The following is a 144,179-nucleotide window of genomic DNA, read 5'->3' as shown; positions in this document are numbered from 1 at the left end:
GCTGAACCCCTAAACTGCTCCTGGTGAGCAGGTTGGCGCCTTGCATGGCAGCCTCCGCCATCAGTGTGTGAATGTGTGTGTGTTAATGGGTGAATGCGAGGTGTACACTGTAAAGCACTTTGAGTGGTCGGACGACTAGAAAAGTGATATATAAATGCAGTCCATTTGCAGCCCATTTACACAAATCCCAAGAAACAAAAAAAAAAAAAGATTTACTTTCCTTTAAATGTTCCCTACAACGTCAACTGCAAAATTACAGTAAGCTCGCTTAATGGATGTTAAAAATGCGATATACAAAATGCTGCACCACTCTGCGAAACCTCAGCGGAAGAACAAGCTCCAGAATAAAACATGACATCAGAAAACAGCTTGGAATAAAACATTCAAACCCATTTCACTGTACTGCCAGGGTTTCCGGGCACGTTTGCAACAACCCGACAGCCCCCTTTCCTCCATCTCCGCTCTAACTTATGAGAGGCTTTAAATGAGGAAAGGTTGAACAGCTTTTTTTTCCCCCAAGCTTCTCTGAGGGGGCCAAGGTGCCCTCTTGCACAGCAGTGGTAGAAGGGGTGGCTGCTGGGGATAATGCTTCACACATCAGCTGCCTTTCACATATGGCTGGCCTCGCATGGCTCCGACTCCTGCCCCATCTGCCGCCCATCTCAGTCCCCATAGTTTCTTCACCCAACCTTTGATCGGTGGCTCTTCAGTATTTATTCCGTGGTCACGTCAACCAGCGACGCCAGACGCACGATAATTATCGTATTTGTACAAAATCTTCATGCATGTGCAATAACCCAGGTAAGAAAATCAAAGAAGGTTGAATCAGTTCATCTGGATACAATGTTTACTGACAGATATCTGTCAATAAACATTGTATCCACATGAACTGATTTAACCTTTGATATTTGTACGATAATCTTTAACTCTGTGCGATGTACGAGCAATAATGTCAAAACTCCCATAACATACGATCACTTGATCATTTTGTGACACTTTGTAATAGTAGTTGTAATCCGTCTAGGTTATCTCATTTTATTCCCAACACAATCAGGTAAGGAAAATATGGATCCTACATCTGTGTTTACGGGTGGCAAGGTGGCACAGTGGTTAGCACGGTCACCTCACAGCAAGAAGTGTCCTGGGTTCGAGCCCCGGGGTAGTCCAACCTTGGGGGTCGGCATGGTCATCCTCTGTGTGTAGTTTGCATGTTCTCCCCGTGTCTACGTGGGTTTCCTCCGGGTGCTCCGGTTTCCTCCCACAGTCCAAAGACATGTAGGTCAGGTGAATCGGTCATACTAAATTGTCCCTAGGTGTGAATGTGTTGGCCCTGTGATGGACTGGCGGCCCGTCCAGGGTGTCTCCCCGCCTGCTGCCCAATGACTCCTGGGATAGGCTCCAGCATCCTGCAACCCTGAGTTGGATAAGCAGTTTGGATAATGGATGGATGGATCTGTGTTTATGAATCTCTTCACACGTGACGTCTTTCCAGCCAATCATGTCTGTCGCGATGAAGACCGTGACTCACTAGCACTGTTGTCGTTAACTTGACCGTTAATCAAATCTAAATGGTAGACTAGGTGGAATAAGATCAAATTCTACAGAACGTGAGAACTGGTATGATTTTGTTTTCAGTGTTAGGACGTTTTTATTTGAGCAAGTCCTTAGACTACCTCTTCCACCCATCATATAACTACACCAGCCATTTTTTTCTAAACAATTTGGCTAGATTTGTAGGCAGACAAAAAGTCATTTGTCTCAATAAATACGTGCTTTCTGAAATTACCCATTTACACCTATTTGCTCTCTTGGTTATGACTCGCGGACGATAATTTTCCTCAAAAGCCCCTGGTATGATACTTTCACATTTCCCTTCTGGCAACGCTGACGTCACTCCAAAAAGCCAGCTGTTTTGTCATTCTGTGCCTCTCTCCTCATTCTCTTCTGCTACAGACCTGCTGCCCTCCTCTTCATGCAGCCCCTCCCCAGATCACTGCCCTCGTCCTGCCAAGCTGGCATGGACTCATCTGGAACCGATGCTCAACCCCCCCCCCTCCCCCCAAAGCGTGCACGCACACACACACACACACACACACACACACACAACTGTTGATTTTAAGCCTTCTACTGTAGAGTAATGAAGGCTTATTGCCTGAGGGATGCAAAGCCTAAATCATATCTTTTTTCTTTTCATAAAAACCAACGCAAGGATTAATACTGAGTGTTCCTCAGTCATAAATGAAACAACAGTCATGATCTGCTCAGATGACTACAAGTATTGGCTTGCTGTTTAAGGCTGGCACAAATAGTACTGTGTTGACGAGTCAGCTAGGTTTCACTGAACTGTGTGGATTATCTGTAAAATTATTCCTAACAGAAGAAGAAGAAGAAAGAAAGCCACTTTATGTTTGTCATTGTAGGTTACAATGAAATTTGTTCTCTGCATTTAACCCATCCTATTGTATAGCAGCAGTGGGCAGCTGCAGCGCCCGGGGACCAACCACAGTTCTTCTTTCCATCGCCTTGCTCAGGGGCACAGGCAGGAGTATTAACCCTAACATGCATGTCTTTTTGACGGTGGGAGGAAACCAGAGCACCCGAAGGAAAACCACGCAGACACGGGGAGAACATGCAAACTCCACACAGAAAGGATCTGGGACGGCCTGGGGTTCGAACCCAGGACCTTCCGGCTGTGTGGCAACAGCACTAACCACTGGGCCACCGTTACGCCCTAAAAGTGAAAGTGCCGATTTACTATTCAACTTATATACCTCTCCGTTCTTAAAGCGGCAGTAGACAACTCTTTAACTTTCGTCCCTAGCGTTTCCGAGTGTTTTTATTTTTTGCGCCGCTGTCGCAAAGACAACCGGATCGCTTTCCGTTTATCAGCAGCCTGGCTTAGACTACTGCTTTTATTTGTCATACTACAAGAACCCCGCTACAATGTAGCGGTTTGGTTATCCACCCGTCTAAATCTCCCTCCTCTTCATCCTGCCAGCTAACCGCCTTCCCCCTGCCCCTAAACCCCCCCCCACTCCAACTCCCTCCCCCCAAATGCTCAGAATCATCTGAAATGCTGAGAAAAGTGTTTTTTAGCCATTTTTAGAAAATGCATATTTTGCATAATGATTATAATTATTTTAATTTTCTGCTATTTTTCTGGTCCTCTCTGGAACAATTCCTACCACCTCCAAAAAAAATGAGGATCATAAGTGCATTTTTGCAAAAATGCATTTATTTTGCATAATGCCAAAACATTTCTAAGTCCCAGAAATTTATTTTATGTAGGTGAAAAAAATCAAAGATGCTCAGAATCATCTGAAATGCCGAGAAAAGTGGTTTTTTTTAGCCATTTTTAGAAAAATGCATATTTTGCATATGTATGCATAATTATGCATAATTTTAATTTAATTTTCTGCTATTTTTTATAGGTGCCCCTGATCATCCCCAATAACCTCCAAAAAGAATCAAGGCCCCAAGTGCTTTAGTTTGGCCGTTTATAGACTCTCACACAGACACACACCACACACCAGACACACATTGTGAAAATACAGGAGTAGATGCATGCCTCATACATACAAGGGAACGGAATTACGTTTCACATGGACCTGAGTGCCCAATAAGAAACAAATAACACAATAAATAATAAAAACAAAATGTGCGTTAAAAACAAAAATTACGGAAGGACTAAGTGTTCGGGGCTGTTGAGGACCCTCACGGCCTCAGGAATGAAACCGTTGCATCGCCTGGTGGAGGCAGCACGCATGCTCCTGTACTACTGTAACCGGTTATTTTTTTGCCCGGAGCGGGATTCGATACCCAGTGTACTGCACCACAAGGCGACATCACTAACCGCTCGGCTAAAGGGCCAGACCCGTCAGCTAGGGACTAACGTGCCTTATTACTAGTTTACACTACTGTCCGAAGCAAGGAACAACCGTAAGAATCCCAATTTGAATTAAAAACCGTGATAGCCGGGCTATGATGAAGGCAAAGTAAAACATCCCGCCGTATTAATGAGAAGTCAGGTCGTGTTACTTACTGATCCGGTAGAATGCCGACTGAATGTCGGTTTGGAACCCTCATGTCCCGGGTGTTGTGTCGAAATCAGTTTCCCCGTCGAGATGTACCCTTAGTGCGATACAGCACCGGGACGTTTGATTAACCTTACCCTAACCTCTAAACTCACCTTAACCTAACTTCAGTCTAATTCTAAGCTTAACCTAACGCTTACCTTAACCTAATCGTGACCGATAGCTAACCTGTTTCCATGCAAACGCTTTCGTCTGACTAGGGGGAGACAGCTCTCAGCGAGGAAACAGAGTTCGATAGTACACCGGAGCTCGCGCCATCGAGTTAATGCCTGTCTAAGGTTCACTCTTGTTTGCCTCTATTTCTGTCACTCCCCCTCTTCGCCTTCTCCGTCAACGGGGTTCTTTTTCGCTTGCCGGGTAGCGTTTCCAGTCACTTCGGTTGTCCCACCGTCCGCCATATCCGCTACTGGGGATAGCTTAGCTACCGATAGCTACCGGGGAAAACAAGAGCGCTATCCTCTTCCTGTTTTGGTTGACGCACTTCCTTTGTACTGTAACGCGAGCCTTCGTTTTTCCGCAAGATCCTACCCAGCAGCAGATAGAATTTGGAAAGCGAGGCTTATACACCCGTTTCACGCTGCGGCCATCTTGGATTTAAAAAAAACCAAGCGGTGGGAACTTAGCCACGCCCCCTTCTTACTTCATTGAAAACACTGTACCATCCTGCAACTCCTATCAAAGAAGGGAAAGAGATAAGTCTATATATGTGTATATGTGTATATATATATACATACACACACACGTATATATATATACATATTCACTAATCATTCAATAGTGGATAGCTCTGTTCTGACACATCATCTTGATAACAGGAACATGTGTGGATTTATATTGCTTCCCACATGTATGACATATCCTCATGTGTCCAGTGAGGTTTGGGCGATTCTACCTGATCATGACTACGACGTGAAGCCCCTTTCTGTGGAAGACCAGCTTGACGCAGTAAAGAAACGCATCGCTTTCCTGGAGGACGAAAATAAAAAGCTGAAAAGTGAGCGTTTTGGTCTAGAACGCTTCCAGTGTGCGCCCGATCTGATCAGGTTTTACACTGGTTTTAAGGATTACCACACCCTCAAAGCACTCTTCCTAGCTTTACAGCCTACTGCAGAGTCCATGGTGCGATGGAGTCAAACGCAAAGGAACAGCCATAACCTAGAACACATTTCTGTGTCTGGCTTCCATGCAGAGCATTTATCGCTGATTGATCAGTTTTTCCTGTTCTTGTGCCGTGTGAGGCAGGGCTTTTTTGCTCTGGATTTATCTGTACGATTCAATGTGTCGCCGGCCACAGTCAGCAGGAACTGTACGACGTGGGCCACTATTTGCTCTTTATGTTCGGGACCCTCCCAATATGGCCTAGTAGAGCAGCAGTAGACGAGCTAATGCCACCAGTATTCAGGGAATTCTACCCAAACACAAGAGTGATACTAGACTGCACAGAGATCCGCATCGAGACAGCTAGTTTGAAGGTTTTGAACACCATGACATACTCCCATTATAAAAGTAACACTACACTGAAATCCCTAATTGGGATCGTTCCCTCAGGGTCAGTTAGCCAGGTAAGTAATCTATACACAGGATGTATTTCTGATAAGGAGATAACTAAGAGGTCAGGTATTCTGGACCTCTTAGAGTCAGGTGATGAGGTCATGGCCGATAAGGGCCTCCTTATCAAAGACCTGCTCGATGAAATAGATGTAAAACTTGTCATCCCTGCATTTTTAGGCCCAAGTGGGCAGTTTAGCTGTGATGAGCTCACAGACGCACAGAGTATTGCTGGCTTGAGAATACACATCGAACGGTCAATAAGACGCATAAAGGAGTACCACATTTTTGATGGAGTCATACCCCTTTCACTAAGTGGAACAGTCAACCAACTGGGGACTGTGTGTGCTCTCCTAACAAATTTTCAGGGACCACTGTTTTAAACCTTCGTCAAATTCAGCTGACAAGAAAATAGTGCACACAAACCTGAGATAGATTGAAACATATTTAACTTCATTTCAGTACAGTCCCATTTTTTAGCCCACACCTTGAGATGAGCAATCACTATCTTAGTTTAGTAAACAATTGATGATTTGAGTTGGTAGCGAGTTCCAGTTTATTGCTACAACAGAATGACAGTTGACCCAACATATTTTAGTTTAAAATGAACCAACAGTTTTGTTAAAGTTAAAGGACAAAGAATGAAAATATGGTAGATGGGACAATCTAATGTATAAATATTGAATGTACAGTATAAAAATGAAATGTATCTTATTTTTTATTTTATTGTGGTTAAACAGCTTCTTTGAATACAGCCCTGTGTGTGTGTCTCTCCTCACTGGCACAGGAGAGGCAGAAAGTACTGGAAGAAGAAAAGATCCAGCTTAGTTTTCATATTGTGGTAAATGACGGTAGGTGCTCGAGGTTGGTTGTCCAAACCATGTTTGCTGCTGCTGGCCCCGGCTGCATTGATTTCCGATTGAGTAAGAAGGGGCGTGGCTAAGTTCCCACCACTTGGTTTTTTTTTAAATCCAAGATGGCCGCGGCGTGAAATGGGCGTATAGAGAACCAGTCTAAACGCCGATGACGATGGCAATAAACGTTTACTTCATTTAGTTTCTAATGATAAGTTAAAAAGATTGTCTACTTTCACTTTAAATAGTAAGGTAAAATACTTTTTACAAACCTGTTCATGAACGACAGCCTACTGTCCAAGTATATACACTACACGGTCCTTTATTTTCTGACAAACAATATAAAAACATTTTACACTGTTGTACGCTATATGCTTTAAAGTAAGTAATGTAGACTTGCAATGATATTTAGTGTTGCTTAATTAACCATTTATGAGAAATTGGGCTTCCCTTTACGTAGACCAAAAGCATTTAATCCATAGACCATTCATGGATGTGTTATTCAACTGAATGTATAAATAGAGGAGTTTAGGTTCATGATATAGAAAGCTTTTTAAAGATAAATTGGGATTCTATTTAAATAGGCTAACAAGATTTTTTTCATAGACCATTTGTTGATGTCTTATGAAGCAGAATGGGAAGGTAGTATTTCCTGACAAGCCTGGTCGATTCTATAAATGCTTACAAATAAATTATGTTGATGCGTTATAGAGTATGCATGTTGGTGAACACTGGTAGGAAACTATGAGGTTTGCTCATGATCTCGATGGAGGATTCAGACACCTCATCTTGACTGAGTGAGTATTCAGCTCTCCAGATGTGGAACGGTATAATCATCCAGCATACAACATCAGAAGACATTAGTGGAGGCAAGAAATAAGTCAGTAAGCCTATCATAAGAGTTATCAGCCTGCAAGGTGGAATCCTAAAAGGCTAAGCTGTTCAGCACCAGGGGGGCAAAATCCTACGTTATGAATGTGGCACGGCATTACTCATACCACATGAATAGAACCTGTATGACTCATACTGAATCAGTCATGGCATATCTACACACTGTCTATAGCTGTGTATTGAATGTGTCATGTATATATAGTTTATGTAAATCCTTAGTTTTAAGATTGAAGGTGTCAAGCCGAAACATAACTGTTCATTTGCATACGTGTAGTAGTGACTTGTAATGCAAGCACATCATTAAAATCAGAAATCGGAAACACTTTGTCATTTAATTTCATGCACTTGAACACATGAAATGAAGTGAAACATCGTTTCCCCCCAGCCCACAGCAGTGCAACACAACGACAAAAATACACATCCAAAAACTACAAGAACTTCAAGAACACATATATCCAAACTAACACACACGTCTAAATTTTAAAAAAATCAGGGTCCAGGAGAATGAACGCCAGCCAGGATGAGTGTTGGAACTGCCGGTCTGCATGACCTAGCAGTTAGCTTAGCCAGCCTCGCTTCCGCATCCTGTCAGACCGCCCTCGGTGTTTCCTCTTCGGGCGCAGCTCGGTCAGGGCCGTGGTCCTTGGGCCTACAGGACGCAGCAGACCAAGCTTCCCCAGTTGATCCAACGCCAGCTCACCCAGCCAGAAACCTTCTACACTCCTCCCGGCACTCTACACGATGACACTAAAGACACAATCAAGACTTGGTGAGGCCACTGCCAGACCGAGCTCGGTGTTATCGGAACTGTCGGTCTGCATGGGCTAGCAGTTAGCTTAGCCTGCCTCGCGTCCACGTCCTGTCAGACCGCCCTCGGTGTTACCTCTTCGGGCACAGCTCCAGGCAGAGCCGTGGTCCCTGGGCCCACAGGACGCAGCAGACCAAGCCCTCCCAGCCGATCCATCGCCAGCTCTCCCAGCCATCAAACAAAGACACACTTAGACGCAGACGTGGACAAAGACACTGCATGGACGGTACTGGGTGAGGCCGCTGCAAAACGCGAATTTGCACTGCCACCTTCCCACACCGCTTCAGGTGTGGGAAGATTACATTATCAAAACTTACATACGGCTCATTTTTGTTTCTCAATTAATTTCTTTAAAAAATGAGTTATTCCTTTACTTTCATGGTTCTCAATTCCTCAAGACATATGGTGGACATGGTATGAGTAAATGAAAACGATGGAATATGTGACTGTGGCTTATTTCTCCAGCTCTGAATTATCATACACAGGTTCAAAAATGGGACTCATCACGTCTAACCCTTTTTCCATTTTCTATCGATATTGTCCATCAGAAAACTTCAGCTGATAACGGTGTGAAATGCACAAGTCCACAAAGTCTTCTAGAGGGAGTGAGGCAGCCTAAAAGAATGTGCCTTTTGGTTCAATTTTAACCGTTTATCTTTTAGAGAACTTCTGTTAAAGTTGCAAGAAGCAGGAGTAAACGTGCAAAATCATCAACAACAATGGATTCCAGAAATTACTAGTATCTGTATTTCTACCTAAATAAAACTGGAATCCAGAAATGGCATGCATTTTTAGTTTAACATGTTTTCTCTCCAAATGCACATACAGTGCCTCCAGAAAATCTGGAGGCCTTTAGAAAACTTTTTTTTTTAAGTTGGTAGTTTTAATAGTATGCTTAGAAATGCTAGTCAAAACATACCAAGAAATAGTACAATATTCCTAATTCAGATTCCTACTAGCGAGTACCTGGAAATTCGGCCCTTCCCACAGGGGCCCTTATTGTCACCGAACTTCTACACTGCTGGCCAGGGACAAAGTTTCTAGTGTGGTAGACCTCATTATATTTACAATAATGACCATTACTCAAGGAAGACTGGGGGAAAAAATATCACCCTGAGCTGTGCACCTAGACTGGCTTACAATAATAACCTGCAATGACCTACTCTATACCTTTTCACTTGCAGTAGTGCCTCCCTACTAATGGTATAACCACCATTAGTGTGGAGGCTGCCCATTTTGTAACATTTATGAAAATGAGTGTGACAGGGCACAGACACTTCTGGAGGAAGGGCGCACTTAAAACAGTATAGAATCTACAATATTTATTAAGTACAACTTTTCCACGTGAAGCTTGGCACTTTTCGAGGGAAGGCCACAATCTTTGATAATTCCCTTTGCAGAGGATACGCAAAATTGAGACACATCTTAACTTCACGGCTGTGATTTGGTAGCAGGAATGAGCCGAAGGTGACTAACATACAACCTCAAGTGTTGTATTTTTTTTATAAACCAGTCTTACAAAGTAAAGAGATCAAGAATCATTGTTTAAAGTAGTTTTTCATATTTGCCATTTCTTCCACCTGAAAAAAATGTTCCACCACAAGTAGGATGTTGCTATGTAACAGTGTTGCTATGTAACAATGTTACATTCTGAGTAGTGAAGTGGAAACTAATGTGCTAGCATATCAACTTTCGTAGCTAGTGACACAACACATACAACGCAAGCTGCAGACCTACAGACACAATTGACCGTGTCTGCGAGCGGGAAGCCGGATGTGTGTCCTGGTCGCTGCACTAGCGCCTCCTCTGGTCGGTCGGAGCACCTGTTCAGGGGGGAGGGAGAACTGGGGGGGGGGATAGCGTGAGCCTCCCACGCGCTACGTCCCCCTGGCGAAGCTCCTCACTGTCAGGTGAAAAGACGCGGCTGGCGACTCTACAACTACACATGTATGGGAAGAGATATGTGGCAGTCTGCAGACGTCAAAGGATGGGGAGAGGGGGTGGAGCAGCGACCGGGACGGCTCGGAAGAGTGGGGGCAATTAGCCAGATACAATTGGGGAGAAAAGGGGGTGGGGTGGGGGTGGAATCCAATCAATCGATCAATCAATCGATCAATCAATCAATAACTCTCTTAGCTGGTAACACGTTAGATGACATGAACACTGCTGCAGCCGACATACTGCTTTTTAGGTGCGGCATTATTTTTGCTGGTATACGTTAATCTGCACACTGCCGCTCATTGTGCATTTAGAGAAGAAGACTCGTGTTAGCATCAGATAAGCTAAGCCTGCTCGCTTCACTTGAGGCGTCTCCCTGTGTGCGTCGCTCCTGTCAGGCTGTCTGGATGGTTAATGGATATTTTCAAACATCCATTGTTGACTCAGACACCTGACGGCAGCCGTTGAAAGCATCTGCTGATGAAATTAGCTGTTCGAAGTGGGATAATGCAGGTGAGGCGATGCGGCGCCTGTAATGTTATAGTAAATAACTCACAGCTCCCAGCCAATCAGATGGAGCACTAACGACTGCTGTGTAAACAGCACTACAGTGTCAGCGTGGCTGCGTACCGCGGTATCTCTCGTGGCCTGCTACACACACTGACACGGTCAGAGTGCTCAGGTGTACCCTGGCGCCCAGATGAGCCCCTCCTAATTCTACCTGCCACCAGACTAACCAACGCCTAAACCCATGTCCTGCAGGGCTCAATGTGTACTGAATGAAACAACAATAATAATGATAATAATAAGGTCTGTAGAAGTTCAACCCCTCCTCCACGTGGCACGGGCCGGGCAAGGCAAGTATGGCGAGCCAGCAATACAAGCGGCCGAAGGGGCTCTGACAATTAAACACAATGACGCAATTACGACTAACTACATCACCGAGAAGGAGCACGATCCCCAGCGAGCAACCAGGCTGGGATCGAAAAGTCTGCTACTGGAACAAAACACCACACCGAGGACACTCCTCACAGTGGCCCAAATCAACAGGACGTGGGGTATGAAGACTGAAACAACACCAGTGGTCATCGGAGCCCTGCGACTCATGAAGAAGGGAATGGAAAAGTTCACCAACCGTATCCTAGGCAACATCAACGTCCATGCAATCCAGAAGACCGCTACTCGGAACAGCCCACATATTACAACGAGTACTGTCAATCAAGCGATATGTGCCCTATAGTGCCTCAGGTCCATAGTCTGGACCCGGCTCTACAGGATGTAAAACAGGAAACACAAAAGAATAGATAATAATAATCATCATTTGGATTTCAACATTTGAATGGTATATTTTGTATGTTATCATCCGAAGAGCCCTGGGGTGAAACAGAGACGTTAAGACTGGCTGACAAGCCGAAGCGTGGCTGCTCAGAGAAGAAGCTGTCTGGCTTTACACAGAAACACAACAATCCGGTCACATGTGGCAGAGCACGGCTCAAAAGCAGTGTCACACAAAAAAAAATGCCACCTGTCAGAGTAACCCATCATCAGCATGCACCCAAACGTATGACTGACTGGATGAAACAATGAATAAAAAACTCAAATGGGTGAATGAATGAATGAATGAATGAATGAATGAATGAATGAATGAATGAATGGGAGGGTTGGCTGGGTGATTATATCCAAGCTTAAGGGTGATGCTGAATATTCAGAAAATATGAAAAAAAATATATCACCTGAATGAAGAGGGCTGTGTTTAGTGGATGTGAGCGTTTCAAAGGTAGGCTAAGTAGTCAGCACGGCAGCAGCCCCATCACTGAAACAAAATTAAATGTGCAAGAATAATTATATTTATCATAACTAATAAACCTGCATTGCATACCCAGTCATTAATGACAAAGAGAGGTAGCCAGCAGAAATTAAATTATATATATATATATGTGTGTGTGTGTGTGTGTGTGTGTATATATGTGTGTATGTATATATATATATGTGTGTATGTATATATATATATGTGTGTATGTATATATATATGTGTGTGTATATATATATATATATATATATATATATATATATATATATATATATATATATATATTCATTCATTATGTTTCAGCTCCACCTTAACAATTTGGATCTGCTGCTTTTCGAAGGCCATTTGTTGGGTAGACATTTCTAATCTATGCACAGTCACTGTCAGCTCGTGTAATGAGAGTAGGCAAAAGGATGGGGAGAGTGTTTTAACGTTAAACTGATGAGTTTAGCTGAAAGATAGACTAGTGGGCCATAAATGAAGCCAAGAAATGCTCATGCACACATACACACCCTAATCTCTGTGGAGCCAGTCATCCCAACAGGTACAGTGGGGATTTTTTTTTTTTATTTCAACCTTTTTTTTTTTTCTCTATCTACCCTGCTCTTTTTCTCTGCCGGCCCCCCAGGTTGACCTGCACACCAGGAAAACTCACCGACACTCCAGATGGCCGGTCCGCCTATGCTGCCCCTTGACTACGCCGTTCTACCAGTCAAAGGAAATACAAGAGTGGATTATACGAAGACAGCGTATGTGGGAAAAGCTCAGCTCAACACCGCAGCTTTTGCATAACATTTCCAAATAAAATTGAAATGGAAAGGGTTCTCTCCCCCCACTGCTGCTGATATTAAAATTCACTCGTAATTCTTGGCTGATGGATGCGGCTATTACTTCGGGAAGAAGCCTGCTCACGGTATGGCGGAAGATGCACGTCATTTGCATGTTCAATTAATTTGTCGTCATTGAGCTAGAAATGTCACTAGTATGATTAGATTGCTGCAAAAGAATTGTGGTTTAAGCAAAATGAATTCACATTTTGCCAACCAAAATATTGGGGATTTGGGCATCCGTTACCGAGAGGATAGCAACCTGTGCACACAATTTATACTCATGCATATATATGCAAGGGCTGTAGGCTGGTTACTGGCTCGCAAGTGTATCAAGTCAGGGCATGTTAGTTTAATAGTGTTATGGTTTATTTCACCATTCAGATATGGTTGCACACATAATAGCCACTGACAGTTTGCCACTGACACTTTCCTCCATAGACTTCTGTACATTGTATATCATTTGCACCCTTGTACATCATATATATATATATATATATGTGTGTGTGTGTGTGTGTGTGTGTATGTATGTACACTACCGTTCAAAAGTTTGGGATCACCCAAACAATTTTGTGTTTTCCATGAAAAGTCACACTTATTCACCACCATATGTTGTGAAATGAATAGAAAATAGAGTCAAGACATTGACAAGGTTAGAAATAATGATTTGTATTTGAAATAAGATTTTTTTTACATCAAACTTTGCTTTCGTCAAAGAATCCTCCATTTGCAGCAATTACAGCATTGCAGACCTTTGGCATTCTAGCTGTTAATTTGTTGAGGTAATCTGGAGAAATTGCACCCCACGCTTCCAGAAGCAGCTCCCACAAGTTGGATTGGTTGGATGGGCACTTCTTGCGTACCATACGGTCAAGCTGCTCCCACAACAGCTCAATGGGGTTCAGATCTGGTGACTGCGCTGGCCACTCCATTACCGATAGAATACCAGCTGCCTGCTTCTGCTCTAAATAGTTCTTGCACAATTTGGAGGTGTGTTTAGGGTCATTGTCCTGTTGTAGGATGAAATTGGCTCCAATCAAGCGCTGTCCACTGGGTATGGCATGGCGTTGCAAAATGGAGTGATAGCCTTCCTTATTCAGAATCCCTTTTACCCTGTACAAATCTCCCACCTTACCAGCACCAAAGCAACCCCAGACCATCACATTACCTCCACCATGCTTAACAGATGGCGTCAGGCATTCTTCCAGCATCTTTTCATTTGTTCTGCGTCTCACAAACGTTCTTCTTTGTGATCCAAACACCTCAAACTTGGATTCATCCGTCCACAACACTTTTTTCCAGTCTTCCTCTGTCCAATGTCTGTGTTCTTTTGCCCATCTTAATCTTTTTCTTTTATTGGTCAGTCTCAGATATGGCTTTTTCTTTGCCACTCTGCCCTGAAGCCCAGAATCCCGCAGCCGCCTCTTCACTGTAGATGTTGACACTGGTGTTTTGCGGGTACTATTTAATGAAGATGCCAGTTGGGGACCTGTGAGGCGTCTGTTTCTCAAACTAGAGACTCTAATGTACTTATCTTCTTGCTCAGTTGTGCAACGCGGCCTCCCACTTCTTTTTCTACTCTGCTTAGAGCCTGTTTGTGCTGTCCTCTGAAGGGAGTAGTACACACCGGTGTAGGAAATCTTCAATTTCTTAGCAATTTCTCGCATGGAATAGCCTTCATTTCTAAGAACAAGAATAGACTGTCGAGTTTCAGATGAAAGTTCTCTTTTTCTGGCCATTTTGAGTGTTTAATTGACCCCACAAATGTGATGCTCCAGAAACTCAATCTGCTCAAAGGAAGGTCAGTTTTGTAGCTTCTGTAACGAGCTAAACTGTTTTCAGATGTGTGAACATGATTGCACAAGGGTTTTCTAATCATCAATTAGCCTTCTGAGCCAATGAGCAAACACATTGTACCATTAGAACACTGGAGTGATAGTTGCTTGAAATGGGCCTCTATACACCTATGTAGATATTGCACCAAAAACCAGACATTTGCAGCTAGAATAGTCATTTACCACATTAGCAATGTATAGAGTGTATTTCTTTAAAGTTAAGACTAGTTTAAAGTTATCTTCATTGAACAGTACAGTGCTTTTCCTTCAAAAATATGGACATTTCAATGTGATCCCAAACTTTTGAACGGTAGTGTATATGATCCAGTTAGTCAAGTAAATTCTCTATAAGACAGTACAAGCCTTTTTCATGCTATAAGAAATCATCTATCTATAGATGGATAGATAGATAGATAGATGGATAGATAGTGTTATTCTACTTCTTCTTGCACAAATTCAGAGTTTACCGAAAAAGGCATTTCACTGCTCATTGCATTTGTATGTGAAGTCTGTGACTAATGAACCTTTTGAATCTTTGAATCTTTAGGTCACGGATTTGCCTGAAAGGTGGAAAGGGATCCGGGTGCAAATGTTTGTCTTGCACCTCATCAAACTCTTCAGTGGCTCATTGCTATACCTTGTTAACATCTAAATATGCTACCTTTGCACACAATAAAAGCAAATGCACTGAAAATACAGGAGGCGCTTCTCTTTATTGTGCCCAATTTCACATTTTTATGTTATTTTTAGTGTTTGGACATAACTATGTGGAGGAATGGCTTTGACAACAGGTGTGGCCCCGTCGCCCTATGCGCCTTTCCGTGTGTGTTGCCAGATACCCAATACTCCAAAAGTGCTTACGGCTGTTTTTGTGTTGACTGTTAGCAACTGTTACCTGTGAAAATAAGCACACCTTTTAAAGAAAAAGGAACAGGGGGGCAAAGAATGGCTTTCTATTTATTCCGTCAGCCGCTGACCTACAGTACTCGGCTATCGGAGAGAAACAGGAGATTCTAAGTCTGCAAAGCTTCACCATGGTAAGAGACATTTAGTGCAGTTTTTTGTGGCTAACAATATCTTTTTATGAAATGAAAACACAATCAGGATTTCACAAACTGGACCACGGACTACAAATATTTTCCAATTATTTTCTGCCTTTGACAAGAACCAAAGGACCTGGGGGCCAAGCACTGATTCCTCTAATCTAGTTTTCGATACCGAGCCATAACCATAGAGATGAGTCATTTGCTTCATTTATTTGGAATTGTGGCTTTCATCAGTGTTAGTTGCTTCTTTCTGACAGCAAAATGGAAATGCTTCTGATCTTTGCGTCACCGTATTGTGCCTCTGTTTCTTAATGTGATCTTCAGCGAGGCGGCTTCTCAACTCAACCCTGTAAACAGGGATTTTAAGCAGTGCTACTCAGACGGTATGATGAGGATCTGGCATAAACTCATCTCTGGCACCGTGTTTCGGGAGTATGAGATACAGCCGGCGCTTCTCTTTTGAAGCACTTTAGGGAAGTTAAGCCCGAACAGCCCCTTCGGTGCAGAAACGGCTCCATCCATATGAAGAGGTGACTGGCAACACACACCAGCCTCTGTTTCTTTAACAGCCTCGCCTGCACACAACAATAAAGGCAATGAATTGCCCAATTAAGCGTCTAATAGCTAAGCTGGGTGGAGAATATGAAATAAAAATACAAGGGCAAATGGGAGAGAAAAATTGCGACTCTGGGGTTGAGGCTACGTAGCCTATACACTTTGTAGCAGTAATAAATTAGCCGACAGCATTTAACTTGCACACCAGAACTAGACCTGTGCTGATGTTGACGTGAAAACTGTCAAAATGTTTTCCCATTATTTGTTATTTTCAGAATCTAGAGGCATGAAATTAATCTCTATAAAAGTGATCAATTAGCCGGTGCAGTTTTTATATATTCCCACATACTGTATATAGGCCACTGTTTGAAAGGGGCGACACGGTGGTGCAGTGGTTAGCACAGTCGCCTCACAGCAAGATGGTCCTGGGTTCGTGCCCCAGGGTAGTCCAACCTTGCATGTCTGCGTGGGTTTCCTCCGGGTCTTCTGGTTTCCACCCACAGTCCAAAGACATGCAGGTCAGGTGAATCGGCTGTACAAAATTGTACCTAGGCGTGTGTGTGTGTCAGCCCTGTGATGGCCTGGAGGCCTGACCAGGGTGTCTCCCCGCCTGCCGCCCAATGACTGCTGGGATAGGCTCCAGCATCCCCCTGACCCTGAGAATGGGATGGGCGGTTTGGATAATGGATGGATGTATAGTGTAGGCCTCGGAACTGGTTTCTTATAACTAAGAAAACAATACCAGGCATTGTCAGGTAACAGCTGGACCAAAGTGAGTGCAAAGTGGTTGTGTGGTAATGTTGTAGGTGTGTTCTATGGTTGAGAACACTGTGTAGGCTACTTCGATGGCACTGCTGACTTGTTTGACATGTTAAACAAAATGGGTGAATGTATGCAACACAGGTTCCTGTTGTACTGCGATGAATGAGCCTGGGAGAAAGGCAAGGTTATTTTGTTAGAATTTGACAGAACAAGATGCACGGATTCACTCGCAGAGACGGACATATCTTATTTAAGTATTATCTTATCATCTTATTTTTAACCTTTTTATGAGCAACTTACTGTGGATCAGACCTCAAAACAGGCTGGGCAGAGCAGCTAACAACTATTGAGGATGATGAAGATGATGATGATGATGATCAGGAATCAGGAACATTTATTTGTTATTTCATACATGTACTTCCATACATGAAATGAAACAAAATATCGTTTCGCCCAGCCCACAGCAGTGCAACACAAACACAAAAACACATAGACACACTACAACACATATATCGAAACTACAACAACACATATATCCAAACTACAAAAACACAGATATCCAACATATCCAAAAAAAAGTCACTGTCCAAGACAACGAATGCCAGGATGGCTGTCAGAACTGCATGGGCTAGCAGTTAGGTTAGCCTGCCCCGCTTCCGCATCCTGTCAGACCGCCCTCAGTGTTTCCTCCGTGGGCGCAGCTCCAGGCAGAGCCGTGGTCCCTGGGCCCACCGGACGCAGCAGACCAGGCTCCCCCAGCCGATCCAACGCCAGCTCTCCCAGCCAGACACCTTAGATGATGATGATGATGAACTACTGTTAGTTCAGTCTTGTTATGGGAGGCAGTGCCTATGGTTGTAGAATGTTTGTCTCATTTACAACCCAACTGTCTGTGAACTTGACTCTTTGTAAGGAATAGAATGAGGACTGACAACTTCTTTAACAACTTTATGCTAGACCTGTCAGTCAGTGGAGGTCCACAAGCACTTACATTGTTCCTGGCATGACTGCTCCCTGGCTAATGGACTTAGCTTGCTTCTAGCTTTCACAAACTTTCACTTAACCAAGCATCTAATATAATGTAATAACCACCATCATTAGTGTTTACTGGGCTATGATAAAATGTGTTATATCTGTAGGCTGTATAGCTTCAACTGAATGATGAAAGTTTCAAATTAGAAAAAAAAAAGGAGAAGAAACAGCATGAATAAACCTCACAGCGTGGTTACTTTACTGTTGGCAAATACAGATAAATGTAGCCTATAGCAAAATGACTCACATTTGTGCACTGCAATGTCGCAGATGCGTACTGCGCAGTCAACGATGGCTCAGTTGGAAACCATAAAATTGCTTTGAAAACACAAATATGGGGGGGATGTGTCTAGTGCATCTGGTAAGGGACCATTTGGTCGCAGGAAAATCCCCCAAATACAGAAGCAGGACCTGTCAGTCCAGCTTATAAGTGCGCTCAGTTTGAGCTGACAGAGAATATCATACTGAACATAGAACATATGGCAGGCCAAGTAGAGCAGATAGGTTTGTTAGAACAAATCGTTGCACCCTCAAAAAAAGTACACAGCAAAGGTTGTTCAAAAGGTTATTAAAACCACACTGCGATGCAAGTATTCATTCTGTGAGTGTGTCAGTGTATCGTTCACATGGACAGCTGGTTATGTTTGATATATGATGAAGTTTTTGTGCCTTGCATCCTAACATCAGAATAAAAAAACCAATCACTAAAGGACTAACTGTCTACAAGTAATCAGATCAACAATAGAAAGCATTCAGGAAGCAATATATAGGGCAGAGATGCTCTTGCACCGGGGCTTGCAGCTTGTAGGGGGCCCGGGAAAATTACAAGTTGAGCAATGAGTAAAGTCCCCATGCACAAGTCATTTATATTAATAGCTAATGCGGGAGTAGTCTGGGAGCTATATATTGTGGACAGCATTTATACATCATGGTTTCTCCGGTGATTTATTCTCACCAACAGTCACCACATAGCATACGTCATCATCAAAGACCCGTCGACTGAGAATAGAATAAATTTATTATCACTTTTAATTTTTTATGGGAAATATCGTTTCTTCTTGTTTTGACACCAGAGACTGCTGGGAAAAGTGGCATAACTAAATAATGTTATTTTATTGCTGACCGATTGTTATGTGAGTCCTACGTCCATGGGTGTTTATATCCAGCTACTTTGGCTGTGAAAGTTAGCTAGCAAGTGAAAAAAAAAATACTGTAACCTCAGAAAGTGAGGGGGACCAGGATGTCTTCCGGATATAGGAACAAAACCGGTGCATAGAAAAGAAAAGAAAAGTCAGAGAGATAGCTAGATAGAGAGGGGAGAGAGAGAGAGCAAGTGAGGGAGAGAGAGCGAGAGCGAGAGAGAGCGATAAGCTCTAAAAATTGGATTTGTTTGTTAGTCGACAGACGGCTTGTCATTCAGGAGAAGCCGCTGCCAGCTCAGTCGTTTACACTACTGCTAGACCCGGGAACAGGAAGAAAACTTTCAGAGTAATTAATTTTGCGTTTATATTTGATAAATTTGATATTGATCACAGGCCTGTGATCAATTCTTCCACCCAGGCCCATTATCACTCACTTCTGCCAGTGGTATAGGGCATTGCACACAATCACTAAAATGATCAAAAAACAGCCAAAGTTGAAGTTGCTGTAAGTAAACTTGAAGAGGTATTTTGACATAAGACTCAGGAGAGACAAGATTTTTTCGCAGTTCATTTACTTGATGTGATGGATACCTGATGGTATATAATGGGAATCTCACCGAATATGACAAAATTGTTTTAAAAAGTTGCCTACACCAGCTTTAAATTTAAGGTTAAAGTTGTAAAGCTGGGTTTGGAAAAAAAACTGTAAAAAGTCTTCAGCAGTCTTCTGTCATCTCAGACTAATCCAGGCTCTATCCTCAAACTATTTCAACCTTAAGAAAGAACAAAAGAAATAGTTTTTTTTAAGGGAAAAATACTACAAGAAAAAAGGAGAATAATATAAAAATGCAAATCCTAAATAAACCTACATTAATCTTCACTGTCTCAACTAAGTTTTGAACTAACCTCTAGTGAGGTGCACTCTTCTTCAGCTTTTGTGTGCTTTATTATAATTTCTTTTATATTCATTTTATTTTGTGAAGCTGCAAGACATTCTTAACCTTTTATGGTACTACCTACTGCTGCAAGACTATTAAGGATTTTTCTTGATTTTAGTGTCATGGTGGGAGCAGGGATTGAGGACCTGAATGCAGACGCGGTAGGTAAAACAAAAGGTTTACTTGTAGGAAACATGAGGGTGTCAGGAACAAACATGATCGCATGACAGTGACATGGTATAGACATGGTAACATGGAGGTGACATGGTGCAAACATGGCAACATGGAGGTGACATGGTACAGATATGGTAACATGGGGATCACATGGCAACATGGAGGTAACATGGTACAGGCATGTTACAAGGAGATGACATGGTACAGATGTGGTAACATGGAGGTGATATGGTAACATGGAGGTGATATGGTATAGACATGGTAACATGGAGGTGACATGGTACAGATATGGTAACATGGAGTGGACATAGCACAGACATGGTAACATGGAGGTGACATGGTACAGATGTGGTAACATGGAAGTGACATGGTAACATGGAGGTGACATGGTACAGATATGGTAACATGGAGGTGACATGGCACAGACATGGTAACATGGAGATGACATGGTACAGATGTAGTAACATGGAGGTGACATAGTACAGACACGGTAATATGGTGGTGACATGATACAGACATGGTAACATGGAGGTGATGTGGCACAGACATGGAAACATGGAGGTGACATGGTAGAGACATGGTAACATGGTGGTGACATGGTACAGACATGGTAACATGGAGGTGACATGGTAGAGACATAGTAACATGGAGGTGACATAGTACAGACATGGTAACATGGTGGTGACATAATACAGACATGGGAACATGGAGTTGACATGGCACAGACATGGTAACATGGAGGTAACAGGGTACAGACGTGGGAACATGGAGGTGACATGATACAGACGTGGTAACATGGAGGTGACATGGTACAGATGTAGTAACATGGATGTGACATAGTACAGACATTGTAACATGGTGGTGACATGATACAGACATGGTAACATGGAGGTGATGTGGCACATACATGGTAACATGGAGGTGACATGGTACAGACATGGTAACATGGTGGTGACATGATACAGACATGGTAACATGGAGGTGATGTGGCACATACATGGTAACATGGAGGTGACATGGTACAGACATGGTAACATGGTGGTGACATGGTAGAGATGTGGTAACATGGAGGTGACATGGTAGAGACGTAGTAACATGGAGATGACATAGTACAGACATGGTAACATGGTGGTGACATGATACAGACATGGTAACATGGAGGTGATGTGGCACAGACATGGTAACATGGAGGTGACGTGGCACAGACATGGTAACATGGAGGTGACATGGTACAGACATGGTAACATGGAGGTGACATGGTACAGACATGGGAACATGGAGGTGACATGGCACAGATATGGTAACATGGAGGTGACATGATACAGACGTGGTAACATGGAGGTGACATGGTACAGATGTGGTAACATGGAGGTGACATAGTACAGACATGGTAACATGGTGGTGACATGATACAGACATGGTAACATGGAGGTGACGTGGCACAGACATGGTAACATGGAGGTGACATGGTAGAGACATGGTAACATGGAGGTGACATGGTACAGACGTAGTAACATGGAGGTGACATGATACAGACATGGTAACATGGAGGTGATGTGGCACAGATATGGTAACATGGAGGTGACATGGCACAGACATGGTAACATAGAGGTGACATGGTACAGACATGGGAACATGGAGGTGACATGGCACAGACATGGTAACATGGAGGTGACATGGTACAGACATGGTAACATGGAGGTGACATGATACCGACATGGTAACATGGAGGTGACATGGCACAGACATGGTAACATGGAGGTGACATGGTACAGATGTGGTAACATGGAGGTGACATGATACAGACATGGTAACATGGAGGTGACATGGTACAAACGTGGAATGACCTGACAACTAACAAACTAAACAGCTAAAGATAAATACACAGAAACTTGATGGAATAATCAACAGCATATTTGAGGCAAATGGGCCAACAGGAGAAAAATGGGCAGGACTCCGGACTGGAATAAAGTTGCCAGAGCAGGACAAAACTTGAGACATAAGAACCAAGGGTGGAGTGGCCAGAATTGAGACTGGCCATGACATTTATTGGCTTTTCAAAGGATAAGAAGTGACTTCTCTCTGAAGACACATTTGTGTTAATAGAGGAATTTTGTATTTCTCCCCACAGCAGAAAGGTCTGCTTGTTGACAGCTAGTGACATCGGTTTTTTTTATCTCACTGAAATATTAAGTGTCACGATAATCTTCCCATCACCCTGAGGTGATAGGAAGATTATCGTTAAGATGTAAGATGTACTGCATGTGTAATACACTCACAGCGTAAAACAGTGAAAACTGTGGTCGTACCTTCAGAAAATCCTCATTTTAGTGAGGCATGAAAAGTAAAATGTGTTGAGTTTTCCACACAGACGCTTTCCCATGGCAGACCCAACTGCTTCTCATAAATGTATAAAATCGCCTGACTTTTTTCACTACAATCAATAGCTTACCCCATGCCATCCCACAAGTGCCCAGTTTGACTTTTTGTGTGACTTAATGGAAGTGAAATCCTTTTTTTTCTTCACTTGCCCTTCCTGAGGAACATCAGAGCACTTGGTTAGCTGCAGGACAGTGCTCAGAGAGCTGCAAGACATCCAGTGTCTTTTTCAAAGACAGTCAGCAGAGCTGATGTTTGCCGTCATAAGGGCCTGAACCCCTGCTTTCCAAAAGGGAGAGTGATTTCAATAGTAATCACACCTCCCTGCTGTCCACTGACTTAAGAATACAGATGATCCCCTGGCAGGGAAGCAAGCCGTTGCGTTAATTTGAAGGTGTTCGCTTTGTCAAGCCATCGCTCAGCAATCTTGACCTTTTGCCATAGGACATCAGCCAGGGTTTCCCCAAACCTGTCATGGATGGCAGCGTTGCATGCACATGGACCATCTCTGACACAGACTGTCTACCAGTCCACTCGCTTTGAGTAGTTCTGGACACTTTCTTAGCAAAGAGACAGTCCTTAGGTGCACACACACACAGCAAAAAGCGAAGTACATCCACCGAGGAATCACAACCCAGCTTAAGATGAGATGTTTAGATTGTGGTTAGCAGGAAACTGCTAAACACCCATGTGAGGAAAAAATTAACATCCACTGTTAACATTCATCCATCCATTATCCTAACTGCTTATCCTGCTCTCAGGGTCGCTGGGATGCTGGAGCCTATCCCAGCAGTCATTGGGTGGCAGGCGGGGAGACACCCTGGACAGGCCGCCAGTCCATCACAGGACCTAATGTCAACATGATAGTTAGATTTATAGTTCAGACATTCACCTGTCAATCTTACACAGACTGATGTAACATCTTGAACCAGGCCAGAAAGTTTGACTCTTGCTACCCAACGGCTCTGCAGGGCTCGGACTTGAGACTTTTCTGAGAAAAGAACGGCTGGTCTAATCACAAGGCTATTCCGCTGTATCATGGTTGTCGATTGTGCATAAAATATACCTTTGTATATGGTTATTTTCTTCAAATGATATCAATGCGGCCGTACATGTTTAGAGGACAGAGGAACAGATGGTGTCATGAACTCTGGACGCCAGAAAGCCTCTCAGTGGTCCGAGCTCATCCGCAGAAGACCTGCAGAGAGCCCTCCGTTGAGTTGCATGGGATCCGCAAAAGGGGTACTTGGGCAGAGTTAGTGGATAATATGATGTGGGCATCCTGTCTCAAAATTGTGGCTCATTAAGCTAGTTGCAAACCATGCCTCAATGTGTTTTTTTTGGTGTGATGACAGAAGCCTGTTTGTTAGACGAGCCGGTTTTTGTCCGAAAGATGCCCAGTTCAAATCCTTCAACAGGCACAAAAAAATCTGGTCGGTGGGAACAAATCAGTACCAACGACTATAAAAGAGTAGGGCGCCGATAAGAATCAGCTTCACAAGCGCATCGTTACATCAAACCGTTTCGTGCATAAGTGGGTGTTACAAAGGACCGAGTTGTTTGTCGCCTCAACATATATTACCTCCAAAATTCAAACCTCTGTTATTTACCTTCAAACAACTACTTGGAGAATATAGTGTAAGCAAGAAACAGAATTTTATTATTCATACCCTCCTCTCCTTGGGTGATTCTTTTTCTCTTTTTTTTTTCATTCTGAGAACGGCCCAAGATGTGAGCAGACTGCTGATTTACCATTTTGCATTTGAAAGTCACAGTGATTTGTGTTATTACAGCTCTGTCAAGCAGATGGAGCTCGGATTGATGGGGCCTGGGAGTTTTCCCTGGATGTTCTTTATATGAATAGAGGTTACACTCTTTTTCTCATCAACACCTATGACACGGTGATGAGTGGAGGCTTACAGGTTTGACTGACAGCTCAACACAGCGGGCCGCTCTATGCTTATATTTGGATATGAGGGAGCATGTGACTCCAATTTCAGGCAAATAACTATAACACGGCAATTCACAAAGCGTGGCTAAACACTATCATAGAGGTGTGGATGGACGGGGGATATCAGGGGAGGGAGCAAGGGGAAGGAAGATGAGAAACCAGACAGGAGAGTTGAATAAAGGGTTAAACAATAACCGGACGAAGTTGAAATAAGAAACGAGTCAAAAATAAATGGACTTGAAAAGCGGCCTCGCCAAATCACATGGCAGAGCTCCAGGAGTTATCGAGGGAGGAAGAGGAGGGGGAGGAGGAGGAGGAGGAAATAGTAGCGGTGCAGTGCAGAGGTTTCTGCACAGCAGCAGGTACAGACATCTGGGCAGAGGCAAACAATAGTCCTGTGCAGCAAGGGCAGGAGCCGAGAACAAATCATCAAACTACGGTCCGATCCCTGTGGGCCCCGACTACCCAATTGACCTTGACAATTGAAAAGCAGGGGTGAATAAAACCAGGTGTAGACTGAGGTTTTCTTTTTTTTTTCCCGTCCGTGAGAACTGAGAAGTGAACATTGGCACAGCGGTGGAAAACAAGGGCGGGGAGGGAAATTGGGCTGCAGGCATTAGCGTGGGAAGGGGGGGGGGCTGGGGGGGGCTGCGGCCCCCCCAATAGTGGCAGGTGGCTGTGTAGCATCTTAGACTCAACAGTGAGCCTAACTTTTGCTAACGTACAAATACAAAAAAATAAAACATACCTTTATTTTAAACAGGGGGCGGGGCTGTGTGGAATGTACATTTGTAATAATAAAGTGAGTAAACACGCCATTCCAAATCCGCTACACGCGCACCTTACAAAGAAAACAATGACGTCACACTGTAGCCACCGGGGGAGGCGGTCGCTCCGACTGTCGGAGGTTCTGCGCTGGGGGAGCGCAATGGCTGATGGGAGTGTTAATTGTTAGATTCAAAAATGTGTTTTAATGATGTGGCGTTCGTGTTGCGGTTATTCTTGTGTTGCTGTTTTGGGGGTTGGACTCAGACTAAGTAGGGGACCGTTTACTGGCTAACTAACTGTAGGGCCGTGACTGGGACTGATGTCGCCACTGGGAACGTGGGGGGGGGGGGGGCTCGTTATGTTCTTGTCAGTTCTGGTCCGTTCTGGCCTGTGTGAATAAAAGACCCCCCCCCCCGGGGTCGTGCGGTGTATGGGGGCACGGGAGCTGCGGTTAAAAAGAGACCTCTGCCTCTTGACTCATTCTTCCAGGCCAGCTCGTCGTTTTAGTTGGCACCCCCCCCCCACCCCCTTCTTAAAACATCTTCCTGTGCACCTTGCTGCAGGGGCACAAAAGAAATCTTGGTTCGGTCCTAATTTTTTATCATCATCACCAGTTCTGCAACCTTTTTTGAGGTCGTAGGAGCACAGCTGATGCCTCTACAGGTTGAGTCATCACTGTGTGTCAGTAGGGGGCGTACCCGGTGGTCCCTGTCTCCTCTCCAGGTATGGATGGCCGTTGGTTCACAGAGGAACTCATCCGGCCTTTCACAGGTTTTGTTTTTGGGCCTGCTGGGTGTCCACACACCCTCCTCAAAAACAACCCAAGGGTTGAAGTGTGGGGGGGGGGGGTGCCGGTTTAGTCGCCGATGACCCGACAGTTGCAGTTTAACGTCATACTCAGGACCTAGTTTATAGGGTCAAGTAATCCCCCCCCCCTTTTTTTGTTTTTTTCTTGTGTCTCACAAACAAGAAAATGATGCAAGCCAGAGATGGAAACAGACTGATAATTACTACGGGGGTGGGGGCTGGGGTGGGGTGGGGGGGGGGATAGCGGGTGAACTTGCTCAAAAAGTTCCCCCAAAAATTTCAATTCAGAGGCCAACACGTTTTGACTGTACTGTTCAATGTCACAGCGCTCATCTGTTCGAGCGTCTGTTCAAGAATAAAAAGCCAAAGAGTGAAACAGACATGACGGCTTGTGAGGGAGTCTGGTTGATAATCTGCCCCCCCCCTCCCCTCTCGCTCCCTCCCCCTTCCCTTCCCCATTTTGTTTACATGCAGGATTTGGGACAAAGTGACCTCTATGCATTTGGTACAGAATGAGATAAGCCAGCTTATCAAAGGGGACAGACAGAGGTTATATGGAAAGGAAATACATGTTAAAAAAACAACAACAACAACAACAACGTGTGGTCAACATGACTGCTCCATCGCTCTTCATTTCACGTTCTGAATCCCAACGCCTCTCCCCCCCTCTCTCTCTCTCCATCTCTCTCCCCCTCTTCCCCTCTCTCTCTCCCCCTCTCTCTCTCTGTCTCTCTCTGCATCGCTACGTCTCCATTTTTTATTTTTCGTGTGTGTGCATCACAAATCCAAGTCGTCTCAGAAACTGACATCGGCTGGCAGTTTATCTAACTCCGTAGCCCTGCTCCGTTTCACCAAACCTCCAGCTGCCACCGGCAAACAACATCCATCCAGCCACCTCGCAGAGGGGAGGAGACGCTCCGTCCAACAGAGCTGCTCTGATTCCTCTCCGACAGGTGGGAAACACACATCAAGCCCTCCCAGGGAGCGGGAGGCGGGAGCAGAGGGAGTCTTGTTCCCCGCGTCCCGCGGCTCACAGCGAGCCCGATATTATCTGCAGGGAGACACCCAGCCAGCACCGAGAGGCACGGAAGCGTCCTCCTCCCTTTCCGGTATCTTTCATTCGTCTCTCCTCGCATCTGCTTTTTTGTTTTTTTTTTGGGGGGGGGGTCTCCTTTCCCTTCCCGCTGTCTCTCGCGCCCCATCCTTTGCCCCCCCCTCCCTCCCCTGTTCTCCGGTTGACACCAACACAGGTAATTCTGCCTAATGTGACAAATAAACTCTTCTAATCTCAACAAAGCGGCTGTTGCTTTCTCCTGCGCGCTCATCTGCGCTAAATCAAAGGCTTTATGCAAATCGGGCCTCTTGCAGGGTGTCAGTTTGCAGCCAAATAAGCGGGGATATCAGCTTGTAAGCCGGACAGCTTTGAACTCGCTACGTAAACAAGTGTCACGGAGCCCTGATGAAACGCAAACATCCACGTCACGCACTTGTCAAAACACACTTCTCCTTCTCCTTCTTCTTCTTTTTTAACCCGCCTTTACTAACCAGGGGACGTCTCCCGTGAAGGAGGGGGGTTTAAGTTTCTGCATCAGGTGTGCCTGTTGAGTAATGCACCTGCTCTGGCACCGGGAGCCGGAGTGACCTTAAAGCGCTTAAGCGCAACATCATCCTCTCCACCGTCGAGCCCGCGTGCAAAGCTCGACTTTCCCCAGCCGCGCGCGCGCCACATACATCAAGTGTGATGGCGGCTTTCTCACGTGCGAACGCATCAATCTCACAGGTGCGTGCAGCCTAATCAATCACACCCCCCCCCCCGCTTGCATTTCCTGCCAGCTAGCGTGCCCCTTTCTCCTTCTCTGCAGCTCCTGCTTATCCGTTACTGTGCCATTTTTTATTTTTTTGGAGGAGGGATTTTTTTCTCCCCTTTTCTCCCCGGTTGTACCAATTACCCCACTCTTCCGAGCCGTCCCGGTTGCTGCTCCGCCCCCTCTGCCGACCCGGAGAGGGCTGCAGACTACCACACGCCTCCTCCCATACATCCGGAGTCGCCAGCCGCGTCTTTTCACCTGACCTCCGGCTTGGTCGGGCGTCCCTACAGACACAACTGGCCGTGTCTGGGCCGGGGCGGGAAGCCGGATGTGGGTATGTGTACTGGTCGCTGCGCTAGCGCCTCCTCTGGTCGGTCGGGATGCCTGTTCAGGGTGGAGGGGGAACTGGGGGAATAGAGTGATCCTCCCACGTGCTACGTCCCGACCGACCAGAGGAGGCGCTAGCGCAGCGACCAGGACACATGCCCACATCCGGCTTCCCGCCCCCACACACGGCCAGTTGTGTCTGTAGGGACGGACGCGGATTCGCACCGGCGACCGCCCCATTACCGCGCAATTCTACCCACATGGCAGTGGAAGCATTTAAACATGAACAGCGATACGTCATAAAATTCGCGGCCTGCCAGGCGGGGGGCCGCGCAGGGCTGCAGGGCACGTCACCCAAACCCGGCTGCGCTGCTGGCGAGCCGCGCTCCGGTTCGGCCGGAAGACAACGCGTCATTCTACAGTATTCATGACCAGGCGGTCTTCGGAGAGATACTGCCGAGTGCTCTTCTTTGTACTCGCCAGTCGACATTTAACCTGGCCCACATAAGCGACGTGTGACAACCAGTGTTTGTTTGCTGAGTTACCGTCTGCTCTCACAGGCTCGGTCCTGCGTCCGCAACGATCAGCTGATCCGCCGCAACACGGACCCCGTAATGCAGGCCTGCAGGAGCAGAGGCGCGCTCAGACACGCAGCAGCTCGGTACCACACGGCCCGGTGGTACCGGACTCGTAGCACGGAACCCAAATGGTTCCCACTGAAACGAGAAGGGAGAAGCAGCTCGTCTTCGTGGTGCTTGTGTAAACTACTAATAAGACACGTTAGCCCCTAGCTAACGGGTCTGACCCTTTAGCCCAGCGGTTAGTGATGTCGCCTTGTGGTGCAGAACACCTCGTATCGAATCCCGCACCGGGCAAGAAAACACCCGGTTAGACTTGGATTCCGGGTTTTATAAGATGTTCCGCTACGGGACCTCGCATAAAAAAAAAACAAGAAGAGGCACAAAGAAAGATGGGGATTGAGCAGTAAATGCATGTACACATTTCATGCGGGGTGATGAATTATTGGTTTAGCTGCCGGCTCAGACGCTGCAAGCACAGCGGAGCTGCTCGCAGGAAGCAAAACAAAACAAAATAACAGCAACTCTTAGTGACGTCTGCACACATCTTAAGTAAACGCTCGGCGTTCGCTCGTCTCTGCCTAGCGACGCTGAGAAAAAGGGGGGGAAACGGAGAGGACGCTGATGGCGGGCATCACGTCCACCATCCTACACCCTCGCTAGGATGTTTTATAAATAAGGGAGGTGCATGAACATCTCCACGCGTGTGCACGTGTGTGCGCGAGCACGCGAACATGTGTGATAGACGTGTGTGCGTGCCAGCGCGCGTGCGTGTGTTTGTGTGTCTTAAAAATACGGACAGGTTGACATATACGTGTGTGTGTGTGTGTTAAAACTGCACCCAGCAGGTGTCCCCTAGTCCCTTGGATAGGTGTGTCTAAACGTGTATGCCTGTGTGCTCGGTGCTCGTGTGTGCGCGCGCGCGCCCACGTGCGCCCGGTGTGTGCGTGCGCGCGCGCGCGCGTCTTAAAAATACTAACTGACAGGTTCCGGTAATGCGGGCGCCACAGTCTCTCGAACCTCATCAACCGCTGCGCTCTCCCCGGTAAAAGGTTGACATGGTCCCCTGACAACACGGGATCAACAGGAGGTAGCTGCGCATGGACAAAAAAAGTACAAAAAAAAGTCTTCTGGCCCGTGATGGATTGGCATGCGACGTGATTGCGGTCCGCCTGGCTGTAACAGAAGGACAAATGACGTCACAGACGTCTTGCTCCAACACACTCCAGACTGAAATTAGGTCACCATATTTGGGTAAGATAATCGCCGCAGAAGACAAAGCTACCATTTTAATAGGAATTAATGAAGACACCCTTACCCTGATAAATTAATATTTCAGACTTCTTAGCAAGTTCTCGGAATAATTGGAAATAGTACTATTATAATTTGATTTGAAGATGTTTATTCATTTTATATAGGTTGAATGGTCCCATAAATCTGACACCAGAAGACGCTCATCAAAGCTTTAAACACACACACACACACACACACACACACACACACACACACACACACACACACACAGTGTCATCACTGTTTAAGCAAGGCAAATTCACTGAATGTTGTAATTGATTTTTATGTAAAGGTTGTGGTGTTTATCATGCATTCTCACACGCCATGGAAGCCTAAGGCAAAACAAATACTAAATATTTCAGCAAATGAAAAATTCGTCAATAAATCAAAACAATGGTCTGAGATACTGACTCCTATCCAAGCAGGGGATCTCAACGGGCCCACATTTTAATCAAATGTGGTATATTGTCTTTTAAACCCTCTAATTTGCATGTCAACTCCTGTTAAAGCCGACTTCAGCCTGGCTTCTTCCGGTCTCACTTAAGTGCTCCCCCGTCTTATTGGTGGAGCTCAACCCACGTTCAGCTCTGCTCACCATCTTAAAGGTGGCCACCTTGATCAGAAAACGTTTGACACGTAATACCATTAAGACTAATTCTAACCCAGTACCAGTTATCACAGGGAATCAGCCTGGGCCCCGGGAGTCTCCGACGACGCCATCAGGAGTGGACGTGGTCTAGATACCACACAGGCTTCGCAGCGCCACGCCAGATGCAGCTTTGCCATCCGTGGCACCATCTCAACCCCTTGAAATTTAACGGTTCATGTACGTCGGGCCTGAACCATCTGGCCCTGTGAAGAGTTTGTGCACGTTCAAATGACTTTGGGGTTGATGAAATGGATGAGTTGATTATTTCTGGACTCACTTTGAGCGTAGTTGCCGATAGTTTCCAGCGAGGTACTCTTGTATGTCTCTACTATGGACGCTTACTTGGTTGCTGTAAATTTGCTAACCCCCCTCACCCCACCCAAATTAAATCAACTTTTCACGATTCACGTTTTTTTGTGTGTCTCATATCATATGATTTAATCATTTGATTTGACTTCTCTTTTTTTCTTCTGATTTATACTGACCTTGTTGGAAGGGGATGTGGACGTCCCAGTCCGAATTGAGGCAGACTATTGTCAGTAGGGATGCTCGATCATACAGTTATACTTCAATAACTCACACCAAACTCGGTTCATGTTACTAGTCCCTTGTTATGTTGTCCATTCATTATGTCTCTTGACCCCTACACAGAGTAATTGATCTGGTGGTGTTTTTCCATCTGGGAAAGGATTAGCATGATCTTGGCACACCATCTTTTTTCCAAGTGTGCAGCCAGACATGATCTGAGACACAGTGGGAGCGTGAGCAGACATTATCCTCCCCCCTATTGTACTTCAAGATGTGCTCTACTTCTCCTTCACGTCATTAGTTGTGTCCTTTAAGTCATTTCTTGGCATGCCCTCTGGTCCGTGGCTTTGCTGCATCCAGAGGAGAGGTGATTGTCAGGGTGATTGCCGTTTTGGCCCCTGGATTATTGAACAGTCCTTCTCAAAGGCCCAAGAAGATGTGTGTAATGGTGACAACGTGCTGTTTGGTTTAGTTTTTTTAGTTTTTTTTTTAAGTAGGTCAGTGACGCATCTGTTATTTCTGGCGTTCCCTTGTCAACAAGCCGTTAGGGCTTGTGTTTCTGTAATCAGTAATCAAGTGTAGAGCATGTCTTGATGCATGCTCAATAATCCAGGTAAGAAAATGAAAAAAGGTTGAATCAGTTCATCTGGATACAACGTTTACTTTAACATTTTCTTTCTGTCCCCCTTTTCCCGGAATTGTATCTGCCTGTAGCCCCTTTTACCCCGTGACTTTAGACGGCAGGGCCCCAGGTTCTTTCACTTTAAACCAATTTATATTAATCTCAGCTTAGGTTCCCTAATTATCCCAATTCCCATTAAATTAATAACCTTTAGATTATTAATCAAACAAGACAAAGTTGCAACTCGAAATTATTAGTTATTATACATACATAAATATATATATTGTAACGTGCATGGATACGTAGACACGTTAGCCCCTGGCTAGCGGGTCGGACCCTTCAGTCGAGTGGTTAGCGATATCTCCCGCGGGGCGGGAGATACGGGTTCGCGTCCCGGCTGCGGCAGTTCCTGTGGTTGCCCCCTGAATTTGCTGCTATATATATATATATAAACAAAATAAATAGTGCACTTTCACAATATCAGGCTCAATACAGTTCAATTACAAAATTAAAGTAGGAACCTTTTTCAAGATTCCAAATCAGCAAATCAAACGCACTAACTAAACTAAAACCGGCATCCATCTAAAAATAAAGAGGTCCTCAAAAACCCACCCTCGTTGCAGACCTGGTTTCACATGTCCAACCGATGTTATCTCCACTCTTGCGATCTAAACGGACAAACGTACTCACTCAGCTCAGGAGAACGGCGGTTCCACAATGTTCCTACAATGACAGGAAATGGCGGCGCGCGCGAATGGTCCAGGCGCGGGAGAGAACGAGACGAAAGGCTCGCTGCTGGTGACTTGTTCCCACGTGGGAATCCCACGTGGCCAGAGGAAGTGTGAGCAAACCCTGGAGGCTCAACCCGCCATCTGGTGTGTCTGGTCCCGTACGAGTCTTCTCTTAATAGCTGCGTATGTTCACCGAACTAGCAAGCAAGGCTACTGCATCAGCTAGCTTAGCTAACTAGCTGGCTAACGACAGTCACGGTGAACTGGAGAATGACGCAGTAACGTCTAACTGACGTTCACTTTACATCCACCAGTATCACACTTACAGCGGCCTTACACCTTCGAATAATGTAGGATTAAACTTGTAAACCATAAGATTGACGTTTGCTACGTTTTCCCAATAGCTCCTCTTCACGAGCCTCGAATCTCCCGTCTCATCCCTTCTCTCTTCTTCTTCTTCTTCTTCTTCTTCTTCTTCTTCTTCTTCTTCTTCTTCTTCTTCTCCTCCTCCCTTCTTCACTACCACTTGCCCCTCCCTTCACCGTGACCCTTCCCTCTATTCCCCCTACTACTTGTCCCTTACTCCTGATTGGCCTTACGTACAACAGGCAAGTAAAATAAAACATATACATTTCAATATAGTACAACTGTACCAAAGTAATGCATTTTATGAAACGAAAATAGAAACCGGGTTACATGGCTAATTACCCCACTCTTCCGAGCCGCCCCGGTCGCTGCTCCACCCCCTCTGCCGATCCGGGGAGGGCTGCAGACAACCACGTCTCCTCCGATACAGGTGGAGTCGCCAGCCGCTTCTTGTCACCTGACAGCGAGGAGTTTCGCCAGGGGGACGTAGCACGTGGGAGGATCACGCTATTCCCCCCGAACAGGCGCCCCGACCAACCAGAGGAGGCGCTAGTGCAACAATCAAGACACATACCCACGTACGGCTTCCCACCCGCAGACACGGCCAACTGTGTCTGTAGGGACGCCCGACGAAGCCGGAGGTAGCACGGGGATTCGAACCAGCGATCCTCGTGTTGGTAGGCCACGGAATAGACTGTTATGCTACACGGACACCCTGGATACAACATTTACAGATACGTTTCATCACTCATCTAAGTGACCGCTTCCGTCTAAACTGACTGCAGGTATCCCTGCAAATTACCATATGCAAATTACCCTGCCCATTAACTAGAGTTTCAATGGCTATGTGTTCAATTCACAGAGGATTAGGGAATGTTTACAATCACAGCATTGTAAGGTGGTGACAGAGGTACTCCTAGCCCCCCCCCCCCGGATCAGGGATGGTTGTTCCCTCTTCACATAGACATAGCTGTACATGCAAGTGTAGAGCACTTTTTTTCCTCCTCTATGACTAATTTAGACAAAATAGACTACAGCTTTTAGAGAAAGCATATGACAGGGAGAAGTACAGGAGTGGTGCAGGATATGTATGAGGGAGGTGTGACAATGGTGAGGTGTGCGGTTGGAATGACAGATGGGCTCAAGGTGGAGGTGGGATTACATCAAGGATCGGCTCTCAGCCCTTTCTTGTTTGCAATGGTGATGGACAGGTTGTCGGACGAGATCAGGCAGGAGTCTCAGTGGACTATGATTGTTGCAGATGACATTGTGATCTGTAGCGAGAGTAGGGTGCAGAGAGCCTGGAGAGGTGGAGGTATGCACTGGAGAGAAGAGGAATGAAAGTCAGTAGGAGCAAGATGGAATACCTATGCGTGATTGAGAGGGAGGACAGTGGCATGGTGCGGATGCAAGGAGTGGAGGTGACAAAGGCGTATGAGTTTAAATATTTGGCGTCAACTGTCCAAAGTAATGGGGAGTGCAGAAGAGAGGTGAAGAAGAGAGTGCAGGCAGGGTGGAGTGGGTGGAGAAGAGTGCCAGAAGTGATTTGCAACAGAGGGGTATCAGCAAGGGTTAAAGGGAAGGTTTACAAGATGGTTGTGAGACCAGCTATTTTATATGGTTTGGAGACAGTGGCACTGATGAAAAGACAGGAGGTGGAGCTGGAGGTGCAGGGTTGAAGATGCTAAGATTTTCATTGGGGGTGATGAAGAAGGACAGGATTAGGAACGATTATATTAGAGGGACAGCTCAGGTTGGACGGTTTGGAGACAAAGCAAGAGAGGCGAGATTGAGATGGTTTGGACATGTGTGGAGGAGAGATGCTGGGTATATTAGGAGAAGGATGCTGAATATGGAGCTGCCAGGGAGGAGGAGAAGAGGAAGGCCTAAGAGGAGGTTTATGGATGTTGTGAGAGAGGACATGCAAGGGGCTGGTGTGACAGAGGAAGAGGCAGAGGACAGGAGAGATGGAAACGGATGATCTGCTGTGGCGACCCTTAAAGGGAGCAGCCGAAAGTAGTAGTAGTAATAGTAGTAGTAGTAGAGACTACAGCCTCATATGCAGGGTATCAAGAGAAATCCTCAGCTATATAAAAACTAAGCCGTAAACAAAAAAAACTCAACTGGGAAAAGCTTTTTTTTTATGCAAAAGTAAAAAAACCCAAATCTGTTTGTGCACAGCAAACATTGCCGGTACATCAACAGCAGACACACGAAGCTTCACCCTCCTACCAGAGGAGGATAAGACTTGTCTTTTATGTTATTGGAGGAACTGAAAATGAGATTTATATCTTTTACGCGATGAGCTGAGAGATTTGCTAAACAGCAAAATGACTTTCATTTCTCATTGTTAGATGATAATGAGAGACTTAATCTGCGCGTCAAAAAGATACATTCTTTGTGTTACATTGTATCCTATGTAAAGGACAGCATACTTTGTATAAACGAAATGTATTAGGGGCGGCACAGTGGCCCAGTGGTACTACTACCACTACCACTACTACTACTACTACTACTACTACTACTACTACTACTACTCCCCTTTAGGGGTCACCACAGCAGATCATCCGTTCCCATCTCTTCTTGTCCTCTGCATCTTCCTCTGTCCCGCCAGCCACCTGCATGTCCTCCCTCACCACACCCATAAACCTCCTCTTCGGCCTTCCTCTTCTCCTCTTCCCTGGCAGCTCCATATTCAGCATCCTTCTCCAAATATACCCAGCATCTCTCCTCCACACATGTCCAAACCCCCTCAATCTTGCCTCTCTTGTGTCGTCTCCAAACCGTCCAACCTGAGCTGTCCCTCTAATATAATCGTTCCTAATCCATCCTTCTTCGTCATTCCCAATGAAAAGCTTAGCATCTTCAACTCCGTCACCTCCAGCTCCGCCCCCTGTCTTCATCAGTGCCACTGTCTCAGGACCATATCGCATAGCTGGTCTCACATCAACTAGAGTAAATTAAACTGAAAAAACAGTCAATAAGTAAATCAATAAATCCATCAGCCCGCCTATCTGCCTACCCATTGTATCACCCCTCCATCCGCTCGTCTATTCAATCGATCTAGTCAGGAAAAAAAAAGCAAACTCAGCGTGTTTTCAAATACCAAATAACGTGTTTGTAAAAACTAACTTACCTAGCTAGGTTCATGTCCTTCACAAAGGTTTTTCCCTATTCCTGCAGCGTGTAACCGGAGAGGGGGTACTATGCATTCATGTACAGTGCATTCAGTGGGAATTGGATCTGAGACGGTATTATAACGGAGCGCACGCCACGAGCCTGAGAGATGAAAACTGGGTGTTCAATCACACACTGGGGTGTGATCTGAGCTGTAACACTACCCCAGATGTCTAGGTGTCCCGATTACACATGCATGCATCTGCACACACACACACACACACACACACACACACACACACACACACACACACACACACACACACACACACACACACACACACACACACACACAATGGGGCTCACTGTGATAATGCAGTAGAACCAGGGAGGGGGGTGCGAGAGAGGAGCCAGGCCCAGCACACCTGAAGGGAGGACACGTGAGAAAGGCATCAATTATGCGTTCTACCAGTGCAGCAATGCAGCGATGAAGACTGAATCCGGTCGAGATGGACCACGTAAGAACAGGCAGACGCATAAACAGAAAGGAAATGTTATATATATATATATATAGATTTATTGTTTTATTGTTTTATTTTTTATTACCTAGAGCAAACATGGTTGGATAAGAGGCTGTTTTGGTTGCAGTGCTGCAGTGACAAGGTGATCAGCCTCCAAAACCACCAAAGAGACCAATTATTTGGAACAGCAAAGAAGAAAAAAGAAAAGAAAACAACAAATATTTATATTCACAAATGACTGATAATCACGTGTTAAAAAAAAACAACAACCCACAAGGCTCATTGGCTAGGCTGTGAAGAGGACGGTATTTTCCCCTCATAAGGTGTCCTGAGTAGACTAGTAAATGGTAAATATACTGCATTTATATATATATATATATATGTATATATATATATATATATATAGTATATATATATAGTATATATATTTAGCACAAAAAGTAAGGAAATTTGTGCTTGGTAGATTATTTCTTTGTTGTAACAATGCTTCTTGGCAATAAATCTTATACCGTTGGAAAGCCTGTTGATTTCCCTTTTAAATGGGGCCACATTTGTAAGGAACATGCATTTGTGGGATGAGCAGCAGAGCTGAGTATGTGGGTTGCGCCCATGAAAAATTTGCCAAATCTTCTCTGCCAATGCCTAACAGCCTATTTTGCTGTTGCTATTGACTCTTGTTTTGAGCTCCTGGTACCCCAGGTGCTGACAATCAGCTGCCTGATATAAGATTTATTGCTAAGAAGCTTTGTTACAACAAAGAAATAATCTGCCAAACACATATTTCCTTACTTTTTGTGCTAAGTTCATATATATACGTATGTATTGACCACTCAAAGAGCTTTACGGTGTACGTCTCACATTCACCCATACATTCATACGCCATGCAAGATGCCAACCTGCTCATCAGGAGCAGTTAGGGGTTCAGTGTGTTGCTCAAGGACACTTCGGCACGCTCTCTGGAGGAGCCGAGTATCAAACCAGCAACCTTCTAACTACTAGGCGACCCGCTCTACCTCCTGAGCCATGCTGCCCGAGTAGCAGTGATGGCAAGTACAGTTACAGTGGGTAAGGTCAGGTAGCGGTTAAGTCGAGGGTTGAGTTTGGGTAGTAGATAAGATTAGAGTTAAGGTAAGGTAAGGTTTACGTATAGGGTTAAAGTTGTGCAGTAGTTGCGTATATGTGTAGTTTAGGTAGTGATCACCGACTGACGAAGGAAATTGATCAGGCTTCTTGGTCTAATCACGTGGGTTTCCTAGAGAGCATCTCTGGAGGAGGGTCAAGCATCTGCCCAGCAGAACAACGATCGCTTCTGTCCTTATCATAACTGCTCTTCTGAGTCATTTTCAGAGACAAGCCAAGTCAAGTCAATTTTATTTGTGTAGCCCAATATCACAAATTACAAATTGGCCTCAGTGGGCTTTACAGCAACACAACATCCTGTCCTCAGACCCTCGCATCGGATAAGGAGCAATTCCCAAAAAAAAAACTAAAAAAAACCTCTAACAGGGAGAAAAAATAGGAAGAAACCTCAGGGAGAGCACCAGAGGACGGACCTCTCTCCCAAGACGGACAGACGTGCAGTGGATGTTGTGTGTACAGAATTTACACAACACAACACTGAAAGAGGGTGACAGAATTATAATGGCATTATAAGGTATATGAAGAATATGACGAGGAGGATGCCAAGCAGTGTCCAGATGCCAGCAGAACAGCCCAGGACCTGAGCCACACGACCACCATCACCATGGAGACCTGACAGGAGGACAGAATACACATGCACATAGGGGAGACTCACATCACACCATTCACATACACGGGAGAAGAGACAAGAAAAAACATTAGTCACACATCAGAGAGAGAGAGAGAAGGATATAACACTGAAATAGGGTAGCACAATTACATGGATTTATAAGATATACACAGAGAGAGTGTGATGAGGGAGATGCCAAGCAGCATCCAAGTGGCGACCACCATCACCATGGAGACCCGGGAGGAGGACAGACTGCACATGCACACAGGGGTGACTCACGTCACACCATTCACATACTGAAGAAGAGAAAGGAGAAGACATCATTCAGAGAGAGAGAGAGAGAAGAGAACAGTTTACAATAGTCAATAATCTATACGCTATGATCTCATCAGCAGAACAGTGGTTGGTAAATTAATTGAGACAGAAACCGACCCGCCATGCAGTACAGGTTGTGAAGCACCCAACTTAAAGGCAACTAATTGTAGGTTAAGACAACACGGTGAGTTTGAAGTTTGGAGTTAAAGGACTCAACAGAACGGGGCCCGATAGGAGGAGGCCCTGCCACCAGCTGACTTCTCTTTAACTCCGGGTTCCCACGGGAGCCCTGTATTCTGAGAGCGGAGAGATCGAGATGGACTGTACGGTTTAAGGAGATCAGACAGGTAAGACGGGGCCAGCCCGTTTAGGATTTTATAAGTCAGCAGAAGCACCTTGAAGTCTGATCTAACATGGGTAGGAAGCCAACGAAGGGAGGCAAGAATTGGGGTAATATGGCCAAATTTTCTAATTCTAGTTGGGATTCTAGCTGCAGCATTCTGGACCATCTGAAGACTTTCAGTACTAGCATGTGGCAGACCTGAAAACACAACATTACAGTCATCAGGTCTGGATGAACCAGATGCATGTGTTACAGTGTCTGTGTCAGCCATGGACAGGAAAGACAGAATTTTAGCTGTTACATAGGTGAAAAGAAGCAGTCTTGGTGATTTCTTTAATGTGCTTATCAAAGGAAAAGCTGGGATCAAACCTAACACCAAGATTTTTGGCTGCCACGCTTTGGGAAATCACAGAGTTGTCGAGCGTTACTCTTACTTGATCAGATTGGCGTCTGTGTCTAGCAGGGCCAACAACCAGCATCTCGGTTTTATCTGAATTTCAAAGCAGAACATTTAGTGACATCCAGTTTTTCACAGCAGCCAAGCAGGCCTCTAAATGAGCCATTCGAGTGCAATCATCAGACTTGCAAACTCGACCCACATGGCCTTTTACAAAGGATGACCAGCCCCTCAGTCATGCTGTCATTAAATACAATTTCTTTTTTTTGTGGGGGGGGGGGTCCCCCCCGTCCCCCCCGTCCCCCCCTATTTCTCCCCATATTTCTCCCCAATTGTACCTGGCTAATTGCCCCACTCTTCCGAGCCGTCCCGGTCACTGCTCCGTCCCCTCTGCTGATCCGGAAAGGGCTGCAGACTACCACATGCCTCCTCTGGTACATGTGGAGTCGCCAGCCACGTCTTTTCCCCCGACAGTGAGGGGTTTCACCAGGGGGACATAGCGCATGGGAGGATCATGCTACCCCCACCCCCCCCAAACAGGTACCCCAACCGACCAGAGGAGGCGCTAGTGCAGCAACCAGGACACATACCCACATCCGGCTTCCCACCCGCAGACACGGCCTATTGTGTCTGTAAGGACGCCTGACCAAGCCGGGGGTAACACGGGGATTCGAACCGGCGATCTCCGTGTTGGTAGGCAGCGGAATAGACCGCTTTGCTACCCGGACACCCCGGTCGTTCCATACAGTTCAATCCACGGGTACGACATAATCAGATTTGCTTAAGAGTTAAAGGAAAACAGTGTAAATCCATTTCTGGAAAGTTCCTTCCGCAGACGCCGTTGTTGAGGCTGTCGTTCTGGTAAAACTTTGGAGCCAAATTCAGACTCGATCCTTTCAAAGATCAGGCCTCCTCAGTTAATATATATGGCTAATGTCAGATGGCGTTCATAAAGAAATCAAACGCCCATTCCTGAAGCCTTTGTGTTATGTGGCACGCGTCCCAAGAGAGGCGCTGTTATTTACACCTCTCATCTCATCTAAGTTGGTGTCGTGTGGATGCGTCACGCTCTCACTTTGTTGTCGTTCAGCTCTCGACTGTCAGCCTCCGGTCCCCCAAGGCCCATCATATTTGTACTCGCCATTAGTGGAGAAAAAGGCCTCTCTATCTGTAGCTCAGCTTTGTTTGCCCCCCGTGCTGATTGCCATTTGATCCGTTCATTCCTTACTTTCCACTGACGCCGTTTCCGTGTTCGTTTTTTCGTTACTTTTTCATTGTGTAACTACGAGGGGTAGTTTGGGTCGTGGGCTGGTGGGGTGGGGGTGATTCAAAGCTCCCAGGGATGGTCTAATCATGGGCAGGCACATTGTCAGAGGCTTTAATCGCCTTTGTCAGCCTTGTCTCGGAGTTCAGAAAGGGGCCGACATCCCTGCCGCACACCCACTGCTGCGTCCATATTGGAAACACAAGACCAGTGGAAACAAAGGCAACGAGAAGGTAGAGAGAGAGACAGGGACGGGGGGGGGGCAAATCGCTTTGATTGGACTAAAGGTTCCCAGTTGCCGTTGTCGTACATGCTTTATCGTACAAAAGTCCGTAGCTGGACCAACACAATGTGTTTGAACAATCATCGGACGAGTTTGGAAATTCAGATCAGATTTCCTTGGACGTCCACTGATTAGCCACCGCATTGTTTTTGTCGTTTTTTCTCTCCATGAAAGAGAGGCCGAGTGGCGTTATCCTTCAAGGTTAATGCAGTTGGACTCTCAACATTTGGCATCAAATGGAGGTGGAGATGAGACCGGTGTTATTTGTTCATCTTACACACATCAAAAGCAGCTCCGAACTGTGCTGTCTCCCCAATACCTTGGCTTTCCTGAGCACAATATGACTACTAAGATAAGATGACCGGGGCAGCTGCTGAATGATGCCGAATGAAACAGAGGGAACACACACATCATCATCGTCATCATCATCCGCGGTCACTCAGGTTCGAGTATGACTGTCCTCCATCCGGATCCCTCTGGGTCTTCAGGTGGGCGTAGAGGTCGATCCTGGAGCTGCATAACGGGAGGACTCCTGCACATGACAGCTTTTTACGTGGAGCAGCTGATGCGCCTGCCGCCGCCACACGGTCCTTGGCAGGGGGGCGGCCAAGATGATTGGGGACCACCCTTTGTTGCAGCCTTCATCTGGGGACATCTTCCACCAGTTCCGCCGTTGAGGTCTTCGTTGGATCGCGCTTTGTCTGGAACCTCCCCTCTTGACCTCGCCGCCTTGGGTGACCCTACCAGGAGCCAAGCTCCGGACGGGATAGCTCTTGGGCTCACTGGTACACGCAAGCTCCTCCACCACGGCCAGGTGGTGATCCAGAAGACACACACACACACACACACACACACACACACACACACACACAAGTTGCTGTTATACATTAGCTCCCTCCAAAAGACTGGCTTGCTCTTGCAGTCCTCAGAAAACGTTGGAGCTCTGCTGGGGAGTGATGTGGCCTTGGGGCAGTGTGAGACGGCAGATGCCGGGGAATGTGCTGTGTGTGTGTGTGTGTGTGTGTGTGTGTGTGTGTGTGTGTGTGTGTGTGTGTGTGTGTGTGTTCTGCTTCTTTTTTCCTTTTGAATTTGTCCGTCATGCTTGCTTTGATTCGCTTTTGTTCCCATTACTGAGGGGTGGCGATCATACTTAGGCAAATATCGCATTTTAAGGCTTCACGGATAAAAGGCGTTGCAGGTGCCCCTAAAAATTGAGTGCGTAAATGAATTAATGGTATTCACTGTTGTATTGTTACAAGTCCATCCATGAGAGCTGCAGGGTTTTTGGAGTCAATGCATTTTTTCTTTAATAATGTAGTTCTTATCTCGTATTAGGAGAGACGGATCGATCAGCCCGTGCTGTAATGTGGCTCAGCCTCCTCCGAATCCGACTGCCATCGCGCCGAAACAAGTGTGACGGCGGCACAACTGTTCCAAAATGTCCCTCATGCGCTGATTTTATTTGGATATTAAAGAATGGAGCTGCTGAGAAATGAGGGTTGATTTGGCAGCAGTGTTTGCGGTGGGAACACAATAAAAAAAGGAAGGTTATCCACTAACAAGTGTCAGCATGGTAGATAAGGAGCACGAACAGTAAAGGCAAATTGTTCACTACTCGAATGGGCTCCGCTGCTACTCTATTTTTCCTATCATAAGCTTTATCATGCAGCCATTTATGGTGTGTGTGTGTGTGTGTGAGTGTGTGTGTGTGTGTCTCTTTTCATGCATTACATATTTATGCATTTTAATAAGTCAGCTCCGTGCAAACAATGTTGATTAGGTTGCATTACGCTGAAAAACCTCTCATTTCCGTGGGGCACAAGAGGAAATGCCTTCATGCAAAATTCTTCATTTCAAAGTCTCTTACCAGGCAATTGCACTCGGAAGCTTTCCCTTCCAAGCAGAAATGAAACCAACGCTGGAAAGACGGGGCATTTCAGGAGACAGCGTTCCCAACGTGGACAGAGTGACATTGTGATTAGTAAAGTTCTGCTAATGATGGCATAATTAATTGATCCTGGAGCATGGATCAATAAAGAGGAGAGGCCTCAGTCTTCAGGCATTCATCTCCAAGGTCATATTCTATTACTCTAATATTGAACCTCCTGCTCTCTTCATGACATTATGTCCAAATCACATCCTGTTGTTATCCTCGGCACATCTAGGTATCTGTCTTCTCTTCCCTATGCTGGCTCTCGTGGCAGCTTTTCAAAGTATCGTCTTCTGCTCCCCCATCAGTCGGGTCACCCAACCAAGTTATGCTGGCGTGTCACCAACATAACTTTAAGAGCAGGGCGTAAAGTGAGCCCTATCTTATAATAATTCTCACAGTGAATGTGCCAGTGACAGCCGGACGACTGAGTCCTCCAGAAAATGGCATTATACCCGATGATCTTCTCACTGGCAGCACTGACATCATAAATGTGTGGGAAGATGGCGGCGTGAACGTACGCTTGTTTTGTACATATAGTGCATGTGTTCTTGTAGATTTTTGATGTGTTTTTGTCTTTGCGTTGCACTGCTGTGGGCTGGAGGGCACGATATTTCATTCAATTTCATGTACGCAAGTACACGAAGTGAAATGACCAATAAAGTGTTCCTGATTCCTGGTAAATGCTTCAAATTCTGTCCTCTTCGGGATTCACTTAGCGTCACTGGGGTTGATGTGTTCGAATGATTAAACGGAAAAATAATCCACATTTATCGATTCCCATGAAACGATTATTTTAAAGCAATCACGTGCCGTTGCACTTCTTGTTGATATAGTGACTAAATGCAATGCACCACAAAGCAATGCAATTGCCATTAATGTGATGAAATGCTCGGTTTATTATAGAGGAAATCGTCTGGGGGAATGACCTTGACAAAATATTGCGAGGCACAAATGTCACATCAATTAATGTTGTATTCAGAAAACTGGCACATTCACCCCAAGTGATCGAATTAATTAATCACGGACAGGAAATACAATAGATAGCGGGAACAGGTTGAAAAGTCCCAGTGGCATTCAGTGAAAGGTCCTCGTAGCTCTTGACTGTCTCACACACCAAGCGATGGATAGTTGTTAATTGATTCAGCGATGTCAATCACTCGTGCACTTTGCTAGAGGCACTAATCCATGTGATGGAATTCATATGTCTACTTCATATTAAGTTTGCCGTGCTGCTTATTGACCTTTTCATCTAGCATTTTCCTTCACTGATGTGAGCTGGCCCCGTCACAGAAACTGTCTACAGCCATTATTTCGTTGCTCCGCCTTGGGTAACAAGGACCGGGACATTTAACAAAGTGCTCCTCTTCGGAGTGACTTGAAAAGAGGGTTGCAAATGAAGGATAAGAGAGTCCGTTTAAAGTAATGGCGCAGACATCACTTCCACTGATGGAAGTGCAGAGTAAAAATATTCTCATCAACATCTTGTCACAGTAAAGAGTTGTCATTTCTCTGCTGGCTTCTCTCGCCGTGTCCCTCGCCCGAGTGCAAGTCTCCTGTGCATATCCACATGTTTGTGCGTGCGCATCCAGATTACTGATTTCCGTAATCGCCGTCACTGCTGGTGATGGAGGGAGCCTATTAGTGCCGTCATAAACAGAAGCGTGCTTGGGTCACAAAATGGCGTTTTGATTGTTCAAAATGAAGCATCCGCAAGCTGATACTGCATATTTGTTTTGAGAATAATTATAGTTTACTCCCAGTAAAAGTATCAGTCAATATAATATGTCCAGATTCGTGCTCATGGATGGCCTCCTCCTATTTGTCCTCCTTTTTGTAAATCCTAATAAATGGAGGGGAGAAACATTGAGAATTGCAGACATTCAAGTCTGGATGCAGCAGCCTGCATGATGCAGCAAAAACCTCACCTGTCACACCCACAGAGTAATGCCTGCCAGTGCCGGTGAAATGAGTTATTTGGGCAAGTGAAGGTGAGGATGACACGGTTTTGTGTGACGTTTTATAATGTGTCCCATTAACGTTTGTTTGAAGGGGAAAAGGAATCCTTAAGCGCCCATTCAGGAAGTGTGGCCATAGTTTGTTTTGGTTTCTGTCAGCAGCATCAAATTAAAGTTACCTCTAACTGCCCTCAGTGTGTGCCAAAGGTTCATATATCTCTCTGTCTCTCTCTCTACTGCTCTCTCTCTCGCTCTCCCCCTCCCTCCCTCTCTCTCTCTTCCTTCCCCCTCCCTCTCTCTTCCTTCCTCCTCCCTCTCTCTGTCCCCCTCTCCCCTCTCTCTCTCCCTCCCTCCCTCTCCCCCCCCACACACACACACATATACACATCAGTCAATAGGGACCTCTCATTGACTACATTCATTCCCTAGCCCTTAACCATTGTAACTACATGCCTAACCTTAACCTTAACCCAATCTTAACCCTAACCCTAAACCCAAGTCCTAATCCTAACCATAAACCCAAGTCCTAATCCTAACCATAAACCCAAATCCTAATCCTAACCTTAACCTTAACCCAATCTTAACCCTAACCATAAACCCAAGTCCTAATCCTAACCATAAACCCAAGTCCTAATCCTAACCTTAACCTTAACCTTAACCCAATCTTAACCCTAACCATAAACCCAAGTCCTAATCCTAACTTTACCCCTAAACCCAAGTCCTAATCCTAACCTAACCCTAAACCCAAGTCCTAATCCTAACCTACCCCTAAACCCAAGTCCTAATCCTAACCTTACCCCTAAACCCAAGTCCTAATCCTAACCTAACCCTAAACCCAAGTCCTAATCCTAACCTAACCCTAAACCCAAATCCTAATCCTAACCCAAGTCCTAGTTCTAACCTTAACCCTAAAGCCAAGTCCTAATCCTAAAATGGACCATTTTCCTCATGGGGACCCATAAAATGTCCCCACAAGGTAGGTGGTTTCAACTTCTTCTGTCCTAGTGGGGACCAAATCTCCCCACTAGGACAGAAAAACCCGGCACACACACACACACACACACACTCGACAGTGGAAAATGATAAACACTGTTTTTCCCCGTGCTGGGAAACGCTCTGGATTTAGCCCCTTTAGCCAGCTCGGTGCTAAACAGCACTTGATTAAATCCTATTAGCGGAGTCATTTGCATCAAGGACCTTGATTAAAATGCAGAGATATGATTTTGGTATCTAATCTTACTCCGCAATCTCCATCTCAATTGCCCCGAGACTGAGCAACTAATTGAATATGAGGGTGAGGCATCAGACAATATCATACGCCGATATTTCGGCGGCGCAATAAGCAGATATGGGATCAGAGGTGTCGTGATGCTTATCATTGTTTGGAGATATGGTCATTTCTCCAGTTCGAACTCAAACAAATAAAACGTCCGCTTCCGGCTACAGAGACCTTCCCTCATCACTTCAGCCCTTAAACGGCATCTAAAATTCTGCCATTCCCCATAAATATTTCAGCCTCTTCGGAGCTCCGGCAGCTGGTCCAGTCCAGTCGTGTTAAGCGTTCTGCGGGCCTGACGGAGGCTGCAGGAGATCTGCAGGGCGGAGAGCTGTTATTTGCTTGAAGGTATATGGAATAAAAACAAAACGTCAGTGTTGGGCCATAACAGGCAGACAGCGTCGTGTTTGGCTGAGGGAAATGGCGCTGTAAGAGCTTACCTTTTAATATAAGACCCAAGGCTACTGGTTGTGTACAAGTTAAAAAAACTAAAACTCAAATAAAATCCTTGTTGCATATCCTTATTGCCTGCAAAACAAAACAAAAAAACAAAACAAAACAAAACAGTAAATGGGGTAAAACATGCATGCTGTGTGTAGCAGAAATGAAACTGTATTGGATTCGGTCCTCTTCAAATAGTAAATGATGCGAGAAATTATTAATGAAATATTTGAATTCATCATTTAGCGTTTGGTTTTTGTTTTTACTGAGCTCTTGTGCAAATAAAACAGCCGAGCTGCCACCACACACAAGCCTTTAAGAAGGGGGCGGGGGGCGAGACATCATCCCTTTTTTAACTGCAGCGTCTAAGAGTCTATGAGAACACCAGACTGCAGGTTTTAAAAGGAGCCGAGGCCCATTGTCATCTGGTGGATGTGGATGGTTCTTCAGGTGCTGCAGCGGGATGAACTTCACATTGTAGACGGCAGCGAGCTCATTAAAGCATGGACGGAGAGCGCTCACTAACGCAGCTAAAATAACAAACCGCATCACTACTTCTACATATAGTCACTGCTGATGGACCCCCCCCCCCATGTTTGGCGTCACGGCCCAGTGGTTAGTGCTATTGCCTCACAGCAAGAAGGTCCTGGGTTCGAACCCCAGGTCCTTTCTGTGTGGAGTTTGCACGTTCCCCCCGTGTCTGCAGTGGGTTTCCTCCGGGTGCTCCGGTTCCCCCCCACCATCAAAAAAGACATGCATGGTAGGGTTAACACTCCTGCCTGTGCCCCTGAGCAAGGCAGTGGAAAGAAGAACTGGAGTTGGTCCCCGGGTGCTGCAGCTGCCCACTGCTCCTATACAATAGGATGGCTTAAATGCAGAGGGCAAATTCATTGTGTGGATCTCCAGTGACAAATGATAAAGTGTCTTCTTCTGAAATGTAATCCACTGGGGAAACTCAGCTCGGCTAGGAGATGACAGAAGACTGTGATATGTGGCATCGGCTGCAGATACCACATCATCACACGCAAACCAAGACGCTACACGGCCAAGCCAGCGACAAGGGTGCACCTCTGGAAACGGAGGCAAACGCAGAGGAGACTTTACATTGACCTGGCCGTTCAGCTTCTGCTGAAGGGTGGGAGTGAAGCATCTTCCCTGAGAAGCTTTAGGACACATAATTTCAAAATGTGAGTTTATTTGCCTCTCAGCAGCAGCAGCAGCAGCAGCAAAAAAAAAAAACCACAACATGAGCAGTAATCTTTTGTGTGGCGAGCATGTGAACTAATGAGATGAATCAAGACTCACTAGCCCCAAGCGAAACTTTAGAGCCGTGTGCACGCATGCATACATGCATGTGTGTGTGTGTGTGTGTGCGTGCGCGTGTGCATGGATGTGTATTTGTGTGTAAATGCCTGTCTTTGTGTGTGTGTATTTGCATGCATGCATGTACACAAGGAAGACCAAAGAGAGAAATATGCATAAGCGTTTTTTTCCTCTTGTTTCTCTGAAGAAAAAATGTCCTTCAAAAAACCAAAAACAAAAACTAAAAAACAAAACCAAAACAACCACGGCATTATAAAAGGCAAACGTGCAAAGACAACAAAGATGCTTTTAAATCATCATTATCAGGAATATTGCTCGGGGGGGGAAGGGGGGGAATGAAACGATAGCCATTGCGCCCTGTCTACCGTCTACCAAACCATCGCAGGTAAGAACAAGAGCAATCACCATTAGTAAATAGCTTCTTTTTTTTTTATTCAGTCGTTTTAATTTTTTTTTCCAGATAGATCACAATGAACACAGCTTTTAGACAATAGCAGTTGAGATAATCCATACAAATGAATGTCTCTGGTCTTTTTTTTTTACCAGTTGCCCATTGTAGCGTGGAGCCCTATTATATAAATATAGGCTTGGGGGGGTGAAGACACGACACTGACAAACATTGGGTGCCTTTTTTTTTAGCTAGCCAAAAGAGCATATTGTTTTCTTCTTCGTCTAAATGTGTGTGTGTGTGTCGGTGGCTATCTGTGTGTTCCTGCATCAGTCTGAGTCAGAGAAGAGAGGGGGAATCGGCCACATCGAACGAGGCCCCCGCCGCTGCTCGGTATCATCAACAGTCTTGAGTGGCCCAAAATACCCCACCCTAGATTTGACTAATGCACCGATCAATCCTTCCGCACGCCCACGGTGTATAATTAGACAATAATGAGAGGCCTTACATTGTGCACGATCCCCCCCGACTACGTGTTGACCTCAGCAGCCTCTGCTCCATTAGACAGCAAATAGCCTGCAAGAGGGCCGCGGCTTTAAAGAGCGCCTTCCACCCCAGTGGACCCGGCTCATTTGCCGGGGCGGTAGGAATGCGCCGGCCCGGCCGGGGAACACCATTAGAGGGGACAGCTCTTTAAAAGTGTCTGAACTGTGACAGTGACTCTTTGTGGCAGCCAGATTCTGACTAAGAGACAAAGTCTTTGGGGCGACCTTAGCACTAATTTTTTTTTCCTGTTTCAATTAATGGCTGAACAAAGGAAGGAGTGCGGCGATGGCTTCTTGGACGTGACAGTATGGATTAAAGCCATGTGTCAGAGCAGCTAACGGGGAGGAGGGCGTTTTGTTTGTTTGGGTCCCCCCCCCCCCCATCCCTTCTTTCTTCCGAAGGATAGAAGCTTGGAAATAGATCAAGCGGACACTCGTACGTACACACATGGATGGACACGCACACAGACAAAGACCAACAGGACGAGGACGAGGGGCGGTTGGATCCGACGATGGGGGCTGAGCGGCGCGGCGGGGTAAGAAGCTAAACAGAGCCGCGTGGACGCGCGTGGAGGTGGCACATCTGCCCGGCTGGCGGCTTTTCCTGCACCTGAAGGGGCTGCTGAGTCGCGTGAAAGGGAGAGTGCGTCTGAAATGAACTGACGTGTCTGTATGTTTGTCTGTGTGTGTCTGTGTGTGTGTGTGCAGCGGCCTTAGGATGAGTTCTGCCGCACAATACGCACAATGGGCACAACTTCCCTAATTCGTCGCTGTTGACGCGTTGACTGTCAAGCTAATGCTAGCCATCAGGATGTGTTTTTATATATATTAATAAATAAAGGGAAATTGCATGGAGAAATAAACACAAAGGAGTGTTCCTTTTTTTCCACCGTACCCTCCAAACCCATCTTTAAAAATCGACTCTGCCGTCTCGCGGGGGGGGGAATAGGCAAAGTTAAACCTAGCAAACCCGACTGCTGAACCGAGGAGAGCGCGCGCAAGAAAAAGGCAACGGCTCCTGTGCTCCTCGGGGCCTGCAAACGCGGAGCTGAGGAGGAATAAAGCAGGCGGATGGATGCAAAATGAGCTAAAAACAGCCGGAGAGGAGGCAGAGGGGAGGCGGCGGGATGGGAGGGGAACGTGAGAGATGCTTTGCGGGGAAACGGTGTTTAATCGCGGGTGTCTGTAATTTAGCTAGCTCCCTGCAGGCCGCGAGATACGTTTTAAATAATGCCAGCGTGCAACCCGGTAGAACGAAACATCACCCTTTCCCCGTCTCCTCTCCGTAACCCAAAACAGGTCAGAGGTCACAGGGCCGGAGCCGGCACGACGGGTCATGTCAGAAAGAGATGTATTGCTCAATGATTTTGAACACATCCATCCATCTGTTCATTAGCCAAACCGCTCAGGGTCGTGGGGACGCCGGGGCCAAGCCCAGCAGTCATTGGGCGGCAGGCGGGGAGGCACCCTGGGCAGGCCGCCAGACCATCACAAGGCCACACACATACACACACATACATAGGGGCAATTTAGTACGGCCGAGTCACCTGACCTACATGTCTTTGGACTGTGGGAGGAAACCCAGGCAGACACGGGGAGAACATGCTAACTCCACCCCGGGACGACCCACCAAGGCTGGACTACCCCGGGGCTCGAACCCAGGACCTTCTTGCTGTGAGGTGACCGCGCTAACCCCTGCGCCACCGTGCCGCCCACACACCAACACAAAGAGACAAAAAGAGAGGGAAATGGGAACGGTGACATGTGAACAACTGTCTACACAACAGGATGCGCGTCTTTGTGTGTGTGTGTCTACTGTAAGAGGCCCGTCCTTATCTACCTTATAAACAAGCCACAAAATGCGACGGTCACTAGTTCCCTCGTTGAAATACACCCCTCCCCTCCCTCTCCCCCCCCACACAGGCCCGGCGATCCCTCACCAATGACCCCGCCCCCCCGCCCCGCCCGTCTTACTGCGTCACGGAATATTAGAAAAAGCACCTCCCGCCGTCTTATTCCAGAGGGTGGCAAAAAAAAACCGTGCCAAGATTTTTTGAAAAATAAATATTTGAATATTTGTGTTTTCTGTCCATTTTTCCCCCCTCCCTAAGAAAGTCTGAATGCGAGGACACGACGTCGATATATAAACCATGTACCTAAACAGCGAGAGACATCAGGTCCAAAGTAAGGTCGGAGAGACTTTGCAGACAGACGTCAAGTCTCCCCGGGAATCGTGACGTGTACAGTGAAGGGAGTACATACATAGAACGACCACGGCCTGCCGAGAGAAGGACCCTCCCTCGCCGGGCCCTGTGGCAGAAAACGCACATTCTGGTGGGCCGGGGCTCCGTCCAGCAGCCGCAAGCTCCACAGATACAGCAAGCTCTCCGCAGAGACGAGTAAGGCAGTAGTTATACACGAGCGCGAAGGAAACCGCCCCGCCTTCCGCGCGAGGCAGGTTTCTTCTTCGCTTGTTTTTTTCTTCTTCTTCTTCTTCCCGGAAATAAAGTAGAAAAAAAACAAACCACACACATAACGAACAGAAAATACCCATACCGGTTATCGATAAAGAAAATAGCTGCCCCTGTAAAAATGTTGCTCAGTAGAAAATATGCAAACTGTTTTCTCGTGGTTGTTGCTTGTTTTTGCTGTTTTGTTTTTTCTCGTTTCCCTCGTTGTTGTTGTTGTGAACCGTCTTCTGCGTCAGCTGGTTCATGAAGCTTTTAACAGTTATTGTATTGGATCCAGCTGGATCTCCGGGTAGAAAGAGGCGACGTTTCAAAAGCACTGAAGCCGGGCCTGCAGAGATGCAGAATAGAGAGGAGGGGGGGGATGGGGGATGGGGGGGCCACCAACGAAAACCCAAACTAAAGCAAACTCACAGAGTTCGACAGCTACTAAGGCAACTTTTGCCAAATACAATATAAGCCCATGTATATTGCAACACAACTATATATTAATTTAATAAAATACACAATATAGCTTTTGTACACGTAACAATTTGGCTCAAATGCACAGAAATTGCAGTGAAATCAATAAAAATATGTCAACCTTTTTTTCGATGTAAACACATATAAATTGGATACATTTAGACATATAATGATATTATGTATAGTGATAATGTGAAGGGACATTTTCATGTGTATTCATGTTTATTTATTTAAATTTTTTTGGGGTTGGGGGTATTTTTCTTTGAAACGATGGCAGTGTCCTTTGCAGTTCCTTGAGTTAAATACCCCCGTCATCGCGCGCGCCGAAACGCCAGGACACTTTTTAAGTTCAAATTCCCTTTTGTTTTCTTTCTTTTTTCTTTTTTCTTTCTTTCTTACAAAACGTATTAAATATTTTTGTTAATATCTGAACACTATACATGAATCCATACATATAAGTCATCTATATAATCATATAGATATATCTTTTCACAGTTGAAGAAAAATGTCCCTTTTGTACAAGATTGTGATTGCCTTAAGGCGAAGTCAGACACATGGTAAATCACTGTACACAAGGGACGGAAAGCTGATGATATACATGTAGGAGACACTTACACAGATGGCCAATTGTGCATGTGTGTGTGTGTGTTTGCATGTTGGAGAATCTTTGTGTATGCATGTGTCATGTGCATGTGTGTGTGTGTGTGTGCAGAGTGTAGTGCGTGTGCGTGGAATAACGGTGTGTATAGCCACACCAGTCAGAAACATGGATGTTTAAATAGAAGGGCGAGAGACACAGCTTACACACACGTGGCTATAAATGACAGGTGAAACATGGTTGTACACTGTTACCAGGAACTCTCCGTCAGTCTGGCCGCTCCGTACCCCGAGTCCATCCCCAGCCTCCGATACAACCCCCCCCCTCTCTACCCCGCCCCTCTACCTCCCCTACCCCCCACCCCCCGTTGATTAGCCAACCTCATCAACATCAAGATCGTTTACACATTAAACACCGATAATTCAAAGCCAGAAAAAAGATAAGGTCGTTTGTGTGTATTTCTGTCCTTCTCCGGTCCCAAACCGGACCGGACTTCCCGTTTCTGCGTCGATTGTCATGTCTGACCGTAACATAAGACAGTTCTCGTTGTTTTAATGCCAGCGGGGAAACCGCGCTTGACAGAAATTCACCTACGCACACGTCGGATATGTAGGATTTCACGACACACTTGAGCTGGTGGGCACTTGGATAAAAGCTTGCGAGGTGCCAGAGGCGTAATAAACCTCTGCCGTTTGCTTAAGAATCTGCGAGAAAAAAGAGTTTTATAAAGTCAGCGCAACCCTTTTGTTCATATTTGCCAGTTTGCATTTTATCGCTGAGTTTTCTTTCTTTCTTTTTTGTTGTTGTTGTTGTTGTTGTTGTCATTGGTGGTGTTAGCACAAAACGGGTGCCAAAGGATGGATATCATCAAGGTCACCGTTCGTCCTTTCAATGGCCGTGATTCTGGATCGCAAATAACACCAGCAGCTCGTTTCGTAAGAGCCTGTGAACCATTCGTTTTGGTGACAGTTTGGTGAGAGAGTTTTGTGTTTTGTTTTTTTTTTGGGGGGGGGGGGGAGTAGCACCCCACTCCTCTCTCTCCGCCCTACTTCTCTCTCTCTCTTCGAGTTCTCCACGTCACTTCCTGAGTGTGCCGGTGGTCTCGCTTCCTCTGCAGTCCTGCAGGAGCTTATCGATGTCTCTCACCACCTGGTCGGCGTCCATGCCGTCGCGGCCGGCCTCGGCGTCTGCTTGCTCCAGGACCCGCTCCATTTCCCCCGAACCCACGGCCTCCTGGCTGATCCTGGAGCGCGCCTCAGCGAGCACCTTGGCCACAGGGTCCAGTGGAGGCAGTGGATGGTAGACACCCTGCTCCCTGCTTTGTTTGGTGGGTGACAGGTACTGGCCGTCCGGGGGACCGTAGTGGCTCGAACAGGTGGCGGGTGGAGGCTTGCCCTCGGCCCCGTCCGCGGGGCTTTTGACCGAGGAGCAGGGAGAGCCGGTGGAGCATCCCTTGGTCAGGGTGCTGGAGCCGGACGATACCTCTTGAAGCAGGGGGCTGAGGGCGCGCTTGGCCTTCAAGTAGGGCTTCACGTTGGCAACCAGAATGGTGTGATCGCGGCGGTCCTTGCCGAAGGTGCAGAAGGTCTTCTTGCCGTTGGGGTTGACGGTCTCGTAAGTCTCTGTCTCCGGCACGGCCTCCATCCCCGCAGGCACGAATAGGTTGTTGCGGTAGTCCACGCCCTCGGCTTGGTTACCCCCTGCTGGGAACTGGGGCATCCAGCAGCGGTCGGAATGACCCAGCACTCGGCACTCCTCCGTGCAGTTCACACAGTCCTCGTCTGCGGAGAAGAAAGACAAGGGGGGGGGGTGGTTGGAGGGGAGAGTTGAGTCATTCCAGTCAGTTTTGTACACAGAGAAGAATTAGACCACCCGGTGAGGGACCCGTTTCACAGAAACTATTCTTATTAAATTAGAAATTATTGCGGGATTGTACAAAGAGAGGGAGCCCAGGGTCGGGTGAGAGGAGCCTAATGGAATTATGCGAAACTGTATGAGGGTGGACCAGCGAGAATACAGACACACACACACACACACACACAGACACACACACACACACATGTTTAGACACACCTATCCAAGGGACTAGGGGACACCTGCTGGGTGGATATGCATTTTCCAAACCTCTGATCAAGGGGATGGCAGAGCATACAGAAGGGATGGGGAGGGACGGAGGGGGAAAAAAACAACAACAGTTGAGGTTTGGCAAAGGCATTGTGCCGTTATCATAAATTCATGTCAGTGAGCTTTGAAGCCCTCCCTAGACGGGGAGACGGAGCCAAATGGCTTGTGCTTCTTCCCTGTGTGTGTGTGTGTCTGTGTGTGTTTGTTGGCGTGCACGTGTTTGTGCGTGCGTGTGTGTGTGTGCATGTGTGTGCGTGTTCCTCTCTTTCATCTCTATTCAGAAGGATGCACACTCTGGATGATTACGGGAGTGTTCGTGCCTGTGTCAACCAGATCCAGAACTGTGTGGGGGGGAAAAAAATAGGCATTTTTTTTTTCCTCCTCTTGGGGTGAAACTAAAATAAATAAATAAATAAAATGAGCATCTGTCGTCCCATATAGGAAATCTTTCCATTGGTAAGGTGGAGCAAAATTAAAGACAGGCGACAGAGCGCGAGAGGGGGTTCGGAAGAGTTCATCTCGGTTACGTGGAGTTAATTAGCTTCTCGTTTTTTTTTTATGGCTTGGAGTTCAAAGGTCGTACTGCCCGCCGAGTTTTAAACGGGGACAACGCGGCTGAGTTACAGTAGAGTAGCAACGCAGTGAATTAAAAGCAGGGCCTGCGCAATTAAACGAAGATTAATCAGGAGTTCAATATCGGCTTCCACGTTTAACTGAGCGGGTGGCGCGGTGGTTAGCGCGGTCGCCTTACAGCGAGACGGTCCTGGGTTCGAGCCCCGGGGTTGTCCAACCTTGGGGGAGGGGGGGCGGCATCCTCTGTGTGGAGTTTGCATGTTCTCCCCGTGTCTGCGGTGGGTTTTCTCCGGGTGCTCCGGTTCCCCCCACCGCCAGAGAGACCTGCATGTTAGGGTTAACACTCCTGTCTGGAGTATCAACTGGAGTCGGTCCCCGGGCGCTGCACGGCGGCTGCCCACTGCCCCTAGCTAGCCACACAGCTAGGAGGGGCTAAATGCTGAGAGTAATTTCCCTACGGGGATCATTAAAGTATATCAAAATCAAATCAATTATCGAGTACAATTGAGGAGAAAAAGGGGGGATAATGCTCAACGAATCAATTCGGCTCCCCGTAACGATCACGATCACAGTATTAAGCAACATAACAGGGATTATCATTTCAGCCATAATCATAGGACGCCGTTGCCAGCCTTCAAAGGAGAAAACTGACCTATCTTCAACATCCGACGCCGCCGTTCCACCACGTGGCGTGCCGAGATTGTCCAGGCGCGGCTGGACCCCCGTCCGTAGGCGGCGGGGGTGTTACTTTAAAGACCACAAAGCGCGCGCCGGTACAATGCTTATCGCTGATATGAGCGACCGGGCTGAGTGGGTGCGCTCGAATGCACTTCGGCGAGGCCGTCTTTGCAGCGTTGCAGGTCAGCAGCCCGGATTCCTGCGAGACCGCCCCCCTAAGCTGTAGGGGGGGATGAGCTTAACCATTCACACGCGTTTGAAGAAGGCCAAACCGTGCCTGGCAGAGAGAGCCTGACATTTCCCATGTCAAAGCAGTCGTCTGGAGAGGCCACGGAAGGGTGCAGCGAGCGGGAATGCGGAGGCTAGAGCAGCTCGAGAGGGAGTAAATTGAAATAGCCGGGGGCGAGAGGATGCATCTACACCCCCCCCTTCCCAAATGAGCATGAATAAGTGTGCCTACTTCGTGGAGGAGTGATTTAAAAATAAATAAATAAATAAATAAAACGTGCAAGGTGTCAACCCACAAAGATCAATGATTTGGTTTGAATGCTTGTACATAAATAAAACATACCTGGACACACGTTCCAACCACAACTCTCCGTTACTACAATCCATCGCCAGCCACAAACTGCACATCCTACAAGTGCTTAAGCCCCGTGGCTACGCTAGCGCTGCCTTCACACATCATATCACGCATTCCAGATGTTCAGTTAACTTAGCCCCGACCGTTCCTTCACGTCCGCTAAGGTGAACGTCCTTTCTGCGGGCACATAAATAATCCATGCAGACATGTTTTTTTTTCTTCCTGCGTTTATTCGGAGAAAATTACCGACAGATTATTCATGTCGAAGTTGCACATGGAGACGGACAACCCACGTATGCATCAGTAACAACATGCTATGCGGTAACTGGGGTGGGATTTACCCCTTCTGTTACTATTTACCCCCTTCTCCCCCCTTGCTCTGATAAGATGGGCAGCAGGGAGGATCCACCCTATGTACATGCACGCGTAGGGATGGTTTGGCTATTGGTTTGTGCTATCTCTTTCTTTTTCTTCTTTTGGATTTTCCTCCCCAATTGTATCCGGCCCATTACCCCACTCTTCACTGCCCCACCCCCTCTGCCGATCCGGGGAGGGCTGCAGACTACCACATGCCCCCTCCCATCCATGTGGAGTCGCCAGCCGCTGCTTTTCACCTGACAGTGAGGAGTTTCGCCAGGGGGACGTAGCGGGTGGAAGGATCACGCTATCCCCCCCCCCCCAGTACCCCCCGAACAAGTGCCCTGACCGACCAGAGGAGGCGCTAGTGCAGCGACCAGGACACATACCCACCACCTCCGGCTTCCCACCTGCAGACAAGGCCAGTTGTGTCTGTAGGGACGCCCGACCAAGCCGGAAGGTAACGCGGGGATTCGAACCGGCGACCCCCGTGTTGACAGGAGACGGAATAGGCCACTACACTACCCGGACACCCTGGTCTGTGCTGTCTCCCAGTTAGAAGATCTCCAAACCCGCTCCCAGATACTAGAACAAAGGGATCGAGCGCTGATTCAGTGACGTGACATGACACAATGTGACATCACAAACAAGGGGGAACAATTACTTGACCTCATCAGACCTCGTGTAAGTCATTCCATTCCATTCTGTCCAATTAAGCGTCTTATTTCTTTGAGCGATCCGATACAGCCCTCTCTCTAACCGAATCAGCGATCATTCGCTGAAAACCAGTTTTGGCCTCGTTCTCCATCGCTCCATTCAAATCCCCCCATCCTGCTCAACAGACACGTTTCAACAGACAGCAGCTGCCTTTAAGAGACGGAGTCCAGTCCTACATCCGGACGTTGTCAGCGTGATGATGAGGCTGTTGTCCGTTGCCCCCCTTCATCGTCATTTTATGGGACAACAGATCACACTGGACATAAACGTGCCCGTCTGCATTTAATGGCTGCAGCGTCCTGACCGGGAACACTGTGGTATATCTACCACGCAGGTGTCTCGCTGTCCGGCCTACCCTTTGTTATACTCGTTGAGGATCCGGACACAACAGAGGCAGATGCATTAGGGAAGAAATACGGGAGCAGATGCTTTCACATATGGACGCACACACACGCGTCACTACCTGCCGGCTGCAAAATGTCACGGTGGGGGTGAGGTTGATATTTTAAAAAAAAAAAGTGAATTGTGCAAAAAGCCAAAAGAACCGAGCAACAAAAAAAAAATCCACTGTTGAAAGAAATGTAAGCTAGCCTTCGGTACGGTTAGGTGATTTAAACACATTCTGCAGCGAGTTAGCTCTCCATATCTGCCTGACGACCACGGCTATAAATCAGCTGACGCCGCGGCAACGCTGCAGCCGTCTGACCGGCAGCTCCGCCGCCGCCGCCGCCGCAGGAACCCCAAACGCTGCAGCTCAAACAAACGATGCTCCGCTTCGCCGTCTCGCCGATTACACTTGATGAATGACATCATCTGTGACATCAGGTTAAATCGGCAGAACGGGGGCGGGGGTGGGGGGGGGCGCGAGGGTCCGTCCCCCCGGCACGAAACAAGCAAAAAATCAAACTAAAAGTCATTTCACACCTCAGCTTAGTTCCCGAGACGAATTTGGGGTTTTCCGGTTTGCCCGTTTGCTGCGCCCCCTCCCTCGCTCAAGTTGGCACGTGAGAGCTGCCAGGACACATATGCTTGTGTGTGTGTGTTTTGGCATGCGGCACATGTGTGTGTGTGTGTTAGAGTGAGGGGTGTGTGCTTGAACCTCCGAGTGTGGCGGTGTACCTGTGTACTGGTGTGAGTCAAAAAGCGCTGTGTGATTTCCCTAAACACCCCCCCCACCCCCCACCCCACCCCCCGCTGTCTCCCTGCAGGCACCTGGCCCCCCTGGCCCTACATGCCCGTCCCTCCTCGCTTTATTACCCGGCCCGGTGATTAATGTCCCTCTGTCACACACGGCGGGGCCAGGGGGACGGCGGCATGGAGGGAGAGGGAGCGATACGCGGCGGCGCCGAGCGGGGCATCAGCGGCGAGCCGCGGCTCGGGTCTCCCCCCCAAGCTCAGAAGGTGCAGAACAGTTGAGTGAAAGCCATCAGTTTACAGCAATTTAGCATCTATCAGCGGGCTGGTTAGTTTCTTTTTTTGTTGTTGTCGCTATAATACACACCTGGGTACTCGTGAAATAGCCTTAGGGAGCCCTGATATATGAGACTGGAGAGAGAGAGTGTGTGTGTGTGTGTGTGTGTGTGTGTGTGTGTGTGTGTGTGTGTGTGTGTGTGTGTGTGTGTGTGTCTGCAGCCCGTGTTTGTTCATTCCTGTTGTGGCCCCAACCCTTGGCAAGGCGGACAGGAGGAATGGCAGCTGACGAATCTCGCCGAGCATCTGCGGCAAACCATGACCGCACCTGTTCACCTGAGGAGGCTCACCGCGCGCACACACACACGCGCACACGCGCGCGCGTGTGTGTGTGTGTGTGTGTGTGTGTGTGTGTGTGTGTGTGTTGATGGTTGGTTCTTTGTATGTCTAATTTCCTCACCCACTGCTACCAGCCCAGCTGATCCAAACCTCCCCCAACCCCCCCACACCCCCACCCCACCCCTCCAGTTTTCAGCCAATCACCGCAAGTAAATATTTAAGCTGCACCAGCGAGAGAGTCTGCACCCTGACGGAGCCTGGTGTTTAGTAAATATCTCATGTCCTCTCATGTCACCGCTCCACCAGAGATGTGCTTCCCACACCAGGGGAACACGACGGGTAAAAAGACACGAGTGTCCTGTAACAGCTTTTTGCTTTAAAACACTCTGATCTAACTGCAAACAAAAGGGGATTTATGAATTGTACTTAATTATCAATAATGTAGATGTAGATCAGTAATGTAGATCAGTAATGTAGATGCAGATCAGTAATGTAGATCAGTAATGTAGGTGTAGATAAGTAATGTAGATCAGTAATGTAGATCAGTAATGTAGATGCAGATCAGTAATGTAGATCAGTAATGTAGGTGTAGATCAGTAATGTAGATCAGTAATGTAGATCAGTAATGTAGATGCAGATCAGTAATGTAGATCAGTAATGTAGGTGTAGATCAGTAATGTAGATCAGTAATGTAGATCAGTAATGTAGATGCAGATCAGTAATGTAGATCAGTAATGTAGGTGTAGATCAGTAATGTAGATCAGTAATGTAGATAAGTAATGTAGATGTAGATCAGTAATGTAGATCAGTAATGTAGATGTAGATCAGTAATGTAGATCAGTAATGTAGATGTAGATCAGTAATGTAGATCAGTAATGTAGATCAGTAATGTAGATGTAGATCAGTAATGTAGGTGTAGATCAGTAATGTAGATCAGTAATGTAGATCAGTAATGTAGATGTAGATCAGTAATGTAGATCAGTAATGTAGATGTAGATTAGTAATGTAGATCAGTAATGTAGATCAGTAGATGCCGAGATTTTCATTGGGAGTGACGAAGAAGGACAGGATTAGGAACGATTATATCAGAGGGACAGCTCAGATTGGACAGTTTGGAGACAAAGCAAGAGAGGCAAGATTGAGATGGATTTGGACATGTGTGGAGGAGAGATGCTGGGTATATTGGGAGAAGGATGCTGAATGTGGAGCTGCCAGGGAGGAGGAGAAGAGGAAGGCCAAAGAGGAGGTTTATGGATGTGGTGAGAGAGGACATGCAGGTGGCTGGTGTGACGGAGGACGATGCAGAGGACAGGAAGAGATGGAAACGGATGATCCGCTATGGCGACCCCTAACGGGAGCAACCGAAAGTAGTAGTAGTAGTAGTAGTATTTAATTATCAGTAATAGTATACTCTGTAGGGAGCGCCCTGGTAGCCCATCTGGTAAAGTGCGTCCCATATAGGGCAGAGTCCTTGCTGCAGCGGCCTGGGTCCGAATCCGGCCAAAAAAGGCCAAGTAATAGTATAATGTGTAACAAGTACTAGGAATGGGACAATATCTATGTTTCCAGCCACCTTTTGAATCAACTTCAAATTGTGCAGAAAAATAAATCATGCAAATCAAGGTGTGTTCCCGTCAGATCTGTCTGAATAAAACCCAAACGTAGGCCAGCGTGCCCTACATCTCACGTCCATACTACCAACAGCCACGAGGAAGATGGACAAGCTAAGATGGAGAAGCCGCTGATCAAAATCTATTCCCATTTCCTTTTTGTTTCCATATCCACCGCAACTCATCGCGTTTCTTTTGATCCTATGAAACGTTGATCCGTCCCGAGGGAGGAACAGGACCTGATGCGGATGCTGGAGACAGGACATCTGCTGCGTCCATCAGCTGACACAAACACTTGGACGGGGATGTGGTTGGCGTTCACGTGGCATTTCTGAAACTAAGACTGCTACCCCTCGTTAAGGTAGTAGTTTGTAAGTTGGACACACAGCTGTATGAAAGACAAACAACTGTGGCGGGGATCGTGGGGGTCGCCGGATCGAACCCCCGCGTTACCTCCGGCTTGGTCCGGTGTCCCCACAGACGCAACCGGCCGTGTCTGCGGGAGGGAAGCCGGATGTGGGTATGTGTCCTGGTCGGTGCACTAGCGCCTCCTCTGGTGGGTCGACGTGCCTGTTTGCTGGGGGAGGGGGCTGGGGGGGAATAGCGTGATCCTCCCACGCGCTACGTCCCGCCGGCGAAACTCCTCACTGTCAGGTGAAAAGAAGCGGCTGGCGACTCCACATGTATCGGAGGAGGCGTGTGGTAGTCTGCAGCCCTCCCCGGATCGGCAGAGGGGGGTGGAGCAGCAATCGGGACAGCTGGGAATAGCGCGGATAATTGGCCAAGTACAATTGGGGAGAAAAAGGGGGGGGGAAATAATAAACAACTACAAATTCATTAATAAAGCTGAATCGTATGCGATTACCTCAATCGAGAATCCAAACGGCTTTATGTAACCGGATGACAAACCGCTAGTCAGCAGCATTAACACGTTAATTGCGTCACATCAGCAGCCGCAGGTTGTGTTGCGTGTGTGCGACAGCAGCGGTGTGGGACTAGGTGTGCATCGCTGTGTGCCGTGGGTGGCCGAGTGCAGGGGGGGGAGGCCTCTCCCTGGTGTAATAGCTTTTATCACAGCGGGAGGCTGCAGCATAGCGACGCAAGGCAGGAGATGCCCGGTGGTTACGGTTGGGGGGGAGGGGGAGGAGGGGGGGGGGAGGCTAGAATCTGATGCCGCTGAGACCAAACCAAGGACAAATGTCTCCGGTTCAGACGCATCCTCTCTCTGGGCATTCCCTCGCAAAGCGCGAGCCTCTCCGTCAGCTAACGCCTGGCTAGGACGTACAGAGGAACCTCCTGGAGGGAGAGCATTTGTGCACGGGCGAGTGGGTGGAGGGTGGAGGGTGGAGGGTGGAGAGAGAATAAGCTCATACTCAAACACAAACACGCAAGGTGTAATCAATGATGAGGAGGCAGAGCGGTGCACCGTAAGCGGCCAGAAAGGAGAGGCGGGCTTTCAAGAGAGGTCGGCGGGGTCACGCCGCCAAAGGGTGTTTGGGGATGTCTGAGTTTGTGTTTTGGAAGAGCGTCTTTCTCCCTCCACCACTTCACCGCCAGGACGAGCGTCCTACGACGCACAACGCGTCTGTGTAAATAAGACGTTACTCCCGAGTGACCCGGCTGCTTAGGCAAAGGTTATGAGCGATTTTCCTTTTTCCTTTTTTAATTTGTAGTCGGGAAATTTTATTTGTCGTTTCCTTCCGTGCATCGGCGCACACGAAATGAAACGAAACATCGGCGTCGTCTCCCCCAGCCCACAGCGGTGCGACACAAAGACAAAAACACATATCCAAACTACACATACTATATCCAACAAATAAATAATAATAATAATAATAATAATAATTAAAAAAAAAAAACCCAAAAAATCACTGTCCAAGAGAGTGAACGCCAGGATCTGCATGGGCTAGCAGTTAGCTTAGCCTGCCCCGCCTCCGCGTCCTGTCAGCCCGCCCTCGGTGTTTCCCCCTCCCGGCGCAGCTTCCGGTGGTTCCTGGGCCCACCAGACGCAGCAGACCAGGCTCTCCCAGCCAGACACCTTCGACACACCTCCCCGCACTCCACACGACGACACCGAAAACACAGTCAACGCCGGGCGAGGCCGCCGCCAGACCGCCCTCGGTGTTATGGGAACTGCCGGTCTGCACGGGCTAGCAGTTAGCTTAGCCTGCCCCGCCTCCGCGTCCTGTCAGACCGCCCTCGGTGCGTCCTCCTCGGGCGCAGCTCCAGGCAGGGGCCGTGGTCCCCGGGCCCAGCGGACGCAGCAGACCAGGCTCCCCCAGCCGATCCAGCGCCGGCTCTCCCAGCCATCAAATGAAGACGACAAACTTAGACGCAGACGTGGACGAAGACACTGCTTGGACGGTACTGGGTGAGGCCGCTGCAAATGCACATTCACGCCGCCATTTTCCCACACCAGTAGCGGAAGTGTGTGTGTGTGTGTGTGTGTGTGTGTGTGTGTAGACCCTGCCAATGTCAGTAGATATGCGAGCACACTGTCGTCTCTCTTCCTGAAAGGCACGCTGTACTAAAACGATATGGATTTTTTTAATTCAATCCCAGTCTCGCGTTATGCCCGTGTGTGTGTGTGTGTGTGAAAACATCTGAGGCCACGTGTGTTTACATATCAACCACATGCAAGGCGAAGTGTGCTATTCTTCCCGTTATCGAAGGCCTCGGCGGGCTGTTGGAGGATGACCTTGACACAAATATGTGAAAAAGGAAAACACAGCTCACCTTTTCCCGTGTTATCTGCTAACAACCGTACCAAAAGCTTGAGAAAGCAAACAAAAGCAAACCGCCAAAAAAAAAAAAATAGGGGGGGGGGAGAACAAAAAAACACGTTCAACCGCAGCAAACGGTCGTGGGAACCCACATCCAAGGCAGAAAAGCGCTGAGAGAAGCCAAAGCCGATGTTTATCTGGAGCCACGTCTGTGAAGGGTGACCACGGCTTTCCAGAGAGCTCGCCATCGCCCATTTGTCAATAACCCATTCACTTACATTTGGACTGACCATTATTCACTCGCACACTTTGAAAACACAACAGTATCAGGGAACATAGAAAGCGTGGAACAACACTGGTTTTTCACCCCCCACCCCCACCCCCCACCCCCACCCGGAGAGGAGTAGCTTGGGGTATTTATTACGAACAGAACGTAGATATGTTGCAAGGCCAGTCGAAGAAGACTGTTTGGCCAGTAGACAGGCTCAAACCCGCTCCCCGACCCGTGACGGATTAGAAACAGTACATGATTCACATTTCCTCTGGTTACACAGCTCGCTCCTCAACTCAACACTCTCCACCTTCTCACAATCTCTTTTTGGGGGGGGGGGGGTTCCCGTTTCCCCCTTTTTGTATCGGGCCGTCCGGATCGCTGCTCCGCCCCCTCTGCCGATCCGGGGAGGGCTGCAGACTACCACATGCCTCCTCCCATACATGTGGGGTCGCCAGTCGCTTCTTTTCACCTGACAGTGAGGAGTTTCGCCGGGGGGACGTAGCGCGTGGGAGGATCACGCTAGTCCCCCCCCTCTCCCCCCAAACAGGCACCTTGTCCGGCCAGAGGAGGCGCTAGTGCAGCGACCAGGACACATACCAACATCCGGCTTCCCAGCCAACTGTGTCTGGAGGGACGCCCAACCGAGCCGGAGGTCTCAGCACGGGGATTCGAACCGGAGAGCCTCGTGTTGGCAGGCAACAGAATAGACCACCACGCCACCCGGGCGCCCCATTCAACCTTCTTTGACCTCCCGAAAAGTGTTTGACTGGCAGAGTTTCTGCTGGACATCAGATGTGGACCGCACCAGAGCATGAAGCCATGCAACGAGCAAAGTGAAACAACCACTACACACGGGGCAAAATATTCCCATGAAATTATACAGCAAAGGAATACCGAAGTATTTTATCATGAAATGAAAAGTCAGTATTTCAGTACCGAGTATTACTGGGTTTTTTTTTCCCTGCTTGTGATTGTTTTAATTTGCATCTTCCTACTGCGAAGCACTCTAAGCTGCATTGCATCTACTGAAGGTGGTGCATGAATCAGGTTTTTCATTGTTATAATTCTCATTAAAGGTTGCGAAAAACTGAATTCGTCCCAGAGTTTAACTGACATAAAAAAATGAACTTCTTGAATTCATGTGATTGTTGTAATACTGACAATTTAAGTTAGGAAAATACTTTTTTTTTTAAAAGTCCTGACCTCAAGAAATCCTTGCAGCTAGTTTCCTGCATCAGCGCTGCATTAGTGGCTGCAGTGGGGCGCGTGTCAATTGTCTGTCAGTATGACATGACCAACAGGACTGTGATGCTCTAGCATGACAACTCTAACTGAAATCAAATGAAAGCTAAAACTGGAACCATGCACACAAACACACCGATGCACACATGTGCAGACCCACATGCACACCCACATATGTAAATTACCAACACACATGTATAAATAACCGAGGAATGAGTGTACCACTGAATATATAATGCAAGAAATGCTAAGAGAAAAAACAAAAACGCTGCCTTCGTGGACTCCATGTAGAGCAGTTCAGCTGGTGGATCATGGCATGCAAAAGGCAAACAGAGCAACAAGAAGGGACAAAGACAGCCAGAGACACAATCTGACATGCAGACGGACAAAGAGATGGACAGACAGCTAGATGGACAGATGGACAGACAGACAGATGACAGAGACAGAAAGACAGACGGACAGACAGGCAGATGGATGGACAGATGTATAGACAGATGGACAGACAGACAGATGAATAGACGGACAGATGGACAGACAGACAGATGACAGAGACAGAAAGACAGATGGACAGACAGGCAGATGGATGGACAGATGAATAGACAGATGGACAGACAGACAGATGAATAGACAGATGAATAGACAGATGGACAGACAGACAGATGAATAGACAGACAGACAGACAGACAGAGGGGCTCAGTCTTCCTCTCTAAATCTACCTGGAGAGGGGCATGGGACACGGAGGACGGCACAAAGGGTGGCGGGGAGAAAAGAGGAAAACTTATTAGACGACGAGGCGGGAAGCGTGGTGAATCAGTGGCTAATTCTCTGTTTCCTCTAAGCCGGTGTAATTAGGACATGGGGGATTGCACCGTGACAGGGGGATGCTTCAAGACCGCCTCGCTTCTTCCCCTCTCTTTTGTTTATTTCCTCCCCCTTTCACCCGGAGTTTATGGTGGTTCGTCGTCTAAACTCAGCAGATGCTTGTGTGCACGTGTGTGTGTGTGGTTGTGTGTTGTGTGCACCAGTCTCATGTTTGGTCTCAGTGCATGTTTACTCATTAGTTACACAAATAGACCCTGCATGCACGCCCTTTGTTTTATCTCTTCACACTGAGCTTGTACCTGAGTGGGGGAGCGCACATCAGCTGAGCTGGCTGCTGTCTGACACCCTTTTTCCTGTTCCTATACGTGTTTTTCACAACTGGAATTAAATGAATATCAGTCAAGCAAACTGCCTCGTCTATATCGCACACACACACACGCACATTCCCACACACATAACAAATGATAAAAACAATAACAATATTCATCTGAAATTGAAGACAAACATCTGAAACTGAAGAATCTTGGGGGAGAAAACAGGGAGCAACCGAAACGATAAAGAAAGATAAAAGCAGAACTTTGTCCTTCTGCCGGTTAATAGCTTTAATCAACTCCTTCCTCTCCGAGACGGCTTGGAAGTCGCCTTGGCCCATTTAGAAAGAAAGGGGGAGCGTGTAGTAAGAGAGAGAGAGAGAGAGAGAGAGAGAGAGAGAGAGAGAGAGAGAGAGAGAGAGAGAGAGAGAGACCGCGCAACCGATCATATTTACACCGTACATACCCTAATTGATAAACATATAACACAAAATCAAACAAAAAAATGTGTGCCTGTTTTATTGACTTGCAGAAAGCTTGTGATTCTATTTGGCATGCAGGACTGTCCTGCAAAGTTACTGAGAGTGGTGTAGGGGGTAAAAGATATGATATTATTAAATCAATGTATTCTGGCAATATGTGCAGCATAAAAATTGGCACAAAAAAAAAAGAAAGAAAAAAAGAACAGAATTCTTTAACCGAGGGCGAGGTGTTCCTCAGGGCTGTGACCTCAGCCCCCTGCAATCTTCAATATCTACATTAATGAAGTGGCTACTTTACTAGAAAAGTACTCTGTCCCCGGTGTAAGTCTCCACTATCAGGAGGTGAAATGGCCACTCCTTGCAGATGACCTGGTTCTGCTGACCCCCACAGCAGATGGCCTACAGCGGAGCCTGGATCTGCTAGAACATTACTGCCAGACCTGGGCCCTGACAGTAAACCCCAAAAACACCAAAATAATGATGTTCCAAAAACGATCCAGATCTCAGGACGTTCTGCCTAAATTCTCAATTGGTGCAAAACATGCAGAGTACTGCACACACTACACCTATCTGGATTAAAACGAAGTTCAACTGGACATTTTAATGAAGCAGTTCGTGAGATGAGAGGGAAAGCAAGCCGGGCTTTCTCGCCATAAAAAAATACACAAACAGAAATACCAGTTTGAATTTGGTTAAAATTCATTGAGTTATTGAACCAATTGCACTCTATGGCAGTGAGGTGTGGGGTCCACTTACAAAACAAGACTTTACTCAAGTCTTGTTTTGTCTCAGTGGGGTTTTTATCCCATTGACTTTACTCAATGGGATAAATACCCCACTGAGACCTTGCATGCAGGGTTCTGTGAGATCCTCCTACATGTCCAGAGGAAAGCTACAAACAATGCATGCAGGGCAGAATTAGGCGAATACCCACTAATAATAAAAATACAAAAAAAGGGCAATTAACTTTTGGACACATCTAAAACTAAGTGACCCCCCTCTCGTATTGTCACTAAGCCCTACAACGCCAAGAGCTGAACAGTAATAGGAACCCACTTACCCCAACTGGTCCTGAGGCTGAGAGCACAAACCTGCTCTCTTAACTCACCTCAGGAACAGAACACATCACCAGTCAGACCCAATCAAATTACCAAACAGTTAAAACAAAACTACATCACACATTGGCAAACACAAACAAAAACACAGAGCAAAATGCAGTGTTACCTGGCTGTAAATCGACAGTACACCACAGCAGATTATTTGAGCATGGTGACTGATCAACAGCTAAAAAGAACCTTGACGGTGTACAGACTGAGTGAGCACAGCCTTGCTGCTGAAAAGGGGAGACACAGGAAAACCTGCTGCCTGCAGAGCAAAGGCTGCGCTGTCACTGCAGCCTCGGTTAGCCTGAAACACAGCTACACTTCCTCACCACATGTGAACAATATAAACATCTTAGAGAAGCACATTTTAAACAATTCCAACTGAAAACAAAAGGTTTTCTAAAACTATCAGATGAAGAAAAACTACCAGTCCTACTAGGGGAACACCCAAAGAGCTGTAAGTTAGCAGCAGTCTATGTTGCTGCCTACCATAAAGTGAGGCACAGTGAATGTAAGTTAACAGCAGTCTATGTTGCTGCTTGCCATAAAGTGAGGCACGGCGAGTGTAAGTTAGCAGCAGTCTATGTTGCTGCCTGCCGTAAAGTGAGGCACAGTGAGTGTAAGTTAGCAGCAGTCTATGTTGCTGCCTGCCATAAAGTGAGGCACAGAGAGTGTAAGTTAGCAGCAGTCTATGTTGCTGCCTGCCATAAAGTGAGGGACAGTGAATGTAAGTTAGCAGCAGTCTATGTTGCTGCCTGCCATAAAGTGAGGCACAGTGAGTGACAGTCACCGGACACGTTGTTGCTGTTATATTCGATGGCAGTTTGCTCTTTTGTTTTGTACTGTTTCTTTGCTGAGCATGTTTGTTTTCAATAATGTTTTCCAATTACTGTTTAGCCTTTTTCAGTGTTTAAAAGCTTGCCTTGGCAATATGTACATCATTACATCATGCCAATAAAACCATTTGAATTTCAATTTGAATTTGAGAGAGAGAGAGAGAGAGACAGAGCAAGAGCGAGAGAGAGACAGACAGAGACAGAGCGAGAGAGAGAGACAGACAGAGACAGAGTGAGAGAGAGAGAGAGCGAGAGAGAGGCAGAGTGAGAGAGAGAGACAGACAGAGCGAGAGAGAGAGCAAGAGCGAGAGAGAGAGAGAGACAGACAGAGACAGCGTGAGAGAGCGAGCGCGAGAGAGAGGCAGAGTGAGAGAGAGACAGAGAGGCGGAGCAAGAGAGAGAGACAGCGAGAGAGCGAGAGAGACAGACAGGTGGAGTGGGGATTAAAAAAAATGATAAGCCGTGAGAATCTTTGACTCACCAGCTAATTACAACAAACCCTGTTTCCATGCGAGGAAAACCAGGTTTTAGATACACAACTGCTGCAGTACCACACAACTACTGCAGTACCACACAACTACTGCAGTACCACACAACTACTGCAGTAACACACAACTACTGCAGTACCACACAACTGCTGCAGTACCACACAACTACTGCAGTACCACACAACTACTGCAGTACCACACAACTACTGCAATAACACACAACTGCTGCAGTACCACACAACTGCTGCAGTACCACACAACTACTGCAGTACCAGAGTAAAATCACCCCGTTCCCTCACTGCCACTGGGAGTCACACTTTGAAGAGCCCCCCCCCCCCCCCGACGAAAACATCCGGCTGTAATCCCACACGGAAGCCATGCTGCCACAAAAGTTTCCGCGGCCCTCGCGGCCCTCGCAGCCCTCGCGGCCCTCGCGGCCCTCGCAGCCCTCGCGGCCTGCAGGACCCATTTTCGAGGTGATTGGATTCCCGTGCTCGGCCGAGGGGGCCGGGTCCTGTCCCGCTAAGCGGCCTGAAACAAACACCGCTAAGCGAATTTGGCACAATGGAGTCCTCATTCTGACAATCCGTCCATCCAATAACGAGATGTGCCAGATATGGTGCAATCCCGTCACATGTGCCAAACGAGATCCCCTTCCCTCAGCCCTCTCGCGCTGTCAGTCTCCGCGTCTGCGTCGCCTCTCAACAATTGGATTTAAATGACTCGGGGTGTCGCGGCTTTGTGCGAGTAATCATTCCCCTGTGTGCTGCTTTAGCAGGATTAGAAAAACCGCCTCTGATTCGGTCTGAATAGAAACCGAACTGGGACTCACACCAGTACAGGCGTGCATGCACACACATGCACACACATATAAAAAAGACATACACAGACACAGAGACACACACCTAGATTCGGAAACACATGCACAGGTGCGCACAAAAACATATGCACATGTGCATGCAAAAAAACACACACACAAAGACAGAGACACACACACACCTACACATGGAAACACATGCACAGGTGCACACAAAAAACCATGCACATGTGCATGCAAAAAACACACACACACACACACACACACACACACAAAGACAGAGACAGACACACACCTACACACGGAAACACATGCACAGGTGCACTCAAAAACACATGCACATGTGCATGCAAAACACACACACACACACACACACAAAGACAGAGACAGACCCACACATACACGCGGAAACACATGCACAGGTGCATGCAAAAAAAACATGCACACGTGCATGCAAAAAACACACACACAAAGACAGACAGACACACACCTACACACGAAAACACATGCACAGGTGCACGCAAAAAAACATGCACCTGTGCATGCAAAAAACACATACACAAAGACAGAGACAGACACACACCTACACACGGAAACACATGCACAGGTGCACGCATAAACACACACACACACACACACAAAAGACAGAGACAGACACACACCTACACACATGCACGGATGCACACGAGCACACACACAGACACACACACACACCGACACACAGAAACACATGCATGGGTGCATGCACGCACACACACACACACACACACACACAGCCTAACACTGCTGTCACTACTGCCTCAGAGCTCCGTGGCACCCAGTAACCTTGGGTGATTTTAATTTGGTGTCCTCTTCTCCTGGATGAGCCACACAAAAACAGCCCGTGGGAGGCAACGGCCATCATCTCACACGCCGCACACTTCACCCATCTCCTTGCCAACAGCTACAGCCAGCATGTATTTAAAAGCTGCGGACGAGGGAATGGGAACTGAAAATGGCCCGGACTGTCTAACTCCACGGTCCTAATGTACAGTACACCCCTCCACCCTAACGGCTTCACACAGGCTTCATGTACAGTACACCCCTCCACCCTAACGGCTTCACACAGGCTTCATGTACAGTACACCCCTCCACCCTAACGGCTTCACACAGGCTTCATGTACAGTACATCCCTCCACCCTAACGGCTTCACACAGGCTTCATGTACAGTACATCCCTCCACCCTAACGGCTTCACACAGGCTTCATGTACAGTACATCCCTCCACCCTAACGGCTTCACACAGGCTTCATGTACAGTACATCCCTCGCCCTAACGGCTTCACATAGGCTTCATGTACAGTACACCCCTCCACCCTAACGGCTTCACACAGGCTTCATGTACAGTACACCCCTCCACCCTAACGGCTTCACACAGGCTTCATGTACAGTACACCCCTCCACCCTAACGGCTTCAAACAGCGCGTCCAACTCACTAGACACGGGTTAGCTGCACCGGGTCAGGAGGAGCTGGAAGTGAAACCCAGCACAGAGATTTGTGATGCTAATCGGCCACATGGTACCGGGCTGCTCCTGACCTTTGACCTCAGCATGATACACCTCTGCAACACTGAAAAACACAATGTAGGAAAGCGATGAGGCTACATATATATATATATATATATATATGAGATAACCACGACTTTGTGTTGAAGAAAGTTTGAAGACAGGTGGAAAATGGTAAACGGACTGTATTTATAAGGTTATACGCCACATTCATACACGCCCATATATGGTAAACGGACTGTATTTATAAGGTTATACGCCACATTCATACACGCCCATATATGGTAAACGGACTGTATTTATAAGGTTATACGCCACATTCATACACGCCCATATATGGTAAACGGACTGTATTTATATGGTTATACGCCACATTCATACACGCCCATATATGGTAAACGGACTGCATTTATATGGTTATACGCCACATTCATACACACCCATATATGGTAAACGGACTGTATTTATAAGGATATACGCCACATTCATACACGCCCATATATGGTGAACGGACTGTATTTATATGGTTATACGCCACATTCATACACGCCCATATATGGTAAACGGACTGTATTTATATGCCACATTCACACACCGACGGCGGAGGCTACCATGCCAACCTGCTGATCAGGGGCAGTTAAGGGGGTTCGGTGTTTTGCTCAAGGACACTTTGGCACGCTCTCTGAGAGGAGCCGGGGACCTTCCCATGACGAGACCACCCGCTCTACCTCCTGAGCCGTGCCGCCCGCCCCCCCCCCCCTTTGGTGTAAACGTCCCGCCTCGGGTTGCGAGTACACCGAGGGTGCCTAACCCAACCCGCCCGGCGCCTGCTGTAACACAACAGCCCACAGAAATAACGACAACACGAGGCAGAAAACACGACGTCGAACGCTACACAAAGCGGCGCATCCCCTGCAGATTTATCTCCTCACGAGAGTCGTGCGCGCAACGAGAAAACAGTACACTTTAGCACGGAGGCATTTGATCAATTGTGCCAATGAACAGTTGTGTAGCGCCCCTCAGGATATCGACTGCGTCGAGCGGAGGCTAAGTGGAGGGAGGTAGGCTGGGTCGATGGTGTTGGCTTTCTCTGCCCCGGGGCCTAACACATTTAGAGAACTAACTGACACACTTTGGATGTATTAGCCACCGCCGGCTCTGCCAGCCTCTCCTCTGTTGCCACGGCACCTACCTACCTACCGCCCCCCCCTTCCTATCCCATCTGTCCATCATCCCTATCTTCCCCTCCATCCCGGACCGAGGGGGCCCGCCTCATGTTTCAGAGCATCGCGTTAGCATCGACGCTCCTCCCGCGCCCCCAGCCAAATTGGTGTTCGCCGTCTAGACGCCATTAGCTTGTGTACTCGCCGTACGGGTAATTGCGCGCGCACGCGCTAGCGCTCTGGCGCGCGGCTGTTCATATAAGTATGATTAGATTAAAAGAAACTCTTTGACGGAAATGCAATAAGGGTCTATTAGTCTGTCCATCAGGGGGGGATAATCGTTTCAAATAGAAAATGTGTTTTCCATCTCGCTATCTAATTTATACTTTCTTTGCCTCTCCATTTGTTTCACTCTCGAGACCGGCGGCGGGGGGGGGGGGGGGGTTCTGTTTTTTTTTTTGCGAGGCTCCGAAACGGGCCGGGGTTCAAGTCCGGGCCACCGCAATATAAACACATATAATGAATATAGGGCAATAAATACCAGCCCAACTAAGCTCCCGAGGAAATAACAACCCGGAGGCCGCCGAGCTCGCGTCTTACCGAGAAATATATGCATTGAATAGTGAAGGTGAGAAAAATAACCTTTCCTGGATCCACGGCGTCCCGTACCGTGGGCCGGTCTCAGATTAGGGTCAAAGATTAGAGGGCTTACACGTGATAAGAAAGGGATTATACCGGCTCAGAGATGTAAAATCACAGATCAGAAAACTGGCGAAAATACACCTGACTTGTAAACAAACTCGAAACGCGGCAGCCGGCTGTCCTGCTGGACAAGCTCACTGGCATCGCGGGGGTGGGGTGGGGGGGTGTTGGGGTGGGGGGGGGGCAAATACACAAAACAATATCTTCTCGACGAAAAGAGGGGAAGTGTATATATTGTGAACGCAGCGGCATCCCATATTCCGGAGAGGGATTCTGCACAGATCAAAGGCTGCCTCTGCAGTAAGTCTGTTAGATTTGGGATTAATGGAGTCCAGAGGGGCCTGGACACATGCACACACACACACACATGCGCACACACAGCGAGTATGTGCATATGTGACACACACATTCATGCACGTGTGCACGTGCAAACACACACGCATAAACACAAAGCCACACAAAGACACATGCACACACACACACATACACTCATGCACACTCATGCACAATTGCATATGCTAACACACACACACACACACACACACACACGCACACATACACTCATGCACACTCATGCACAATTGCATATGCTAACACGCACACACACACACACACACACACACGCACTATCTCAATGCTGCTTGATAAGAGTCTCAACCCAGGCTAGTGAGACACTGCATTGCAGAGTATACTCATTCCAGCACATTCTCTAGAGTAGTGTGTCCACGGCATGCTGCAACAGGGTATACTTCTGTTGTAGGCTGGTAGTCAAGGGAGGGAGTCGGTGTAAAACATTTTTTTTTTTATCGTTTCAAAATATTTAGGTCATCAGATACTCAAGTATTCATGATACTGGAAGGAAAAAAATGTAAGTTAAGGCAGTTTAGATTTCCAAAACGCTCTTTAAACTCCTGCACACTGCACGGCACTGTTTTCACACACACACACACACACATATATATATATATATACACACACACACACACACACACATATATACAGGCCTGTACTGCAATGTATTAAACTTTGTTTCCTGTATCTGTATATATATATATATATATATATAATACAACTTTGCTTTGCCTTATATCAAATAGATATACACACACAAACACACACACACTCATGCATAAACGCACACAAAGTGCGAGTTACTGCCTACAAGCCCAAATGATTGCATGCAAATGGCAGGGATGTGAGTTGTGCTGGTGAGGCGGAGCTCTCTCTCCTCTGATGCATTTTGAGGAGAATAAGAGAAAATTGGAAAACTCGCAATAATTCTATCTTTTATTTTAATCTCAACAGAGTGGAAGACAGCCTAATCCCAACCCCGACCGCCTTTCCACTCCGATGCCCAGCCTTCCTATGCTCACCCCCCCCCCCACCACCTCCCACCCCCTCCTCCGGCATCCCCCTCCTGCCCGGGCTGTGCGGGCAGGAGGGGGATGCGAGCCACTGGGTGGAAAATGCTGGTTGACAGCATTGCGGTGTGCTTGCGATTGGCCAGTGAGCAATGAGGAGGATTCCAGAACCACTTGTCGTGTTGATGAAACAGCTGGACACCGGCACCGGACCCGGACGACGCCGGGACGAAATCGTGTGGGACGGCGTGAGGCTCCTAACTGGACGTGAGAGCGCCGCAGAGGCTTGCCACGCCGCCACGCCGCCAACTGCCTCCAGAGCCACAGAGCAGATGCTCATTTCCACAGACGACAACATTCCTGTTGTTTCATACGCTACGAACCGCGAGCGGGTTCTCCTGGTATCAAAATTAAAGGTCCTTAAAGCCCGATGGAGCCTTGAAGACCCTGTCCAACAGCTGATTTCCCTTTGTCCCACTCAACTCTTTTATCTTTTTCAAGCTGTGCTCGGTGACGTCTGTGTCTTGGAAACACATGTCTGCGGGTGGGAAGCCGGATGCGGCTATGTGTCCTGGTCGATGCGCTAGCGCCTCCTCTGGTTGATCGGGGAGCCTGTTCGGGGGTACTGGGGGGAACAGCGTGATCTTTCCACACGCTACGTCCCCCTGGCGAAACTCCTCACCGTCAGGTGAAAAGAGGCGGCTGGCGACTCCTCTGGTTGATCGGGGAGCTTGTTCGGGGGTACTGGGGGGAACAGCGTGATCTTTCCACACGCTACGTCCCCCTGGTGAAACTCCTCACCGTCAGGTGAAAAGAGGCGGCTGGCGACTCCTCATGTATCAGAGGAGGCATGTGGTAGTCTGCAGCAGAGAGGGTGGAGCAGTGACCGGGACAGCTCAGGAGAGTGGGGCAATTGGTCGTATACAACTGGGGAGAAAAAGGGGGCAAAAAAATAAATAAAATAAAATTCTCCACTTTTGTGTAATGCATATATGCAAAAGTGGATTTTCGTTGAACAACCACAATTACAGTTTAGGGTTACGGTCAAGCGGTCGTTTATGAGAGGACGTCTATGTAGACCCTCCCTCAATCCCAGAGTCTAAACAAGTATGAATATTCAAGCCTCAAGTATCTGGTGATGGCACAGATACACAACTAAACCTGTAACATAAAACGAGCACACAAACGGCTGCGTTCCCCATGGCCAAAGCGGTGGCACCCAACCTGCCGGCACAGCTACCTCGGGCGGCGCAGACTGCTCGGGGTTTTCGCTTTGCCACGACACTCAAAATTCGGAACTATTTGAACTTCGACCCCGTTTGCTGTTGACGCTTCAAGCCCCCGTCCAATCAGATTACAGCTTCGTGTGACACAAAAGGCTCTTGCTCACACATGGACGAGAAACTAACACAAACCCCACATTCAAGTCATGTTGGGTCACACGTTTCTCCACGTTGGGAATAGGCCAGAAGCCAGCCGTCCGAGCCAGCCGTCCGAGCCAGCCGTCCGAGCCAGCCGTCCGAGCCAGCCGTCCGAGCCAGCCGCTTTCGGGTTGGAAAACCGGAGGAAAGATGGAGGTGAGTTTCTGCTGGAGGTACACTGACAGAGCCACGAAACCGGAGTCAAATTCCATGTACGTGCAAACCTACAAGGCCGATAAACATGATTCGGATTCGGACGTGTGGCTTCTACAGGAAATTGAATGCTGTAGTTATCCCGGGAATCTACTACTACTACTTTCAGCTGCTCCCGTTAGGGGGCGCCACAGCGGGTCGTCTGTTTCCATCTCTTCCTGTCCTCTGCATCTTCCTGTCACGCCGGCCACCTGCATGTCCTCCCTCACCACATCCATAAACCTCCTCTTTGGCCTTCCTCTTCTCCTCTTCCCTGGCAGCTCCATATTCAGCATCCTTCTCCCAGTATACCCAGCATCTCTCCTCCACATATGTCCAAGCCATCTCAAACTTGCCTCTCTTGCTTTGTCTCCAAACTGTCCAACCTGAGCGGTCCCTCTAATATACTCGTTCCTAATCCTGTCCTTCTTCGTTACTCCCAGTGAAAATCTTAGCATCTTCACCTCCGCCACCTCCAGCTCCTCCTCCTGTCTTTTCGTCAGTGCCACTGTCTCCAAACCATACAACATAGCTGGTCTCACAACCATCTTGTAAACCTTCCCTTTAACTCTTGCTGATACCCTTCTGTCGCAAATCACTCCTGACACTCTTCTCCACCCACTCCACCCTGCCTGCACTCTCTTCTTCACCTCTCTCCTGCACTCCCCGCTACTTTGGACAGTTGACCCCACGTATTTAAACTCATACGCCTTCGTCACCTCTACTCCTTGCATCCTCACCAGTCCACTGCCCTCCCTCTCGTTCGTGCATAGGTACTCCATCTTGCTCCTACTGACTTTGTAGTTATCAAGGGAATGTCCATCCATTTTTTTTCTTCCAATTTCTGCTTCTGGTTCATTTTTGGCTTTACTTCATTACATTTCTTAGTGTTCACGTATGACTCTCCACATCCCACCATACTGGAAAGAGCGGTTAGGTCACAACTCGGCCAAATCATAGTGCATCCAGAATTCTGATTTCTCTGACTCTGACCATGTGCTATATAAAAAGGTGTCCACATGGCACTTCCTGGTCGGAAACTCATGTTAGACCATAAATCCGGCACTACTCGAATGCAGCTTCAGTGCCTCTTGAGTTTCCCGAGCTGTATAACGCTAATTTAAAATCGTACCTCGCTTGGTAAGAAAAAAGCATTGCATGATAACATGTCAGCCATCACACAGGGCTCACAGATTCAACTTCCTGTTCTGCTGTTAACAGCGAAGCTAACTTTTTAGCTAACAAAACAATTTAGGCTGCTGTCCAGCTGCTCTGTTCCCAACCAAGCGTCGCGTGCAACTCAGCTCGCTCGTCCTTGAGTTGCCGGCTTTACCGTTTCTCTCAGAACTGGGAAAATTGACGGTTTTCCAAACAAAACAACAAAAAAAATCACACATTTTGTCAGAAATGTGAATTTTTAGTGCATGCGTGTATGCATGTGTGTGTCTAATCATAATTAAAATGAGCAACCTTGTTGAATGCTTATCACTCCATTTGCGCTGGCCGGGGTCTTTAATAAAAACCAGACCTCTTAGTAGAGTTTGTCAAAGGATATTAAAAATCATATCCATACTTGGGGTGAGATGGTCATACAGCAGCAAGTCGGAGCCGCTTCAGAGTGGAATCAGATGATGGTGGCAGTCACCTGTTGTTTGACGCCTGGAATTCTGATGCGGTTGCCTAGATACCGTGGCAGTAAAAGAATATGTCTCTAGCACACACTCTGTGGCTCCCTCCTTATTCCCTGCATCTCCTCTTGCCAGTGTAAATGCACGCACTTTTCGTGCACGTGCACACTTGCACACATGCACACGTCTGAACACATACACACAAATACACTCTCATCCCCTTGCTCATCCTGAGCAGCATTATCACAATCTAGGGAACTAGATTATCCCCAGGCTCAAAACTTCATCCTCCTTTATCCTCACTTGGGAGGGGATCAGAAGCAGGACGGGGGACAGCGGGCCGGAGGGGGAAGAGGCCGATCGCTCAGATTTACCACTTTTTAATCACGGCGGATTTTGATCACCTTCAGAGACAGATGGACAACTGTTTTCTAGGGATCGTCACAGGATGCAGGCCACATTAGGGAGGACCCCGGACACTTCACCAAGCACGAGACGGCGAAGCCACAGGCCTGCGCTGTTGCTCATGTGTGCGTCATATCACATCTTTCCCAGTGTTATTTAATTATCTGTAAGAGTGTATCAGATACAGTTGCTGTTGGCGTGCGTCCTATATGAGGCCTCCAACAATGGGTAACTGAATTATTTACCATTTTACCATTTTAAGAGTTGCTCATTTCAAGAATTGGTCTAGGACCATCCAAACCCATGAATGCTTTTTCTTTTTTTTGGAAGAAAAAGAAAACAAAGAAAACATCAAATGTAGACCTATTTGCATGGACTATTAAAACTGAGGTTCATTTATCCCCCTAAATAATTTCTCCTGTTTAATACACATCACAGAAACCGCACCTAAACATCCTGATTATGCCCCGCCGTCCACCGCACCGTCCACCGCACCGTGCTGTGAATTTTAACCTCGCCAGTGCGCATTTCAAAAGGGAACATGCAAACGCCCCTATGCACTGTAGGAAGCTCTCTCACACATAGTTGTTTACACTGCAAGTCTTCCAAATCTCTATAATGGATCTTTGTTGCGGTCTGAGGTGCTGTGCTGAGGTCGACCGCTAATTGGCCGCTGTTAATTACAGATTCAGCTCGAGTCTGCTGACAACGTCCACAGGGCCATGCAGATCCGCCTCACAAACTGATGTAACAGAGAGATTTCTCCAGAAGGATACAGCTCACATAAAAACCCACATTCAAACATTTTCTAACAGGCACTCAAACTCCCCTAATCTGGGGTCTAACCTGATTCTCACCTTATCTCACTGAACCTTCCCAGGCATATCTCTAAAGATATCATTATCATTCATCCGGTCTCCTTAAGCCAGGTCTGGGTTCGTTATAGTATAGGGGAGGGCTTAGCAGAGGGGAACCGTCAGGGCCCTCTAGGCCCTCAGAGAAGGCCTAAGATATCCTAAAAAAAATAATATTTAAAAGGTCATCAGTTCTAATTTTATCTTATCACTTCATAATTTGACAACCAATATCTAAACAAAAAGTTTCTGAGCAAATAAACCCCTCAGACCTGTCTGTTCAGTTTGTGTTGGCATGTAAAGGGTTAAATGAAAGACACGCCTTTGTCTCCCTATCAGAATTTTGCTGCCTCTGCAGTTGCTAGGAAGAAGCTGCCATACTTTCAGCTCTGTGATTGGTGGTCCAGCTATAATTTTACTGAGGTCCGAGCGATAGTAACTCAATGAGAGAGTAATTTCAAATGACAGTAAAATTGGCCAATCATATCATCCCTCTAAATCGGTGGGCTTTGTTTTCGCTAACTTTATGGTAAGTTCCGTCTGCTGCGGGGGTACATGAATCACAAGCTAGCAAAAAAACAGAACAAAAACAAAAAAAACTGATTAGCTAGCTAGCTAGCTAGCTAGCCTGTTGATTGACGATGGAAGCCGTGAGTAACATTACCGCTAGTGATGAGGACATGTTATTCAAGATGAACTTTTAATGAAAAGCTGGAGTTAATTGGTTAAGGAAGAGCTACACCAGAGCTTAATTTGGTAAATTAATTAAAATCATAAAAAAAAATGCAACTAATTTTATTCTGACTGCTGCCGCCACTGTTTTGTGTACATACATATGTTAAGGTTTACTTGAGAAAATGGTCATTATGCGGAATTATCGGTCGATCTGTAAATTCACCGATTCAGAGGTTGTTATGCACACTTACCGTAACACACACACACACACACACACACACACACACACACACACACATATATATATATATATATATATATTAAAAGGCCAATCTTAAAATATTATTGTTCACTGTCCATGGTTCTGAAGTGTCTGTTGCTAATACTTGCCTGGCTGTGTGTGTTGTCATGATTTGTAGGCTTACGTGTAATTCTGTTGGTTTTGTGTGGTAGGAGGGTGCAAATCTACCATGCATTTTGCATGTAGTTTTGCACCCCGGCCCATTGTCACCCTATTACGCCGAATTGCACACACAGCTTGTGCGATGATGTGATCATCCGTAAGGAGGAATTGCGTTTTGCTTTAGAAATGAGTTGTTTTTTTGTTTTGGTATAACTCTCAGTCTCTCCGTGCTGTTTGCTCGTTGCATTGCTAAGGCTGCACTAGCATTTCCCTTTTTGTTTCAGAGCTGGAGTTGTCATTGGTAACTTTTGCAGTACTATAGGAAAGGACACAGTAAACTAGGTTGGAAGTCCCCCCCCCCCAGCGAAGGAAGGGGGGGGGGGTCAGAGGGCCAAGGTGTAAGAGTCAAGGTTCCCTACGGGGGCCTAGACACATATATGTGGGTCGAGGGTGCTACATAAGATCGCTTCCTACAAGTTCCACGATCTCCATCCTCTTGCCTATTTGAGATACCATCACCTTCACCTCCCTGCTCCTCCCCTCCCAACTCCAGTGTACGTTTCTCCCCGGCTCTTTCCACTCCTCCCATCCCTTGCTTCAAAGTACCAACAGCCAGGAGGTTGCTTTTCTCTGCGGGAATGCTTTACTGAGAAGGGAGGCATCGCTGGGACAATAGCAGCCACCCAATTAAAGCTGCGTTGGCCCCGCAATTCCTCAAGGTATTGCCATGTGACAGTTTAATTAACCGAGCCCCTTATCTTAATTTACCAGGATCAAAAAGTAACAAACTGGGGTTATCGGAGAAAAACACTCCCAGTCACAGTCCACACATCATCACAAAGAGATACAAACACACACGCCGCCCCCCCCCCCCAACACACTAAACACACTCGGCATATGATGTGGTGAGAACTACCGTTCCACACACAGAAACAGAGATTTTCCAGGAATTTCATACGGCTGTCAGTCTCGCATCTACCGCTATCGCCACAGCAAACACCGAGCGCTATTACCATAATGGCTGGTGTGTGAACGTGATAAGGCCAATAACCACAGCTTTAGGGGTTGGTGCTCAATGGAAATGTATTTATGCATTCCATACATGGCAAGCGCAGCATGTGTGTGTGTGTGTGTATGCTTGCACATGCTTAAAGAAACAGCTTTTTCTTTGATTATGACTCGACCTGAAGTGGGCTCGTTAGCTGCAGGGAGCATGGCACCATGCCGCTGAAGCATCATTACTGAAGCCAATCTCCCATGGAGTCAGCCGGCTGCCCCACTCCTCTCCATCCATCCAGCCATACATACATACATATATACTACTATATACACCTGTCCAACTCCTTCGTGGTTCTCCACCATGTCATTTGGCCCTGTATTGACTGTAACGGGGTTGTTTTTTGTTTTTTATTATTATTCCTGCCCTCCTCCCTTTCTTGCAGTCTTGTTTATGTTTACTTTTGCTCTCAGCGTGCTCCATTTTTCCGTGTAGTCGTTTATGAGCTCACGCTTTGCATCGCTTATCCTTTGTCTTACTCTTGCACTTCAACCCCACCTGTCCTGCTCTGTTTCTTCTCAGCCATTTCATCCGTGCCGCCCCCCCCCCCTCCTCCCGCCCCCTTTTTGGTTTCCATTATTCATCTTCTTTTCATCCTGCCCTCAACAGTTACACGACCAGTCTCCCTTGTTTTCTATGCATTTTATGGTGTCTTACATCGCCCGTGTTACAGCGCCCATTATGTGTTTCTGTGCAGAGCGCGGACGGAGGGGTGGGCCGCTACTCATGGTCGAGCAGAGGGGAGGTCTCCACGCCTTGCAGAGAGGCAAGACTCGTTTATCTCCCTGGCCCTTGATGAAGTGCAACAAGGAGAAACAATACCCCGGGGCACTAAAAAAAATATTCATTCACATCGACCAAAGGGGAAGGCCCACACACGGATCCGATCCCATCAACTTGCTGACTCACCAGAAATGATTATGAACTGTGGACGTTTGCAGGAGTCGCCGTCCAGGCTAACAACGTTTCTTTCAATGCGACCCAAGTTTGAATTTTCACGGCAACGAGACGTCACTGCATAGAATCACGTAGAAATACCGACGTGTTTGAAATCAGATGCTAGAGCACAAAATAACACAAAGCAACAGCAAAAGGAGACATGAAAGTCCCATCTGGTTCTGATTTCATGAATATCAATGGCATGCTTACAAATGTGATGTTTCAAGCTGCAAATGTTATTAAAAAAAACTGATTTTTCCACGAGACAATATGACTAATTTGTGACTTTTATTTTGAAAATTTTTCCCCCAGTTGTCGCCATTAGCGCGGCACGGAACAGCTAGTTATTGACAAATACGTCCGACGCGTAGGGGAATCATTTAACGTTCCAGGAGGAGACGTATCGGTATTGGTAAGTATAAAATATAACGCCCGGGACAAGATTCATTACTGGATTGGTGGATTTGAAATGCAAATGGTGAGATCAGAGGCTCGTGCACGGGGAAAGATCAGACAACTATTGACTTGGCTCAGCCTCGGAGGACACCCTGCAAGGCCATCAGAGAGTCAGCCATTCTCATTGCAAATGCAAGCCGCACTTTTTCCATCTGTAATATGTAATTAAACTGTTTAAAATTTAAGCCTCCCCCCCCCTCCTTTTTATTAATAAAATCTGATTATAGGATTTTAAAGTACTTCTATGTGGGTTTGTTTTTATATCTATGTATGGATTCAGACAACAGTAGGATGATAATTAACCCTCAGCCAGTTGTAGTAGAAATATAACCGACCAGGCACAGTGAATTTTTAATGTGGCGCTCAGTGAAAAACACCCACCTCCCTCTCTAGCTAATATTGCAGATAGAAAAATGTGTGAATTATATAAGGAAATATTAGCAAGCCCTGATATGCATCACGGGGATCCCTTAATGCAGTGTAACTCGATGCAGTTCGGTTTTCTTGTCAAATCCATTGCTATGGCCACTATCAAACATCTACAAAGAAAAACCACATAAGTATATCAAGACATGCATTAAAAAAAGGAAATGTGTGAGTCTTTTTTTTTAGTTAAGACAGTGAATAATTAAGCAGCTGAGAGATGATATGACGCTTTAAGGCTGCAGAATGATATGAAGGAAGTAAAAGAGAAGACAATTAAAGCATCTCGTGTTGGATGGGATTGATTCCAGTCTCATGTATCACCTCCACATAACACACACACACACACACACACAACCGTGCATGCTTACAAAAATGCCCTGCTGTCCTTAGACAGAGGACAGATGGCAGCAGGGTGGCTCCGGTCCAGGAAGTGACGATGGATCATTATAATCGCCTTCGTCCTGCCCTCCCTACTACTGTGCTGGACAAGATGTTTCAACCACAGAGAGCAGATATTGTAACAGCTCTTCTGCTGCTTTGGCTTCACACAAACTGTTGGAGAGAGAGGCACTCCTGCAACCGCCTGAATCGCAGAGGTGGAAATAATTAGCCATTAGCTTCGAGAGGGAGTTGAGAATTTTGCCTTGATATTCTAAATGCACCAAATACATTTACACACAGATGCGCGCGCGCACACACACACACACACACACACACACACACACACACACACACACACACACACACACAGTTGAACACTTGTTTTGTTCCACTACCCAGCTTGTTTTGCTGCCTTGAGTAAAGGCTCAACCCACAGCCCAAACCAAAGGCTTCAAAACCGCAGAGGAACAAAAAACAAACATATGTATATATATATATATTTTTTTCTTTTCCCTACATCTATATTGATATTCCACTCCTCATTTGTTGAGCACTTTTATCAACACCACTGACGGTTTCCGAAAACCGTTCCGCTATATATCTATATCTCTCTATCCATCTATCTATCTATCTATCTATCTATCTATCTATCTATCTATCTATCTATCTATCTATCTATCTATATCTATATATATACACACACACACACACACACACACACACACATCTATATATATTGAGAGCTGATGATTGCATATGGCATGAAACAGGCTTGTACTGTCTCATAAAGAATTGACTTGACTCACGAGATATATATATATATATATATATATATATATATCTCGTATATATGTATGTATATATGTATGTATGTATGTATCTCGTATATATATATATATATATATATATATATGTGCTTTGATCACACCAGACAAATAGGTTACAGGCTGGAAACAAACAGAAGATAAAAAAGTGTAAGCTGCATTGCCATGGGGCAATGACATACAGTGATAATTAATTTCATTTACAGCTCAGATGGCAAATTTACAAGGTTGCAGTATGATTACAGAGGGAATAATTGAAAATAGTTTGCCAAGTTTGCCACGCTACTGATTACGAAGAAATGTTATCTCACTCCCTGCTAGTTTCGGGGGTGGGACAAACAAATCACCTCCTGCTATTATTGCTAAAACCGGTTCGGAGGGTTATTTTCTTCAGTTAACTCTCGCCCGCATACACACTCCGGATAATGATGTAGGCTACTGGTGTGTTTACAGTAAGCAAGTCAGTGTGTGTGTGTGGACTGTAAACACAAAAATACGGAACACTAATGAAACTGCCTCGCTGTACTCACCGAGCTCTTGTAAACACAAACACGCATCACTTCCAGATGTGTGCTAATCTGCAGTCCATTCTGCTGTCAAAAGCTTTGACTACACACAGCTTTCTCTTAACTGTCTTCCAAGGTTGACACAGTACATTGAAATTTAACACCGGAACGACCGGGATTTCACTCCCACCTAAAACGACCATGGGTGGTCAAAATGACCGCCGGTTTTAAAAACTCTATATTCTGTTAAGATAAATACTCAACTGAGATATTAATGCATTGCATATGTTAGTATGTCTGTCGAGAAACGACTGACACCAAAATTAACATTTTATCAACTATAATACTATTTTTAAAGAATGTAAACTTCAGATAGACATGGTCGAACTTGAATAGCAAAATTGAAAAAGTGAAAGTATTACCTGAAAACCAAAACGGAAAAATACTGCTAATCTAACAAACGTAACAAGGCCTATAAAACGTGAAATGTAAAGAAAGGACTGAAAGTAACCTCTGAAACAGTTCCTCAACAATGACCAGGACTTAAAAAACTACTTGAACGACCACGAGCGGTCAAAATGACCGCCAACGGTTTTTAAACTCTATATTCTGTCAAGATCAATAACCGAATTGAGATATAAACGCATTGCATATGTTAGTATGTCTGCTAAGAAACTAACTGACACCAAAATTAACATTTTAACAACTTTAATACTATTTCTCAAACAATTGAAAATGGCCGCCGTGCAACGCCTGTAAATACCGCGACGCCTCGGTGGTAGTCATGGTGCGCCTGCAGCGGCGGCTGTACCCAGACATGTTGGACATAACGCCTGAAAAACAAAACGGAAAACACGTGTTGCTAATCTAACAAACGTGACAAGGCCTATAACACGTGAAATGGAAAGAAAGAACTGAACGTTGCGGAGGAAATGACGCGACCAACGCACGTCATAAACAGTGACATGACGCGCACGATGACGCGCAAATTACGCGACCGCGCATGGTCGTTTTAGGTAGATCTTATCGTAATGTTTTGTGCGATCGATCTAAAACTCATTTTAATGCAAATATATGCAATTTTAGGCGCACTTAAGGAGCGGCAGGTCTGTATCTCTTCTTCCCTCCACAAACTTATTAAACTTTAAAGATCCAAAACGGCCAAAATGACGGCCTTGGTTGATGTAGTGTTAACCCCGTGATGGCTGTAATGTAAAGTATTTCACGCAGGTGTTATTAAAGCAAATGCGTGGACACTGTCAGAAGAACTGAATGGGAACATCGCCGAGACTTTCCCACGTCTGACAGGGATGAAGCGTTTACAATAGTTTTGAAAGAGCGATTAACTTCAAATCTCCATGATTCTGAAACTAATCCTCGAACTCGATGCGCCTGACATTGTACCAAATGACCCTTGAATAACATTTCTATAGCCCTTAATAGTTTTGTGTGCTTTTTCGATGTTTAATATGAGCGAGCACATGCATGGCTTAATGCCCCGTAATGTTCTCATTACGGAGCAGTGGGAGAGGAGAGGCCCGGGCAGCCCTGCGCATTTAGCACCAGTGGTCCTGATGAAAGAGGTTGCAGAAAAAAAAACAAAAAAAAAAGCTGCAACCCGTCATATCTCTCAGTGGGGACTAACGCGTTCTTACACCCCAACTTTAATCATTCTTCGATTGGGGCTGGTAATGGCACTTAGGGTGAAATTAGAAATATTTTAACTCGTGACATCCATAAACATGCCATAATTATTCACTGCCACTACCATAGTGCAAGGATAATGTCAGAGATTTATAGCCAAAGTGCTAAGAGTGTGAGATATTCATCAATCCTCCCCAATAGCATGGTGCCATGGAGCTAGATAGGCTCCACTGGCTGAATGGGGATCAGGGGGTGAGCTGTCATGTAGGCGGGCTAGGGTCTAGAGGGGAAACTCAGCCCAGTGTCTCACACACACACACACACATATGCAGCAGGAATGGACATTCACCCTCATCCATCATGAATCATAGTCATAACAATAGAATTTAATAAAACTCCACGTATTAAAGAAAATAGAGTAATCCCTTCAAATCTTCTTTAATGAGAGGGAGAAGAAATCCTAATACTGTGATATTTCCCCTCCCTTTACCCCAAAAGATTTTAGGCTTTCCACGGGATTCCACTAGCTTAGCTGCAAATCGCCTCACTGCTGTGAGATTCCACCATATCCTCTAAGAATGCCGTGAACAACAGAAGATCTGGCCCGTGCACGAGCACGCACGCACACACACACACACACACACACACACACGCACACAAATAATCTTGCACATATATTCTCTCACACAGTTAAAAAAAAAAAGTAATCTTATTTAACTTTGAAAGAAATGTCCTGGACAAGTCCAGACCGCTGATGGTTTTCATCATCCCGACCAGGGAAGTAGCCGGCGATCGGCGCCATGAATCAGCCTATCAATCCTGCTGGGGAAAAGCCATGAAGAGCTGAGAAGATGAGGAGCGAGAAAAAGAGAAAATGAAAGGCTGAGAGCCAAATCCTCTCCATCCAACGGCTAGCACAAACTGTGAGAAGACACACGAGCATAAGGCTGCTGTTTTTCAGATGTTGCTCTTTGTTTAAATCTCCTCCTCAAGACCACACAACAGACTCTTAGATGGATTATTCAAATTGGAGCAAGGTTAGGACACACAAGATGCTACAAAAAGAAGGAAAAAAGAAACCGTTGAGATATCTGACAAGACGCAGAACAGGGCAGACTAAGCTGACCGCTAGCCCATGCAGCCCGGCTGTTTCGACAACACCAAGGGCAGTCCAGCGGCGGCCTCGCCTGGCTTTGACTGTGGTGTTTTTGGTGTCGTCGTGTGGGGTGCGGGGAGGTGTGCCGAGGGTGTCTGGCTGGGGGAGCAGACGCTGGATCGGCTGGAGGAGCCCGGTCTGCTGCGTCCGGTGGGCCCAAGGACCACGGCCCCTGCCTGGAGCTGCGCCCGAGGAGGAAGCACCGAGGGCGGTCAGACAGGACATGGAAGCGGGTCGGGCTAAGCTAACTGCTAGCCCATGCGGCCCGGCAGTTCCGACAGTCATCCTGGCTGGGGGAAACGATATTTGTGTCCCTGATTCCTGATATCTGTTGATACTAAACATCGGCATTTCTGTTGAGAATATGAGAAAGGATGCAGACAAGCGGCCGTGAATCATCTCCGGATGCGGTGGCAAGCATGAAAGAGCCACGCAAGATGAGTCGCGTTTGATGAGAGGGTTTTACTGGAAGTGCACATGTCCTCGCTGGAACAATGGATGTAAACACACTCTGATGTCCCCAATTAATCACGTTTAAACAGGCAGATGTAATAGCGTCACATGAAACAATGACTCCTCCATATGGCACCTGCTTGGAACAATGTTTATAAAGTGACTAATTAAAGTGCTTTCAACTAAAACAACTCTCTCAGCAGATGCCTGTCCATTAACCTGCACAACAATTACTTTAATGTGCGACACCAGGCTCATCACCGGTGCCCTCTTTATACTGGAATGGAGGGTTAAAAAGAGGCGCCTTATGCTAATACCTGCGCATAAAATGTGAGGTCTCTGCAGTTTTGTTTATTTTTAAATTAAAACAAACTCATTTCACAATAAAAGACCCTCCCTTAAGTACATCGTTCATGCTTTAGTGTTAGGATTTGCAAGGCCGCTTCATTTAGTTTTGCAACCTTTACAATAATTACACTTGGCTGCAAATCAATAAGACATTATTTTGACGTGTAACGTGTCATATATGATATATAGATTTATCTAAGTGGCCTCTCAATAACATGGCCAAAGGATTATTACAGGATGCACCTGTAGAGGGATGTAATGACTGAACTGCATTCACTGTGGAATTATGCATATTTGAATACAGGAAATCGTAATCTTTGATTACAAAACGGAAAAATGGCAGTCTTTTGATTCCTGACAGAAACATGGAGTACTTGGCGTCAATTCAACTATGAATCCAGATTGGCAGATTTTTTTCAGCTTCTCATACAGGGCTGTGTGTGTGTGTGTGTGTGTGTGTGTGTGTGTGTGTGTGTGTGTGTGTGTGTGTGTGTGTGTGTGTGTGTGTGTGTGTGTGTGTGTGCGCGCACCCCTGCTGAGCTCCTGGGGGATCTTCTACATCTTCTGAGCAACCACGTATCACTACACCATGCAAATGTGATTACTGGCGTGTAAAACTGATGCCAGTCCCATGGTAAGCACACCTTTTGGCCAAATTCACAGAATATTGCTGTGTGTGTGTGTGTGTGTGTGCGTGCGTGCGCACGCATATGTGTGTGTGTCAGCACGCGCACGAGAGAAAGAGGGGGGGGTGGGAGAGAGAGAAAGTATAAGAGAGAGAGGGGCGGGAGAGAAGAGAGAGAGAGAATAGAGAGAGCGAGAGAGAGAGTATGAGAGAGAGAGGGTGAGAGAGTATGAGAGAGAGAGGGTGAAAGAGAATAAGAGCGAGAGGGGTTGGAGAGAGAGAATAAGAGCGAGGGGTTGGAGAGAGAGAGAGAGAGAGAGAGAGAGAATAAGAGCAAGAGGGGTGGGAGAGAGAGAGAGAATAAGAGGGAGCACAAGAACATACAGAAAACGATTGCAAGAGATGACGTGTGTGCACAATTTTTCTTTGCTGCAAAAACAACAAACAACCAATATTGTCAATAGTGAAATCAGAAGACTTGATCCTGCTGCATTATGAACACGTGGCAAACTCCACAGCATCTGGAGAAATTATTGAAGTAATACACATCTACCCATTTTGCAACATGCATGTCAGCATTTATCTGTCCATGAAATATGAACGACATTGAATGGAATGGCCTTTTCCTACAGACAGATAAAGCTTTATTGAAGACCAGAGTGAGGGGGAGACAGGTTGCCATGGCTACATGTGAAAAGGGCATCTCATCTGACTTCTGACCAGTCAACTAATCTCGGGAACTGGATTTTCTTTTTATTATCAAAGTTTCACTTATTATTCAGAGTTAATTGCTGTGGATAAGAGGGAAAGGGATCACTGAGATTGTGGGGACTCGGGACCCCGGCTTTGCAGGAGTAACGCTTTTTTGAATCTTCGGATACACTGCTGCAGGAGAAAATGGCTGCATACTTAAAATGGATTTAAGCCTCAATATCTGGTTTTATTTGGACCCTGTCTAAACAAACAAAACCTATTATCCAAAACAACTTAAAAAAAAAGAGGGGCTTCATTTTTAAGTGTTTTGTTAGAGGCTGGAAGCTTCTAGATCTGGAGCCTCTTTGATGCAAATATGATTCCACCAAGATTTAAATACATCACATAAGTAAACTGTCTTCTATACACTGATCCTTGTTAAAGTGGGGGGCTAAAGTGATGAAATTAGGCCTCGTTTCTACTAGACGGGATACGATGGGAGTTGAGTATCCCCCTCACTATGTTCTCTGAGGTGCGTTTAAGTGCAGATTGTTTTTATCAACAAGTCTTGAGAATGGATTAGTCACAACGCTACGCTAGATCCTCACGATGCATACATAATGCACAAAACCACAATAAAAAACAGTGCAGAATGCCTAATGACTGACGTTGCTAACAACTAGCGCAGCAGCCAATGAACAGTTTCACCGTCGATTGATCAATCAATACATTTTTCGATGAATCTATCGATCATTCAGTTTATAACATGCGAAAAAACAATGAAAAATGCCAAGTCGGCACAAGTTCCCCGAGCCAGAAGTGATGTCTTAGTCTGATCATCCTAAAGTATTGATTGTATGAAACGAGGAAGGGCAAGCGAATTGACATTTTTTGAAGCCGTAACCAGCAAATATTTGGCATTTGACCAAAATGATTATTCGATGACCACAATTATAATAAATGAATTTTCTTTTGATTGACTGATCAATTAACTGACTGACTCATTTGGCACCAGAAACAACACAACTGGGGCTTTAACAGCTGCAGATGTTGCCTTTCCACTGACAAACTACACTCGAGCAGAGAAAGCAGAGAACGGTACAGGTAAAATTAAATGTTCGGCAATAAATACATTTACTTTGGGAAATTAACACCACCCCGTAAACCTGCAACTCCTGCGCAACCTCAAATGTTCTTGTCAATCAGCCAAATCACACCGTAAAGCCAGGATGGATATTACCAGGATGAGATTTTGTGCTGGGAAAGCATTTTCACTCAGTTTCTTTCAAGCCTGGGATTTTACATACCTGATTACAGTTTTCTACTAAATCACAGACAACACAAGCAGCCATTACTCATTATAATGAGTACTGGTTGCCAGATGAGAAGATAACCAGTAATTATTGGTTATCTTCAGGACCAGTGACTATTAGCCCCATAGAAACAGAAACTCATTTCAGTGAGTAGCAAAACAAATTTCTCTGGACATTTTGTGAAAGGACGCTCACGCCAGCATACTCAGAAAAACACAAGTGTAGTTGCGTACGCGTGCACACACACACACACACACAAGCCAATCACACTGTGGTCACAGTCAATGCATATATATACTAGCTCGTATTGGCAATAAAATCTTCAGTTTGGTCGTGTGTGTGTGTGTGTGTGTGTTTTCACATCAGTGTCTATTCAAGTTGTGCGTGTTCGAGAGTGTTTGATGAAGCATGACATTTCCCTTATTTAAAGTATTCACAGGCCTGGGGGATGGTCGGAGGGTTGAACGTGGGTGGGTGTTCTTATTACGATGCCACAAATAACAGAGGAGAGTCAATAGCATCACCTTCTCCTGCCATGTCAGAAGAGCACATCTCATTTTCTCTGGATCCACTCTGTATGCTCTATGTCCCCGTGGTACCCCCCCCCACCTCCCCCAACCCCCTGGCCTCTCTTTTGAAAACAAGGTGCACAGCAATTTGATTATCGCACTCCAATCACTGCTAATTAAGATAGGTCAGCTAGAACAGTCGCACTGTGTCTAATGGCAACCCTCCCTCTTTCTCCCCCTCCTCCTCCTCATCAACTCTCGCTCTCCCTCTGTCGCCTCCCTCCGCCCGCCCTATCAGTGGGTAACATCACCCTGCACCACTGCTGTCTATCTGCTTGTGATAGCTGCCGTGGCAGTCACCGCCACAAAGCCGAGCGATGTGCTGCCAGCCGCTCTGCCAGAGCCAGACGTACCCAGATCAGCGTCTGCTGCAAGCCCAACCGAGCATCAATTAATGTCCAATTAAAAGTGGTGGGAAAAAAGCGTTTGATATACTTAAGCTTAATTAATACATTGCTACCAATTCCGCGGGCCTAATTAATCAATTTAAAAGTGGCCCCTAGTGCAGAGGAATCGGGATTATGTTGTCTGGAAAAGGAAGCAAGCGCAGCATCACAGAAGAGGAAGCCGAATTGGAAGCGCGTAAATGGGGAGTCGTACGTTTGTCCTGCCGGTGATTCGATTCTGCAGTCCAATTACAACAGAAGAGGGGAGGCAGGGAGGGGTAAAAGACAGAAAAATCAAAATCATTAAGAAAGTCAAGTTGTTTGTGTAGCCTTAAATCACATCTACTCTCAGAGGTATGAAAAATCACAGCTCTCATACATTTACACAATTAAAAAAAAAATCCTGTATCTGTAAGTCCTTGATTCAAATGGGGAAAAACTCCACAAAACCTTGTCAGAAAAAAAAACAAAAAAAAAAAACCAAGAGAGAAACCTCAGGAAGAGTATCAGAGGAGGGATCTCTTTTCAAGATGGATAGGTGTGCAGCAGATACCAGGTGGTGAAATCAGACAGTGCGGTAACAGATTTAGATTAGAAAGATTATATAAGATAGTTAAAAAAAACGAGAACAAGTATCAGCAAAAAGGAAAAGGAAAGGAGGAAGCGCAGAGAAACGGCGACGACAGCCGAACAAGGGGGCCTCATGTTCGCAGACACGTCGGGGATCCAACGAGACTTGGACCATTTGGACTGGAACTACTTGCTTTGTGCACTTGCATTCCTGTTGTTCCTGTATGAGTGAACAAGGCCACAGAGTCCTGGCACTTCCCCTGCAGGCAAAGAAGCTCAAAGACTAACACAGAGAGAGAAAGAGAAAAAAAAAACGAGGAAAGAGAGGTATAGAATGAGAAACGGCGAGGAAGGAGAGATGAAGAAGTGGAAAGAGGCAGCATAATTGGGATCGTGACGCTAAAGGAGGAACAGGGGGGAAAGGACGCGGGGAGATGGAGGGTCGGAGGGAGAGAACTGAGAAGTAGACGCAAGGAGCTGAAAAGCAGAGAAAACGAGTCTGCAGGAGGAAAGGCTGCAGGGGATTGTGACCTCTGATGAGTTCAGTTCTTTTGTCACTTGGCTGTATGTGTTTTTGTGCACATGACTGTGTGTGTAAATGCACAAAGAGACTCTTGGTTGCTACTGTCTAGCACAAAAACACATGAATGCAGAACATCAGAAAACACAGTTAATCTCCTAATACGCCATGTTGATCTCCATTCAGCCACTGTTTCACACTCACCCTAATTAATAAGTGATGACATGACTATAATGTCTTTATTAATGATTGTTTAAGATCGTAAAGGAAGCTGATCCAATATTACCATACCACATACCAAGGAACTTGATCATTCATATATGCTGCAATTACCAAAGAACGGGGGGAGAATATTCATCGTCAGGTAATTCTGATGATGTCATTGTGTCTGAAAAACTGTGTTGACCTTGTCGTCTTTCCCTACCACGACGGAAATACTTCTACAAGAGCATTCAGATTACAATTTGGAGGTTATAGACCTTTTCTTGCTAACACGGCCAATGTACTTCTCCTCCGTCATCGAAGGGTAAAGATCGATTCGCCCCATTGCCTGCAACATTTAAAAGCCAACTTTCTGTAGCATTTGAGTCTGTCCTTGAACGCCAGTTTTGTGTTTCAACACATTCTAGGTGCTGTCATTTGCAAATCTTCCTTCTGTTTCTGTTCTCAGGTGACTGCATGTCAACGAAGAAGTGATTTGATCAAGGGTCACAAAATGCCAACTGGCTAATCAAGGCTAATGCTAATTTCAGGGCTGTTAGCATTTTGTGACCCTTGATCAAAATCACTTATATCTAGCCGTGCAGTCCATCTGACAACAGAAACATGAAGATATGTCAATGGCAACACATGTACTGTGTTATACGCTGTGTTGAAACACAAAATAAGCAATCACAATCAGAATTGAAGGCAAGTGAAACTTTGTTTTTTAACATCGCAGCCAACAGGATCCTTACCCCTAGGATAAATCCGGAAAGTTCCCGCCCTCAGGCGCTAGGATTGGCCAGCTCTGCCTGTCAGTCAAGGCCGATCAACCCTAACCCTAACCCTAATCCTAGCCACATTTGCTTGCTAACTGTTAGCCATTAGCCACGTTTGCAACCAAGCTAACTGTGCCAACTTAACTGTGCGTGTATGGTAAGCGAATATTTTTTTTCCTAGGATGAATCCGGAAAGTTGACTGACAGGCAGATCCAGCCAATCCTAGTGCCTGAGGGCAGGAACTTTCCGGATTCACCCTAGGAAAAAAAATATTGGCTTACCCTAGCGGGTAAGTACATCGGCCACATTTGTGAAAAAGGTCTACTGTAAATTGGAACTAAAAGAGGGGGGTACTAGGGTTTGCTATAAGTTCCTCTATGTCTCAGGCTATGCTAGCTCAAATGAGTAAATGGTCAGCTCTGATAAGATTCGGCGTGACTTTTTTGGTAAACAAACCACACCCCAACATGCAAATAGTAGCAGCAGTAAGAGGGATGTTACAACAGAGACCATTATCCATTATCTGAACCTCTTATCCTGCTCTCAGGGTCGCGGGGATGCTGGAACCTATTCCAGCAGTCACCGGGCGGCAGGCAGGGAGACATCCTGGACAGGCTGCCAGGCCGCAAAATGTAAAGAAAAAGGTCTATCTCTGTAGGGATACTTTCCATAATGTTGTCAGACAGTTATGATAACAATCTGAGCCTGTCATCAGCAAAAACAAGCACTTTTCGTGGACGTGCTCTGACGTGCATACTTGCCCCCACGGATTATATTGCAGCCCATTTCGCGGCTGTCGGCTGAAGTGTTCTCGCTCAATACTGGAACAATTCCAGAAATGTTTTTCCCTATTAGTCATTTAGACCCCAAAATGATGGGAAAACAGGGCCCAGGTTTAAAAATACCGGAATAACCCTTTAAATCCAGAAATGTTCTGTCGCACTGCGCTATCGTTTCTTCTTTTTTTTCAGTCACTGAAAAAGCTTCAGCGAGTTTACTTTTGTCTTTTCAGTGTAATACAGACGTACGGGAGAAGTGTCAGAATGAGGTTCAGCACAACTTACTCTCCATTTGGACCACACCTGGGCTCCCGGCCCCTTCACTCCCCCGCAGCTCAGCCAAGCCCCATGTTATTGGCTAAACACAGCCATCTGCAGCCGGTTAACTGTCTTATCTCACGTCAGGTGAATTCCCAGAAACACAAGAGAGGTGGAGGGTTTGGGGGGAGGGGTTGCTGATGGGGGAGAGGAGCCTGTAAAGTGTATGTTTGTGTGTGTGTGTGTGTGGGGGGGGGGCAGCGAAGAGTGAGAAAAAGGCAAGGACATGTTACAGCCTTTCACTGAGTTTCTAATACCAGTTGGCTGGTGTGTAGCCGAGTGAGTCCGGGCAACTGCGTGTGTGTGTGTGTGTGTGTGTGTGTGTGTGTGTGTGTGTGTGTGTGTGTGTGTGTGTGTGTGTGTGTGTGTGTCCACACTGATGTGGGTGGAAATTCATTCTTCAACCCTTTCTAAAGGACACTCATTGGAGGCGACATATAGAAAGGTGGCTCCATTCAGAGACAGGCCAGAGTCAGCAGTGGAAGCGGCGGCAGGCAGTCGTAATACACTTCGGTCAACTGTGTCTGCCTGGGACGGTTTGTGCTGATTGAGTTTACGAGCTCTGCCCGACACCTTCTGCTCTCTGCTAACTCACTTTGTCCTGGATGTTGTGTGTGTGTGTGTGTGTGTGTGTAAATGTGATTCTTCATGTCCCCTCATGGACGATTAAATGGGAACATTTTCCAAATGAGAAACATATGGGACTTTTAATTGGCCAATTTCTCTTGCCAACATGTGAGCCCTTTTTCATATTAAAACCCAATGAAAAGGAAAAAAAAATCTATCTAGTCAGACATGCATATTGCAGCACAGAGTGTTGCACAAATTGTCATTGTCCTTCCTGCTAACAGTAAAGCAGCCCTTCTGTTTGGTGGATTGATAGCGCCATTAAAGAGAATCCATGTTCCCCATACAGCATCCTAGTTCTGGATCTCCTCCATGAGAGACGTTGTTCAGGGTGTGCAGATTTCAGGGAATTTGTGCTTCGGTGGGGATATTTGTTGTGCCGCGCGGCTAATGGCCCAGATTGAGCTACATGGCTGCAAGACGCTACAGCTGGAGCCATAACATATCTCCCACCCATTAGTTGCCCCGGAGTACCCATGCTCTTCATTCCCCTGAACCGAACCAGTAACAATCATACATGCTTTCTAGCGGGAGGGGCGGACGGCATCTGAGACTCACATCTGGGGAGTTATTGTTCTACACATGTCATGTGTAATCTGCCCGACTCGCAGCGCTTAGAATAATTATTCATATTTAATCATCAAACTACGAAGCTACATCACCCACCACTGGCTAAGTCTCGCTAAATCATTTTCCATGTTCCATTATCAAAGTTTCAGAGACGGGTGCTCAGGGAAGGGGGACTAAATGGAAAGGCTGAAGTGGTTGGGCTTATAAAAACATAATGGGCTTGTCTGCTTTGATAAACTGTGGACGTGTGTAGAATGCACACCTACACACACTCACACACAAATACACCGCTGTGCATATTACATACTCGGAATAACAAAACCTCACATACGGAATCACACACACACACACACACACACATCAGGACTCACCCTGCTCCAAAGGCGGCGGTTTCACACCAGTGGCCTTCATCTTGAGGGCCTCCTTGGCAGACATATCACAGCAGGAGCCTTTGTTGGTGTCCTGGTCACTGTCGGCTTGGTCACTGTCACCATGACCGCTATCTCTGAGGCTGGCTCGCTCAGGGTCCTTAAACGTCGAACTACTGGACAAATTTTTTTTTTTAAAAAGGAGATAAAAAAACCCGCCATCCATGAGAACATGATCTGAAGATCAAGTGGCAGTTTTAGCATAGCCCGTGTTCACACAAGACATATACACAAGTCTTTGTGGCTCTTTGTGAGTGAAAACTGCATGGAAAAAAAGACATAAGTGACTCTACTAGGGCTGTAGCAAAAACATCATATCACCAGTGGTATGATAGATAGATAGATAGATAGATAGATAGATAGATAGATAGATAGATAGATAGATAGATAGATAGATAGATAGATAGATAGATAGATAGATAGATAGATAGATAGATAGATAGATGAGTGAGTGGTGCAGTCTCGGACATCATTATCAACCTTACCTTTGTACAAACTGCTGTCTGCTCCCCATGTAGTTTGGCTCAGTGGGGAAATTGTCCGTCTGTGAAGGAGAGACGACAGATCTTGCATTATGTGTCACATAGCAACCAGTCCCACTGTGAAACAAAATCTGTCAAGATTTGAATGACAGAAGATGATCTGTAATGAGGGAAAAACATGGGGGGTGGGAGAAATGCCAAAGTAGGGGGGACTGCTTTGCGAGCTCTTCATTGTTCCCTATTTTAAACAATATGATGGCCACATAACCGGCAAGTTCGATGTTCAAAAGCACCAAAAACTTACATAATCATGAAGAACATCTTCTTTTGCAATGAAAGAGCGCCGTGCCAGTGTGTAAACAATAACATTTATCATATAATTGACCTGGATGACACAGACAATTTTGCAGACTCTACGGTATGGACAGTGTTTGACAGATCCACAATGACATCTACACGACTCAGTTTGAACCAGACTGCAGCAATCTTCCTCCGAGAACTCAAGCTGAATTCAAATTTGCAAGTTTATTTATTTGCACTATCTCCGGGAAGACGGCAGTACCGCAAGTCCGCATCCGTGACATCTGGGCTTCAGCAATGTAGTGTTTGGGGGAGCGCGCGGCTTTGTGTGCGCTGAGCCATGGCACTCTTATTTGACATGGGGGGCTCATTGAACGTACACAGGGGGCTTCATGTTACATGGATCCATACCAGAAACAAACACACACACACGCACGCACGCCCACACACATGCATGCACACACAAATGCATGCATGCACGCACACCCACACGGGGAGAATAATCTCTTGCACACACAGACACACAAACCAATAGTGTAGTGTTAAGTCAACACGCCTACTGGATCTCTCCGGGTTGTGCAAACGCCACATTGCAACAACAGTAAAACGCAGAAGCGTCTCTGGCATTTGCAGCGAGCCGGGTTTAGGACGCTGCACGATGGGTTAGTTTTACCCTGCAGATAATGTGTTGGCGCAAGCGTAATCAATCTTACTAAACATGTCAATTAACTTTACTGTGTCTTCGTAACCCACGGCAAAGGGCGGCTGGTGGTGAAACGACGGGACCTATAAATAGACCCGCATGTTATCCAGAGCACCGAGAGAAAGAAGGGAAACGTTGATGCTTCCTAGAGACACTTGGTATAAAAAAACTCTCGGGCCCACCTTGGTTATTTTATCACCCGATTGGTTGGAGGGGGTGACGGGTACCGACGTCTTTGAGCCTACACCAGCAAAATCATCATATTTAGTCATTAATGTCACCTTGCGGTGCAGTTTTTCACATGCACAGATTGATTCACAGTCAATAAGAGTATCGCAACGTCCTCCCCGCTCTGTGGTGGCTGGGTATGAAAAGGTGTGTGTGTGTGTGTGTCTGTGAAGGTCAGATGGGGCCACCTCCGTACTTTGACCTTTTCTCCCCGTTCCCGACACCTTTATTTCTACCTAAACACACTAGTCAACCTCAACCTTTGCCGAGAAGAGAGCTGGAGTGCCCACTGAACATATATCAATGGCTGGAATCTGACCACACAAGAAGAGAAAAATAAAAAATTTTAAAAATCATTTGGCATTGAAATAAAAACAGAGTTATACAAAAGCCAACGACGGAAAGACTTTTTTTGTTTTTTTTGTTGTTTCTATGGCCCTGCTATACTTCCACATCCAGGGCCTCGTTCTTGGAAATGCTTTTCAATCAAGCGAGCTCTGACACCTTCTAATTTCATCAGGTTATGAGAACAGAAAACAGTTTATTTGACCGCAGTGGCCCTTGGAGGGGTGTGTTGTACTTCATTGCTGTATATAGAAAGAAAAAGACAATCCAAATGACATCCCCCCCCACACAAAACAAATGTGTTTAGCGGTCTCAGGAAGTCGTTATATTCATGTGCAATAACCACAACATTAAGGCCGCGGGTGACGCGTTAATCATCACATTTCTTTGTCCTTGTTTTACGTTGTAACAGGGTGACTCGCCTCCTACCCTGCTGCATTCACTTACACCTCAAAGGCAACAATAAAGACTGACAAACTGGGGGGTCCGGATAGCGTGGCGGCCTATTCCGTTGCCTACCAACACGGGGATCGCCGGTTCGAACCCCAATGTTACTTCCAGCTTGGTCGGGGCGTCCCTACAGACACAATTGGCTGTGTCTGCGGGGAGGGGAGAGCCGGATGTGGATATGTGTCCTGGTCGCTGCACTCGCGCCTCCTCTGGTCGGTTGGGGCGCCTGTTCGGGGCTGGGGGGAACAGCATGATCCTCTCATGCGCTGGTGAAACTCCTCACTGTCAGGTGAAAAGAAGCGGCTGGCGACTCCACATGTATCGGAGGAGGCATGTGGTAGTCTGCAGCCCTCCCCGGATCAGCAGAGGGGGTGGTGCCAGGACCGGAATGGCTCGGAAGAGTGGGGTAATTGGCCGGGTACAATTGGGGAGTAAAAGGGGACCCCCCCCCCGACCCCCCGACCCCAAAAAAGACTTCATGTGATAAAATGAACCGGTCAGTCCTACTAATGTTGCATTACTCAACATAAAATCACTTCCTGTTTGTCAAAATTACACACCTACAAAAAAAAAAAGAAAAAAAGAGCAACTTCCGAGTCCCAGAAGACTAATTTATTAACAACTTAACATGACCAATAGCTGTTGAGATGTGTTTTGCAAAAAAAAAGCCAAGTATTTAGCATATGTGCTACATCGCTCAGCAGCCCACTCTTTCTACCCATACACATTACCCACTAAAAAGCACATTACACCACTCCATAGCAACCACTTTCCTGTCAATTAGCAGACCTATCTAAAGCCTCCATCTCTTCCTGTCTCCCGCCATACTGCCTCATATTTGCTGCCCGGCTCATTCGGCACCAAAGAGCACTATCCGCTTAATGGGCTGCTTTTTACTCGTCTAGTCAAAGCCCACAACAAGTGAAGGTTATTGTGTTTGTGTATGGGTTTTATGGGGCGGACAGGATTGGATATGGAGGAGTCAGTAGCTGCGGTGAACTTTCGCAAGAACTCCAGTTTTGCGGCGGCGGCTTCGACTTAAGTAACCAAGTGTACACCAACCGTGGATCTCTCCAACGAACATGAACATGCGACGTCTCCACGCCTTAAGAGTCAAAAGGTATTTTCTGTGAACACACCTACACTGAGTTTACACTCGATATGGTGTTACTAAAAAAATTCAGCATATCATGTCTGCAAAATGCCAGGGCGCTTGGTGAGGAACATGATGGGTTGAGCATCTAAATTGCAGCATATTTAGGTTTGACCTCACGGTGGGGAAGCTCCCTCATGTACTGACCTCATACTATATATGCAAAGGCCATTGGGAAATGTCAGGGGTCCTAATCGATACTTGCTTACTGCATGCAAGATACGGCCGGGGGCGATAGGTCAAGGGACGCCGTGTACGGCTCAGCAGAGCTTGATGTGTCTGGTATTTAATCACTATTTTAGAGTTTTAGGGGGTTTATTTTTAGCTGTAATGGATGATGGATTGTTGCATAGTGTCTATCCAGCCAGGCCGGTTAGGTCAGGGAGGTGCTGAGCACAGACAGGGGTCACTTCATCTGGTGAAATGTAAAAAGCCGTAGTCTGTTCTGCACTCCCACCGCGGCCCTAAGAGTTTCTGAAACTGACCATGACGACAGCAACCCGATTGAGACAAATGGGACAAGTGCACGGGAGTGCTACTCATTCCTATTGGGCCCCGCTGCCAGTGTGTAGTGGAGCACCGTTTTCATTTCTGTGTGTGTGTGTCTGTGTTAGACACCATATGTACGGGGGTGGTAAAGGAGGAAAAATTGCACCATATCGTAGCTTTTCGTTCACACATCGTTGGATGAAGCTTCTTTTTTTTGTTTACTTACAGACACAAGAACACTCCCACTTCCCTCCACTCCTTAGCCACGCTGCATGTGATGTATGTGTTTGCCCTTTACTGTCTCCCAAAAATACAAATATGACTCAGTGATAAGAAAAAAAACAGGGGGACGACTCACTCTCTGTGTGGGTCTGCGCACACGTTTGTTGTTGTGTGTGAGTGTGTGTGTGACAGTAGGTGTGCGGCTCCACTTTACCGCTTTATATAATCAGTCAGCCGAAAGAACAGGGACCGATGTCGGTATATTTTATACACGTATCACATTTATGTATGCTTATGTGTGTGTGTGTTTGTGCGTTTGTGTGTGTGGTTGGGGGTCCAGTGAGGTAACTCGACCTCTCTATTTCCCCAGGAAAACAGTTGGAGAAGCTCCACGGCAGCGAGGAGGGAGGGTGGCACGAGAGGGGGGAGAAGGAAAGGGAGGCTGTGGAGTCAAGCAAACGCGTAGAAACGCGGATAGGGGAAACAAATGCTTTGCAAGAAGTGAGAAATGACGGAGGAAAAGAGGACGACGGAGAGAAAAATGCAGGCAGACGTGACGGAAGGAAGCAAGAACAAAAGGGGTGTGGAGGGGAAACTAGATAATAATTAGATAGCATCGATTTCCCAGTGGCTTAGGAGCAATTGCGAGTGATCAAATCAAATTAGTTGGTTCTATACGTCTTCCTGGAGATATCAGGTGAATCAATCACCGGGCTTAAGTGAGCTAAATACCATCAGTCTACTTCCTGCTAAATATCTTCCAAGAACTTCCATAATAACTTAGAAGACCGAGAGTCCAAGCTTAATGCCAGAGAGGTAGAGGAGCGCCATCGATGTTAGCAACCTGAGAATGGCCATCTTAGCGTCTCAACAAGCCCTCTTATCCAAAAGACCTGAACCACAACGTGAGGTCGTGTTTCTGCACGAAGATGTTTCTCTAAGGGGGTAAGAACATTGATCTGGGGCGTCCGGGTGGCGTGGCGGTCCATTCCGTTGCCTACCAATACAGGGATCGCCGGTTCGAATCCCCGTGTTACATGGGGGCGTCTCTACAGACACAATTGGCCGTGTCTGTGGGTGGGAAGCCGGATGTGGGTGTGTCTCCTGATCGCTGCACTAGCATCACCTCTGGTTGGTTGGGGCAACAGGTCGGGGGTGGAGGGGGAACTGGGGGGGAACAGCGTGATCCTCCCACGTGCTATGTCCTCCTGGCGAGACTCCTCACTGTCAGGTGAAAAGAAGCGGCTGGAGACTCCACATGTTTCAGAGGAGGCGTGTGGTAGTCTGCAGCCCTCCCCGGATCAGCAGAGGGGGTGGAGCAGTGCCCGCATGGCTCAAAAGAGTAGGGTAATTGGCTGGGTACAACTGGGGAGTAAAGGGGGGGGGAAATCTCCCCCAAAAAAGAGAACATTGACCAATTCCATTACTTTTGCACTGCATGTGAATAAACTTGGAGTGAAAAACACTTGTGGTCGCTCCCTTCCCACCACGTGTACGCTACTTCTGAGCGCTTATCGAATAACAAAAGGTAAAACAAGCAGAAAGACCAACACGTCTTTTTTTTTTACAATCAAAACGGCTTTTCAATGAGATCTCTAGGATGAATGAGCTCTTACACAGCTACTCTATACTGGATAGCTAGTTTAGATTTTACCATCAATGAGAGTCAAGCTCTTACACGCCTAAGAAGAAAATTAACCCTACGCTGCCGCCGAAGAGCTTCACTGTGCCCAGCAGAGGTAGACGGTGGTTTTACTCGGTAGCTCCCAGGTAAACAACAACAACTTAAATTTATATAGCACGGTGCTCTATAAATTTAAGTTGTTGTTGTTGTTTATATGGCACTTTTCAAGGGACTGTGATGGACTGGCGGCCTGTCCAGGTTGTCTCCCCGCCTGTCGCCCAGTGACTGCTGGGATAGGCTCCAGCATCCCCGCGGCCCTGAGAGCAGGATAAGCGGTTTGGATAATGGATGGACCTTTCAAGGGATCCAGGGATGCTTTACATATAGTGGCGGGGACAAAACAAATAATACAAGAACAGAAAACCAAAACAGCAACTATTGCCAGGATGATAGAAGTGACTAGAGACCAGAGGCCTTGGTGAACAGGCCACTTTTCAGGAGTTTTTTAGGTGTCCAAAGAAGCAGCATTGCGGATCTCCAACAGGGGAGTTCCTAACGGTGGGGGCTTCAGGCTGGTGTTGGGGGATGGAAAGCAGGCCCGTGTCTGTGGACCGCAGATTCCGGGATGGAATATAGGGACGGAGGAGGTCTGATAGGTACTGGACGGGAAAGGGCCTGGAGGGATTCGTAGGTGAGGGGGAGGATTCTGTAGGAAATGTGGGACTTGACCGGGAGCAGGAATGAGGGTGGGGTTGATGTGCTGCCATGGCTTGGTGTGGTCGAGAACCCTGGCAGCAGAGTTCTGCACATACTGAAGAGCCTGTCTAGGGCTTTGCTGGGTACCCCAGACAGGACCCCATTGCAATAACCTAGACGGGAGGTAATGAAGGCATGGACGAGGGTTGCTGCCAAGGAGTCGGAGAGTGATGACCGGAGTCTGGAGATGTTTTTGAAGTGAGAAAAAAAAGCAGACTTGGTGATGGATTTGATGTGTGACTGGAATGAAAGAGCGGAGGCCAGAATGGCACCCAGGTTGTGGATTTATGGGGATGGGCAGATGGGGCAGCCGTCCACCAAGGTAAGTACATACATTAGTATGTTTGAAGCAGGGGGTTGCTGAAACAGTATGCATGTTCAGCAAACCCTCCCTCGATAACTAAAGCTTCGGATCAGACCGAACGATTAATTCCGCACTGCCGCGGGGACCTGTCAACCCAAAAAAGGGTCATCTTTCTCAGTGACAGTTCCTTCTGAGAGAATACAAATGTTCCTCACCACTCACCAAACCCAGCTGAACTTCGGTGCCACGGTCTCATTAATCCAAGCAAATAAAGTCGGAACAGCCTCTCAACAATCCTGAATGCAAACCAGGCACAGGACTTTGCCCACATCTTATAGTCAATATTGAGTAGGCAACTCTGTGTTGTCTCATCCTGTTAATAGGGCTTGCCATTATTTTTTTTGTGCGAGTGTGTTTGTGTTAGTTTAGTGTTTATAAGAACGGAGAAATGGAGATAACTGTAAATAACTGCAGAAAAAAGTAAAACTTTATATTTCTGACTTCTCACATTCATGTCTGACCAGGAAGGATGCAGCATCTGTGAATAACATGCATCCACATCCATTATATTTTGATAACCATATTACAGGTCTTTAAGGATGCCTATTTGTTAAATCATTATTACTCGTTACTACTACTTACTAGTTACTTAGCTAGTTAGTTACTAGTTACCAGGTTGGACGGTTTGGAGACAAAGCAAGAGAGGCGAGACTGAGATGGCTTGGACATGTGTGGAGGAGAGATGCTGGGTATACTGGGAGAAGGATGCTGAATATGGAGCTGCCAGGGAAGAGGAGAAGAGGAAGGCCAAAGAGGAGGTTTATGGATGTGGTGAGGGAGGACATGCAGGTGGCTGGTGTGACAGAGGAAGATGCAGAGGACAGGAAGAGATGGAAACGGATGATCCGCTGTGGCGCCCCCTAACGGGAGCAGCCAAAAGTAGCAGTACTAATAGTAGTATTGGTAGCAGTAACTAGTTACTAGTTAGCCTGCCGCCCAATTACTGCTGGGATAGGCTCCAGCGTCCTGTGACCTCAATTGGGATAAGCGGCTTGGATAATGGATGGATGGATTATTACTAGTTATGAAAAAGTAAATACATGGCAAAAATACAAATTACAGGATTCATGCGAATGATCGAAATTAAAGTGCTCATAGGACTAATGCTATGTTTACACCAGACACGTGTCACAGTTCTGTTCCAAATATCAAACAAGTTTTGTTTTGTTTTTTTGTCAAAGTGACTGGCTGATCTCATACAGGGCAGCAACCTCACATATATAAACTCAATAGCACACTGAATACATTTATTGGAGAGGGAGGTTCAAAATATAAACTGACAGCCACCAGCCTCACATTTACACAAGCTGAAAAAAACCCCCAACGGTTGAAGCTTAAAAACCTGTAACAGGTGGGAGTGACGCAGGCGAGCCTGCTGAGCTGCCAGCATGTGGTCCATGTAGATAGACGGCAGCTTTCAGAACCAGAACCTATCTGTTCCGGGAGACAAACAGCTTAAAACGCGGCGAAAACTCCGCCATCATGGACGATTTCACAGAACGCTATTGAACATTTTTCTAACAACTTTGAAAAACAGAATCCTCCTACAATTGGCCGTGTCTGCGGATGGGAGGCCGGGTGTGGGTATGGGTCCTGATCGCTGCACTAGCGCCTCCTCTGGTCGGTCGGGGCGCCTGTTCGAGGGGGGGGGGGAACTGGGGGGAATAGCGTGATCCTCCCACGCGCTACGTCCCCCTGGCGAAACTCTTCACTGTCAGGTGAAAAGAAGCGGCTGGTGACTCCACATGTATGGGAGGAGGAGGCATGGGGTAGTCTGCAGCCCTCCCCGGATCGGCAGAGGGGGTGGAGCAGAGACCGGGACGGCTCAGAAGAGTGGGGTGTGTGTGTGTGTGTGTGTGGGGGGGGTTTCTCCCCAGTTGTACTTGGCCAATTACCCCACTCTTTTTTTTTCTTTATTCTTTTGTTTGAGCCGTCCCGGTTGCGGCGCCACCCCCTCTCTGCCGATCCGGGGGGCGCCCCGACCGACCAGAGGAGGCGCTAGTGCATCGACCAGGACAAATACCCACCTCCGACTTCCCACCCGCAGACATGGCCAGTGTCTGTAGGGACGTCCGACCCAAGCCGGAGGCAACGGATTAGACCGCTACGCTACCCGGACACCCTGCTCTGACATCACGTCAGCTCGGCCAGCGGGGCTATGTGACGTCACGCATCGCGCTTCCAGCAGAGTGCAGGGAGCCTCCTAGTGGCATCCCAACAGCCACGCAAAAACACTCGCCAACCTTCTCATAAATAGTCAAACATGCCTGAAACGTTTCTTAGGGACCCTCGGTATTACAAGCTACCAACCCATGGATGTATTTACGTTGCATTTTCCACCCTTATAGCACCTACCAGCGGGCCATATTGATTCAATGTGAGTCAACGGCCTAGAGTAAAAAAACAAAAACAAAAACAAATCCCAAAACTGACTTAGTGTTCCAGCCTCAAAAAATGCCACTTAACTATCATCAAGTAGGGGAGTATAGAAAACCTGAGGGCTGAAGACTGAGAAGTGGAAGAGGGAAAAGGAAGCTATAGAGCAAAGGGGGAGGGAGGGGGGGGGCTGAGGAGATGGAGACTGTCTCTCGCATCATGTGAAATGAGACAAAAAACACCACTTCCAAGCTCGTTTGCTCCCTCCCGCACCGTCAACGCTTCTCCGGCATCCTTTCTGAGGCGGAGCAGAAGCGTGGACACCATCTCCATCCCTGCCCGCCTGAAAGTGACGACTTCACTAACTTTCCACGATGGCCTCCCTGCGTCGGAGCGCTGGTCTAAAATAGAAATGGATTTGACTTTGAGAAAAGCTGCCCTGGAAAATTTTTTAAAAAAAGTGCTATGAAAGAACCCATCAGTCTTCTTACTCTATTTCTGAAAGCAGCTTACATTAAGACGATCATCCTCTATTGTAATTTTGGTAACCAAATTACTTTTGATGAGCTTGGAAAAGACACGTAGGGGGGGAAAAGAAAGTGTTGTAGGGCTGATCAACAATGTGTTGCTGTACTCTGGGGTTCTTAAACCCTGAAACCCTGGCATTCGCATATCGGACATTCACTGACAGAAGATAGCCAAATGCAAATCTAGAGAGGGCACATCCTTGAACAGAGGGAGAGCACAGCCTTTATATCAGGGTGTGGACGCACATACACGCATGCACGCGCACATGCACGCGCGCGCGCACGCACAGGTGCTGGAAATATTTCCCTTAAAGAAAAACAGCTAATTGCACGGAAAATCAAATCATGGGCCAGACTAAACCCTGCTTAAACAACACGCCTCAGAAGGCATATTTCAATAAGCATATAATAAAGCAAAAAAAAAAACCTTTTCGACTCCTTGGCATGTAATTGATTTATTAATAGACTGATTAAGCCAATTAGGGATGAATCATCCTTACCCACAAACCCTCGTAACGTTGACCGAAATCTCCTGAGGGGAAGATTACATTTCACATCGCAAACACATTTGTGACTCCACACGCCAGAATTTGCCAGCAATCATCTTCACTGAATGTAAGTAAAACTGATTTCACTCCGCGAGTCAAAGATAAGGAGCCTTGGGGACAGGAAGTTACCTTGCGCGCGCCACCGCTTGCGAGCCCATCTCACCTCGGCTGAGATGAGCAGCGAGATCTGTGCCCTGACAGGTGAGGGGGGGGGCTATTCCAGCTGCAGAATCTCATTTTAGCGGCAACAAAACGTGCAACTCCCAACTGCTCACATTTTCAACTATTTTGTCAAACCTGAATCTGCATGAATCTGGTATTGATAGCTCCGCTAGCATCCCCGAAGCGGCAATTAGGGGCAGATATGAAGCTGGCACAAAAAAATTCATCGATTATGGAAAATATCACGAAAGACGGGCTGTACCGAAGCCATTTCTTCTTCAGCTTCCAGTAGGGTAACAAGCATAAGAGAACAGATTTCTGGGGAAAGGAAAGAGATGGAAAACATTCGCTTCCCATGGAGGCGCCCTACTGGGCCACGAAGTGCGAGAAAAGAGGGGCGTGCAGCGCAGCCATTCAATTACCATCACCGCTTCCGCTTTGGGATGGGCTAGCCACCACAAGGACGACACTGAGACACCATGACGAGGAAGCCAATATTCCGAAGGTGCCGTATGAGCCACTGAACTTTAAACGTTGGATCTTAATGACTACGGGGAACATGCAGCAGTTTTCCACAGCGAGGTGAGGTAAGACTGGGATGATATTGTAGCGAATTCGGGGGACAGTCTGGGAGACCGTCGCCACATCCGGGACGCGAACCCGTGTCTCCCACTCCGGAAGCGGCAACGTTAACCAGTCGACTAATAAGTCCGACCCGTTAGTCAAGGACCAACGTGTCGACTTATCCATGCATGTTACACTACCCTCCGGTCCTTCGGGAAGCGCGCATATCAGCTCCCTCGCGTCTCTGGGCGCACGCGCTTCCGATGGCCTTACGGTCTCACCATCCCGCTTCTGACACCAATGTAGCGAATTCGGGAGGCAACCCCAGGAACTGCCGCGGCCGGGACGCGAACCCGTATCGCCCGCACCGCGGGAGACAGCGCTGACCGCTCGACTAAAGGGTCAGACCCGTTAGTCAAGGACCAACGTGTCTACTTATCCATGCACGTTACAATATATTTCTTGCTTTAATACCGCAGTAGATGAAAACTGACATTATTTATTCACTGCCAGATGGTTTCTATTAAATCTGAAAAGCGATGGAAGTGACTCCTGCGTGATGACGATGGAAAAAGAAGCGGTAAGATGGCGGGTTATAGGGCGACGAAGAACCGCGCTCGGGACAAAATCAGCCTGGCCGGTGCGAAACTCGGGGACTCTTGAAAGGCTTCGTTGACGGATAAACAAGGATTTTTGCATATTAGAACAGGGGTCAGGAACCTTTTTGACTGGGAGAGCCATAAAAGCCAAATATTTCTAAATATATTTCATTGAGAGCCGTATAGTATTTTTAACGTATAATAAATTAAATATGTCTTACTTTTAATGCGACTTCTGGTGCTGCATGGTTTTGCTGATGGCCTTGTAGTCTGGTTCATACGTGGTGAGGTTGAGCTTCATGCAGGCGTTGAGGCTTCCATCAGTTAAACGTGAGCGTAGGTTGGTCTTAATGTTCCTCATATGCGAGAATGACTGCTCACATGCATATGTAGAGCCAAACATGGTCAATACGGCAATACTCACACGCTGCATTGTGTGGTATGTCACAGGAAGCTCGTTCCAAGTTTTAAGAATCAGCTGGTCTTCAGGTTGAAGATTTTTCATTTCTGTCCACTTGTGTTCCCTCGCCAGCTCTGCTCGCTGTCGCGCAAGACTTTCCAACTCTCCATTAAGTGACTTGAACTTACTCATCCACATGTCTGATGCCTTCAGGTCAGCAACTTCCAGCTCAAAGTCTCCGATAGAGACCCCGGGGATGCATGTCAGGTCGATTTTGTCCACTGCACACTCATGTGGATGAGTGATGAACTTGAAAAGACCAGTGCGCGCACGAAATTCTCCAAAACGTGCTTTGAATGACTGCAGGAGATCGGACGTAAAGCCAGCTAGCTGCTGGAGATCCAGATGTTGAGTGGAGTCACTTGCTAAGCATGCATCTCTAAATTGTTGCAGTCTTTCAAAGTGCAGAAGACGACCTGTTTCAATGTCCCTGAGAAAGACTTCCAGCTTGCTTTCAAATGCAAACACTGCTTGTTGAAGGGATGAGATTGTATTTCCAATACCTTGCATTTTCACATTGAGCTGGTTCAGATGGCCAGTTATGTCCACGAGATAGTGAAACTGCAGGAGCCAGTCAGTGTTGTCTAGCTCAGGATGCTTGACGCCTTTCAGTTCAAGAAAAGTCCGGATTTCACTCAGGCAAGCTGCAAAACGGCTGAGCACCTTCCCCCTTGACAACCAACGCACGTTGCTGTGTAAAAGCAGACCGGGATAATGATTCCCAACTTCTTCTCACAGAGCTTTAAACTGGCGATCATTTAAAGCTCGGGCAACAATAAAGTTGTCCACTCGAATGACCAGAGACATCACCTCGCCAAGCTCCTGGCCACACGTCTGAGCGCAAAGCGCCTCCTGGTGCAGGATGCAATGAAAACTTAGGATGGCTCTCTTTTCATGTTCACGGAGAAGCGCTACAAATCCTTTGTTCTTCCCCAACATACAGGGTGCACCATCAGTACAGACAGAAATAAGTTTATCCATCGGTAGTTTTTTTTTCTTTAGCAAACTCCATGAAAGACGTGAATAAATCCTCTCCTCTTGTTGTCCCTTTCATTGGCAAAACAGCCAAGCTTTCCTCACGCAGCCTGCAATGCACGGTAACCATCGTCTTTTTGTCTTTTCGCCATCTTTTCCGTTACAAGGGTTGAAGCGGATAAACTATAGTTGGCTATCTGATCAAATTGATTTCGTCACCTTTACAATGACCCGGACATGCTCGCGAGCCATTGGTTTCCGACCCGACCCACGGGTGACCCGTGACCCGTGAAATTTATCTTCAAAACTAATTTCTGTTTGCATTAAAATGACACAGTATTATTAAGAAATATCGCAAGTATTTTAAAATCAGTTCCAAACTGATTTTTTTTTCAACTCAAAATTGTCTGGGAGCCAGATGCCGTCACCGGAAGAGCCATATATGGCTCGCGAGCCATAGGTTCCCGACCGCTGTATTAGAATATGCAAATCAACTCGCGTGTCCCACAACTGCTGACGGGTTTGCATAATGCGATTCTATTTTTTTAGAATTAGAGATTAAATCAAGAGTTAAAATTCATCTGAAAATTTCTCAAAGCGGGACACCGCTGGAAAAAACAAAACAAAACAAAAACATGGTCTTCAATTTACTAATTGGTTTTATTAGCAATGTTAATAAGGCATTTATGGAATACAGATTGAGAGAAAGCATTAGAACAAAATAGCCGCAAGACTTAAAGGATGGTGAAACTCTCTTGAGCCCAGAGGCGAAGCTTCTGAAAAGGCAAGCCAGGCGACTGCTTGGAGCCCCAGGCAGTAGGGGGCCCCCGAGCACTGACAGAATTTACTCTAACGCAGTGACCGCAACCCCCCCCCCTCCGCCTTAAACAACCAATGGACGATTTGCAATGAAATGACATCGCAGTAAGAAACCTCCCTTGTAGGGGCCCCATGTCATTCGCGTTGCCTGCACGCTTCGAAAGTGAAAGTTAGTCATTTTAATGTTAGTTCATTTGAAGTTATTTCCTGTGCTTTATTGTTCTATATATGTATATTGTGCCAACTTCTTTCTTATTTTCTTTTAATGTGAGTGGCAGCATTTGCACTAGCCATATAATTTATATATTTATAGTGTGACAATGCTCTGGTTTTTATTGTTCTTTATATTTTGAAAGTTACATTAAGTGCGCATCTGGAATCACAAAAAGTTTATATTTCGTATATTTTTTTGTTGGATTCAGATTATTTATAACATAATGGCGATGAACGTTGGTTGGGGGGACCCTCCTGAGAATTTTTGCCTAGGGCCCCAACAGACCCTAGCCTGCTTGAGCCTCCATAATGGTGCGAGATAAATTATGGGTGAAATACTTGTCTCAATGAGGCACGTTTTGTCGTTGCTGGTTTGATGGGAGGCGTAAAAAGTGAATATTTGAGGTGTCCTTTAAACTTTTCGGATGAAGGGCGAAACAACCACAATGACAAAATGACTATACCAGAGCTTTTGTCATATGTCGTGGCTGTCCCTGCTATCAATCTAAAACAGAAATGCCACAAAATCTTACAAAAAAAAAACGCAACAACAAAAACGGAAAGGCTCAAAAGTGGAATATCCGCAGCACAGGCTTGAGAAGAAACTTTCCAAAATCGCTCCGGGTTGAAAGTCTGCAAGAAATAACAACAAAAAAATAAAATAGAATAAAATAAGAAAACACCGCACACAGGAAAAAAAGGTTTATTTTAGCAGAAAACTAGCAGTAAATTACAAAGACATATAATCACCAGATGTTTGAACATCCGTTGCAAATATCAAACACAGCTGCCTGGGGGATTTTACTAGCCAGCTAGATGCTTCCCATAAACCCTCTGCTTGCAGTCTGGGGACTGGGTCACCGGCAGCAGTGTTGGGATGCGATGAGGGGTTTGTGAGGGACAGGTCATGGTGAGGGATGGTTCCGGTATTGAGGATGAGATGGAGATGGCATTTAGAAAAGTGAATCAATAGACAAGGATTCTTGGTAATGACCATATGAGAACAGCATGAGTCACCAGCATTTCATTAACTCTCAAACAGGGCTGAGGTGAAACAGCACACCACAGGCTTTTACACTCGAGATGCATATTTGAAGGCGTACACGCTCACACACAGAGATACATTAGTATGCAACACTGTGTGCTTTTGCATGTATCTAGTGGCATTATCATTATGTGTAGTGGCACTGGTATGCCAGCGCTGGAACAATTAGTCGATTTTAAACGATTAGTCGGTTGATAGAACATCAATCGATTATAACTTTGGTGATTGATTAATCGTTTTAGACGCTTATCAAGTAGAAATCCCTGACATTTGCTAGTTACAGCGTCACAAATGCTAAGATCTGCTTGCTGTTCTCCGATGCAGGTCGCAGTGAAATGCATACTTTAAGGTTTTTTTTTGGCTGCTGGTCAGACTAAGTAAACAGTTGTAAGACACCACTTTGTTCTCTGGGAACTTTTAACGGATATCTGACATTATTTTTAATTTTTTATAGACTAAACGATTGATTAATCAATTAATTGAAACAGTAATCATAAGATTAATCGATAATGAATATAATCGTCCACTGCAGCCCTACTGTATACGATACAATACTATACAGAAAGCAGATTAGATTGCTTTTGCTAGTCAAGGGTAGATGTCCTGAAAAAAATCACAACCTAGGATTTAGAGTTGGAACCAAAATTGTTCCAAAACCAAAGGCCACAGGACAAAAGCAGCAATTCAGCAGTCAGCCCTGTCTGTAGCCCCACTGCTTCCAGATCCCAAGTGATTAAATTTTTTACGCGCTCAAAAGTGCAACATATATATTTTCAAGTGGAATTTTTATGATTGTTAATTTGCCTTATCAGATTTCGTCTTGGCACAGCAGCAAATTTGTCATCTGGAATATATGTGTGGGGTTTGTACCTGCTTTGTGTGTTACAAAGACAGTAGCACCAACAGTTCAATGGCCAATTCGCTCCTAGCCGCAATCTCTGAATCCAGCTGAGAGGAAACTTCCACAGAGAAAAGTAAGTGTTTGTATGCATGTGTGTGTGTGTGTGTGTGTGTGTGTTTGCACTCCTATCGACACAATCCATATCTGTGGCAGTTTGTCCCCAGGGGTAAATGATAAATCTAGCATTTGGTTTAGATATTTATTTTCGACGCACAAAAAGCCCCAACACAGCAGTTTGCAAGCCCTCCTGATACAGCGGTGTTGTTTTCCCTCACATTTTGAGACGTGTTGTGTTCACACATTTAACCGGACAGTCTGGGTAGCTCTGACTGGGTCACCACCGGGATCAGTCCTGTGTGGAATTAACAGTGCAGGAAAATGCAAAATGTGGCTGGATGCCACGGCGCACGGTCTCTCCAAAATGCTTTTTGTGTATATCTCAAGCCCCTTGTACAGCAGGAAAATCAAAAACAAAATGGGCCGTGTATACCAGTGGTTTTGAAAACTACGGGTCACAACCCAGACGGGGGCCAGTAGGGTTGCTGGATGTCCACACTAAAAGCATTTTTGTGGAGACCGCGAAAGAAATTATTTCAATAAAAAAGAGAGAAACTGTTTATTCTATCATACTTTTTGAGTCAATGAAAACAATGCAATTATGACTGTCGCATAATATCACTGAAACAATGTTCAGTGCTGAAACGCCTCGTCTGTTCCACTTGATCATCTTTCCTGAAAACAGGAAAGAGGAATACTGCACTGATGAAGAATATAAAGGGAATTGTTAATCATCTCACTTCTTGACAGGTCATGAGAACTTATGGCTTATTCCACTGCACAAAATATGGGTCCTAGGCCCCAAAAAAGTATCATCGCCGGTGAATCACAGCATGAAAAAGACTGGGAACCCGTGGCGTGTCCGATCTCACGGTGCAGACTACTAATTACTAGGCCTTCGCTTGTTGATCGCTACAAGAGCTCTGCTGTTAGTCATACTCTTGAGTCAGCAACGACCTCTCCTCAACCTTATCAATCCACAGCCAGCTCAGCCGAATGCAATGTATATAAATATATATAAATATTATATATAAATATATAATACATAGAGATGTGCTGTTACAGATGTCATGCGTCAGCTCACGCACACACGCATGCAAGTGCAAACCTAAATTGCGTGTGCACACTTGCACAGTGAGAGACACACAAGCACATACACACAAGCACTGAGCATGGGGTGATGCATGCATTATCTCATGTTAGCCGGTTAGATTATTTAATATTAATAAAGGTTATGCCCTGAGGCTATTGTATAAAAGTTATAGAGTGAAAAAAAACAACCTTTTCATACCTTTAGGGGCTTTTAGCGCAAGATGCATGCTCACAGATTTCAAGGCAAATTCCAAAGACGGCACGCCAAATATATTCAAAGTCCAAATATATGATGAGAAATTTCTGGAAAGCTATTTTACAAGCGAGCCAAAGGCCATTCTGGTGGTTCTGTGCACACAGCAATCCATCCACGGCAGCCTTCGCATAACACGGGATGACATAACACACTGGCTCTGGAGCGTCTCAGTACACCAATACTACGCAGCCTGTGTGTACTATCGGACAATGAGGGGGGGGTAAGTGTAACTAGACACACGCTCAGGGAGCATCAGCAACACTGAGTCTAAGGCGGGGGGGGGGGTGAAATATCAATATTGAAATAAATATTCTGCAAAATATTTTCAAATTATATTTAAATGTTATTTATATGATTTGATCATTTATTCGAAACAGCAAAAATACCCCGGTAAGAATCTTTAACAGTGTTCGGAGTACTTCCAGTATGCAGGTGAGCATGCCCGCGTGCATGTAAACCCACGTCCCACTTCAGATTTACTCGTAAATAGGATTGTGTTGTTTGATGCTATCCCTCAAATGTAGCCTTGCCATGTAACAAAGCTGAAAAGAAAGACACACAAAAAGATGGTTTCCAGTCTGACAAAAGTCTTATTTCACCCCTTCGTTCGGACGTTACTGAGCCTCTCTCGTGTACGTTCGAACCGGAAATCAGAAAACACAAATCAGAGCAGGGTATTGCAGATTTAATTTGGAAATAAGAAGACCCACACAAAAAAAATTGCTCTGGTTGTGGGTTTAACGAGACGAAGGGCCTGCAAAGAAACAAACAACAAAAAAAAAACCACGGAAGAGCAAAATTATTCCATTTCAGTTGTTAGCGGAAGCACAGCTCCGTGGATGAAAGGATTTCAGATATTTCTCGAAAGCCCGGAATACAAGCTGCACACACACACACAATATACCCAGCTACACACACACACACAATATACCCAGCTACACACACACACACACACACACACACACACACATCAAAAGCATGATTACATATTATAGGTCCAATATGTGCTCATATGTGTATATATATCAACACAAAGTAGTGCCAACACACACATGCATGCACGCACACACACACACACATGCATGCATGCACGCACACACACACAATATACCCAGCTACACACACACACACACAATATACCCAGCTACACACACACACACACACACACACACACACACAGCAGATGGACTGAGCCTGTTTCCACTTCAAGGTGACCTTTGTGTGTGCACCGGGTCAGTGGTGATGAGGTATCAGAGCAAAAGGGAAGGTGGGCGCAGGAGGGACAAGCGACAGGAGGTGTGGAAGGGAGGAGGAACAGCGTCCCTCCACCTGGGTGAAAGCTGACATAACAAAGGGATGGACTCGGTGCCGTGTCGTGTGAACGCGCCGGATGCCCCGGCTTCCCGTCAGCCCCTTTTAAGTGTGCCCGTGGTGCGTGAAGAGTCTGTCAGAGCAGCTTCGGCGCTAATCAGCTAGCCTACGGAAGGAACAATCGCGCATAATCTCAAACTCTAAATCCTGCCGACCTTCCCTTCAAACGCGCAGATAAACACCACTTCAAACCTCAGTCATTTTCAAAGACACAGAGGCGTGGGCCTCGGATTCCCCTCCCCCCCCCCCCTCCTCTCCCCACTCCCGCTTTTCACCGCCTCTCCCTCCCCCCTGTAGCCCGTCTGATTGGTTTCTCCTACGGCTGCACCCATGCCTCTCCACCTGGGAGTACATCGTCCCAGCATGTGGACGTGACCGAGCGAAGGACGCATAAAGGCAGCGAGAGGAGGAGGAGGAGGGGGGGGTCTGTTTCACCCCGCCAGTGTGGGGAATAAGCGGAAGGAAGGAGGATGGGAAAGGATGGGAGAGGAGGAGGAGGGGGAGGAGGAGGAGAGGGGGATACTCCCTTCATCCATCATATCAACAGTGTTTAGTGTATATTAATAGCAGAGTGTGTTCGGAGTTATCACGGAGCCGATGCCTCCACCGCGCTTCTTCATTTATTAAGACTGCACGCAGATCAATACAGCAGACATATACACTGCACCGGTGACAGCATAATGTCATCATCATGAGCCGGGCTCGGCTACGTCAGGAAAATGAGATATTGCATCACTTATCTGAGATGACAAGAGCAAAGAGAGAGACAGGGGGACCGAAGTGGAGAGCGAGGGTGAGAAAGGGGGCGAGGGGGAGGGAGAGAGAGAGGGAGCAAGAGAGCAGGGAGCGAGAGGGGGGAGTGAGGAAGGGGGCGAGAGGGGGGGGGGAGACAGAGAGAGAGGGGAGCGAGAAAGAGAGAGGGGGAAGCGAGAGAGGGGGGAGAGAGAGAGGGAGCGAGAGGGGGGAGCGAGAGAGATGGGGGAGAGAAAGGGGGGAGCGAGAGAGGGAGAGAAAGAGGGAGCAAGAGAGCAGGGAGTGAGAGGGGGGAGTGAGGAAGGGGGCGAGAGAGAGGGGGAGACACAGAGAGAGGGGAGCGAGAAAGAGAGAGGGGGGAGAGAGGGGGGGGGGGAGAAAGAGATGGGGGGAGAAAAAGGGGGGGCAGAGAGAGAGGGGGGAATAAAGAGGGGGGAGAGAAAGGGGTAGCAAGAGAGAGGGTCAGAGAGAGGGGGAGAGAGAGATCGCCTGAGATATATTACAGTCCTTAATACAAAGCATTGTGTGGAGCCATAGATGATTTCTGTACCAAACGGCGTTCGGATCAATAAGAAGAACAGCGGCGCATCGATCGATCCGAACGTAAAAGCCCCAAAAAGATTTCTCTCAAAGAAATAAACCCAGCGAGACGCCCATCGAGCAGAACGGAGTCGCAGAATCAAAAAGAAAGAAAAGGAAAGAAAAGGAAAGAAAAAAAGAGAGACGCCAGACCGGACAAACACACCGCCTTCAATAAGGCATTAGCACGCGGCGGCGGCGGCCCGCTACCCCGAGGAGGCGACGCCGCCAAACGATCTGACCACGCGTCATGTGGGCCCGCCACTCTGGACGGGGCTGCTCAGGGAACAACACGGGAAAGCGCCAACTCATCCCGCCCTGCTAGCAGACACACAACCCAGCCGGGGCAAACACCGCTAGCAGACACACAACCCAGCCGGGGCAAACACCGCTAGCAGACACACAAACCCGGCTCCTGTCGATCCCTCGGACGACACGCAGCGCCGCCGACACCCGAGTCACGTTTCAAACCGCGCAGCCGATACCAGGGGAAACAGAGGAGACGCTCCTATTAGACCCCAGCAGGCCTGCCCCCACAGTGCTGCGCACACACATATCCGGCATGTCTACACACACACACACACACACACACACACACACACACACACACACACACACACACACACACACACACACACAGGGACACACACAAGGACACACACAGCCACACACAGGCACTTACACACACACACACACACACACACAGGCACTTACACATACACACACACACACACACACACACACACACACACACAGGTACTTACACACACACACAGGCACTTACACACACACACACACACACACACAGGGACACACGCTCACACAAGCACACACACACATAGGCTCACACACACACTCTCTCTCACACACACACACACATATAGGCTCACACACAGACACACACACACACACACACACACACACACACACGGGCACATTCATATGGTGTCAGTTAAGGCTGAGCAATACTTCAAAATGGTTGTATTGTATATGGATGAAATTTGGATATTGTCACATTGCGATACACAATTTTGTGGTCTAAACTGATGATAACAAGAATCTATTGCCAAAAATGCCTCACAAAATACGCCCTCAAATATATGAGAGAGTTTTATTATTTGAAATCTAGTTTTGGAATTTCACTGTACTTCATATTACCAAGCAGTTCAACGGGATGAACCTCAAATGGATTCTTTTTTGTTTGCTGGACTTTTTCTCCCCAATTATATCCGGCCAATTACCCCACTCCTCTGAGCCGCCTCGGTCGCTGCTCCGCCCCCTCTGCCGATCCGGGGAGGGCTGCAGACTACCACATGCCTCCTCCCATAAATGTGGAGTCGCCAGCCGCTTCTTTTCACCTGACAGTGAGGAGTTTCGCCAGGGGGACGTAGCATGTGGGAGGATCACGCCCCAACCTACCAGAGGAGGCGCTAGTTCAGCAACCAGTACACATACCCACATCCGGCTTCCCACCCGCAGACATGGCCAATTGTGTCTGTAGGGACACCCTGACCAAGCCGGAGGTAACACAGGGATTCGAACCAGCGAGCCCCGTGTTGGTAGGCCACGGAATAGACCACTACGCCACCCGGACACCCCTTCAATCAGATTCTTAAACATGGTATTTTTTGCATGTGCAAGCAGAGCTCCTGATATTGATATCATTGTAACAGTCCATATGGTTATCGTGATATTATCCTGCGCTGCTGCCAGGGTGAGAACGTCCCTGTCTCCGCAGATCAACACGCTGATGTGTAACACTGTAACACTGTAGCATTGTAACACTGTAACACTGTAACACTGTAGCAATGTAGCACTGTAGCAATGTAACACTGTAGCACTGTAACAATGTAACACTGTAACACTGTAGCAATGTAACACTGTAGCAATGTAACATTGTAGCACTGTAGCAATGTAACACTAACACTGTAGCACTGTAACACTATAGCACTGTAACACTGTAACACTATAGCACTGTAACACTGTAACACTGTAACACTGTAGCACTGTAACACTGTAGCGCTGTAACACTGTAACACTATAGCACTGTAACACTGTAACACTGTAGCACTGTAACACTGTAACACTGTAGCACTGTAACACTGTAACACTGTAGCACTGTAACACTGTAGCACTGTAACACTGTAACATTGTAACACTGGCTGGTGTTAAGAGTTTTTCAGTGTGTTGTGCATTTGCGTCGCTTTGAGAGGTAGTTAGGCATGATCTGACAAACCGGGATAAAATAGTGGCATGTCCCTCCAGTCAATTAAACACATAGCTGATCACTGAAGTTACACTATATGGCAGAAGACAGATGCCACGTGGAAAGAGAAGGGGAGAGAGAGAGTGAGAGAGAGCGAGAGTGGGGTAGAGAGAGAGAGAGAGAGCGAGAGTGGGGTAGAGAGAGAGAGAGAGAGAGAGAGCGGGGTAGAGAGAGAGAGCGAGCGAGAGAGAGAGAGCAGGGTAGAGAGAGAGAGCGAGAGAGAGCGGGGTAGAGAGAGAGCGAGCGAGAGAGAGAGAGTGTAGGAGAGAGGGGGAGGGAAGTGGAAAACGAGAGAGAAAAGCAAACCGCTTCTTTCATACTAATGAGGGAGAAGGTGAGGAGAGATTCACATAACTCATTCCTTTAGCTCGGCGTTGTCTCCGCTGCACATGCCTAGGGGGCACAGTGAAGGAGGACACGGCAGAAATAAAAGCTCTCTCACGCTGGACCGGAGCCAGGACACAGCGGCGGCGCTAGCTCCACTTTATTTGACTTTGGAAGTGTTTGATTTGCAGCAAGGAGACCCGGCTGTCGGTAGCTCCGAGAACACACCGCGCATCGCCATTTACACCCATGCGGGTCCTCCGGCTGCTGTGCGTCGCCGTACACGCCGTTACATGGTCAGTCCTGGCCGTACCCGTCTGTAGGTCTCAATCCAGCACCCTGCGGCTCAAACTGTGAGGCCTGCACACCCCACGGGAGGGATCTTAAGAGCCCTCAGGGGGCATGTGGGCCATTAGGAAAGCCAATTCATGATGGCACAGCAATGCCTGTGCTTCAGAGCACAGCTGGTGGTCGCACATCCACAATGACACACACACACACACACACACACACAAACCCACACGCATACATGCCCACACGCACATGTACACAGATGCACACACACACGCACACACACATGCACACATACACACATGCACAAATATACACGCATACGCACACATATACACACATGCACACGTACACACACACAAATGCATACACACACATACATGCACACACGCACATGTACACACATGCACACACACATGCACACATATACATACGTGTGTACACACACACATGCACACACATATGCACACATATACACACACATGCACCCCACACACACCCCCACACACACGTATGCACACATTACACACACATGCACCCACACACACATGCACACATATACAAACACATGCACACACACACACACACACACACACACACACACACACACACACACACACACACACACACACACACACACATGCAGGCCGAGTCTTCAGCATCACTTCCACAGCGTAGAAGGATATATTGTGCTGTGTGTGTTTTTGTGTATGTGGTTGTGCGGGGTTATGACCCGTGCGGCTCAGTTGTGGGGTGATTCCAGCTCCACCAAGGCTGACCTATGTGGCCTCAGCGGTAGGACTTGAAGTCGGTTGTGTTTCCTGATGCACAACGAGGTGGTGCGTTCGTCTGTTTTAAACACAACCCACACTACACTTACACAGCTGTGCGAGTCCGGCATGCTCACACCCATCTGCAGAGTGGGCGTGTGTGTGCGTTTGCGGTGATAAAGAACTACGGGCAACTCACAGTAACAGCAGGATGAGCAAAACAAGACAAACTGTCATGGAAGAAGGCAGCAAAAAGCAGCTGACCAACAGGCAAGCAGAACCAGTCAGCCTCCCGCTAGTGGAAGGGAAAGGTCCGGCCAACATAAATATTGACAGGTGAAGGATTGGGACTCGGCCCCTTGACCGATTTGGACGCCGGTGTGCCTGCGATGCACAAACCACGGTAAGCAAACTCACTACAGATGTGACAACACATCGTATTTACAAGCTCCGGTATGAACAAATTAGAGGCTCACATGACCCAAACTTCTGTCATCGCCTGCCCCCCTCCCCCCATGAACCCCCTCCCCCCCCACGCACATTAAAAAGCCACGACAGATGTATGCTCCGAATCTACATGTCGTTTATTGACTGAGCAAATTAGTTTGAAGTGCCGGGCCAACTCCCCTGTGGGAGGCTGTGGTCTCGTACCCTGGCCCCCTTTTCTCCGCGACGGTACAACCTGAATCCTTCTGCTGCTCTGCACTGTTGTGTCTGGATGCTGCTCGGCTGATTAAATATGGAAACATCAAGGCAGCATTACGCACAGCAGCTCCCTGCAACTGTTCTTACTGACTGGCCGATGAGGAAGATCATGTCCTGAGAGAGTCTTGTTAGTCTATCTATCTATCCACCCGCCCATTACCTATCTATCTATCTATCTATCTATCTATCTATCTATCTATCTATCTATCTATCTATCTATCTATCCACCCGCCCATTATCTATCTATCTATCTATCCACCCGCCCATTACCTATCTATCTATCTATCTATCTATCTATCTATCTATCTATCTATCTATCTATCTATCTATCTATCTATCTATCTATCTATCTATCTACCCGCCCATTACCTATCTATCTCTCTCTCTCTCTCTCTCTCTCTGTCTGTCTGTCTGTCTGTCTGTCTGTCTGTCTGTCTGTCTGTCTGTCTGTCTGTCTGTCTATCTATCTATCTATCTATCTATCTATCTATCTCTAGCTCCATCTATCTATCTATCTATCTATCTATCTATCTATCTATCTATCTATCTATCTATCTATCTATCTATCTATCTATCTATCTATCTATCTATCTATCTATCTCTAGCTCCAGCCAGCCAGCCATCCTATTCAGCTGTTAGCCTGCAGAGAGTTCCTGCACAGCACAGCCCACTGTAGTTTGCTAAGTGTTACAGGAAGAAGTCTGTGTAGTGTTGGGGATAGTCCAGGGCCTACACGCTTTATAGTTAATTATTCATCAGGGTTACTTGGATTTTAAGAACTTGCGATAAATAAAACATCCACTTCATCCGCTGCCCCCTTATCTCATACAAACTTTCAGTGTACTTCTGCTATGTCTCTGCGAGCGCTCCATTAATTGTGCGAATCTGTGCAAAAGCGCCGTGATTCCTCAGACCGGGGGCCCTGTCTCGCACTCGGGCCAGGAGCCCGTTACAGGAATCACTTTTATCGCCCACAACCGTGTTGCCGAGTACTTCAAAACACACCGGCGAGGCCGCACGTGCAACTAGTACAGCAGGCGAAGCCAACGGACGCGGCACCGACACACGTCCGTATGACGAACCGTTTATCGAAGACGGCACCATGAAGGCGCAAATTCTGCTTATTTAATATCCGGCTGTTTTGCGGCTGTCTGCTTGCCTGCACCCCTCCACCCCTCCACCCCTCGCTACAGAAACACGGAGCGGGGGGGGGGGGGGGGAGGAAGAAAAAAAAACTCAGATGTTTATCGTGACATCTTCCACTTGGCTCTGATTTGTTAAATGCTATGATTTATTAATGAAAAGGGGGGAAGCAAATATAGCTGCTGTGTTGTGCTCTGCGCCACTCCGCCACTGCGCTCGGGAAGACGCACTCGCGCGCAGCCTCACCAAAACAGAGGCACTGCCGTGCAAACACCAGAGCCGGGGGGGGGGGGAGGGGGAGGAGGGAGGAGGGGGGGGAATAAAATAAATAAAGACAGTCGCTAATATATAAAAGATTTGACAGCGAAATCTCTCTGCTCCGGCAATAGAGGAATAAAATAATTCGCTCCTGTTCCCCGGAGCGACGCTCGGAGGTCTTGAGTGCACTTCCCCTTTCAGAATATCAGCATCGATCACACGAGCTTAGAGGAAAAAAAGAAGAAAAATAAAACTGCCTATTAATAATTCATAACTTCGGCGTGTTGTGTTATGTACAGTTCCAGCGGGTCTATCTGGGAAATATGGAGATAGCCGGCGTCCTACGGGCCAGCCGATAAAGTCTCCTTTACATACTGGCAAGCACAATCTGGAATAAAACAAATCTGGCGTAGTGGCCCAGCAGACCACAATGGCGGGCGGTGGATGGGGGGTGGGGGTGGGTGGAGTGTAGGAATTACATCAGCCTCCCTTAACTGCCCCGGGTGCCTATAAATGACTGTTTGCTGTCCTGACTGTTCAGCCCCGTCCGCGGGCGGGCCTCGCAGTGCGAGCGGGTCCGCCAAAGCGAACCCAAGGCGAAACGGAAGCCGCGGCGGAGGAGGAAGACGTATCTGAAGATGAAGGGCGAGGGAAAGAAATGAAATAAAGACTGATTTTCTACTCGCCGCCTCAATGGCTATTGAAGTGTGGGAGCAATTTCAATGCAATACACTGCAGAGCAAAAGGCCTGACGGCGAGATCCTTAAAAAACAGTCCGAGCCCGGATAAGTGTGCGTTGAAGTGTGTGCGTGTGTGTGTGTGTGTGTGTCGGTTGAAGGAAGGGTGTCGCAAAGCTCGGACAAATGCAAGATTGTCACGCTCGTAGAAGAGAGGGGCTCTGTCGCAGAGGCTGCCAGCTAAAGGCTTAAATCACATGCCTGGAATACACAATGACTTCACACAGATACACACACACACACACACACACACACACACACACACACACACACACACAGTATCCCTTTCAAGCATGCAGAGTGAGATCCTTCCTGGAAGCGTCCATTTTAAACCATCGCCATAGCATTATTGACATATATGCTGTCGACTGAAACAAATCAAAAAAGGGCATAAACCTCCCATATGGCGCATGCATCCTGCTAAATTGGTTGCAATCGCGCATCTTAGCTGCTTCCTCTCAGTCTCGTTTAAATCGAGTCAATTTTTTTTTTTTGTGGCTTCCGGCCAAATTGCGCCCAGTCCTTAGACGGTCTATTATAATGTGCAACATGTAAACACTCCGAGGCTGCATGCAAAAAAAAGCTTGCAAGTGGTCTCGGAATATAAGACATCAAATATCTCTTTGGTCAGTTCAGTGGCTGGCTTTCATACGGCGCGGTGGAAAAATAACTCACAGAAGGGTTGGATGGGTTTATGTAATGCCTCGTCTCTTCATATCTGACATTTGCATTGCTCTAAAGCGGAGAGCCCTCTCTTCACCTCGCCCATATTGGGTGATTAGAGAGACTGGGGTGGGTGGGTGGGGGGGGGGGATCCTTTCTTCCTCAGCACCCTCGTGTCTGTACTGTGCTGCTCAACACCAGGCAGAATGTCGCCACCTATAGGCAGCTTTTATAGAGATCCTGTCCCCCCCCCCCCTCACCTTTGTACCACCTGCACCACATTAGCGAGGCCGCTCCCCCACCGAGACGGTAATCTGTTTAATTATAGTGTCACGGCCAATCAAATTACTACACTTTTATCAAACTGGCTCGATATGATAATTTAGGGGTCGTTTAAAAGTCATAACACAGAAGCCGTGCGCCGCTTGGTAAGAACGGGTGTGCGTCGGGGAGGCGCGACCTCGCTTCACTAAAGGCAGCATGAGGGAGACACTTATAAGCCAGAGCGGGGCAAAGGCCCACCCTTTGGAGCAAATTACTGAAATCCCCTTTTCCCTAACATTGAGGAATTTCGCAGCGGACCGGTTTTAACCTTGATTCCACGGTGAGTAATACCCTTCAATGCCTTAAGTGGAATTAAGCATCATTATGTATCATCCATCTCCTTACCCCAGGAATTCTCTTTACAAATGAAATGTAGCCCTCCACCGGGCCCGGTGCCGGCGCAGCGGTGACTACGATAAGGCCGGCAGAGCTCTGCTGATACGGTCCCATTATATTCCACTCTCCCAGCTAGAGACCCAGCCCAGCCTGTCTGTCCATGTGCCGCTATTGAAACATCATTAGAGACCAGCAGGTGCGTGTGGGGAGAGACCAGCGGTCAGGTCGCCACTGTAGCCCTGCCAAAACGGACTGTGCCGCCTTCTTTGTCGAACTCTTTATTTATTTATTTTCCCTATTCAGTCTCACCTCCCGTGGTAATTGTGGTGATAGATAGGCTCTAAGGCCCCGGGATCGATGGGAGGGGAATTCTGTCTTTGTTTCCTGACATTTTTCCCATAGCCACTCCGCTCCGACTCAGGTTACTTACTGTCCACAGGAGGAGAGAGAGCCGACCGGATTGGGTGGGGGTGGGGGGTGGGGGTGTATAGTGGTGTCTGGTGGGGTAAGCTCCTGTATGTCTTTAGAAGAAACCCGATGCCCCGGGCCATCTCCCTCTACACAGGTTCCTCGTGAATAATACAAAAGAGCACCCTACACGCCTGATGTGTAGAGGGGGACCCTCTGTAAATAGAAGTGCACGGAGGAATGTGTTGTTGCAGCTGTTCCCCGCTTGTTGAGGAAAAAGAAAGTGCACATAGCGGGGGCGTACAGCGGCTAAACATAGCCCCTAATTCCTCATCACAGCATTAGGGGAGAGAGACAGCCTGCAGAATGGACCAGCAATTATTTTGTCCCTCTGATTAGGAGGCCTTAACGGTCTTTATGCTGACCCTTGCCCTATGCATCTGGCTCATAATAGAAGCAGGGCTTAACCGAGAATGAGAACAAGAGACAGTGGCCTTCCTCCCTGGTGGGAACACGTCACATCTGATCACAGTCATCCTCACATCTAAGACCAGAGCAAATTGCAGGGTAGGGCGATAACAGGGAGCCAAGTACGGAGGCTAATAGCTACAGTCCATCAGAACGCATGTGGGAACGGCGAGATAATTCCACCACAAAAAAAAGGAAAAACATCAGATTACAGTCGCTTTGTCGCTGCATGGAGTTCGTAACCGTCTAACGCTACACGCGAACAATAGGTATCATGAACCGACGGTCCAAATTTGCGCCATAATCTCAAATTTTGAACACCTAGCTATGCACGTTTGTGTCGTAAGCGGTAGGACTTAATCCCGGCGTGACACGACAGACTTTAAATGAGCTTACTGCCGGAGAAACAGAAGTCGTCGCATTACAGGCTTATACACCCAAGTACTCCCCACAAAGACGTATTAAGTGACCATGACAAAAACAAGTATAATCTTCAAATCTCAACGAATTAATCCACCAAGACTAAGCGTCGTCATAATAGCTATGATGGATGATTACAAGTTTTTTTTGCTACAGGATGTGTCACTGATTATAAGTACCACTTTACTAGAGTCATCGCAGTGTTTTCATGACACTTATTGAAATATCTAGGGGGCGTAACTATCCAATTATTTTTGAGAACACAACAAATGAGGGAATCTGAGTACATCAGTTGAACATGTTACTTAAAAATGCAAAAAAAAAAAAAAAAACCAAGCAAAACAAAAAAGCAAAGCAAAACAAAAAAAACCCAAAGCAAGACAAAATCAGAATGGCTGTTCACTCATGATGATCACCATGACCAGTATAGTCTTACTAGTGGAGATCTGCAATTCATCAGCTATCAAAAACCGGCACAAATCCTCAAAATATTAACAAGGCCTGTGAGAGAAAATACTATGCAACAGGAAGAAAACACTGGAAGTTCCTTATCGGTTAAACTCTGATTAGATTTAGCATGGCTGAGTAATTTTTGGCCAACGAAAACAAATAATTAGATCATGAGTTGAGAAGACCATATATCTGCTCTGTGGGAGAACTCAATAGCACATAAGCAGTTGCCCAGACCACCCTGCTGTTTCTTCTTCAGATATGCCTGCAAAATGACTCAGATTGCTAAGAGAGCAGATCTCGTTCTTACTTCAAGTACGAATTCACAGTTGCTCCATCATATCAAGTGTGTGAGGGAAAACTGATTGGAGATGCATTGATTAGCTCTTGTGACATCATAGAGTTTCCCTAAATATCAAAGATCACCACTTTCTCTTGTCACTGGCTCGGCTCTGGGACCCACAAGGTGACTTTGTTTAATCCTCCTAATGCTCATGCCTCCCTCCCACCTTTTCTTTTCTTCTGCGCGCCTCTCTGCCTCTCTTATCCTGTCTTTCTCTTTTTTTTTTTGTTCATAAAGCTACAGAACTTGGGATGGAAGTTGATCTGGTAAATAGCAGGAACATTTTGTTCTATTTTGGGTGAGGAATAAGATGTGAACCAGTGGTCTTTTTTTCAGATACTAGATAGATAAATCGTAGTTTTTCATACCTGTATGATGGACATCCGGTTGGTGGACGTGTCAGTGGTGCTGGTAACCGGGCTGGTAAAGCTGGTGTGGCATCCCACGTGACCTTGGGGCACGCTGAGGTTGTTGGCAGTGGGCTTGAGGTACATGACCTCCGACCTCGGAGAACTGAGTGGAAGGCGTGTTTGGTAGTCAAAGTACATGGGAGAGGTGGCCAGGGAGGGGCTGCTCACCACATTCATCACGTTCATGGCATCCCTCTCCTCCACCTCGCTCTGCACCAGCATGATGTCGTTCTTGTTGATCTTTTTCTTCTTACCTTTCCCCAGTTGTGGGTGCGAATATTCGGCAATTCGGCAATTGTAGGTGCGGATCTCCTTGTTTTCCCGTTTGCACTTGACCGCTATGGTCACCATGGCGGCCAAAAGCATAATGGAGATTATACTGAGAGTAACTATGAGAGGTAGGGACATGTCCCAGTTTCGGTTTTCCTCATTGATGCGTGGCTCTCCACCAGGTACTGGTCCATTGTAGGCCTTTATGATGAGCCTGGCTGCGGCAGTGAGTGTTGGCTTGCCATGGTCCATTACACGGATGATCAATTCCACGATGGGGCTTACATCCTCCCAGAAAGGGTGGGCTGTTCGCACCTCCCCGGTCACCGGGTCAATCTCAAAAAGGTGCTCCTCGTTGCCATCTGAGATCTCATAAGTGAGCCTCCCACTCTCACCATAATCATTATCCACCGCCCTCACTGTGGTAACAATGTAGCCGACCCCAACGTTACGTGGCACGTGGATTTCGGCAGTGTCGTTCTGGAGCAGGGGGAGAACGATGACAGGGATGTTGTCGTTTACATCCAGAACACTAATGCGTACAGTAGTGTTGCTCTCCAGGTGAGGAGAGCCAGCGTCTTTCGCCAGGACCTTGAAGTCAAAGTACTTTATTTGCTCATAGTTGAAGGATCTCACAGCATAGATGGCTCCGTTGGCAGCATTGACGTTGACATAGGTGTTGACGTCCCCCCCACTCACGTTGGAGTTGATTATGCTGTAGTATACTGTGCCGTTCTGACCTAGGTCGGGGTCGTGAGCCAGAACTGAGCCCATATACTCCCCGGGGATGTTGTTTTCTGGAATCTGAAGGACATACACGGGCTTGGTGAAACGAGGAACGTTGTCATTCTCATCTAGAATCTTTACAGTGAAGGATTTGGTGGAGTTTAGAGGCGGTAGGCCATTGTCTTTGGCCACAATGGTGACATTGTATTCGTCCTGCATCTCTCTGTCTAGGGGCCTGTCAGTTACCACTGTATAAAAGTTATCATAGTTCTCCTCTAGTTTAAAAGGGACATTGCCCAGCACTCTGCACTGAAGCTGCCCATTCCTGCCTGAGTCCTTGTCTGTGGCACGGACCAGAGCAATGACAGTGCCTGGGGGTGCTGCCTCGCTGATGGCCCCCTGTCTCACGGACACAAAGCCGATCAACGGCCAGTTATCGTTCCTGTCAAGTACTTTAACGGTGACTTTACAATGGCCGGGAATTGGGTTGGGGCCTAGATCCTTTGCCTGGACGTCAATCTCAATAATTGGGCTCTCTTCATAGTCGATTTCTCCCTGAATCTTTATGACCCCTGTTCTGGAGTCTATGGAGAAGAGCTCCCGGATCCTCTCTGGAGCATAGCCGCTAAAAGAATACACTACCTGTCCATTGTTGCCTTCGTCGGGATCGGTGGCATTTAAATCAATAAGCACTTTACCAGGGGGGGAATTTTCAGGGATTTCCACCACATATGAAGGCTGATCAAACACAGGGCTGTTATCATTGGAGTCAATGACTTTAACATTGATCTGCATTGTCCCTGATCTCGGGTACTCCCCGCCGTCAGTGGCTGACAGAATGAGAGTGTGATGGCTACGTTCCTCTCGGTCCAACGGGCGTTGAATAACTAATTCTGGAAATTTAGTCCCGTCCCCGCGGGATTTTACCTCCAAGGAAAACAGGTTGTAGTCGTCTCGCGTTATCTGATAGGTTTTCAGGCCGTTTTCCCCTGCATCCGGGTCGTGTGCACTGGTCAAGGGAAAGCGCGTGCCCGGGGCCGCGTTCTCCGAAATGTCAATATCAATCTGGTCTGAGGGGAAAGTGGGCGAATTGTCATTGATGTCCTGGATGTCTATTTTGATCATGCAGATCTCCTTGTCGTTCGCAAACACCTCCATGGAGAGCTGGCACTTGGGGTTTCTCCGGCACAGTGTTTCCCTGTCGATGCGCTGCTTGGTGTACAGCAGGCCACTCTGTGGGTCCACGTCGATAAGATGGGGCGCTGAATTCTCCAGCACCCTGAAGTTGGCTTTCTTACCCTGCATCCCCGGCCCCGTCTGCTCCAGCCCGAGCCGAGCATCTTTGGCAATGTTTCCGATCACCGTCCCCGGTCCTTGCTCCTCCGGGACGGAATAGTTCAAGTTTTTCAACGTCAGGGCTTGAGCCCATAGGAGGAGGAAAAAGAAAACAGAAAGATACATCCCCCCTGGTCTGTAAGAGCGCTTATAAGTCAAGAGATATTTAGGCTTCCTTTGACCTGTTGATATCCCGGCCAAATTCGCCGTTTCTTTCAGTCATGGCGAGAAAAGCAGCTCTGCTCATCGCTGCCAAGTGTTCAGGCGCTCGACAGGCCAAGATATTTGTTTTATAGGAGGATTGTCTTTTTGCTCTCTCTCTCGCGCTCTCTTTCTCTGTCTCGCTCTCTCTCTCTCTCGCTCTCTCTCGAGCGTGTTTTTTCCTTCTCTCTCTCTTCCAGTGATCGGTGGTGCCGAACACCTAATTTATATTCATCTGAACGCCCAGACTCATCTGAGCAATAATCGCAATCCGGTCTCCGCCAAACAGAGCAGCGATTGAATGAATTCCCCTTTTACCACCTAAGAGTGAAAGCAGAGAGAGGGGGGGGGGTATCGATTAGTCATTGCCATATTAAAAAAATTGTTTTAAATAGAAATAGACCAAACTATTCTTGCTACTCTGCCAGCGAGGAATCGGATCCGCCACCGAGCGAACGGCTCGTGCGTAATTCAGGTCCACAATTATGGGGGCACGCTCGACAATTACTTAACCTTGGGACGCGACTCGGCGCAGCCCTCGTACTCCCGGGGTTATAATTACGCCTATTTAAGATGTTTCACTTTTCTTTCTTTTTTTTTCCTGTGATAATGAACAAACCTATTGATCTTGCTGGTTTTTTTTATCAATCTGTTATCCGCACGAGCGATCCGGCCCGTGCGGATAACAACATAATGGCCTATTTGCACGTGATGAGGAACGTCGACTGGGAACTGCGATAGGCCAACTTTAATAACGTGGCAGGAATCGCTGGCGTTCGCCGAAGCCGTGGGCTGCTGCTCTATTATGGCAACTATCTGAACAAGAGTGGCAAAGCATGAGCCTCTTACAGCGCGCGGGCAAATCCGCATAATCCGGATCTTTAGAAGAACCCAACAAGAATACAGAAATGAGCTGCCGACGCCGCGAACAGCCGCTTAATTCTCTGCGCCGCTGCTCCCCTCGGTCTCCCGTCTCCCCCTGTCTGTCCTTCCTCTGCATCTGTCTCCGCGTCTGTCTCCCTGTCTGTATCCTTATCTGCGTCTGTCTCTCTGACTCCCCCCCCCTCCTCTCTCCACCACATGTGGAAGAAGCTGTTGCATCCTCGTGTACGGACGGAGGTGTAACGCAAACCATCGTTTCAAAAACCGGGCAGCAGACCCCATTTCCAAGGGCAATTATATCGCTACTCGTTATTTCACAAAAACAAAACACAGAAAACCAAGCTGATCTGAGCACGGAAAAGGGGCAAAGCATAAACTTACCATAAACTGTTCAAATAGTCCATAATGTGAACCAAGAGGAAGCCACAGTTCCAGTGGCTGGGCTGGCGTTTCCCTCTCCCGGTACCAGCCGTGTATCTCCCCCCCCCCACCCCTCTGTACCCTGTGCCGAAAAAAGCCACCGGTCTCAGACGTACACAAGCTACAGTGCAGCTCTGCCGAGGAAGAGAGAAGAAAAAAAAAGAAAAAAAAGAAAAGAAGAAGAAAAAAAAAGTGCTCCAGAAAAGTATGACTGTAATGTCAATGAGCCGAAGTCGCCTCCTCGGGTGTGATTAGGATGCAGCGTCTCGCCTTGGCTTTGCAGCGCCCGCAGTGAGTCACCGCGCGCGCTTCTTTTTTACTGGGAATCGCTGTGTTGGGGGGGGGGGACACGAGGAGGACAAAAAACACAATCCAAGACGGCAAAACCCGTAGATCCAAACAAGGGGGCATCAGCGGCGTGACCGGCGCTCTTCCCCCTTGCTGAGGCGGTGCGGGGTGACTGAGTCCCGTAGTGGCATTTTGTCCTTGCCGTCGCCCGCCGTGTCTCTCTCTCTCTCTCTCTCTCTCTCTCTCTCTCTCTCTCTCTCTCTCTCTCTCTCTCTCTCCTCCTCCTCCTCCTCCTCTTCCCCCTCCCGCCCCTTGTAAAGTCCACGGAGCGACAGCGGGGCTTTTAAAATGGTTGCGCGCCGTTACGGTCAGCGACAACGCCGTAAACGCCGCCGGGAGGGGGGGGTCTCTCTTCTGGAGGGGGGGGGTCTCTCTCCTGGTAGTTGACACCGCAAGCGGAGCTGTTTTGGCGACTGGACGACGCGGGTGCGATTCGTATTTCACTCACGTCGGACCGAGAGCGCGCGAGACGGAGCGCCTCTGCTCACTGACTGAACTCCGGACACCGCATGGCGCATTAAACATTGTCGCCGCTCCCGCCGCCAGCCAATGAGTTTGAAGGAGGCGGGGCAAGTGGGCGGGGCCGGGGAGACGCTTCGGATGGAGGGCGCAGGCGGTTGGTGGGCCCGCGGTTCGCCGGCAGTGCATCTTTTCAAATATACAACAGCTCGCTTTAGTTTTATGCAGGCAGCGCAAAAGGCTCCGTAACTCAGCCCACCGCCCTTTACACCGGACGCCCGCTGTGTTTTGTTTTCCTCTTTTTTTTTATCCGTTTAAATCAACGTGTAACGTCCGAAGCAACGGAAAACAGATTTTTGCCCCCCCTCCTCCTCCTCATCCCTATTTGGTTATGTTGGCCTCGGCCGTTGGTCTACGTTGACAGTCACGGGGCTCCAGAAATCTCGGCTCGTCGGCTTCGCTCTAACCGGCGGCATCCACGCGGCTCGCCACGTCGCCCGGGAGACGTCGCGTGGCGTGGCGTGACACCTCGCCACCCCTCTCTGCACGTGCAGGCGGACGCCAGTTCTTGCTCAGCACCCAGCTGAGTTTTTAACCACGACAGTGGGGGAAAGTGTGTGGATGAACGAGAACATTCCCAGACAAGAGTGGGGACTTTTTAGCCGGTCCTCGCTCCAAGGGTCTGTCCCGGCGTTGGGTTTGTGACGGAGGTCGGAGTTGGGGGCTAAGTTGGGGGAAAGGTATGCGTGTAGTTCTGACGGTTAAGGTTCATGTTAGCAGCTAAGGAAAGAATGTGGTCAACGAGGCCAAGTAGAGGAGTACCAACGTTTGTGTGCGCGCGGGCGCGTTTGTGTGCGCGCGTGCGTGTGCGAGCGTGTGTGATATAGAGGCTCTGAACGTGTGTGTGTGTGTGTGTGTGTGTGTGTGTGTGTGTACACTCTGATATAGAGGTTGTGCTCTCCCTCTGTGTGTGTGTGTGTGCATCTGTGTATGTGTGTGTCAACACCCTGATATAACAGCTGTGCTCTGCTTGTGTGTGTGTCTACACTCTGATATAGAGGTTGTGTGTGTGTGTGTGTGTGTGTGTGTGTGTGTGTGTGTGTGTGTGTGTGTCCGTACCTTGATTTAACGGCTGTGCTCTCCCTCTTTGTGTGCGTGCGTGCGTGCGTGCGTGTGTGTGTGTCTACACTCTGATATAGAGGTTGTGCTCTCCCTGTGTGTGTGTGTGTGTGTGTGTGTGTGTGTGTAATTACGGTATGTTTAATTGTATGTTATATTACATTATAGTGTGTTTAATCTTTCTAGTGTGGCAAGCCTTACAGCTTGATATTGTACGATATTGGATTTTTGCCGATATCCGGTATTTTCCAACTCATTTTGGCGGATTGCCGGTACCGATACCGATACCGATATACGCGCATGGTCCCCCCCCCACCACCACCACCTTATTTCGGAGAACACCGAGTCTCTCCTGTAGGGCGCTGAAACGAGGCTGCTACACCCACGATGGATGCCAAGCGCACCTGCATGGGTATCATCACCCTGCTGATCTGTTTCTGCTGAGTTCTTTTCTGCGCACGACTACGCAGCCCGCCATCATACGAGCAAAATTTGTTTAAATAAGATTAAAATAAATACCTCACTGTACCGGAGGCACCTGCGACGCAGCAATGCAACCTTGAGGGTTTTTTTTTCCTTGGACAGTAGAATACTAAATCAAATCAAAGTCTATCCATGATCCTGTAGTTAAAACAATCTAATTCATTAATTCAGTACCAGCTAAAACATTTGTCTCTTAACTTACCAAAGTAGCCCACTTGAAATCTCTGAAAACTCCTCAGGAAACACGGCTGGCACGCAACCACATGCAACACAGATACACAGTTGGAGTAGCAGGTAAAACACAACAAAACAAAACAAAACAAAACAAAAACGCTCCACCCTGCCTACGTGATGCACCGCGCACGTGCCTGGTCAACGGTCCAAGAGGTCCCCCTGCATGGGGAAACTCCTCACTGTCAGGTGAAAAAGAAGCGGCAGGCGAATCCACGTGTATGGGAGGAGGCATGTGGTAGTCTGCAGCCCTCCCCGCCTCGGCAGAGAGGGTGGAGCAGCGACCGGGATGGCTCGGAAGGGTGGGGTAATTGCCCGGATACAATTGGGGAGAAAAAGGGGGACCCCCCCCCTATAAAAGCCCCCCCCCCCCCAATAAAAGGCTCACGTCGTGTGCGTGATTTGCGTCATCTTATCGGCATATCGGCATTCCGGGCCGATGCCGATATTTCATTTTAAAGCCTTAATTGGCCGATACCAGGGACGTGCCGATATCATCCTGCATCCCTGGTAGTAAATGCTCAAGGCTCAGCGTTTTCGGTTTTTACCGATTTTCGTTCGGTACCGACTCCTAATCTGGGTACTTTCTGAAAAATACCCAGATTTTTTTTAAAAGGAGCAGATCGGTTTAAACCGATTTTCACCCGGATTTTATGTTTCCACGGATCCAAAAGTTGTTCCTGTTCGTGTGAGGTTACGTAACAGTGCCCTCTTGTGGCGAAATTCGGCATGCTGGATGGCTTTGGAAAAATAAAAACCGAAAACGCCGAGCCTTGTAAATGCTGTAGAGTACCGGTAGGACAGGAGAGGTTCATTACACTGTGCACCATTCCCTACGTCAGAGGCACTAATGATACCAGTACCCATCTCCCAGCAGCTGGTGAATTCATGCTTTTTATAGCTCTCAAGTTGAGTCTTAGGGAACCACACATTCAATTAAACAGGAGTTTATATTGTCAAGCGAAGCAGGAAAAATGACCGAGCCATCCATAACTCTTCAGACTCGAACTTGAGAGCACATCTACTTACAACCGTCAGCAGATACCATTTGGACCTAAACGATAACTTCCCCATTGATTTGCACACGTGCAAACGACAGGTCGTGAACATGGGCGGATTATGAGACAACGGGCCCCTGGGCATAGACGTGTAACGCCCCCCCCGCCCACCTTGGTAGGGCAGGAACACCGAATTGCAGTCAACAGCACAATAACTAAATTCATCTGTCCCTCAACAGGATTTACAGTATTTCTTTTTAAATCTTTTTCCCCATTTTGTTCCCCATCCGGCCAATTACCCCACTCTTCCGAGCCGGCCCGGTCGCTGCTCCACCCCCTCTGCCGATCCGGGGAGGGCTGTAGACTACCACATGCCTCCTCTGATACATGTGGAGTCGCCAGCCGCTTCTTTTCACCTGGCAGTGAGGAGTTTCGCCAGGGGGACGTAGCGCGTGGGAGGAGCATCACGCTATTCCCCCCAGTTCCCCCTCTCCCCCGAAACAGGCGCCCCGACCGACCAGAGGAGGCGCTAGTGCAGTGACCAGGACGCGTTATTATGGATCCCACTGCTTTTCTGGACAAGACTAGGAAGACCCGCCCCTACTCTATTTCTGATTGGCTAACCCTATCCCTAACCCCACCCTAACCCTAACCTTAACCAACCTAACCAACGGAGGCGGCGAGTACTAGCCAATCAGAGGCAGAGTTCGCGGAAAACGGGTACGAGTACTGGCCAATCAGAGACAGAGTGCCCAGAAAGCAGTGGGTTTCATAATAACGCGACCAGGACACATACCCACATCCGGCTTCCCACTCGCAGACACGGCCAATTGTGTCTGTAGGGACGCCCGACCAAGCCGGAGGTGATACGGGATTCGAACTGGCGAGCCCTGTGTTGATAGGCAACGTAATAGACCGCAATGCTACCCAGGCACCCTGGATTAACAGTAATTAAACACCGGGATTTACACACAATTAACCCCAACAGCATATGAACTAACCCATACATTCACCTGCAGTTTCCTTCAGTTTTTCAGGAGGACTTCTGGGGCTCTGCTGTCGGCATGAACGACTAAGTCCTTTGACTATGAGACAAGACATGCAAAGTTAATAACAGCAACTTCACGCATCGGCCCTGGCTTAGGGGCCCCCTGGGCCCGGCGGGCTGTAATCCACCCATGGCCGTGAACACTCTCCGTTTGCTCTCAGCATTTTAAAAGAACAAACAGCGCTGCTAATCACGATCTCACGGCCTATCTGTGCAGGCGCCGGTACGAGTCTCACCCACCGTGACTCTCGCTGACCTTTATCTCCGGCAGCAGGGCGGGACGGGACGCCAGGAGCATCGGTAAGAAAGATAGCAACCGCTGCTCATTTTAAACCGGCGGACTTGAGATATGAACGTCAACATGTTACTAAGAGATGAAGGTAAATGCCACGTCACCGTCTGCATCCGTGCACATCGTGTCTGGTTGTGGGGGTCTTCAGACGTTGCCATGCAGACAGCGGAGGCCCGCTGCAGGCACGTGTGAACGGGAGGGCACAGGTCAAGTCCAGTAACCCGCTGCAGACGGAGTGGTCCTGGTGGTGCTCCCGCCATCGCAGAGCACGGACACTTGAAATCGCCTGATTTTTGGGGAAATATGATGAGCGAACGTGTGCAAATGTAATCAGACTCTGCTCTTCAGTGAAGCCGAATCATGTAAATCCTCGCCGGTGCAGAGCTCGACTGGGGGTTTGTTCTTTTTTTTGGGGGGGGGGCCCAACGATGAATTCGCTTGTTCTGCGACTTGCCATTATGGCACACACTGAGGTTTAAACAATGCCTGGCAAATCACCTGCCTTGATGAAATGTCAGCAGTGCCGCGAGAGATAAAGCCGGCCATTAGCGGCTTTCTTCATTAGGCCAATTAAATGGGCCTCAGGAAATGCGCTGTCAGAGAGCGCATTCGGAATGAGCTGCTGGTGAACAGCTGCATTAAAATACTATTCCGTAAATTAAATTTGAATGTAATGGTGATGGTCTTTCTTCAGGTGGTACAGAGAGAGGGGAGAGAGAGAGAGAGAGAGAGAGAGAGAGAGAGAGAGAGAGAGAGAGAGAGAGAGAGGCCTTGCCGTTTAACCCCTTTTTGGGCATTCTCTTCCTCTCATATACTTTCCCATTCCACGCCTTCCCTCGAGCCATGAAAAGTTTATATTGCATGAAGAGGAACTGATGCCGTGCAGGAGGACTCCATCAGGCCCCGGGCCCTTCTCGGAAAGCCTTTTCATGGCTATCTCGGTGTGAGAACTCAGGACTAGGGTCAAAGCTGATTATAATACGCGCGACGGTGATTAACGGGAACCCCTTGCACGAGCGTTAACCCCTCTTCTGTTCATTTAGGCACGCGGGGTAGAGGACGTCCATCACGCCAGTCTTTACCCGTCCGGTCGCTGTTTTGGAAGAGGAGCAGCAGCGGCTCAGTAACATCAACACCGGATGTGAGCAAAGTTTGATCAGCTCTTTTCCTTACCTCTTTTCCTTACCCCCACCCCCCCACCCCCCCCCGGGTATGACGTTAAACTGCAACCGTTGGGTCATCGGCGACTAAACCGGCACCCCCCCCACTTCAACCCTTGGGTTGTCGTGAGGAGGGTGTGTGGACACCCAGCAGGACTAAAAACAAAACCCGTCAAAGGGCGGAGGAGTTCCTCTGTGAACCAACAGCCATTCATACCGGGAGAGGAGACAGGGACCACCAGGTACGCCCCCTACTGAAACACAATGATGACTCAACCTGTTGAGGCATCAGCTGTGCTCCTACGACCTCCATAGGTTACGGAACTGATGATGATGATGATGATGATGATGAGTGCTAGGACCACAATACTGTGGCACTGACCACTGTATACGGAGATACACCCTTGTTGTGGTAGCCCCCGGACAGTAGACTGGAAGCCCGGGACGGGGGTCCTGTCATGACGAAAACAGAGGAGCTGAACGTGGAGAGCTACTTGGGGCGGCAGAAGCTCGGGAGGTCAAGCAGACCGCCCGGTAACTGAAGGGTTGCCGGTTCGATCCTCGGCTCTCCCGGGCAAAAGTGTGGAGATGTCCCGGAGCAAGACGCCTATAACCCCTATCTGCCCCTCGGGAGCTGGCTGTTACCTTGCATGGTTGACACCCACCACCGTTGGTGTGTGCGTGTAAATTTGAGGCGTTAATTGTGACGTGCTTTGATTGGCTGCTGCAGCTAGAAGAGAGCCATATAAGATGGAGTCTATCTACCGTTCTAGCTAATGGATCCAGGACAGCCCTTGATTCCTGTCACTACTGTATATTTGCAAGTTTAGCTAAGAACCCAGTGAGCCTTAGGATAAGTCAGACCCGCCCCCCTCCCCTATTCTCCCCAATTGCATCCGGCCAACCACCCCACTCCTCCAAGCCATCCTGGTTGGTTGTTACTCCACCCCTTCTGCTGAGCCAGGGAGGGCTGCAGACTCCCACATGCCTCCTCCCATACATGTGGAGTCACCAGCCGCTTCTTTTCCCCTGACAGTGAGGAGTTTCACCAGGGGGACGTAGCGCATTGGAGGATTACGCTATTCCCCCCAGTTCCACCCTCCTGAAAAGGCGCCCCGACCGACCAGAGGAGGCGCTAGTGCATATACCCACATCCGGCTTCCCACCCACAGACACGGCCAATTGTGTCTGTAGATTCGAACCGGCGATCCCTGTGTTGGCAGGCAATGGAGTAGACCGCCACGCTACCCGGATGCCCCAGGATCATTCGGATTCTTTACATCCGGGGTCTTATTTCCGTAGTTCTGGCCGTCGTGCATGGTGGTCACGGTATCACTTTACTCGCTGGCTTCATTTTGGAGCTGCTGGACACGTGACCGCCGCGGGACTCAACTCTGCAGCGGCGCCTTACGGGGCAGCTGAACTGGAGCTCGAACACAAAGCGGAGCACCTCGGCCGGCTACACTTTACAACAAGGCCGCGTTAATTAACACAAGGATTAGCTAACCGCAGTTTCTCTTGTTAAAGTTTATTAGGGTTTATGGGTAAAGGATGAACACCACTAGGAAGCTGTTAGTGGGCACGTTAGCCAACTGTTCATTAACTCTTAGTTGATGCCGATTATTGGTTAATTAGTGTACCCTTATTGTAGAGTGTAACCGACTGGGTTAGACTGGACCTGCTGAAACGTGTCTGCCGCGTGTGCTCAGCTGCAGCATTGGAAGTCCAAAACCCCCACAACGAAGCCGGCGGGCGGAATAATACTGCAGCTGACGGGCAGCATGGAAAACACTGTAAAGAATGAGACCCGCGCTGCAAAAAGAAAAACAAAAAAAGGAAAGATCCTTTAAAATCATGACCCGGCCCGACGGGTTGCTGCATACACAAACAAACAGGCTTTATTCACACAGGCCACGAGACTGGATTCTGCCAGTCAATATGTACGCTGTGTGTGTGTGTGTGTGTGTGTGTGTGTGTGTGTGTGTGTGTGTGTGTGTGTGTGTGTGTGTGTGTGTGCGTGTGTGTGTGCTGTTTTATAATGAATCCTTACTCTGCGGATGAACACAGGGCTCATCTCTCGCAGGAGTCAGTGTGCTGGATCTTTCTTTTTGTGTTACAACACAACCAGCATGTGCGTGCAAGCATGTCTGTATTCCTGTGTGTGTCTCTGTGTGTCTGGTGTGTGTCTGTATGTGTGTGTGTGTGTGTGTGTGTGTGTGTGTGCGTGCATGCATTGATGTCTAATATAACACCTTTGATCAAGGGCTCGGCACCTTAAAGGTTGTGAACCAAGTCCGCTTTTCTCCTCCGCATCGACTTTCCCCCACAAACACCCGTTAGGAGAACCCCCGCGTGCGCCTCCGCGGTGACAAGCGAGAGATCACGCGAGGACTCGTGACTAGCGCTCCGCTCTTGCTAGTGACAGGTGGGTTTGGGGGGGACTTGGCGCGGAGAGAACCTGCACCCCTCCCAGCCCCCCATCCTTATGCTCACAAGGACCGAGCTCCCCGGCGAGCCCCGCCGGACCCGGGGGGAGGGGGACTGTGAAGCTATAAGAAATGGCCCTGAGATGGGGTCATGAGGTTTTATTTATCGAGAGCTGAGAATAATCTCCCTCCCCACCCACCCCCCACCCGGCGAGCGGAGAGAGGAGCGGGGCTGTGAGACTGGAGGAGCCGAGAGCTGCAGCTCTCACAGGCATGCATCGACGGGCGGCCTTTAAAATTCCCGGCTGACACACACACACACACACACACACACACACACACACACACACACACACACACACACACACACACACACACACACACACACAGAGTTTATGAGCACCAGCCACAGCATTAAAAATCTTCATCAGCCATCTGCACCCCCACCCCCCACCACCACCACCACCACCCATGCTCATTTTACACCAGACAGGTACGAATATGAAGGGTGTACTTCCCGTTGACTTGTGCTGCAGCCTAACCTGCAGGAGTTTCCGCTTCTTCTTCTTCTTCTTGTCTTTTTTTTCAGAACATCTGACGTGAAGGCATCTCATTGGACTCCGACTGAGAAGTTGTTTCGTCAGTCAGAAACCCGGGACAACAAAACAACAGATCAGGTCTGAGCAGTGATTAAGATTAGTAGTCCGCACCCGGACGTTTCCCGGCATTGCTTTTTGCGCGGTTAATTAATAGCGGAGATATTAATTGAAGCTCCAAAGGGGGGGGGGTGTTTATCAGACACTGAAAAGGGCAAACTAAAGTGACGGAGGAAGCCCCCTGATAAACAATCCGCAGACAGCCACTTTTTTTTTTTTTATCATCGCTCATTTTCATAATGGCTTCTAGCTGGAGCTCTATTTATTTATTTATTTATTTATTTGAATTTGGCGACGGGAAACGACCCTCTTCGACGAAAGGCGGTTTAATCGAGACCCGTTTCTCGACTGACATTCAGCAGGGCCGCGTTCACCAATTGTTCTTACCGTACAATCATTGCCGTCACGCGCCCGTGGGACTTGTGAGTCCTGGATCCGGTCTCGCAGGGCGCTGCAGGACCCGGGTAACCCCAGAATGTGGACGCCAACTGGCTAGCGCGCTGATGTCTTCGCAGGCCTGGGTGACTGCTCGTTGCAAGAGGTAGAGAGTAGATGTTAGGGGAGGAGGAGGGGGGGGGGTTGCAAAATAACCATCAGGCTTTGCTGCTGCCTGCCAGACCATCTTGAGAGCTACAACAGTTCCAGGGGGCGTGTTAAGAACAAATCTGCACTTACCAACGAGGCCCGGGGTTTCTGCAGACCAGGGAGGGAGGCACCACGTCTGGCTGGATGTGCAGAAAGCCGGAGGTAACCCCGCCAAGGCTAGCTGCTACACACGCGCTACTCCCGTTGCTTTCTCTATTATGAAGCGCTTCGTGAACCTTTACGTTAGAAACCTGACATGAGAGGGAGAAGTAAAGCGTTCAGTAATAATTAATACCCCCCACGTGCCCCCGGATGGTCACGGGAGCTGCAGAAGGAGCTGCAGAAGGAGCAGCTTCCACCGATATAATCTATAGCAGCGCTCCTGGGCGTCTCTTAATTTTTCAAAGCGAGCAACTCCAAAACCGATTTGTAGGTATGATCAATGCACATCTTAATAGTATAGATGAAAATATGCTCATCCATACCAGGGGGGGGAAGAGCAGGGGCCCTGCTCCTGGAGAAAAACTGCGATCAATACTCCGACCATCTCGTGTGCCTGCAAATCAGCCATACAAGAGCTCCTTTTTCCCCCCCTTTGCATTATTCCCAGTTTGGTTTTTGTGCGGCTTTTTGCTTTTTTTGTGGGTTTAAAATTGCAAAACAAATCCATCTTGGGTTCGAAGCACGGTAGGTGTGGTGACAGAGAAATTGTTATTTAAGAAAAACCCCCTGATATAACAATCATCTTAAAACGCCCTTATTCACCGGCACGGGGACGGGCCGCCACGGTTCAGGGCCAGCTTTCAACAGAGCAAACAGCGGTGTGCAGGATTAGGGCCTGTTTAAACACCGCCAGCAGCCGGAGTCGCCCCGCCTCGCGGTTAGCGTTCACTCATGTGCACTTGTGCATATCTTTCCAGATTTCCATACAAACCTGCATAAAGACCCGACACGCCTGGAGATCGCAGAGGAACCTATGCACAGGTTTTCGTAGCAGACCTGAATGACCCAAACAAGTTTGGGGACAATGAGCGAGCCTACTCACGCTGCCGTGTGTGCAGCTATGCAAAGAATCCGAGATCTTTCAGTTCTTAGGCCCGAAATGCTCGTATCGTATTTACAGGTGACGGGTAGGGCCAGTCCAGAACTACCCCCCCCCAAAAAAAGCAAACTGGAGCAGCACGGTACACAAGCAATTATTGATTTTTATTCTGCAGCCTTGACAAATAACGTTAGGCGTCTCTTTCTACCGCAGCGGTATACGGAGAAGCATTGGCCCCGGAGCTTAGAAATAATAAGGAGTAATAATGATTCAGTGTACTGTAATACCCCTACCTCGTGCATTTTCCTCAAGTAAGGACGTGTTTTGAGAAAGGAAAAGACAGAAAAAGGGAAAAGACACGCTCTCTTTATCTCCGCGTGGTTGAGACAGTTCCTGTACCAAGCTCCAATTTGTCCATTTTCATAACAAAAGACAGAAATAAGAACATGGACTACTTTACCTCAAAATGGGTCAAAGTGATTTCCTGCTGAGGAGACGCAACCGTAGTGGGTCACCGCAATATTTCCGGCAATCCAGACTGAGGAAGAAGAAGAAGAAGAAGAAGAAAAAAGAGAAAGCGTGTTGTAAGTTGTTGAAAATTACCAACCAATTTTATATAGGTGACCTAGTAGGAAGTCTATATTTGTCTTGCGTCGTGCCTATCATATGGGGGGGGGGGTCTGCAGCTCGCTTTACTCCTCTTCTGCTCTTTGCATTCCAACTTTGCTTTTTACCGCCTGCCCCTTCAGCCCCCCGCATCCACTAGTCCCTGGGGGGGGGGGGGCTTCATCAGGAGTCGGGAACGATTTATTGTCACTTCTATCAGGTACTTGTGTACACAGAAGAAAGGAAATGTCGTTTCACCCAGCCCACAGCAGTGCAACGCAAAAAAAATAAAAACACATATCTGGGGCGTCCGGGTGGTGTAGCGGTCTATTCCGTTGCCTACCGACACGGAGATCGTCGGTTCGAATCCCCGTGTTACCTCCGGCTGGGCGTCCCTACAGACACAATTGGCCGTGTCTGCGGGTGGGAAGCCGGATGTGGGTGTGTGTCCTGGTCGTTGCAGTAGCGCCTCCTTTGGTCGGTTGGAACACCTGTTCGGGGGGGGGGGGGCAGCGTGATCCTTCCACATGCTACGTCCCCCTGGCAAAACTCCTCACTGTCAGGTGAAAAGAAGCGGCTGGCGACTCCACATGTATTGGAGGAGGCATGTGGTAGTCTGCAGCGACCGGGATGGCTCGGAAGAGTGGGATAATTCCCCCCCCCAAAAAAAAAATTTCAATTGGAGAGAAAAAGGGGGAACCCCCTCCAAAAAAATGCATATCCAAAATTTAAAAAAAAGACACCACCAAAAACATACAAAAACAGAAAAAAAACCAAAAACACACAACCAGTTAACAACACAGTCCACTCAGTGCAACACAGTCACAAAAGTTCCACTGTCCAGGAGAAGGAGCAACAGCCAGGAGGATTGTGGGAACTGCCGGTCTGCGTGGGCTAGCAGTTAGCTTAGCCTGCCCCGCTTCCGCGTCCTGTCAGACCACCCTCGGAGTTTCCTCTTCAGGCGCAGCTCCAGGCAGGGCCGTGGTCCTTGGGCACCACCGGACAAGGCAGCAGACCAGGCTCTCGCTCATCTCAGCTGAGCCAACACCAGCTCTACCAGCCAGCAAGTGGAAAAACAAAAACGAAGATCAAAAACACGATGACACAGACGTACACGTGGACAAAGACACAGCATGGTCGGTACTGGATGAAGCTGTTGCAAACTTGAGTTCACGCCGCCATCTTCCCCCACATGACCAATAACGTCCATCCATCCATTATCCGAACCGCTTATCCTGCTCCCGGGGTCGCTGGAGCCTATCCCAGCAGTCATTAGGCGGCAGGCGGGGAGACACCCTGGACAGGCCGCCAGACCATC

The 144,179-nt window shown here is 47.3% G+C and overlaps 1 protein-coding gene across 2 annotated transcripts; it reads right to left on the bottom strand.

Moving 5' to 3' along the window:
• Nucleotides 1-53,503: 53,503 nt before the first annotated feature.
• pcdh17 (protocadherin 17) lies at nucleotides 53,504-130,031 on the bottom strand. 2 transcript variants are annotated; one of them, XM_056278938.1, is made up of 5 exons: nucleotides 127,533-130,031; nucleotides 97,331-97,389; nucleotides 96,789-96,961; nucleotides 72,623-72,630; nucleotides 53,504-54,216 (listed from the first exon to the last, which is right to left on the bottom strand). In XM_056278938.1, the coding sequence occupies exons 1-5, from the start codon at nucleotides 130,029-130,031 to the stop codon at nucleotides 53,518-53,520; spliced, it is 3,438 nt and encodes a 1,145-aa protein (XP_056134913.1). In that variant the 3' UTR covers nucleotides 53,504-53,517. The 2 variants fall into 2 exon arrangements, with proteins under 2 accessions (XP_056134913.1, XP_056134914.1); XM_056278939.1 differs by lacking the exon at nucleotides 72,623-72,630 and having other exon boundaries at nucleotides 53,504-54,221.
• Between the last annotated feature and the right edge of the window lie 14,148 nt (nucleotides 130,032-144,179).

This window comes from Lampris incognitus, chromosome 4 (genome assembly GCF_029633865.1).
Source record: "Lampris incognitus isolate fLamInc1 chromosome 4, fLamInc1.hap2, whole genome shotgun sequence".
NCBI lineage: Eukaryota > Metazoa > Chordata > Actinopteri > Lampriformes > Lampridae > Lampris > Lampris incognitus.
The sequence above is the reverse complement of the archived record's forward strand: the minus strand, read 5'-3'. Positions and strand labels throughout refer to the sequence as shown.

Excerpts from the sequence above, each read along its gene's own strand:
- pcdh17 (XM_056278938.1), bottom strand. The coding sequence starts at position 130,031 with ATGTATCTTTCTGTTTTCTTTTTCCTCCTCCTATGGGCTCAAGCCCTG. Across the intron at positions 97,390-127,532 it reads ACCGGATGTCCATCATACAG|ACGGACAATTTCCCCACTGA; the intron begins GTATGAAAAACT and ends TCTCCTTCACAG. Across the intron at positions 96,962-97,330 it reads AGACAGCAGTTTGTACAAAG|TAGTTCGACGTTTAAGGACC; the intron begins GTAAGGTTGATA and ends AAATTTGTCCAG.